The 121,896-nt window shown below is 51.2% G+C and overlaps 1 protein-coding gene across 1 annotated transcript; it reads right to left on the bottom strand.

The window, feature by feature from the left end:
* Nucleotides 1-8,994: 8,994 nt before the first annotated feature.
* Nucleotides 8,995-114,661, bottom strand: NEXMIF (neurite extension and migration factor). The gene is given in 7 exon segments (XM_029067212.1): nt 8,995-10,915; nt 10,917-12,419; nt 12,585-13,502; nt 13,504-13,670; nt 17,466-17,590; nt 55,862-56,012; nt 114,518-114,661. Coding segments are annotated over 5 exon segments (4,521 nt in total). The 5' UTR covers nt 17,542-17,590; nt 55,862-56,012; nt 114,518-114,661; the 3' UTR covers nt 8,995-9,058.
* Between the last annotated feature and the right edge of the window lie 7,235 nt (nt 114,662-121,896).

Here is a 121,896-nt window from a genome sequence, read left to right as displayed (position 1 = left end):
GGGCAGCCGTAGATGAGTCCTCAAAGTATCTTGGTGCCCCTTTTGGAGACAGAACCTTGGGCTGGGTGGATCCTGGAACCGACCCATAGGTAGCTTAACAAAAACAATGGTATTTGTTAAGCACTTACTATGTGCTAAGCACTGTTCAAAGCCCTGAGCACTGTTCTAGTCCTACTAAAGCCATATCTATTTGGAGAAACCTTCCGTGACTAACCTCTCATCTCCCCACCCTACTCCCCCTCCCTTTTCAATCCTTACTCTATTGTCCTCTCCTAAGGGTTTAGTACAGTGCCCTGCACACAGTAAGAACTCAATAAATACCACTGATGGACTGATTGACTGACTGACAAGGGAAAAAGGAGAAAGGACCAGTGGTTCCTAGAACCACTGAGAAGAAACACGACGTGATGGATGGAGCTCGGGCCTGGGAGTCAGAAGGTCATGGGTTCTAATCCCAGCTCCGCCGCTTGTCTGCTGTGCGACCTTGGCAAGTCGCTTCACTTCTCTGGGCCTCAGTTACCTCATCTGTAAAATGGGAATCGAGACCGTGAGTCCCACGTGGGACCCGGACTGTGGTCCAACCCAATTGCTTGTATCCACCCCAGCGCTTAATACGGTGCCCGGCACATAGTAAGCATTTAACAAATACCATTATTAATATCAGTATAATTATCATTAGACGGGCTCATTTCTTTGGACCCCTCCCAGAGGGCTAAGCTCTTTCGCCCGGAACGGCAGGCACTCACCTGGCGACATCACCCGGAGCGCAGTCCATCATAGGGTCGGAACTGAGCGAGGAGCGGGGGATGCTAGGGAAGTGGTGAGGGAAAGTCCAGAGCCAAGAGGAGTCCGAGAGGGAAAGGCCCATGGGAAGCTGGTGTTGGAATTCCCTGAGGATGTCTAGGGAAGCAGAGCAGTGGGGTCCAGGTAGGGGTGGTAAACCCTGGGTTTGTTAGGCCTGAGCGCCACGGCCGGGGTTGGACAGCTGTTCTCACGCCAGCTCCCAAATAAGTGAGAGCAACAAGATACCCACACCGATCGGGGGCAGACAATCCGGGTCATCTCTGGAACTGCTCAAGGGGAAACCTCCTCAGGAAGATCACCCACCCCGGCGCGAAAATCTCTCAATCACGGGGTTCCTGCATACTATCATCAAAAGGAGGAGGAAAGAGGACTGTTTTTATCGCCAGAAGTGGAAGCTCCTGCCCGCTTAGCATCATCAAAAGAGAGAAAGGAGGAACTGTGTCTTCACGCGTGGCTCTTTGAGGAACTGGGAACTAAGGTAAGGTGTTTGGGCCTTTGGATGTCTTAGGAGCAAGGCCTTAAGGTATTTGTTAAGCTCTTACTCTGTGCCAAGCACTCTTCTAAGCGCTGGGGCAGATACAAGGGAATCAGGTTGTCCCATGTGGGGCTCAGAGTCTTAATCCCCATTTTACAGATGAGGTGACTGAGGCACAGAGAAGTTAAGCGGCTTGCCCCAGGTCACACAGCAGATGAGTGGCGGAGCCAGGACTAGAACCCAGGTCCTCTGATTCCCAAGCCGCTAAGCCACGCTGCTTCTCAATGCATAAGAAACAGGCTTCGGAGTCTGAGGACCAGGGCTCTAATCCCGGCTCCGCCACTTATCGTTTTACCTTGGGCAAGTCACTTAACTTCTCTTTGCCTTATTTACGTCATATGTAAAATGGGGATTAAGAGCGTGAGCCCTATGCGGGACGAGGGACCGTGTCCATCCTGATGGGCTTATGTCTTCCCCGGAACTTAGTACGGCCTGACACGTAGCAAGGGCTTAACAAATGTCATTAAAAAAATTACAAAAGGCACGAGCCGACGCTGCGAAGGGGCCCATCGGTTGATGTATCCTGGCTTGTGGGGCCAGGTGGGATGCTTTTATCAGTTAGACAATCAGTCCTTCTAGCCTGTAGGCTTCTTTTGGGCTGGGGGTCACGTCTATGCTATACTGTACTCTCCCAAGCACTTATTACATCTGCTCCCAGTAAGGGCTCAGTAAATTCCACTGCCTGAGCGATTGATTGATTGCTAATGGGAACCGTTGAGCTCTTCCTCAACAATGCAGAGCACTGTACTAATCGCTTGGGAGAGGGTCATATGGTAATGAAGAGAACCTGTCACGAGCCATGATCCCGCTGTGGTGTCCCTTTGGTCATGGCTACCGAGTGGGACAGTCCTGTTTTCCAAGCAGGTCAGGGGTCTCAGGCAGGCATCCTCCTGGGCCACCTATCTTAGTGGAGCAGTGACCAGAGGTCTCTGCGAGGGTTGGGTGGGGTGGGGGAGAGGGGCAGAAACCCCGGCGGAGGGGGCGTTGGGTTATCTGGGTTTCTTCCCGATCCAGTCCGGAGTGACCCTGCCGAAGGAGATAGTACCGGGAGGGTACTGGACATGCCAATGTCCAGTACTTGGACTCCTCTGGAAATCCCGTGAAGGAGAAGGGCCAGCAGGGATCCTGGGAAATGGGAATCAGGGGCCGGTGGTGAGGAGGGTCTGGTGGGTGAGAGGCGGACGGGACACGGTAGAATGAGGGGAAGCCGGAGCTGGGGGTGGGGAGGAGGAGTACGGACCCCAAGTAGAGGATCAGATAACCGGTCAGTGCCGAGAGCTTCCAGAGATCACCGGGCTAATCAGGCGCAAATCCATCCAGTCCCGTTGAGTCAAGAGCCCGGGTAGGAGGAGGATTTGAACCCAGGACTCTCGGGGCCGGGGCGCCCGAACCACACCGACCGAACCATCCAAGGTGCCACAGCAGGACTCGATGGAGAAATGTTTCCTTCCTCCAGGTGAGCAGCCAAACCACAAACCATTCCCTACAGAGCACTCTTGACAATAAAAGTCCGTTACATTCAGGAGATAGTTTAATTAAAAACGGTTTGATCTCTTCTTCACATAGGATCTTAAAACAAGATTTTTAATTGTTTTTATTTATTCCATAAACAATATAACAAAACTCAGCAAGGTAACAATTTGACATTTTCACCATACAGTCAGTCACAAATATTTAAAACCTTTGCAACGAGAACAACAAAACCCAAAATATTACAAGAATAATTTACAAGAGGATCTATAAAACAGCAAGGAGCTCACAAATGTTCCAGTTTTCTTTACACAATGTCACTACACTCTTTCACAACATTTCTCTTATTACAAAATTCCCAACAAAAGTTCAATTTTTTTCTTTGTATTTTGGTTTTTAAAACCAGAAACTTTTAAGTATACATCCTTTGATTAACACCCAGAGGTGCAAAAAAAGGAAAACTCACACATACAGACACTTCACAGCACTTTTCTAAGAAAAATATACACTTACAAAATATTTTACAAATTGGCACACTTAAAAATATACAAGATTTTGTAGGCGTCTTAGAGTGATCCTTAAGAATTATACTTCAATTGACTCTACAGAATATTTATAAAGCTTATTCTAAAAGAAAAAAGGCAAATCATTTTCCAACATGTTAAAATTGCAGTGTCATATGACCAACAGAAACGGATATGTTACATTCATAAAAAGGGCCATTGGGGATTTTTTTTTCTCTTTTCTTCTTTTTCTTTTTATCGAATGCTCGAGGGTGGGGGAGCGGGAAGGGAATAATAGTTTCCTTTAGCACCATAAGACAGTCGCAACTCACTAAAGAAGGTGCCTTTCGGTCTGTGGAAGTTAATGTAAGGAGTAGTACATTCAAAACTCTGTAGGCAGCAGTCAAAAAGTCCACAGCAAGGGCAACAGGTATTTCTGATGGGAGCATCTGCTCGGATTCCACTCTGCTTCCCACTGGGAATCAGAGACCAGAGGAGTTCAACAGGCCCTCTGGTCGCTTTTATTTTAAGCCTTTCCTTTGTGCTTTACAACCCGACATCTTTCTCTCTAGTGAAGGGGGGAGCGGGGGAAGTATGTTTTTGCTCCAGTTTTGAGTTCAGGGCTCAGTCCCTGCTGACCCCGGAACTCTGCTTCGAGCTATTCTCGGATGGCTGTTTCTCCATTGTCCTTAGTGCTGCTTGTTTACCTGAGATTCCGATTTTAAAAGCCTTGCTGATCCCAGAGACTTTGTACTATGTCGTTCTCTCTCGCTCGGGAAAAAAAAATGGGTCATTTTTTGCTTCGCATCGTCTCCCTCGGGTGCTGCGTTAGGAACGGGGCGGGGGAGGGAGATCGCCCGGGGCCCCAAATCGGTGGGTGCCCGGAGCCCCCCGGGGTCCCATCCCAACCCGCTCGGCTCCCAGCTCTGGTCGGGGTGGGTCTGCCCGGCGGGCCTCCTCGGGGTCAACTCGGGGTCTCCCCGGCTGAGGACACCCTCCCCCAGGCTGGTCTCGGCCTGCCTTGAGCAGGTACCGGTTCCCCGTTAGGAAATCTTTTGGTTTGGGTGTAAGACCTCCAAGTGTCAAGTCGCTCGAACTCTCGACTTCATGGATCTGGGGACTGGGAAACAACGAAAGACGAAACCACACACCTCGTACTGAAAAATTCAGAGAAGGCGCCGTTCCCCGTAGTGCGTTCACGCAAAAACATCTGGGACAGACCCACCATATCCCCTCTCCATCGGGTCATTTCTCCACCCACCGGCTAGTGTGTCCCCGGCCCCTTCCTCGCCTCGCCCCAGCACCTGGGCCCGGGGGGCGGGGGGGAGGGGGGCTCTCCGGAATCAAGAGACCCGATGGGGTTCGGGCGGGGTCCTCCCGGCTCCGCTCCGAAGAGAGTTGGGAGGAAACCCAGACCGGGGACATTACGCGGGGAATAGCCGGCGATGGATCGACCGATCGATCGATGGTATCGAGTGATCGCTTTCTCTGTGCAGAGCAACGTACCTGTGAAGGCAGCCTGCTGGACTGGAGACGGAACAGGCCCGGAGGTCTGGGGAATTCACGGGAAAGACCAAACCTGAACTTCCACTTCAGCTAACGCGGCTAGAGCCAAGATGCGACGCCAGGAAGGTAGAGTTTGGGAGCAGCAGGGGCAGGGGATTGGGCACAATGTGTAGCAGCTGGTGAGAGGAAGTCGACGGGGATCTCCAGCCGTGGTGGAATCGGCCGTTTCTTGGAGCGAAAGGACCTTTGGGACAACTGGTCCATCCCTCCGCCTCCATCCAGGATTCAAACTTCCCCGGATGGGGGCCTGGCCCGGGAAGGGAATTACTCACCTTCCTCCCCGGCTCTTGTCGTAGGGGGGTGGGGGGCGAGGGAGGGAGTCTGGTGGTGAAGGCTGGTCCTGACTTTGCGGGGGCGAGAGGGTGCACCCCTGGGTCCCAGACTCTTGTGCAGGAGGCAGAGCACTATAAGTCTGAGGCTGGGGGGCGGGGGGGAGAGGGGGGGAGCAAGGAGAAGAGCCTCATGACAAGGCAAATGGTGACCGGGTTGGAATCCAGGGCCCGGACGACCCTTGCTAAGGAGCAGCACCCACCACCCACACCGCCGCCGCCCTCAGCCTCTCACTCTCCTCATGAACTGCCCTGGGCCTACTGAGCCCTGAAGAGAAGAAAAGAGGGTTGGGAGAATCCCAAAGTTCAGGACAGAAGGAAGCCATCTGGGGACGGGAGGGGAGACTTTCCACTTAGCCCAGTTTGCGGGTACACTAAAAAATCCTTCTGCCCTGGGAGTCCCCTCCCTCTCCCCCCACCCCACACCTATTGCACATTTCTCAAAAGAGGCTCCTCCTCTTGCGTTTCAGTACAAGGTGCTGAATGATGAGTCACCTAATTAAATGGTAAACGCGTGCCATCCCCGTAGGCCAATACGAAGGCGCTTCAAGACGCCAGCTCCGTCTGGAGGGAGGCAAGCACCGATCTCCAGAATTCCCACTGACCCGACGCCATGGGAGCAGCGGAGACAGCATCCCCTCCCCGAAGGAGAGCAAACCGCAGGGGCCGTCCCGGAAAGGCCCTTTCCAGTCCTAACCGGTTTTCCATCCCCCTTCCTCGTCCCATCCCCGGCCCGGATGGCAGCGAGGCCGAGGCAGGCCGGGACAACAGCCTCTGCCCGCGTCTTCCCGCCCCAAGATGGAATGTCTCCCACTCCGCCCCCCCCCCAGCTGCCTGCCGATCCAGTCGCCCGTCGCCCTCTCATCCCCCAGGTGTCCTTCCAGGCCACCCCCGGCCCCTCACCGCGGTTGCCAGGGCTTTTCCCAACTCCGAGCAAGCAGCGACTGGGGGAAGCTGCCCCCGGCCCCGGGGCCCACCTTTCAGACGGAGGCCTCCTCTCACCCTCCGGCCGGGAGTTCCGGAGAGCGGGGCCCACACGGTCTGGCACCGCCCCTGCCCTCGGACAACGCAGACGGACCGGATCCGAGGGCCGGGCGCCGGAGGGAACTGCCCCAGAAATAACTCAGCAGCTTCAACAGGAAAATGAGGGTGCCAGCAACCTGCCGGGCCATGTTGGCCCAGGTCGGGAGCAGGTTTATGCCATGGGGGGGTGATGAGAGAGAGAGAGAGAGAGAGAGAGAGAGAGAAGGCCGGTTTTAGTCACTTTTTACTTCCCGTTGCAACGTAGAGGCAGATAGGCTGGTAACAGGAATCGTGGGCTGGTGCTTAGCTGCAAGGGCAGTCTCCTCTCCTCTGGCTGCCTCCAGACCCCGCTCTCACCTCGGGAAGGAAGGCATTTTGGAGGATCCGACTTCTTCCTCTTGATTTTCTTTTTGAAATGACAGGTTTGCTTTTTTGGTTTCCTAGAAGTCCTTCCCCACTCACTCCCCTAAACCAAGGCTACACTCAAGAGCAAAGATTCCTGCAGTCAAACGGGCAAGGTTTTCAATAGCACAAGGAAATTAGGCGAGAGCTTAACGGGGAGTAGGGGGTGGCACTGAGATAGAGAGGGCTCTTCCTTCATTTGGGAAATAAGGTTTGGACTCTACAGCGAGCAAGGCCTTCAACTAGGGGAAGCCAGTTTAGACAGCTGGGTTGGTCTGGGTCTTGCGTTCGTTTGGGATGCGAATGTCACGCAGCATGCATGAAATCTGAAGGAAACCTAATTATCGGGAAGTGCTCTCTCTTTCTTCTTCTGATCGGGAGAGGCTGGAGGGGAGGGGTGGGTGGGCTCTGTAGTTCAGACCAAAAAGCCTTTGATTTTCTTGGGGATTCTTGCGGAGTTTATGGCAGCAAATATTCTGGTTAAGTCCACCTATCCTTACCAGGGATATCGCCACTCTCCCCGCTACGGTGGGCTCACTCAAAGGAAAACAGTGAATTCCGACCTTATTTTGATTATTTCATTAAAAAAAAAAATCCCAACGGTTCAGAGGCCGTCCCAAGCCGCGATAAGAGAGCATCTGGGACGAGGCTCGGATGAAAGTCAGGGGACCGGCGCCCTCGCTGCCCTAGATTTGACCAGCGGCGTGGATCTTCTAGCTATTTTAGACCCAGTTTCAGGTGGCTGGAAAACATATAAAACCGAGCTCGCAGAGTATCCGCAATCAAACCCGGCCCTCTCATCACTTTCAGCTACGGATTCTGCTTTTCGAAAACGGGCGCTTTCCAAGCAGAGGTTTCGTTTTCCTTTCCAAAGCCCTCGGAGACGCTTCACGCTTCCCTACCTGCCTGCTTTCATCCCCGGATCCCCCCACATCTCTAGTCCGGGGCGAAGAAGGCCCTCGCCGGATCTTAGCCGATCCACCGCCGTGCTCTCGGTCCTACAGTTACAGGGGGAGGGAAGGGAGAGGATGGCGGGGAGGGAGGCTTGAGCGCAGATGCCCAGATGCTCCCGTGAGCTTGAAGCCGTGAAATGAGGTAAGTTAATTTGGCACACGGTTCCCCCGGTCCGTTGGTTTTGGTCAATGGGTAGTCGGGAGGGCCGAGGAACCGGGGTGGTTCTTGGCTAATCACTGGAATGTTTTCGCGTAACTCAAAAGCTAAGCTCCAGAAACACTCACAACCAAATGTTGATAAGAAGTAAAAATATGTACAGTACAGTCACTTGTTCATAGTTTGGCACGAATTTTTTGTTTTTGTTTTTTCTCCCGGGGGGTAATAGTGCATAAACTACTGTACAACAGTATGACTTTAAAAAACAGCCTTTCACAGAGAATACCAGGTTGGGTTTGCTTTCGGATAATGACTCCCACAATTTCAAACTCTCCATTTCAGCACTCACATGTCAACGCACCACAAGGCAAATTTCCAAAGGGACGAGAAACATAAACATCGAACGTCTTTCTAGAAAAGAGCGCGCCTCTTCTTCCGACCCAGGCGGGCCCCCCACCCCCCACCCCGCCCCGCCCCGCACGCGGTTCCTGCTTTGAGGAGGTGGTAGTCTGATTCCCTGCAGAAAAATCAAACCTTTTAGGCCACTCCGAGTTGGTTTTCGGGGGGTCGCTTCGCATCGCCCCATCTGACCTCCGGTGGAGCGGAGGTCGTGGAGGGGGGGGGGTGCAGGTTGAGATCCGAACAGCAGGGGGGGCTCGAGCGCCCTCCAGGTCGCCGCATAAAGCTCAGTTCATGGAAGAGCTTTCCTTTCCAAACGAAAGATCCCTTCCCTTCAGCGATCTTGGCTATTTGGGGATGCATAAACCCTTTCTGGTCTCGTTTTGTTTTTGTTTTTTTGTTTTTGTTGTTGTTGTTGTTGTCTCTTTGTTTGTCTCTTTGTTTTTATCTCGTACAAAAGGTGTCCCCGCCCACCCCCACAAGTCTTTCCCTTTTTCAAAATCGTTAAAAAGACCGCGTTTTTTATCATCTCCAACGTCCCGTTGGTGATAGCGCTTTCTCAATAAATAAAGGATTAAAAACCGAAGAAGCCGAACAGCAGAAAAGAGGAGCTCTGTTAGGGTCGAAGCCCGGCCCGCTGGGAGGAAACGGTCGTTACTTTTAGGTAGCTTGCGAGGAGACGTAGGTTTCATGCATTTTTTTTTTTCCTTTTCGCTCTTTTTTCTTTTTTCCGTTGAAAGTTTGCAAAAGGGGGTTGGGGGTGGGCACAGGACGGTCTCTTTCATGCAAAATCTTGCGTTCGGGGGTCGGAGCCGGTGTGGGGGGGCCGGGGAGGGGGAGCGCGGGGGGGGGGGGTCGCGGGGCCCGGCAGGTCGTGAGGCAAGTTAAGAGCGCGCGTCGGCCGCTGCGATGCAGCATTACCTCAGTTTCTCAAAAGAAGCCGTCCCGGCGGCCTCCTTGTGTGTCTGTTCCCGCTCCGTTCGCTTCCCCTTACAGTTCTCGTCCCGCAGGGCCTTGGCACTGGATTTGTGACGGTACAACTTTTTGTGCGTCGGTTCCTTATTGCCTAAAGTGCTCAGGTGGCTATAGTTCTTGTCGAAGAAGGGCACGTGGCAGTCCGGGCCGAAGCCCGGTCCCCCGGCCCGGCCGGGGTCGCCGGCCGCCGCCTTCCCGTTGCTTCGCGTCGAGCCCTTGGTTGCCCGGTGGTTCTTGGCGGCCCCCGCCGTCCCACCGCTGGCCTTTCTCTTGGCCTCCTGGGGCGTCCCCGCCAAGATCTTGAGGGTTTTCAGTTTCAGGCTGTTGGAGTCGGGGGAGCGGAAGATGTCCGGGACCCCGTGGAGGCCCACCGGTCCCCACAGGGGCTCCAGGGAGGCCATCATGAAGCGCTGGACGTCGGCCATGCCGGAGGCGATGTTGGACAGGATGTTCGAGGGCTCCTCGAACTCGCGCTGGTCGTCATCCATGAGGCCGCCGGGACGGCCCAGGCCGGGGTCGGTCCAGCCCCCGCCCCCGTCCCGCCCCGGCTCCCACTCCCCGGTCGGCCTGCCGGGCCCGGCCCGTTTGGCGGGGGCCGCCGCGGCCCCGGACCGGGCGCCCTCGCCCGCCGGCGCCTTCCCCGCGGCGGGGAGCGGAGCCGCCCCGCGCCCGCCGCCGGCCGGGCCTCTCTCGCCGTGGGCCCCGGCCGCCCCCTTGCCCTTCCTGGTGGCCTTGGACGGCTGGCGGCCCGCCTTCCCCGGCGGCTTCTCGGCCCCCTTGCCCGCGGTGGCCCTGGGTGACTTCTTCCTGGCGCTTTTCGGCGGGGAGCCGGAAGGGGCAGAGGACGAGGGGGAGGAGGAGGTGGCGGTGGGGGCAGCCCCGGCCTTGCTACCCGGAGAGCTCTTCTTCCTGGACCGGGACCCCTTGCCGCTGGCGCCGAGGGGCCCCGGGGGCTCGCCGAACGCGGGCGACAGGCCGACCGAGTCCTCGTCGTTGAACATGTGGAACTGAAACTGGGGCCGGTGAGCGAAGCCGTCCTCCGCCTGGCCTGGGACCGGAGGGCCGCGGTCCCACTTGCCCTTGTCGCCGCCCGGGGGGCCCGGGGGCCCTTCCTGGAACCCCTTCAGGGTCCCGAGCGCCTTGGCGCCCTCGGCCCCGGCCGCCTGCGGGGAGAGGCTGGGCGTGTCCGGCGGGGACATCTCGGAGAGCGACGAGTGGCGGAACTTGTCGGGGGTGAAGTTGGAGATGTCCAGCAGGTCGGAGGATTCTTTGAGCGGGGCGATCTCGTCCAGGCTCTGCTGGATCACCAGCTTGGGGCTGCAGTGGGCCAGGAAGTCGTCCCCGATCTCATCCTCCCCGTCCTTCTCGCAGGGCGGCTTGAGGCTCAGGGAGCCGTAGCCGGCCGGGCCGACGGCCAGGGGACCCACCGAGTCGAAGCCGCCGAGCGGGCCCCGGCCGTCCGCGCCGAGCGGGCCCCGCTGGAAGGGGAAGCAGCCCTCGGCCCGGTTGAAGGGGCAAGGCGGGTAGGCGGCGTCGGGCGGCAGCTGGCCGTCCTGTGGATACTTGCCGGGGCCGAAGGCGGAGGGGGCGAGGCCGTCTCCGGGCGGGGGTTCGAACTCGTTCGAGAGGGCCGGGGCGGCCTCCGCCCCGAACTCCGGGGGGCCCGCGGGGGTGGCGGCGGCGGCCTTGCCGGGCCACAGGGCCTCGAGCTCGAGGTGGCCGGGGGACTCCTGCAGCTCTGACTCGGAGGGCGGGGAGAGCACGCAGCTCTGGGCCGGCGGGGGGGGCGGCGGCGGCGGCGGCGAACGGCTTCTCCGGGGGCACCAGGTCGCCGGCCCGAGGGGGACCGGCCGGGGGAGAGGCGAAATAGGAGATGCCGGCGTTGCCCGGCAGGTCGGAGGCATCCAGCAGCGTCTGCAGGTAGCCCCCGGGGATGACGGGCATGCTGGTGGGGAGGCCGGCCGCCGGCGGGGGCGGCCCGGGCGAGCGGGCGGCCGGCGGGAAGGAGGGCTTCGGGGCGGGTTCCTCCGCCGGGCCTTGGGAGGGCTGGGAGCTGGGGGCGGCGGCCTGGGGCGGCCCGCGTTCTTGCCCCCGCTCCTCTTCCTCCTCCCCCTCCCGGTCCTCGTCCTCCCCGCCCTTCCCCACCCCGACCCCAGCCTCCTTGTCCCAGGGGCCGGAGCCCGCGTCTCGGTCCGAGGCGGCGGGGGAGGCGAGGGGCCCGGCCGGACCGGGCCGGCCCGCTTCCAGCCGGCGGACCTTGGCCTTCTTGCACTTCAACCGGGCTTCGCTTTTGAACTTGATCCGCCTCAGCACCTTCCTCTCCGGGCCCGGGCCCTCGTGGGCGCGGCACTTCCCCGGGCCCCCCGGGTGGAGGCCGTTGGCATAGCCGGACGGGGGCCCCAGGGCCAACGCCTGCAGGACGCCCCGCAGGCCGGCCTCGTCCCGGCCCCCGCCGCCGCCCCCCGGCTTCTGGTCGTAGCCCGAGGAGCCCGGCCGGCCCACGGCCTGTTCCACGGCCTGGATGCGCTGGATCCGGTGCCGGTGGGCCAGGGCGCATTTCCGCTTGCGGGGGTGGGGCGGGAAGGGGGCCAGGGCGCCGTTCGGGCAGGCGCCGGGGCCGAGGCCCGGCGAGGCCCGGCCCGGGTCCGTCAGGCCGCCGCGGCGCCGCTCCTGCCAGAAGGCCTTGAGGGGCGCCAGCCTGGCGTACTGGCCGAGCCGGGCGTCGCTCAGGGTGACGGTGGCCTCGGCGGCGTCCACCTTGCCCAGCTTGACGAGCATGTGCTTCTCGCCCTTGAAGCGGTTGATGATGATGTACTTGATGATGACGGGCGGCTCCTTGCGGGAGGCTTTCCGCCGCTTCTTGGGGCACCACTCGTCGTCGTCCTCCTCCTTGAGCCCACCTGGGGTCCACTCCTTTTTCTCGGGCGCCTTCTCGCTCTCGATCGAGTCCACGTCGTACAGGTAGTCGTCGCTGTAGCGGACCTTGCGCTTGACGCGCAGGCCGTAGTTCTGCTGCTGGATGGACGAAGAGGAGGACGAGGAGGAGAAGGAGGGCGAAGAGGAGGACGAAGAGGAGGACGAGGCGGAGCCGGAGAGCGGGTCGGGGGCCAGGAAGCCGGCGTGGCCCCGGACGCCCGGCAGGGCGTCGAAGGAGGCCTCGGTGCCCGAGCTGTCGTCGCTGAACTCCCCCAGGTAGTCCGGCGAGTCCAGGAAGGGGCTCTGCGCTGAACCGACAAACGGCGCCGGCTCGGCCCCGCCGTCCAACTGGCTCGAGGCAGGCCTCGCCGCCTGCCCGGCCTCCCCTCCCCCGTCCGCCTCCTCCCCTTCCTTCTCTTCCCCCTCCTTTTCTCCCTCCCCCTCCGGCGCCGCCTCCTCCCCTCCACCGAGGCCGTGACCCTCCCCGCCGTTCCTCTCCGCCGTCGCCTCCTCCTCCTCCTCGTCCTCCTCCTCCCTGTCCTCATCCCCCTCTGCCTCTCCATCTTCCTCCTCCTCCTCCTCCCCCCAGAGGATGCTCTCGCCGGGCGCCTTGAACCGGGAGGGCTCGTCCCCGCCCCGCCTCAGCCCTCCGGCCTTGAGCTCTCGCTTGGGGCAGGCGGCGGCGGCGGCGAAGACGCCAGGGAAGAAGTTGAACTGGGCGTCCTCCTGCAGGCCACCTCCGGCCCCTCCGGTCTTCTCCCGGAGCCCGTCCTGGAAGGACTCGTAGCGGATCTTCAGGGAGCAGACGTCGCTGCCCAGCGTCGAGTCGTCGTCGTCGAACATGTAGTTGTCCACGTCCTCCTCGGAGAACAGGTTGACGGACAGCTCGTTCTTGGAGCACAGGTCGAGCAGCTCGATCTTGCTCTCGCTGATGAAGGATTCGAAGTAGCCCCACTCTTGGCTGGGGTTCGGCAGCAGGGTCTCCTCCCCGGGGCACCTGTCCAGGAGCAGGCCCTCGTAGTAGTTCCTCGGGGCGGGGTCCTCGGAGTCGCTGTCCGACCTGTCCGCGTCCCGCCGCTCTCCGGCCCGGGGCCTGGGCGGCGGGAAGCCCAGGAGCTGGTCCGAGAGGAGCTGGTCCCCGAACCGGATGCCTTCGGCGGGGTTCAGGCTGGGGAGGCCCAGGTCGGACCCCGAGCAGGGGTCCTCGTCCCGGTGGCCGTCGCCCGCCTTCAGGCTGATGCCCGGCTCGGCGTCCAGCCCGTCCTTGGCCTCGATGAAGCAGCCCAGGCAGGTCCGGCTGGGCTGGATCAGGCAGTCGCCCGTCAGGGCCGACAGGCCCCCCGGCTCCATGATGGCGAACAGGGTCCTCTCGCCGTCTCCCGGCAGCGACCACGAGCTCAGCCCTTTGGTCGCGCAGGACGTCAGGGAGATGGCGTGGGCCGAGGCGTCACCCGGGGCCGGCTCGGGGGGGGGCATCGGGCAGCCGCAGCGGCGACGGCGGGCTCAGGAGGCAGGGCTTCTTGGAGGTCAGGGGCAGAAGGCCCCGCGGCCCCCCGGGGGTCTCCTTCGGGGCCGAGGACGGGGCCACGGCCTCCGGGGCGGCCGCCGGCTTCACGGCCGCGTCCTGGGCCTCGGCGTCTGGAGGGGGCGGGAGGGCGGAGAAGAGGGCAGAGCGGCGGTTAGGGGGCTGGGGCTCCCGCCCTTCCCGCCTCCTCATTCCCTCCCACCCTGAGCCTCGCTTCCGGACACCCGGCTGGACCCCGGTGGCTCCTCCCCGGTCCGCTACTGAAGGTCCATCCCTGGTCCCCTGGCCTTCACTCTCTCACCCACAAGACCGCGAGAAGCACTGTGACAGGAAGAGGCCACGGCCCAGATTCGATTCCCCAGCGCCGGGGGTCCAGAAGGTCTGGACCGCCAAGCCCCCTCTTCCCCGGAAGGCAGTCCGCCGCCAGCGGCTACTGAGTTTCCTGGAAAGGCTGTGGGGGGTCTCCCTCACGGGAGACTTTCCAGAGCGAGTGACTCCTCGAAGGTTGTCTCGCCTGGAGACGGGGCTGGACGGGGCGACCCCCCGTAGCCCCTCCCACCCCTCCTCAAAGCACTCCCTGGAGAGGAAAGCAGGATCCGAGCCAGAGAGAAATGGCAAGACCCCCTTGGGCAACCCTTCCTTAGGTGACTGGAGGAAGCGGTGGCTCCCGGCAGGAATCTGGAGCCGGTGACGGTCTCGGACATACGCGTCCGCCCGAGAAGGGCTGGATGCCCCCTCCTCCTCCGTGACCCTGACTTTCTCTGGAATGCCCTGGGCTGTGTGTTAGGGAGGGGCCGTACCCATGTGGGGTGTTCAAACACCCCCCACCCTCAGTCACCGGTCGAGGCTTCTTGGGAGAGGAAGGCTGGAGAATGGCAGCCAGGGAAGTTGTTTCATGGAGGTGAAATCGGATCCCTTTCGCTGTCCGGGCCCTGCTTTGTCCAAAATGATGGCAGTTTCGTGGCCGTGTCGGGGCGGACGGGACCCGAATCCTCCAGAACAGCTCCAAGGACCCGTGAGCGGAGGCAGGATGGCCATTCCACACCCCAGCTGCTCACTGGTGGATTCTAAGGGGGTGAAAGCGAGAGACCAAACACCCGACCTCTGCCAGATCTGGGATGGAGAGGGAATCCTGGAGCCGGACGTGCCGGGCCCGAGGGCCAAACGGACCAGCCGGGGAGAGCTCGGGGGCGCCCCGCACGGAGAAGCCACTTGCTGAGCTTCTCATCTCCCGATTAAAGTGACCCACCCCCTCCAAGAAGCCTTCCCAGATTAACCCCAACCGGCGCCAGGTCCCCAGGGAAGCCTAGGGCGTCGAAAATAACTCCGTCATTGGCTGTCAGCCACTCCGGGGAAGGGAGCATCTTTTCTCCAGCCTCAGACCCAGAGGAATCCCGAGGAAGCTCAAAGGGCAGAAGGACTGGAGCTCCAAGGGATGGTAGGGTCAGGTGACGGCAGTCACGCCCTGGGACTAGGAATGGGGAGAGCCAGCTGCCTCCTTCTCCAAAGACCTCTCTCGGCCCTTTCTGAAGAGATGCAGAGGACAGCTCTCTGAGGGCAGTCAGTCAGTCAGTCAGTTGCACTTATTGAACGCTGACTGTGTGCAGAGCACTGTACTTAACACTTGGGAGGGTACAATATAACCATATAAAGGCCACATTCCCTGCCCACAACGAACTTAAAGTCTAGAGGTGGAGACAGACATTAATACAAGTAATACAATCACAGATATGTACCTGAGGCTTTGGGGCTGCCGCGGGGCTGGGAGTGGGGACGAATAAAGGGAGCAAGTCAAGGTGGAGCAGAAGGGAGTGGGAGAAGAGGAAAGGAGGGATTAGTCAGGGAAGGCCTCTTGGAGGAGATGGGCCTTCAGTAAGGCTTTAAAGGTGGGAGAATGATCGACGGTTGGATATGAACATCGCTAACCTCTCTAAAATCCGCCCTCTCTTCTCCATCCGAACTGCTGCCACTTTAATACGATCGCTATCCCGCCTGGATGACTGCATCAGCTCCTTGCTGACCTCCCAACCTCCTGTCTCTCCCCACTCCAGTCCATACTTCGCTCCACTGCCCGGATCATTTTTCTACAAAAACTTTCAGGGCATGTCACCCTCCCTTCAAAAATCTTCCGTGGTTGCCTATCCACCTCCGTATCAAACAAAAACTCCTCACCACTGTCTTTAAAGCAGTCCATCACCTTGCCCCCTCCTCCCTCACCTCGTTTCTCTCCTCTTGCAACCCAGCTTGCACACTTGGCTCTTCCGGCGCTAACCTTCTCACTGTGCCTCGATCTCGCCTGCCTCACTGCTGATCCCTGGTCCATGGAAGACCCTCCCTCCTCAAACCTAACAATGATTCTCCCCCACTTCAAAGGCTTACTCAAGGCACACCGCCTCCAAGAAGCCTTCCCGGACTGAGCCCCACTTTCCCTCATCTCCCACTCCCTTCTGTATCACCCTGATTTGCTCCCTTTGCTCCCCCCACCCCCGGCCCCACGGCACTTATGTATACATCTGTAATTTTATTTACTTGTATTGCTGTCTGTCTCCCCCATTCTAGACTGTTTACTTGTTTTGATGGGTGTATATTTATAATTTTATTTTATTTATATTGATGCCTGTTTACTTGTTTTGATGTCTGTCTCTCCCCTTCTAGATTGTAAGGCTGGCATGGGCAGGGACTGTCTCTCTTTATTGCTGAATTGTATTTTCCAAGCGCTTAATACAAGTGCTCTGCACACAGTGAGTGCTCAATAAATACGACTGAATGAATGAATGGACTGTGACTCACTGTGGGCAAGAAGAGTCACTATTAATTGTTGTATTGTACTTTTTCAAGTGCTTAGCGCAGTGCTCTGCACACAGTAAGCACTTAATAAATACGACTGAACGAATGAACAAACGAATGAGAGGGAGCGCATTCCAGGCCAGAGGCGGGATGCGGGCAAGAGGTCAGCGGCGAGATAGATGAGATCGAGGCACAGTGAGAAGGTTGGCATTAGAGGAGCGAAATGTGGGCTGAGTTACGGCAGGAGAGTAGTGAGGTGAGGTAGGAGGGGACAACGTGATGGGCTGCTTTAAAATCCATGGTGAGGAGTTTCTGTTTGATGCGGACGTGGATGGGCAACCACTGGAGGTTCTTGGGGAGTGGGGAAACAGGGACCGAACGCTTTTGAAGAAAACTGATCTGGGCAGTAGAGTGAAGTACGGACTGGAGTGGGGAGAGACAGGAGACAGGGAGATCAGCAAGGAGGCTGATAGAGTAATCAAGGTGGGACAGGAGAAGTGCTTGGATTAACGAGGTAGCAGTTGGGACGGAGAGGAAAGGGCGGATTTTAACGATATCGTGAAGGTTGAACCAAGAGGATTCACTGATAAATTGAATATGTGGGTTGAATGAGAGAGGAGTCAAGGATGACGCCACCTTCATGGCAGGTTCTGGCCTGTTTTTCTCAGAGGAAGGTGTGGTTCACAGGGTCAATCATTCCCAGAGGCCTGCAATATCCTCTAGACTGGAAGCTTGTTGTGGGCAGGGAATGTGTCTACCAACTCTGTTATATACTGGACTCTCCCAAGCACTTAGGACAGTGCTCTGCACACAGTAAGCACTCATTAAATACAAGTGATCGACTGACTGACATCCCCCACCTCCTGCAAACACAGGCCCCACTCCCCTGGGGGCCAGCAGGCAGCTCTGGGGTCCCTCTCAGTTTCCTACTTCCCATTTCAGGTTTTGGGGGATGAGGATCTTTTGCCATAGGGAGGCAGTCAGCACCTCAGCTATACAGAACCCCCAATCCCACCCCTCTCCCTCACGGCCGAAATGCGGAAAAACTCAGGACCCGAGCCGTGGGTTTGGGGAAATGCCACTCTCCCCGCCCTGTGAGCGGTTTTTCCCGGGTGCCTTACCATGGTCTTTCACCCCATTAATCAGCAGAGTTTCTCCGTGGTCTGAGACAGAATCCTTCCCTTGTTGGTCTTCCATCAATTTAACCTCTTATTGCTTCATTCCACGCCCTGGTGCCCCATCCGACCTGCACATTTCCAAACATGGAATCAGAGTTATGAAAACAGTGGAGAACAGAGTCGAGCATAAAGGTGCTTTTTTAAAAATGGTATTTGATAAGCACTTACTACGTGCCAGGCACTGCGGTAGGTATAAAATAATCAAGTTGGACACAGTCCATGTCCCATAATAATAACGACAATAATAATAATAATAGCTGTATCTGTTAAGCGCTTACTATATGCCAGGCACTGTACTAAGCACTGCTATAGATACAGAATAATCAGGTTGGACACAGTCCATATCCCATAATAATAATAATAACAGTGGCATTTGTTAAGTGCTTACTCTGTGCCAGGCACCGTAATAAGTGCTGGGGTGGAGAGTAAATAGTGTTGGACACAGTCCTGTCCTACATTTTACAGATGAGGTGCCTGAGACCCAAAGAAGTGAAGTGACTTACCCAAGGTCACACAGAAGTCAAGTGACAGAGCTGGGATTAAAACCCAGGTCTCGCTCACTCCAGGCTTGTGCGCTAACCACTAAACCATACTTCTTCTCTTTTTGATGCAGCCAGGCCCTTTTCCTCCTCTCCCCGGCCCCTGGCGTTGCTCCTGGGGGTCGATCCTTGACTCTGCCCCAGACACTGACCTCTCCGGACCCGGGGACCAACCTGCAGGCTCCCACTCGTTCTTCCACCCCACACTAGATTTCCCAGACTGTCCTGCAGGGCGGTGAGGGCAAGGGTTCTTTCTGACTTCCTGCTGGGTGGTGGGAGTAGGTAGAACCGGCTGGATTTTAAAGGCAAAGCTGGGCCTTGCGTTTCTGGGGCACCTCGTCCTCTGAGGGACGCAAACTCTCGGGGTGTCCTTCCCTCCCGCCCCATTCTGCTGAGAGTGCCTCCCTTATATGGAGGCCGCGTTTCCTCCTGCAACTCTTGATTACCGGTGGCCCCATAGGCTGGTTAGATAGGCCCTCTACTTAGTAATAATAATAATGATTGTGGTACTTATTAAGCGCCTCCTATGTGCCAGGCACTGTAGTTAGCGCTGGGGTGGACACAAGCAAATCAAGTTGGACACAATCCCTGTCCCACGTGGGGCTCACAGTCTTAATCCCCATTCTACAGATGAGGGAACTGAGGCACAGTGAAGTTAAGTGATTTGCCAAGGACACACCGAAGACAAGTGACGAGGCCAGGACTAGAACCCACGACCTTCTGACTCCCAGGCCCGTACTCTATCCACTACGCCATGTTGCTTCTGAACTTTCTTCTTGCTACTTTTCCTCCTCCGCTGCCCCTTCCGCCTCCCTTTTGTCACCCCACCTTTGGGTCCTCCCCGCTATTTCTACCTGCCTCCGAGGGGAGCAGAGGACCGAGAGGATATGAACAGACAACCATCAATTTAGCTCTTCGGTGGTACACTCGGGAGGTTTAGCGGGAAAGGGATGACGTGGGATGGGGGGACGGTGGACTTCCCAATATTCCTATCTCCCGGTCCCCCTCTGACCTTGGATAATTCCGGGGAGTCTTTCCCCCTTATTTTCACCAAGCAACTGGCCCACGTCACCCATACTGGTCTCCTCCCAGTGGTCTGCCTCTCCCTCCCCACCCTCGGCCAAACATAGGATGAAAGGGAGAGGATAAATATTATGGTTTCCGCTCGATAGAGAACTGCACCTCTTCCACCAGGTAATGAAATCAGGCCCAGCTGCCTTAGACAAGTATTGGTTATCAGTAAAAATTAATGTACCATGAAATATATACAGGAGAAACACGCTTAAGTGTCCAGAATTATCCAATCTTCTCAGGCAAGGTGAGCCCGCCGACAGAGGAGATATTGCTGCTTTGAGATGTTATTCCTCCAAGTTGCCGGGTATTTCCTCCGGTGGAAAAGTCGGCCGGAGCAGCCAGGATTTAGGGCCCCGAGCGGAAGGGGTCAAAGGCGGTCTGTCTTCGCTATTGGGTGGGCACAGTGGGGGAGGGCAAGCGGCATCTGGGAGATGACTCCTTGAGCCCTGAAGGTGGAGGAGGGGAGCAAGACTGGATTCCCGGTCCCTCACTGTCTGCCGGACCCTCTGTCACTTGGCCGGTGACGTGGAAAGCTCCCTCTGCCTCCTCTGGCTGGCCGGTGCCGAGCCAGGCCCGGCCAGAGGAGCTGACGGGGCGGGGACAACCTCTCCCCTCCGGAAAGGGCCGGAAGGAGGGGACGGCCGACCCTGGGGACAGTATACGTGTCGATAATGAAAACTACGGTATTTGTTAAGCACTTACTTTGTGCCAGGCACTGTTCTAAGTGCCGTGCTGGTTCCCGGCACCTTCAAGGGCGGGTGAAAGATCACCCCAGCAACTGCCCATCTCACCCCCCCTCCCCCACCCCTGGGCTTCCCACAGAGCCGGGGCAGCAGGCCCAGAGCCTGCCCTCTGGGAACTTGTCGTTCGGTGAGGATGACGATGATAACCCAGATTCATTAGGCTCCTGTTTTCTGAGGGCCGTGGCCTGGTAACAACGATAATAATAATCATAATAATAATAGTACTTGTCAAGCCCTCGCTAGGTGCCAAGCACTGTTTAAGCACTGCGGTAGATGCAAGGTAATCAGGTTGGAAAGAGTCCCTGTCCCACAGAGGGCTCACACTCTTCATTCCCATTTTCCAGATGAGATCACTGAGACCCAGAGAAGTGAAGTGACTTGCCCAAGGTCACACAGCAGACATGTGATGGAGCTGGGATCGGAACCCATGACCTTAGGACTCCCAGGCCTGTGCTCTATCCACTAAGCAATGCTGCTGTGGTATTTGTTGAGGGCCTACAGTGGGTTAAATTCCGGGAAAAAAGACCATCAGATCGGAACCAGTCCCTGTCCCACACGGGCCGCCTAGCCTAAGGCAGAGAAAGAGAATGGCGATTTAATCCCATTTTACAGATGAGGAAACCGAAGCACGGAAGTGAGGTCTAATATCATAGAGCTAATCGACACAGTCCCTGTTCTCGAGGCGTTTACAGTCCAGTGCAGGATGAAGATCACGGGGCGTGGGCAGCTGCCCAGCCCGGTCCCACCTAGCCGCCCTGGCTGCAGGTGCCCCTGCCCAGCCCAGCCTGCTTCCCCACGTGACCACCGGCCCTGAGGGGGTGGCTAAGGGGATCGGGGGAAGAATGCAGTCAAGCGGCCCGGGCACCGGGGGCCCACCTGTCCGCTCCTGGCCACATGCTGGGGCCTGACCCACTCTCTTCTCCATCCCTGTTCGGACAGCTGACCGGCAGGGAGAATAAAGTTAGCGCACCAGGAGCCGCCAACCTTTCTCTTTACCAAACTCGGAGCTCAGTCCTACCAGGGTGGGAAACCTGGCAAGAGAGATGGTGTCTCTCTCTGTGCCCCCACCTCCAGGCAGGGCCATCTCCCCGGGTTCCCCACAGTATTCTTTAGGAGCAACTCTTCAGGCACATCCCTCAGCACAATACCCCCCACGTGCAACTGATGGGCCGACTCGGCCGGGCCTGCTAGTGTGGAACCAGCCAGGGATCGACCTGCAGTGTCCCCATGATGATGACGACGGTATTTGTTAAGCGCTTGCTATGTGCCAAGCCCTGTTCCATCTGCCCCTCGCCCAACCCCAGCCCCACGTGAATCCAATCTGGTCTTGAACAGGAACATTCTACCCCGCGGCTCCGGGCCTGGCTCTGATGGAGCCCTCTCTTTGTCTCTCTCTCTGCTTTCAAATAGTATTTATTAAACGTTTACTATGTGTCAAACACTGTTCTGAGCTCTGGGGCAGATACGAGTTAATCAGGTTGGACACAGTTCCTATCCTGCCTAGGGCTCGTAGCCTAAGTAGGAAGGAGAACAGGTATTGAATCCCCATTTTACAGTTGAAGAAACTGAGGCAGAGGGAAGTTAAATGACTTGCCCAAGGTCAAACATCAAGGAACTGGCAGAGCTGGGATTAGAACCTGGGTCCTCCCACTCCCAGTCCGGGCTCTTTCCACTAGGTCACACTGGTTCACCCACCTCCCGGTGGCCCCTCTTCCTGCCCCAGGCCGGGGTGGAGTTTGGGAAGATCTGGAGGAACTGTGGGATCTCTCAGGCCACCTGGACCACCAGCTCCCTCTACTTTACTCTTCCGGGGCCTCGCCGCGGTGGGGGTCCAGATCACCTTGCCATTGCTGCCAGTCCCCTGCCTCTAGCTGGGCTTGAGCCCTTGGGCCCAGGGCGGGTGGGGCAGTCTCTCCTCTCTCTTCCTTCCTCTCCTCCCGGTGGGTATCCTTTTGGGGTCCGAGCAGCCTGCTGGGAGGGCTTCCCGAAATCCCACCAAACCCAGGTGCTAATCTGCATAGATTAGAGGTGTGCCTCATCAGCAGAAAGTGTCCTAATTAGGATAAAAGGATGTGCTTTTTAGATGTCTTCTGGCCGACTGGCTGGGGCAGGGGTGCCGGGGAGGAGAGGTGGGGTGAGGCAAGGATCACTCAATCAGTCGTGATGGGATGGCTCGATCGGTCCATCAGTTGGGGGTCTGGGAGCCGGAGTGGGGGAAGGGTACTTCGGGGGGCTCCCTCCCATCTGCCCCCATCCCCCAAGTGAGGAAGGGCCAGTTCATTTATCTCACCGCCCACATCCTCCCTCTGGAGAGCTGACAGCCAGTGACTCTCCCCCCAACTTCAAAGCCTTGTTTAAAGGCCCATCTCCTCCAAGAGACCTTCCCTGACTAAACCCTCCTTTCCCCTTCTCCCATTCCCCTCGGTGTCACTCTGACTTGCTCCCTTTCCCTCCCCCATGGCACTCGTGTATATCACTGTAATTCATTCATTTAGTCATACCGTCTGCCTCCCCCTCTAGTAATAATAATAATAATCGTGCTATTTATTAAGCGCTTACAATGTGCCGGGTACTGTACTGTACTGCTGAGGTGGATATACGCTATTGACGCTTATTTGTTTTGTTTTGTTGTCTGTCTCCCCCCCTTCTAGACTGTGAGCCCGTTGTTGGGTAGGGATTGTCTCTATCTGTGGCTGAATTGTACTTTCTAAGCGCTTAGTACAGCGCTCAGCACACAGTAAGCACTCAATAAATACGATTGAATGAATGAATGAATATAAGCAAATCGAGTTGGACACGGTCCCTGGCCCACTTGGGTCTTACAGTCTCAATCCCCATTTTACAGATGGGAGAACCGTGGCACAGAGAGGTGAAGCGACTTGTCCAAGGTCACATGGGAGACAAGAGGCGGAGCCGGGGATTAGAACCCATGACCTTTTGACTCCCAGGCCCGTGCTCTATCCACTACGAGCCCATTGTGAGCGGCGAATGTGTCCATTTATTGTCATATTGTGCTCTCCCAAGCGCTTAGTACAGCGTTTCGCACAGAGTAAGCGCTCAAGAAATACAATTGAATTGAATTGAAAGCTCAGTTTTGTGTCGGGCGGTGGGCCAGCGAGCGGGGTCACCGCGACCAACCCCAGGTGGGGTTTCCTCGGGGTTTCCAGTAGCTGTGGAGCGGAGACCAGGGTATGTGGAGGACATGCGGGATGAAGAGGAGGGAGAGAAGAGAAAAGAGGGCAGAAGGAAAGCCACGCATAAGTGCTTAGTACAGCGCTCTGCACATATTAAGCACTCAAGAGATACGATCGGTCGATTGAATGGGAGGAGAAAGAGAAAATTCTCTTCTCAAAATCGTGGTTCTCTCAGTGGGGGTCCGAATGATCCCTTCAGGAAAGCTGGATTTGTCTGGGGGCGAGCCAATAAACCAGACGTAATCCACCCAGCAGGCTTCCAATCCATGGGGAAATAATTTCCAAAAACCAAGCCAAACCGGGCGTCTCCGGGTGTAGCATTCTGGCTCGGTATCTCGGTGGCAATCCTTGCCCAGCCGGCTGATTGAGAGCAAATAAGGAGAAGCAGCACGGCCTAGTGGCAAGAGCACGGGCTTGGGAGTCAGAGGTCGTGGGTTCTAAACCCGGCTCTGTCACTCGTCTGCTGTGTGACCTTGGCAAATCACTTTTCTGTGCCTCAGTTACCTCATCTGTAAAATGGGGATTGAGACTGTGAGCCCCACGTGGCACAACCTGATTACCTTGTATCTACCCCAGCGCTTAGAGCGGTGCTTGCCACATAGTAAGCGCTTAGCAAATTCCATAATTATCATCATCATTATTATTAACAATGATGACGATGATGATGATTACTATGTGTCAGGGGCTGTGGTAAGCACAGGGGAAGAAATAATACGATTGGATCGGTCACGGTCCCTGCCCCATGTGGGGCTCACAGTCTGAGGGGGAGGGAGAACAGGTGTTGAATCCCCATTTTATAGATGAGGAAGGTGAGGCACACAGGAGTGAAGTGACTTGCCTAAGGTCACACGGCAGGCAAGTGCCGGAGCTGGGATTAGAACCTAGTTCCCCTGACTCCCAGTCCTGGGTTCTTTCCACTAGTCCTCTCTGCCTCTAACCGAGCCAAACCGGTGCCTCAGTTTATGCACCCGAAAACAGAGAAGCTAGCCCTGGCTTCTCTCTTCCTTCCCGGTAGAGGAATCATGGGGCCAGATGAGATTCTAGGAAAATGGTTTGCGCTGCGAAGAAAAGAGCCCAAAGAAATCAGTCCCCTGCCTCTCGCCCTTCATCTCCAGAGTGCTGAGGAAGAGGTCCCTGGGCCTGCCCACGTAGCATCATTAATAACGAAACGAAAACAATTACCTGTTAAATTAGGGACTGCCTCAACTGGGCTGCCGGTCTTTTCATGTCATAATTGCGATCCGGCACAGGCGAGATAGACTTCCTACTGCAAACTAGTGAAATTATAGTGAATGAATCACATCAAATCAAAGTCGCTGTCGTCGGCCGAGGAATCGGATCATCAGTGCCCGGGGAACGAGACGCCACCGGCCGGGAAATTCTGTCTCTTTCGCGGAGCAGCGAGGCGACATTTTCATGAAATCTCTTGCCGCACCCTATGCCAAGGCCAGCCCCTGCTAGACTGTAAACTCCTTGAGGGCAGGGTAGCAGGTCTACTTACTCGACGGTAAACTCCCAGGTGCTCAGTACAGTGCTCTGCACCCACATGGCTCAATAATAACCATCTTCATCGGATTGATCGATTGTCCCCAAGGCTCTCCCTGTCGTGTTCGGAAGGGAGAGGAAGAGGAGGAGGAGAAGACGTCAAGGTGTTATCCTGTGTTCCTGTCCAGAGAGGACTCTTCTGGCTTTTATCGTCATCAACATCATTAAAGAAGCAGTGAAAGAGCACGGGGCTGGATTCTGCCACTTGTCTGCTGTGAGACCTTGGGTAAGTCACAGAAACAGCACGGCAGGGTGGATAGAGCCCGGGCCTGGGAGTCAGAAGGCCGTGGGTTCTAATCCCGACTCTGCCACTGGTCTGCTGTGTGACCTTGGGCAAGTCGCTTTACTTCATTAACCTCATTTGTAAAATGGGGATTGAGACCGTGAGCCCCACATGGGGCAGAGACTGAGTCCAAAATAATTTGCTTTATATCCACCCCAGTGTTTGGTTCAGTGCCTGGCATACGGTAAGCGCTTAAAAAATACCACAATTATTATTACTACACTTCTCTATGCCTCAGTTTCCTCAACTATAAAAAGGGGATTCAATCCTTCTCCCTCCAAATTAGACTGAGAGCCCCATGTTTGGGACAGGGACTGGGTCTAGCCCAGTTATCGTGTACCGGAAAGCTCACCTCCTCCAGGAGGCTTTCCCAGACTGAGCCTCCCTTTTCCTCTGCTCCTCCTCCCCTCCCATCACCCTGACTCCCTCCGAATACTCTACCCCCTTCCCCACAGCACGTGTGTATATGTGTACTTATTTATTATTCTATTTATTTTATTAATGATGCATCTATATCTATAATTCTACTTATTAATATTGATGCTTTTGATGCCCAACTGTTTTGTTTCCTTTTGTTATCTGATCTGTCTTCCCCCTTCTAGACTGTGAGCCCGTTGTTGGGTAGGGACTGTCTCTATCTGTTGCCGAATTGTAATAATAATGTTGGTATTTGTTAAGCGGTTACTATGTGCCGAGCACTGTTCTAAGCGCTGGGGTAGACACAGGGGAATCAGGTTGTCCCACGTGGGGCTCACAGTCTTAATCCCCATTTTACAGATGAGGTCACTGAGGCACAGAGAAGTTAAGTGACTTGCCCACAGTCACACAGCTGACAAGTGGCAGAGCTGGGATTCGAACTCATGACCTCTGACTCCAAAACCCTTGCTCTTTCCACTGAGCCACGGGAATTGTACTTTCCCAGGGTCTAGTACACTGCTCTGCACACAGTAATCGCTCATTAAATACGAATGAATGAATATCAGCCTCAGCGCTTAGTACAGTGCTTGGCCCATAGTAAGCACTTAACAAATACCACGATTATTAATTATGATTATCATTCACTTAAGCAACAAGTTCGGGCAGAGGAAGAAATATTAAGAAGTTTGGAATCTCAACCCTGCTCTTGAGGAGGGGAAAATCTCATGGGGAGAACTTGCAACCACAAAGATATAACCACACAACAGTGCTAATATTGTGGGATTTGTTAAGCACTTAGTTTTCTTAAATTGTATGTGTTAAGTCCGGTTTAGTGGATAGAACACGGGCCGGGGAGTCAGAAGGTCATGGGTTCTAATCCCGGCTCTGCCCCTGTCTGCTGTCTGACCTTGGTCAAGTTGCTTCACTTCTCTGGGCCTCACTTACCTCATCTGTAAAATGGAGATTAAGAGTGTGAGCCCTGTGCGGGACAGGGACTGTGTCCAACCTGATTACCCGGTATCAACTCCGGCGCTTAGATCAGTGCTCGGCACATAGTCAGTGCTTCAAAGTACCATCATTATTATTAATAATAATAATCACTGTTCTAAACTCTGGATCTGAGTTCTATTTAGTGATCTTAGCACCTTACATTACTTATTCATTCAATAGTATTTATTGAGCGCTTACTATGTGCAGAGCACTGTACTAAGCACTTGGAATGTACAAATCGGCAACAGATAGAGACAGTTCCTGCCCATTGACGGGCTTACAGTCCAATCGGGGGAGAACAGTCTAATCGGGGGAGATTATTTTAATTTACCCCTCACAACACCCCTGTGAGATAGGGTTCACATGGAGTTCATTTTACAGAAGGGGAAACTGAGGCGTGGGGCGGTTAAAGGGGTTGCCCCAGGCCACACTGTAGTCAGGTGGCTGAGCCAAAGACCCCAGTCGTTATTTTCCCCGAGGTTAAAGATTCACCAAGAGCAACACAACCCCTGTCTTTCCCCAACTCACTCGTCCAAAATCAAAGCGTTGGGCACAAGCCATACCGCGCTTCCACCTCCGCTCTCAATAATGAGGTCCAGTAGCGAGGGGAGGAACGGGAAGCCGGGGGATGTCTGGAGGCCGGGCAGCAGAGGCTGTGGTATTTTCATATCAATACCATCCAAACAACTCCGCCGGCTGATTTAGATTTTCCCAGCCGATGAGCATTTTTGGACAGTGGCGGCAAATTATGCGGGGTTTTAATCTATTTTGAGCTAAAATTGATTAGCACTTTTTGAAGAATACGCTGCAAATTGCTTCGCTAATCACGGCAAATCAAGCCACGTAACGACATTAAAATAACATTAGCATCGAGACAGGTAGCGAGCGGAGCGAGGAGATGCTCGATTGAGGAGGCGGCTGGCGAGCGCAGCCCCCGCTGGTCCGTCGGGCCCTGGGGACGGCCGCGAGATGGCGGGGCTGCTTCTCTGCCCTGCTCAGAGCCGTGCCAGGCTAGATGCCAGGCGAGACGTGGAGGCGGGGGAGGGGGACGCGGGCGGCGGGAACTTTAATAATAACAATACCGATGGTATTTGTTAAGGGCTTACTATGTGCCAGGCACCGTACTAGGCGCGGGGGTGGGTACAAGTGAATCAAGTTGGACACCGTCCCTGTCCCAAGTGGGGCTCACCGTCTCAATCCCCACTTTCCAGATGAGGTAACTGAGGCACAGAGAAGTGAAGTGACTTGCCCAGGGTCACACAGCAGACGAGAGGCAGAGCTGGGATTAAAACCCATGACCTTCTGACTCCCAGGCCCGCGCTCTATCCACTACTCAAGTCCCCATGAATCGGGTAGAACCCCGCTCACAGGAATTTCCCAAATCATCCAACCTGGCTTCAGCCCTGGAGCGTTGCCCAGGCCGGGGAGGCGAGGAAACCTAAGGGTCATAAGCCTTGGCTCGGTATAGCTCCAAGCGGCTACCCATTTGAGCTTGCAAAGCAAAACTGGCGAGAGGAATCCAAACCCACTTCCTATTTCTTCCCTCCCTCTTTAAAGATTTCTCTCCAAATGATCCAAAGCCAAAATTGCACCAACGCCCAGCCTGCAACAGTCGACTTATTATTATTTACAATCACAATCATCATCGTTATTATCATCATCAATATCAATGATTCTACTACTACTACTAATAATATTTGTTCAGGCGAGGCGAGGAAACCTAAGGGTCATAAGCCTTGGCTCGGTATAGCTCCAAGCGGCTACCCATTTGAGCTTGCAAAGCAAAATTGGCGAAAGGAATCCAAACCCACTTCCTATTTCTTCCCTCCCTCTCAAGATTTCTCTCCAAATGATCCAAAACCAAAATTGCACCAACGCCCAGACTGCAACAGTTGACTTATTATTATTACAATCATAATCATCATCGTTATTATCATCAATATCAATGCTTCTACCACTACTACTAATTATATTTGTTCAGCACTTATGTGCCAAGCACTGGGCTAAGCACTGGGGGAGATGCAGGCTAATCAGATCAGACGATAAAAAATAATCATGTTAATGAGGTGTATATCTCCTTGATTCTATTTATCTTGATGATGTTGTCTTGTTTTGTTTTGTTCTGTTTTGCTCTGCTGTCTGTCTCCCCCATTTAGACTGTGAGCCCGTTATTGGGCAGGGATTGTCTCTCTCTGTTGCCGAATTGTCCATTCCAAGCGCTTAGTACATTGCTCTGCACATAGTAAGCGCCCAGTAAATACTATTAAATGAATGAATTGGCTAGGACTGACACAGCTCCTGTTCCAGACACTGAAGAACGTGAGAGAAGAAGGCAAAGGAGCAGTCAGCGCAAGTGCCCGGGGGGAGTCCAGGCTGAAAGGCCGCTGCTGGCTCTGGGCCAGTCCTCGAGGGACTGGGGGAAATGCCGGCTGTCCAACAGATTCCTGAGGGAACAAGGCAAATGAAGCAAGAACTTGTACACTTCAGGGGAGATCTCGCCTCTCTCGCCCAACCTGGGGAGGCTTCATCGTGTGCAGGCCTCTACAGCCAAGGGGGAGTAGATGCTGGGAGTAGAGGAGGCCCTTTTTTCATGGTATTTGCTAAACGCTCACTATGTGCCAGGCACTGAAGTGGATACAAGCTAATCAGGTTGGACGCGGTCCCTGTATCACATGGGGCTCACAGTCTTAATCCCCTTATTACAGACGAGGTGACTGAGGCCCAGAGAAGTGACGTGACTTGCCCAAGGTCACCCAGCAGAGTGGCAGAGGCGGGATTAGAACCCAAGTCCTTCTGACTTCCAGCCCCATGCTCTAGCCGCTAGGTCACACTGCTTCTTTTGAAAGGAGTGACAGAGTCCGAGGTCGCCCTGATGGAAAGATTTGAAAAACCCCATCAGGTGCTGGCCTAAGGAAGGTAAGTGGGTGTGTATTTGTGTGTGTACGTGCTTGTGTTTTGTGGGGGGGGAGGGATGCAGTTGCTGAGTTCTGGTTGGAGGGAGAAGGAGGAAACCAAGGCAGTCAGTCCAACATGACCCGAGGAACCAAGGCAGTGACAGGAGACAGGCCTTCCTTGGAGACAGCAGCCTTAGAGGCCTCCCTCAAAGGGGATGAGAGTTCATCAGGATTGTGGATGTGGATTGACCAAATGCTCATCAATAATCATCACTGTGGCATTTGGTCAGGACTTCTTTTGTGCTAAGTGCTGGGGAAACACAAGCAGCTCAGACACAGTCCCTGCCCCACCATCTAAAAGGAAAGGAGAACCGGTATTTAAACCCCCTTTTCAGATGAAGAAACCGAGGCACCGAGAAGTAAGGTGTCTTTCCCCAGGTCACCCAGCAGGCAAGTGGCAGAGCCTGGACAAGAACCCAGGTTTCCCGATTCCCGATCCTGTGCTCCCTTTTCACCCCTGGCTTTAAACATTCAATCACCTCACGCCCTCCTACCTCACCTCACTGCTCTCCGACTACAATGCAGCCCGCACGCTTCGCTCCTCTAACGCCAACCTTCTCGCTGAACCTCGATCTCATCTCTCTCGCCACTGACCTCTTGTCCACATCCTGCTTCTGACCTGGAAAGCCCTGCCTCCTCATATCTGACCGACAATGACTCTCCCCCACTTCAAAGCCTTATTGAAAGCACATCTCCTCCAAGACACCTTCCCTAAGCCCTCCTTTCCTCTCCTCCCATTCCCTTCTGCATTGCCGTGACTCACTCCCTTTATTCATTCCCCCCTCCCAGCCCCAGAGTACTTATATACTATCCGGTGCTTAGAACAGTGCTTGGCACACAGTAAGTGCTTAACATATACTATCATTATTATCATTATCTGTAATTCATTTATTTATATTAATGTCTGTCTCCCCCTCTAGACTGTGAACTCGTTGTGGGCAGGGAATATGTCCGTTCATTGTTTTACTGTACTCTCCCAAGCACTTAGTACAGTTCCCTGCACACAGTAACGCTCAATAAATATGACTGACTGACTCCATTAAGCTATACTGCTTCTGCAGTCTCCCTCTCTCAGATTCCTCTCCCCACGAGATTCCCACTATTCCTTCCATCCCACCCCGTCCCCTATTAAGTCATCTTTTGGGGTGACATCACCGAACAAGAACAAGAACAAGGAAGTAACAAGAGAGACAATTCTCTCAGGGAGGTAGCTACAGTTCGTCTCTTCGATTGGATGAAAAATTCCAAAATAGCATGGTGTTCACACACACACACACACGCTCACAGGCACACAACACGCACATATGTCCGCACACTGCAACGCGAAGTGTGAATGGCTGTGGGAAAATGGAATCAAGATCGGCTATAATCGCGGAGCACAGGCACTGGGAAAAAAATAAGAGTGAGAGAGACACTCCAGATGATTCACAAGTCAGTGTCCCTTCAACTGGCTGTCTGTTTATCACAACTTCTCTGTTCCTCAGCCCGGCAGTCTGGGAGAAATTGCAGCCCATCAGCGGCGAGTTTATAAAGATAAATGAGTTCTCTAGCCAGGAGGAAGATCCTGCCCGTTACCTGGTATTTTCTTCTCGTGTGCCAATGGACCCTGCAAGGACGGAATGACCGGGATGGTTGGAAGTGAAATGGAGAGATCTCTCTAAATCCATCAATCGAAAGTACTTACTGAGGGCTTACTATGTGCAGAGCACTGTACTAAGCACTTGGAAGAGGACAACGCAACAGAGTTGGCAGACACGTTCCCTGCCCACAAAGTAATTACAGTCTAGAGGGGAAGCAGGTGTTAATATAAATAAATCATTTCTTAAATATAATTTAAAGATATGTGCGTCGAGGGTGAGGTGAACATCAGATGCCCAAAGGCCACAGATCCAAGGGCACGAACAATGCAGAAGGGAGAGGGAGCCAAGAAAAAGAAGATTTAATCAGGGAAGGTCTCTTGGAGGAGATGAGACCTTAAAAATAATAAAGGTGTGTGATCAGTGCAGTGTGGCTTAGTGAATAGATCATGGCCTGGGAGTCAGAAGGACCTGGGTTCTAGTCCCGGCTTTGTCACGTGTCTGCTGCGTGACCTTGGGCAAGCCACTTCACTTCTCTGGGCTTCAGTTACCTCATCTGTAAAATGGGGATAAGAATGTGACTCAGACATGAGACAGGGACTTTGTCCAACCTGATTAGCTTGCAACTATCTCAGTGTTTAATACAGTGCTTGGTACATAGTAAGGGCTTAACAAGTACCATAATAATAATTATTATTATCATGTACCAAACACTGTATTAAGAGTCAGGGAAGACGCAAGGTAATAGGGTTGGACAGTCTCTGTCATACAGTACAGAGCACCGTAATCAGGGCTTGGAAGAGTGAGGTAGAGTGAATAGACATGATTCCTGCCCTCAACAGATAGATACACAGACAGATACAATCCTATCAAATCAGTCGATCAATCGTATTTATGGAGCCCTTTCTGTGTGCAGAGCATGGCACTTGGCACTTGGGAATCCAGTGAGGGAGACAGAGTTTAAATATCGGACATGTGTGCTGGGCAGAATAATTGACAGACAATTACTTTCTCCCGCTTTCAGAGTCTTATTGAAGCCACATCTCCTCCAAGAGGCCTTCTCCAACTAAGCCCTCCTTTCCTCTTCTCTCACTCCCTTTTGCGTTGTCCTGACTTGCTCCCTTTATCCCTTCCCAGTCCCACAGCACTCATATACATATCTATAATTTATTTATTTATATGTTTTTCTCCCATCTAGATGGTAAGCTCGTTATGGGCAGGGAATGTGTCTTGTCTCTTGTTACACTGTATTCTCCCGAGCACTTAGTAAAGTGTTCTACCTACAGTTAGCGCTCAGTAAATACGATTGACTGACTACCTAAGTGCTTAGCGGGTGGGACTCTAATGCCTAGGAAGGGAGGGAAATAGGTGGGGAGATGAGAGGTTAGTCAGGGAAGGCTTCCTGGAGGAGGTATGATTTTAATAGGGTTTGGAAGATGTAGAGAGTGGTGGTCTGTTGGATATGGAGGGGGAGGGTTCCAGGCCAGGGGGTGGGCATAAGCAAGGTGTGGACGGCGAGAGACACGAGAGCTTTAAAGCCCCTTGCCCCCTCCTACATCACCTCACTATTCTCCTACTATAGCCCATCCCGCTCACCTCTAATGTCAACCTCATCACAGTACCTCGATCTCATCCATCTCGCCGCTTATCTCTTGTCCACGTCCTGCCTCTGGCCTAGAATGCCCTCCCTTTTCATATCCTACAATTACTCTCCCCACCTTCAAAGCCTTATTGAAGGCACATCTCTTCCAAGAGGTCTTCCCCGACTAAACCCTCATTTCCTCTTCTCCCACTCTCTTCTGCGTCGCCCCGATTTCCTTTCTTCATTCACCCCCATACACCTCAGCCCCACAGCACTATGTACATCACTTTAATTCATTTATATTAATGTCTGTCTCCCCCTCCAGACCGTAAGCTCACTGAGGGCAGGAAATATGTCTATTATATTGTTATAGTGTACTCTCCCATATTCTTAGTACAGTGCTCTGCACAGGGTAAGCACTCAATAAATACCGTTGACTGAGAACGAGCCACAGGGAGTGACTTCAAGGAGCAGACTGTGGCTACCTGAAGCACTTGTGTAAAGACAGAAACAACCCCAGTCCAGGCTATCTGAATAAATCGTGAGGCAACTGTGCAGAGCACAGATTTCCCAAAATCTTCATGGTGCCCCGGGCCTAATACCTCTTGTTAGCGTGGGCTGGCTCCAGTCTGAGGATATCATACTCCTGAAAGTTCACTTTATTATAAAGGGAGAAAATGGCTTAGCTCAATTAATGACAGTCTCCTCAAACTGCACATAAATCACCAGACTATTTTAAAGGGGGAAAGGAACCCGACAGAATCACTCACTCACGTCCAACCCCGACCTTTGATTTCCCCTGAGCAAAACGCCCGTCACAAACTGGCCTTTAAGAACGCTGGCGTGTAAGAAGCCGATTTGAGTTTTTTAAAAAAATTATTTCTAAAATCTTGAAGAATTTCCCCACTTAAGCAGCCTATGTTCCGTTACGGTGGATGTGTAGCTTTTTGCCTCCCCTCGGCCCAGTAAATTCTCTCAGTTGCAAATGAATACCACAGGACACAGTAAAGCCGCTAAACCGATCCGGGTTTTATGGGGTTTCTTCAATGGAGTGGCTATCGTTACTGGTTTTTATAACCTCTCGCGCCTCAATATCCCCACTCAGGGCCTCTAGGCCCCAATTCCCTCGGCTGTATCCCTGACACTATGAGCTTGCAGCCCAAGCAGAGAGTTCACATGCTGCTTCAAAACTGCGTTTACGGTGGACCCCCAGAAATGTTGATCATCAGTAACTGTGGGTTTTCAGTGGTCTGTGCTAAATGAATTGCTCACCAGAAACACCGTCTGATTTACCCTCGGAGAATAGGCCCTCTACGCTGATCTGCAATCAATAATCAATAATGATAATATTAATAATTATTCTATTTGTTCGGCACTTACTATGTACACTGTACTAAGCACTGGGGTGGATAAAAGGAGATCGGGTTGGATGCAGTCCCTGTCCCATGTGGGGCTCACAGTCTCAGTTCCCATTTCACAGATGAGGTAAACGAGGCAAAGAGAAGTGCCTTGCCCAAGGTCACAAAGCAGACAAGTGACAGAGCCAGGATTAGAACCAACGACCTTCTGACCCCCAGGCCCATGCTCTATCCACTAGGTCACGCTGCTTCCCAATTAATCAATCAGTGCAGAAGATCTGCAGAAGACCAAACCTGCAGAAGAGAAGCTGAGGAGTGTTTTCCAAATAGATCGCACATATCTCTATACTCTTCCCCTTCCTCTGTCTGTAATTCATTTTAATGTCTGTCTTCCCCACTGGACTGTAAGATCATCAAGGGCAGGGACCGTGTCTACCAACTTTCTCGTACTGGCCTCTTCCAAGCATTAGGTACAGTGCTCTGCACACAGTAAGGGCTCAATGCATACCACTGATTGATTGATTGACTCGTCTCTGAAGGGCTGGTTGTTTACTTTTCTCTGTGTTCAAGGAGCAGAGAAGTAGCAAGCCGGAGGCTGGAAAGAAAGAATGTCCTGATAATGAAGTGGTTTGGAAAAATGGTGGAGGAAGTGGGCCTCCGTTCTTGTGTGTGGACTGAGAGTCCTTAAAAATCAGTCAACCAATCAATGGTATGTACTGAGCAGTTACTGCACGCAGAGCCCTGGACTAAGCACTGGGGAGAGTACAATATAATGGAGTTTGGAGACACATTCCCAGCTCTCAAAGTGCTTACTTAATAAGTGCTGTGGGCTTGAGGGAGAGGTGAATAAAGGATGCAAATCCAAGTGCGAGGATGATGCAGAGAGGAGTGGAAGAAGAGAAAATGAGGGCTTAGTTGGGGAAGGCCCCTTGGAGGAGACGTGCCTTTATTAATGCTTTGAAGGTGGGGAGAGTTGATCGGCAAGGAAAAGGGAGGGCATTCCAGACCAGAGGCAGGGTGTGGGCGAGGGGTCGGTGGCGAGATAGGTGAGATTGTGGTACACTGAGTAGGTTGGTATTAGAGGAGCAAAGTGTGCGGGCTGGGTTGATGTAGAAAACCAGTGAGATAAAATAGAAGGCGGCAAAGTGATTGAGTGCTTTAAAGCCGATGGTATGGAGCTTCTGTTTGATGCAGAGGTGGATGGGCAACCATTGGAGGTTCTTGAGGAATAGGGAAACATGGACTGAATGGTTTTGTGGAAAAATGATCTGGGCAGCAGAGTGTAGTACGGACTGAAGTAGGGAGACACAGGAGGCAGGGAGGTCAGCAAGGAGCTTGATGCAGTAAGCAAGGTGGAAGAGGATAAGCATTTGGATTAACCTGGTAGCAGTTTGGATGGAGAGGAAAGGACAGATTTCAGCTGCATGGCCTAGTGGAAAGAGCACGGGCCTGGGAGTCAGAGGACCTGGATTCTAAGCCCAGCTCTGCCATGTATCCGCTCTGTGATCTTGGACAAATCACTTAAATTCTCTGTGGCTCAGTCACCTCATCTGTAAAATGGAGAATAAGCCCTACTCCCTTCTACTTAGACTGTGAAGGCCTTGTGGGACAGGGACTGTGTCCAACAGAATTAGCTTGTATCTACCTCAGTGCTTAGAACAGTGCTTAACAAGTATCATCATCGTTATTATTATTATTTTAGCCACGTGGTGAGGGCTGAATCAATTGGATTTGGTGACAGGTTGATTATGTGAATTGAAAGAAAGAGGTGAGTCGAGGATGACACCACGGTTACGAGCTTGTGAGACAGGAAGGATGGTGGTGCTGTCTACAGCGATGGGAAAGTAATGGGGAGGCCAGGTTTTGGGTAACAGTATGAGGGGGTTTTGTTTTGGACATGTTAAGTTTGAATTTTCAGTGGAACGTCCAAGTAGAGATGTCCTGAAGGCTGGAGGAAATACTAGACTGTAGAGAAAGAGCGAGGTGAAGGCTAGAAATGTAGATTTGGAGGGAAAGACATGAGAGTTACGCCCCTAGCTAGCTCTCTTCACTACATCTCCAGAATCTATTCCTTCCGTTCCAACCAAAAAGTTGCCGAGCACTCTTCGGATCCTGTCTTGATTACTGCATCAACCTCCTCGCTGACCTCCCTGCCTCTTGTCTCTCCCCACTCCACTCCTTACTTCACTCTGCTGCCCGGATCATTTTTCTAAAAAAAGTTCCCTTCTCCTCAAGAACCTCAGAGAGTTACCCATCCACCTCCACATAATGATAATCATAATAATTATAGTATCTGTTAAGCGCTTACTATGTGCCAGGCACTGCTCTAAGCGCTGGGGTAGACAAGGCATTCAGGTTGTCCCACATAGAGCTCACAGTCTTAATCCCCATTTTACAGATGAGGTAACGGAGGCACAGAGAAGTTAAATGGCTTGCCCAAGGTCACACAGCAGACAAGTGGCAGAGCAGGATTAGAACCCAGGTCCCCGACTCCCAAGCCCATGCTCTTTCCACTAAGCCAGGCCGCTTCTCACAGACCTCCTTACCCTCAGCTTTAAGACACCCGATCAGTTCTCCCCAATTCCTCTCCTTGCTCCTCTCCCACTACAACCCAGCCCTCATGCTTTGTTCACACCAATCTACTTCCTGTACCTTGCTCTCTCTCTCTTTCCATCAACACTTTGCTCACGTCCTGCCTATCTACAACGCCCTCCTACTTCATATCCCACTGAGTACGACTGTTCCTCCCACCTCCAAAGTCCTACTAAAATTGCAACTCCTCCAGGAAGCCTTCCCTGACCAACCTCCCATCTCCTCACCCTATTCTCCCTCCCTTTCCCATCCCTATGAGCTTGACTCTGTAACCCCTAAAAGCACTTGGCTATTCACCCCACCCGCCACAGCACTTTTGTCCAGGGCGTCATCCTCCGTTTCTCCCCCTACCTGGAATTGGTTTTGATGTCCCTCTCCTCCAGCTATATTGTAAGCTCCTTGAGGGCAGGGTACATGTCTACCTACTTTAATGTCTCCCAAAGGCATAATACGGTGCTCTGCACACAGTAAGCACTCCTTAAAAAACAACGATCAGCTGATTGACAGCTCTGGGCATATTGCCATCAAATGGAAATGTTTAGGAGCTTACCCTCGTCCTTTATTAGCCTGCTTGCTTCTGGGGAGGGGTGGGGGTAATCACTCTAGCAAAATAATACAGACAGGTGTGTTGAATCTAGCATCTTAGAGACTCAAAATGCTACAGAAAGAACTGAATACGCTCACTTTGGTCAACATCCAAGACCAAAATTTCCTGATCTTTACGTTATTTAAGCCCTTACTATATGCCATGCACTGTACTGAACTCTGGGGTAGATACAAATTAATCAGGTTGGAGAGTCCACGTTTTACACGGGGAGCACGGTCCTAATCTCCATTTACAGATGAGGTAACTGGAGCACGGCGAAGTGAAGTGGCTTGCCCAAGGTCACACAGCAGAGAAGAGGCAGAGCCAGGATTAAAACCCAGGTCCTCTGACTTCCGGGCCTGGGCTGCATCCACTAGACCACACTGCTTCTCTTCGTTGTTCAGGTCCGACCTTGTAGGTGAAATTCCGCTATTTCCAAACACCTTGGGGCAGCCCTTTTGGGTGGGTTTCACTGCTCCCCCAGCCTGCCCCACCCCCTCTCTGATCTCTCTTTTGCGCGTGCATGTATGTGTTTGCACGCGGTGTGTCTGGTAAGGGGTGCGTGAGTGTGGCGTTTTAATGAAGATATTCCGGGCCCTGCCATCTTCATTATGAATTTCCAACAAAAGGTCAAACAACCTTCTGTAATGATTTCATTTCTCTCCAATTGTAAAGTTCTCTCCAAAGGTCGCAGCTGGGGACCGCTCCCCATTAAATGACACGAAAGCCGACTCCCACGTCGCCGTGACCGAGGCTCCGCTTCCTCCCGAGCCCAAGGCGGGAGTCGGGCCTCAGGCTGCCACGTTCCCCGGGCCCATCCGTGGGGGCGGCCCCTCGGGCATCTCCGGGAGGACCAGCTGGCCCCGATCCCTGTGAGGTCCCCAGTTCTTTTCCCTCGGGCTATGCTCTGAGGGTCTCCGGGACCGAGGCCTTTGGGGAAGTCACAGAACGCTTCCAGCCGGGGGCCGGGGGGCCGGTTGAGCTGGGAGCTGGGGACCCCCTTGAGGACAGGTGGGTAGGGCTCGGGCAGAGATGTCGCGACATCTTCCCCGCACCTCTGCCATGCTTCGGGTCTCCTCGCTCGGGAACGCGCCTGTGAACCCTACTTAGAAGTCCCCGGGGCAGGGAGCGTGACCCAGGCCTCACTTCCTTGCCACCCCAAGGAAGTTAGGTAGGGTCCACCTCCCAGGTCAAGGACGGGCACAGAAACTTAGGGTCCAACCCGGGCTGGGTCCCAGATTTTCGACTCTACCGGGACTTTCGTCGCACGCCTGGCAGACAGTGCTTTGCCCACGGAAAGTGCTTCATGCGATCATTACTATTAGTACAGGTGCTGCCGGTGGAAATGAAGTCCCCGGCGAGTAACAGAAAATGTGATATTTTTGCTCCTGGCCCCCACTGAGGATGTAACTTGGCTTTCAACTGCAGGAGAAATGGGGGGAAGATATAAAAGAGAATTTATGCACTGAGCGAGGGAGTCGGGGGAAAGGAACGAGGGGAGTGGAAACTGGCTGAGGAGGGTTATTTCCTTGTCCCCAGCTTTCTGAGCATGACTGAGTGGCAAGAACACTTTCAGAGATCTTGGGTTCTAATCGCAGCTCTGCCACTAGCCTGCCTTGTGACCTCGGGCAAGTCATTTCACTTCTCTGGGTCTCGGTGTCCTCCTCTGTAAAATGGGGATTCAATAATAATAATAATACTAGTGATATTTGTTAAGCGCTTACTATGTGCCAGGCATTGTACTAAGCGCTGGGGTGGATACAAGTAAATCAGGTTGGACAGTCCCTGTCCCGCATTGGGCTCACAGTCTTAATCCCCATATTACAGATTGAAGCACAGGGGAAGTGAAGTGACTTGACCAAGGTCACACAGCAGACAAGAGGCAGAGCCGGGGTTAGAACCCAGGTCCTTCTGACTCCTAGGCCCGTGCTCTATCCAATAGGCCACACTGCTTCCCTTTCTGTTTTCCTTCCTACTTAGACTGAGAGCTCGCGACTTCACTTCTCTGTGCCTCAGTTCCCTCATCTGTAAAATGGGGATTAAGACTGGTAAATGTTGGTATTTGTTAAGCGCTTACTATGTGCAGAGCACTGTTCTAAGCACTGGGGTAGACAGGTTCATCAGGTTGTCCCACCTGAGGTTCACAGTTAATCCCCATTTTACAGATGAGGGAACTGAGGCCCAGAGAAGTGAAGTGACTTGCCCACAGTCACACAGCTGAGAAGTGGCAGAGCCGGGATTCGAACCCATGACTTCTGATTCCCAAGCGCGCGTTCTTTCCACTGAGCCATGCTGCTAGTCCCACGTGGGACAACCTGATTGCCTTGTATCTACCCCAGCACTTAGAACAGTGCTTGGCACATAGTAAGTGCTTAACAAATACCATCATTATTACTATTATTGTTATTACAGGGCCAAAGTCCTCATCGATTATCCAGTATTTAGTACAGTGCTTGATGTTTAAAAAATGCTTAACCAATGCCATTATTATTACTTTGTTGAAGAAATCACAGCTCACGGGCACTTCCAGGAAGCCCTCCCTGTTTGACGTCACGCTTTGTCCCGCACAATACGCGATCGGCCCCATATCCGTAACTCATTCTTGTGACGAATGAAACTCTGTGGGTCTGTTAATGGTGACTTGGGTTTGTTCAAGCCTGAAAGCTCCCTGAGGGTGAAAGCCCTGTTCATTTTCAAACCTGGCTCCCACGCGACGGGTAAAGATGAATTAATAATGGCATCTGTCAAGTGCCTACTACGTGCCAAGCACTGTACTAAGCACTGGGGTGAATACAGTCCCACATAGGGCTCACAGTTTAAGGGAGAAAGGGGACAGGTATTGCATCTTTCACAGACAGGAAGGGACCCTCTCCCCCGAGTCAAACTCTTCCCAACGCACCATCCCTCCGGATACTTTCACGGGTCTCCTAGAGCCCCGCAAAGGGTGCTGGGGACCACCTTAGTCCTGTTCTGTCAATTTTCATTCATTCAATCGTATTTATTGAGCGCTTGCTATGTGCAGAGCATTTACTAAGCGCTTGGAATGTACAATTGGGCAACAGATAGAGACAATCCCTGCCCAAACAACAGGCTCACAGCCTAAAAGGGGGAGACAGACAACAAAACAAAACACGGTCGCTTGGTCAACGGAGCCAAAGACTGGCATCGGGGGTTCTGGGTTCTATCTTGATTCCCTTCTTGTCTTGCTGTATGGCCTTGGAAAAATCCCTTAACCTCTCTGGGCTTCTGCATTCCAATCTCTAAAATGGGGCAATGGATCCCTGCCTTTTCTACCCACTGGAGACACTACGAAGCTAAACGAAGCAGTGCCTGTAAAGAGAAGCAGCCTGGCCTCGTGGATCGACCAAGGGCCTGGGAGTCAGAAGGCCCTGGGTTCTAATCCCAGCTCCGTCCCTTATCTGCTGCGTGACCTTGGGCAAATCAATGAACTTCTCAGTGCCTCAGTTACCTCATCTGTAAAATGGGGCTGAAGACTGTGAGCCTCATATTGAGGATGGACTGTGTCCAACCTGATTAGTTTGTATCTACCCTAGCACTTAGTACAATGCCTGGCACACAGTAAGCGCTTAATAAATGTCACAAAAAAGACCTTTAAAATCTCTAATAATAACAATTGTGGCATTTGTTCAGCACTTCCAATATGCCAAACACTGTGCTAAATCCTGGGATTGATACGATTTAACTGGTTGAACACAGTCCCTATCTCACAATCTGGGAGGGAGAACAGGTCTTGAATCCCCATTTTCAGATAAGGAAACTGAGGCCCAGAGAAGCTGAATGACTTGACCAAGATCATACAGCTGGCAAAATGTGATTAAGACTGTGAGCTCTATGTGGGACAGGGACTTTATCCAACCCAATTATCTTGTATCTACCCCAGTGCTTAGTACAGTGCCTGGCACAGAATAAACACAAATACCGTTAAAAAAAATAGACCACCCAGCAGGTGAGTGAGAATGTACGTTTAACAATAGTGATTATGTCTCTGTGGTGGCGAAATGTAGGTATGTTGGTGAATGGGGTATAGGTAAGTATATAAATAACTAAATGGTGTGTGTGGGGTGTGTTTATGCCAGTGGAATACAGATCAGCTGGAAACTAGGAACTGTGATGTGGGGAGAAAAGGGAACAGGATATAAAATGGAACAAATATATTTCCTGAGAATGGTGAGGAGTCTGTGTGAGGTTCATCTGAGACAGAGCGAGGGCGAGAATGAGAGAGAGAGACAGAGGAAGAGAAAGAGAGAGAAGGAGGGAGGAGGTGGAGAGAAAAACAGAAAGGCTGTGAGACAGAGAGGCGGGGGGGTGGGGGAACAGAGAAAGAGAAGCAGAGAGAGATGACGAGAAACAGCAAGGCACAGAGAGAGGGAGGGAAAGGGAAACAGAGTGAAAGGCAGAGAAAGGGGCAGAGTTAGAGAGTCAGAGAGAGGTAGAGAGAACTAATAGAAAGAGGGAGAGGCAAAGAGAGATGGAGAGGGAAACAGAGAGAGGCAGTGAGAGAAAGAGAGGGAGAGGGGAGTTCAAAGGTGAAGGGAGGCACAGACTAGAACGAAGCTGGCTGATGGAGCATCTGTGTCCCCGACTCTTGCTCCCACCCGCAAATCCTCCCCATCGCACCTCTCCCTCGCTTTCTCCTGCTTCCCCCCCTCAGATCTCCATCCCTCCCTCTTCAGCCTCCCGCCCACACAAATGCCAGAGCTGCGGAGACAGTAACGAGCTGCTCTCTCCTCCGCTGGAGGAGAGCTTCCCCTCAGTCCAGGACCTTTGGCCGGACATTTCTCCCCCCAACACCGATTCCCCGGGGGATGCCTGACTGGCAACCCACTCTGCAACCCGAGATTTCGGGGAAGAAAAAGGAAGTGTCTAAAGCCCCCGGTTAGTTGATATCGTCGCCTGGCTGGTTTATCCTTGGGCGATCAGAAAGAGGATGGGAAAGATACCACCCAGGGCTCCCCTGTAGCTCTGCCTCGATGGAACAGTCCACTATTTCACACCAATCCCTTGGAGGGCTCCGCAGTTGGCGGAGGGGGATGGAGGGGAAAGGTTGAATTTGATTAAAGCGCTGGAACCCTTCCAATATTTCCAGTTATTCCATCTGCAGAAACACTTTACTGGCATTGGGACAATTATAGCATTAACTACCTCCTGCTTACTTTATAATCAGGCGATCGCACAGATAACCCGCAACCCCTGGAGCCCAAGGGAGACACAGAGGATCTCTCGTCCTGTCGCCTTTGAAGGTCCCTGCAACTGACCCTCCGTGACCTACCTGCCCTCTTTCCTCTTCAACCACCCCACCATCCCCCTCTTTTCATTCTAGCCAGGCAAACCCGCTCACGGTCAGCGCTCTTCCATCTCCACCATGCCGGCTCTCCCGCCTGGGATTCCCTCCCCTCTCTTCATCAGACCATATTCGGCGTGGCCTAGCGGACAGAGTCCGGGCCTGGGAGTCAGAAGGACCTGAGTTCTAATCCTGGATCCGCCACCTGTCTGCCGTGTGACCTAGGGCAAGTCGTTTCACTTCTCTGGGCCTCGGTTACCTCATCTGTAAAATGGGGATTGAGACCGTGAGCCTCATGTGAGACAGGGACTGTGACCAACCCGATCTGCTTGCATCTACCCCAGTGCTTAGTACAGCGCCTGGCACAAAGTAAGTGCTTACCAAATACCATATTCCTGAAAATGCAACACGCCCACCTCAACCTCACCAGTCCCAAGAAGCCTTCCCGAATAACCCAGCCCATTTCTGGCTGCTCTAATTACTTTAGGGGTCGCGAAAACTCCATCTAGACCTTTTATTCACTGCCTTTCTGTGTTCATTTATATTAGGGGAGCTAGACCCACCCCCCTACCCCTTAAGACTGAGACTGTGAGCTCCACAATCTGTCTTGAACAAAAATGGACAGCTCAGTTTTCCGAGCCCATGTAGGATCCCGAGGGTTCCTGCCCCACCCCGGGGAAGAGAGAGGGGAAAGGTTACGGCTCGGAACCGCATCTGTCCCTCCGCCCTCTCAGAGAAGTCTCCTTGTATTGTACTCTCCCAGTATCTTACTACGGTTCTCCTTACACAGTAAGCGCTCAATAAATACGTTCGAATGAATGAGAGGTCGACTCTATTCGGGATGGATCGGCTTCACCTGCCAGATTCTCATATCCAGGCTGGGGAAGGGAAGGTCTCACGAGCTCCACTCTGCAAACCCCCTGCCTTCAGGCTGGGCTACAGCAATCCTAAACCACGCCAGTAAGTGATGTTGTCTAATCATAATAGAAGCAGCAGAGTGTAGTGGATAGAACATGGGCCTGGGAGTCAGAAGGTCCTGGGTTCTAATTCCAGCTTCACCACTTGTCTGCTTTGTGACCTTGGGCCAATCAGTTCGTTTCTCGGGGCCTCAGTTACCTCATCTGTAAAACGGGATTAAGACTGTCAGCCCCATGTGGGACAGGCACTGTGTCCAACCTGATTTACTCGTATCCACCCCAGTGCATAGTTCAGTGCCTGGCATATGCTTAACAAATACTGCAATTATTATTATTATAAAAGTATTTATTAATATCAGTGCTAGGGGCTGAGGGGGATACAAAATGATCTGGTCAGACACAGCCCCCATTCCACATGGAGCTCACAGGCTAAATCAAGGGAGGAGGATTTAACCCCCATTTTATAGCTCCGGGTAACTGATGATTAGAGAGTAATAATAATAAATGTTATGATATTTGTTAAGTGCTAACCAAGTTTCAGGCACTGTACTAAGCACTAGGGCAGGTACAAGTTAATCAGGCTGTACACGGTCCCTGTCCCACAAGGGTTTACACTCTTAATCCCCATTTTACAGATGAGATACATTTTTGTAAGTTATTTACTTATTCATATTAATGTCTGTCTCCCCCTTTAGACTGTAAGCTCATTGTGGGAAGGAAGTGTGTCTGTTTATTGTACTCTCCCAAGCGGTTAGTACAGTCCTTGGCACACAGTAAGCACTCGATAAACACGATTGAATGAATGACTGACTGAATGAATGAGGTAACAGAGGTCCAGAGAAGTGAAGTGACTTGTCCAAGGCCCCACAACAGGCAAGTGGTGGGGCCAGAATTAGAACCCAGGTCCTCTGAGTCCCAGCCCCAGGCCATTTCCAAGAAGTCATTCTGCTTCTTGTCGCCCCCATCCACCCTTCCCTTAAAAATTGACCAGAATGCTTTCCCACAGCCATCTCCCAACCGTAGTCGGGAGGCTCCTCCGGATCTTGGAGAAGTAGTGTGGCCTAGTGGATAGAGCACAGGCCTGGGAGTCAGAGGGACCTGGGTTCTAATCCCGGCTCCACCACTCATCCGCTGTGTCACCTTGGGCAAGTCACTCAACTTCTCTGTGCCTCAGCTACCTCATCTGTAAAATGGGAATTGAGACTGTGAGCTCCAGGGACCGTGCCCAACCCGATTCGCTTATATCCACGCTTAGTAGAGCACGTAGTAAGTGCTTTTAACCAATGATACAGTCATCAATCATTATCATCAACCCTACCCTCAATCTCTTTTGCTGCAGGGGCTGACCCATCTTGGACCTGCCCTCAGGGAAAAGAACTGCTTCCTCTCGGGTCTTCACCTAAGAGCAGTCTCGGCTGAGTGATTTTTTTTCTCACCACCGCTACCCATCCACGTGAAATTAGAGGGAAAGCAAGGCCTTTTGCATATTGTCCCCATCCTCTCTCTGCCCTGTCCCTTCCCCCTCCTCCTCCCTCCTCCTCCCCGTGCAGAGAGGAGACAAGAGAAAAGAAGCCCTTCGGGGAGTCCCAGAGATGGGCAGAAGTCACTCGGCGGGGCGGACGGCAATTCAATGGTTTCTGATGAGTTCTCGGAGGACGAGAGGAGCCACTCCATAAACCGCAAAAGGTCATCGAGACAATCAAAGTGTCAGCGGGATGGAGCTGGGAGCAGAACGGCTTATCGGCTCCACCCTGGCTGGGAGTTGGAGAAACCCGGCGATCTAGTGGCTATTGGCCACCCCAGATCAGAGGGTCGAGGAGAGACAGCGAGAGGGCGAGGGAGGTGGGACTGTTGTCTCTGGACCGGGTGGCCGTCGCCCTCCATCGTCTACTCTTCCCTCTGGGTCGGCCGGGGACGGGTTTGGCAGCGAAGGTGGAAGTCTGGCTTCGCTTCCGACCCTCCGCGTTCTTCTCCGTCCCCTTGGGTTGCCTGCCTCGTCAGAGGGTAAGCTCCTTGTGGGCGGAAACAGGGGGCCTCCATCCCATCGGGTCTTGCCCCATCTCTGGGCAAAGATAGAACCAGAGGCCGCGATGGTCGCTGCTTCCGGTCAGGAGCCCCAAACTCTGTTCCTCTGGCCACAGTCCGCTACGGCTTTTTCTACTCATCTCTGTCTTCATCTTTTTGGTGGTTTTTGTGCTCTTCCTGCTTTACCTTTTCTTTACGGGTCCATCGCCAGTGCCCCATGCCTTTTATCCTTACACTGTGAGCCCTGTGATGGCCAGGAATCCTGTCTCATTTCACTCTTACATTCTTTCCCAGAGCTTAGTACAGTGCTCTGCACGTGACGTTTAGTAAATACTGTGACTGCAGCTACTACTGTTCTTTCCAAGAAGCTACCACAGAGCACTGCACCAAGTGGGTATTTACAAGCAGAAGCAGCATGGACTAGGGGCTAGAGCCCGGGCCTGGGAGCCAGAAGGTCATGGGTTCTGATCCCGGCTCCGCCACTTGTCTGCTGTGGGACCACGGGCAAGTCACTTCCCTTTCCTGGGCCTCAGTTACCTCATCTGGAAAATGGGGATCGAGCCTGTGAGCCCCACGTGGGTCAGGGACTCTGTCCAACTCGATTTGCTTGGATCCACCCCAGTGCTTAGTACAGTGTCTGACATACAGCAAGTGCATAATAATAATAATAATAATAATATTGGTAATTGTTAATTGCTTACTATGTGCCAAGCACTGTTCTAAGCACTGGGGTAGATACAAGGTCATCAGGTTATCCCACATAGGGCTCACAGTCTTCATCCCCATTTTACAGATGAGAGAACTGAGGCACAGAGACGTTAAGTGACTTGCCCAAAGTCACACAGCTGACAAGTGGCCGAGCCGGGAATAGAACCCATGACCTCTGCTTAACAAACACCATCATTATTATAATTATTATCATAACATTACTACTATATAACGGTATATGATGGTATATAATATTTATTATCAATAATATTAATAGTATCAATATTTATTATTATTACTACTAATTGTGGTATTCATTAAGCACTTACTATTACTATTATTCATACTAATACTAGCAGTATTATTACTGCTCCAGCTGTTACTACCACTAGTCAGTCATTCAACTGTATTGACTGAGCACTTACTGTGTGCAGAGCACTGTTCTAAACGCTCGGGAGAGTACACTCTAACAATAAACAGACACATTCCCTGCCCACAGTGAGCTTAGAGTCTAGTAGAGTCTAGTACGAGTTCTGCTCCTCCTAGTTCTTCCTCCCTCTTCTATCAAACACCCTCAGGAAGCCTGCCCAGATTTACCCCACATCACTGGTTTCAGTGCCGCACCTTTCTCTTCGCCAAGTGGTCTTCCCTCCGTGGGAGGCAACGAGAACTGTGGGGAATCCCACCCAACCGAGATCTCTTTGGTCGGGGGTCGGCTTTAGCCTGCCCCTTGCCTCCTTGGATCTGGACGGGGGGCTGAGGTGGAGCCAAGTGGGGCCTGTTGGGCTCCAGGGATGGGCTAGTGGCTCCTCCTGTCCCCGGCCTGGCCAGGCTGACCCACAGAGACGCTCCGAGGGCAGGGATAGAAGCCGGACCCCCTGAACATTATCCCTCTACCCCCCACCTTCAAATCCCACCCTCCCTAAACTCCACCCCTAGTTCAGCTCCACGTTCAGAATGAAAAGTTGGACCCCTGACCTCTGAACAACATGGTTTCTGTGTTTCTGTGTCATGTACGTAAACATTTTCACTCCTGCATCTACCTCACTTTCGGATGGCTATCACAGTAGTCTGCGAATACATATTCATTCATTCAACAGTGCTTGGCACATAGTAAGCGCTTAACAAATATCATTATTATTCTTCAATCAGATTTATTGAGTGCTTACTGTGTGCGAAGCACTACCCTAAGCGTTTGGGAGGGTACAATATAACAATAAACAGACTCATTCTCTGCCCACATCCGCCGCTTGCCAGGTGTGAGACTTTGGGCAAGTCAGTTAACTTCTCTGTGCCTCAGTTACCTCATCTGTAAAATGGGGATTAAGGCTGTGAGCCCCACACGGGACAACCTGATCACCCTGTATCCCCCAGCGCTTAGAACAGTGCTTTGAACATAGTAAGCGCTTAACAAATACCACCATTTATTTATTTTTATTTTTAGAGGAAGTCACTGCCACGTATCTAACCTTTCTCCTCGCCCCTTCCCCCGGCACAAGACACCACCGTTCCAGTCAAGGGTAGTGTCAGAAAAGTAACCTGGCCCAGTGGATACAGCGTGGGCCTGGGAGTCAGAAGGATGTGGGTTCTAAACCCAGCTCCGCCACTTGTCTGCTGTGTGATCTTGGGCAAGTCACCTCACTTCTCTGTGCCTCAGTTACCTCATCTGTAAAACGGGGATTAAGACTGTGAGCCCAACGTAGGACAGGGATCGTGTCCAACCCGATTAACTCATATCTATCCCGGCGCTTAGTACAGTGGCTAGCACATAGTAAAGCGCTTAACAAATACCACAATTATTATTATTAGTATTTTGTTCAAATGAAGCCTCCAGTGCCAGCTCCGGGCTCTGTGTCCTGGAGATGTTCTTTGGGGATTCCCGGTTGGTTTGACCCAGGCTCTGTGAGGTTTCCCAACCTCTCCCAAAAGACCCTGGGTAGACATTGGTTGGGAACAGAGAATCCAAATGCTGGTCTCTTTGGGAATGGGAATCTCTCCAGTCAGAGTATCCAGCAGGACTCCTGAAGCAGGGCCCGTATGGCACGTCTCACCCAACAGAGAGGCCCTCACCCTGGCATTAGTCAAAACGAAAATTTCAAAGAAACTTTCCCCGTCGCCCCAGCTCACGGTGCACATTTTGGGTGAGCGATTTAGCCAGTGAATCTGGGATCTGGCATGTCTTCAACCAGCAGGTTACCACAAGCCTGACTCCGCCGCTGGCTTGAGGCGTGGCTTGCTGCCTGATCCAGAACCTTCTCCGAGCTTCAGATTCTGCACCCGTGAGATGGGATGATCATCTGCCCAGGCCCTAACTCATAATAATGTCACGAGAATGACATTTAAAAATTGTCTGCATTTTAGTACCTTAGAGCTCTCTCTCACCACTCTGCCCACTTTCAAAATCCTCCTAAAATCATATCTCCAAGCCTTCCCAGATTAAGCCTTTTAATTCCCCTCTCCACTTTCCCTTCTGCTTCAACTATGAACTTAGCTCTGAACCCCTTGAGAATGGTGATACTCATCCCAGCCCCACAACAGTCAGGTAAATAAGTGCTCAATAAATGCCAGTGATTGAAAAGAAACTTGAGAAGGCATCCGATCCATTCCCCTTCCTCTGGGTAGGTCTACGTGACTTTGGGCAAGCCACTTAAATTCCTGGAACAACCTGGCCTAAACCATCCAGTAAAGATCAGGGAGGCTATTTTATTTTATTTGATTTTTCAAAAAGCTTTCACAGGAAGAAGTCACAAATGTTTTGTCACTGAAGACACCCCGGTCTAACTGAGCACCCTCTGGCTGAGGATGCAGTACTGCTGGGCGGAGGCCTGATAGAGCACACTTTTTAAAGACCCCTTCAGACGAGGAACCCGCAGCCCCACCAATTGGGACTAACCGATCAATGGTATTTATTGACCGGTTACTGGACTAAGCGCTTGGAAGAGTCCGAGACAACAGAGTTGGTAGATGTGAGCTCTGCCCTCAGGGAACTTGCAACCCAGCTGAAGAGAGACACAAAAATAAATCACAGGTAGGGAAGGCAACCGAGCGTAAGGATATAGACATAAGTGTCGTGAGGGGAAAGGGGGTACCTAAGCAGTTAGGGAGAATGGACTCAAGCGCTAGGTGATGCTCAAGGGAGGGAAATAGGATGGAGAAATGAGAGATTAATCAGGGAAGGCTTCCTGGAGAAACTGGGATTTTACTAGGCCAGTGAAGGAGGGAAGAGCGCCGTCACACGTCACATACCAGATATGAAGGGGGAGGGAATTCCAGGCAGGAGGGAGGACGTGAACAAGGGGTTGACGGTGGGAGGGACAAGGGTGAGGCATGGTATGTTGGTAATAGAGGAGCCACGTGTGCAAGCTGGGTTTTAGCAGGAGAGGAAGCAAGGTGAGGTGGGAGGGAGAGAGCGGGATTGAGTGCTTCAAAGCCGACGGTGAGGAGTTTCTGTTTGACGTGGAGATGGTTGGGCGACCACTGGAGGTTCTGGAGAAGTAGGGAGGCAAAGACTGAAATCTTTTTTAGACAAATGATCCGGGCAGCAGCATGAAGTACAAAGAAGACTAGAGTGGGGAGAGACAGGAGGCAAGGAGGTCAGCAAGGATGTTGATGAAGTAGTCGAGATGGGATAGGATGAGTGCTTGGAGCAACTAATAGGTCTGCTCAGCGGGTCTGGGGCAGAGGGAGGGGTGTCATTCGTCCACCTGATTTCCACGGAACATCTCTGACCCCCCGTGAAGCCAGTGGCAAGCATCAGGCTGATTTTGAACCCTCAGGGACACCGTCTCCCGGCCAAACGTATTTTTCTGCCACACAGTCCCGAGCGACAACCAAACCCACTCGCAACCAATCCCGCCAGAACTATCGGGAAAGCGGGTCGGACCCTGGAAGGAATCCAGAGAAGCGGCATGTCCTAGTTAAGAGAGACAGACCTGGGAGTCAGAAGGCCTGGGTTCGAATTCCCGTTCTTCCCCTTATCTGCTGTGTGACCTTGGGCAAATCACTTCACTTCTCTGAGCTTCAGTTTCCTTCTCAGTAAAATGGGGATTCAATTCCTGTTCTACTTCTCCCTTAAACCGTGAGTCCCGTGTGGGACAGGGACCGCATCCAGTTTGATTACGTTCTATCTACCCCAGCACTCGGCAACATAGTATGTGCTTAATGATTGCTATTATTATTATAATTGTGATTATTATTGTTATCCAAAACCAGTTCTGGCCTAGGCTGCCTCCGCGCATGGCCGCTTTTCACGGTTCTCTCTTCACGGGGTCAGGGAACTCCTGTCAGCAGCCCTAAGTAGGGCTGTGGATTCTCAGGGTTCCTGGCCATTCCGGTCTTCAAGTCCTCCACGCACATTATACTGTTGTTCTATGTTGTTATATTATCCTCTCCCAAGCTCTTAGCACAGTGCTTTGCACACAGTGAGTGCTCAAGAAATACGACTGAATGAATTGTGCCCTCTGCACAGACAGCTGTGTGACACCACCCCCCTGAGGAAGGTAGCACGGTACTATCCCTTTTCTCTTTTGGTTGGTATTTGTTAAGCGCTTACTATGTGCCCGGCACTGTACTAAGTGCTAAGGCAGAGACAGATTAATCAGGGCAGATACATGCCTGTCCCACATGGAGCTCACCGTCGAGTAGGAGGGAAAACAGGTATCGAATCCCCATTTTACAGTTGAGGAAACTGAGGCTCTGAGAAGCGAAGCGATTTCTAGACTGGAAGCTCACTGTGGGCAGGGAATGTGTCTGTTCTCTTGTTATACTGTGCTCTCCCAAGTGCTCGGAACAGTGCTCTGCACACCGTAAGGGCTCAATAAATACTACTGATTGATTTGCTCAAAGTCACCCAGCAAGTCAGAGAAGCAGTGTGGTTTAGTGGAAAGAGCACAGGCTTGGGAATCAGAGGACATGGGCTCTAATCCTAGCTCCGCCACTTTTCTGCTGTGTGACCTTGGGCAGGTCACTTAACTTCTCTTGCCTCAATTACTTCATCTGTAAAATGGAGATTAAGACTCTGAGCCCCACGTGGGATAACCTGATTACCTTTTTTCTATCCCTCAGTGCTTGGCACATAGTAAGGGCTTAAAAAATACCATAATTATTATTATTATCATTAGTAGATAGAGCACTGGCCTGGGAGTCAGAAGGACCTGGCTTCTAATCCCTACTCGGGCACTTGTCTGCTGCGTGACCATGGCAAGTCACTTCACTTCTCTGTGCCTCATTTATCTCATCTCTAAAACGGGGATTAAGACCGTGAGCCCCATGTGGGACAGGGACTGCATCCAACCCGATTACCTTGTACCTACCCCAGCGCTTAGAACAGTGCCTGGCATATAGTAAGTGTTTAACAAATACCATTAAAAGAAAAAGTGGTGGATCCAGGATTAGAACCCAGGTCCTCTGGCTCCCAGGCCTATGCTTGGGGGGCGGTGGGGATGACCGGCTCCCCGAAGGGCAGAGTGGGCCGGCCCAGCCAAAGGCCCGTCCCCGAGTTCGTTGTGGTCAGCGATCGGCGGCCGGCAGGCCCGGGAGCTTCGAAGGGCGGGCGCCACCAAGCATGTCTCTACTTTAGCTACTTATGCTGTTGAGAAAATAAAACCCTAAACTGAGTTTTACAGTTTATAAACATCTCGTATTTTTAGAACAGCTGTTGAATTTTAATCGAAGTGGAAAAAAAAAAAAACAACCCACCGAGTCACCCGGCAACCCCGCCACCCTGCTCCCACGGCAGAGCGCGTCCCACGGCTTTCAGGCGGAGGGCCGGGGTGGGGCCGGGGCCGGGGGATGGAAATAGCGAGCCGCATCTCCACCCCCTGTCACTTCCACGGCGACGCACAGATCACGGGGGAAATTAAGCCCGGGAAAGCAGGGAGCTCGGCCAGAGCCGGGGGGACTGGATGTTGATGAGCATCCCATCGATCGATCGAGACAGTTGTATTTATTGAGCATTTACTCTCTGCACAGCACTGTACCAAGAGCTTGGAAAAGTAACAATAATAATAACCGGGGTATTTGTTACATGCTTACTACGTGCCGAGCACCTTTCTAAGCGCCGGCGTAGGTATAAGGTAATCGGGTTGGACACGGTCCCTACCCCACGTGGGGCTCCCGGTCTTAATTCCCATTTTACAGATGAGGTAAGTGAGGCCCAGAGAAGTGAAGTGACTTGCTCCGGGTCACACGGCTGGCACGTGGCAGAGCCGGGATTAGAACCCACATCCTCTGCCTCCCAGGCCCGGACCCTTTCCACCAGGCTTCACCGCTTCCCTTACGGTATAACAGAATTAGCCGACACATTCCCTGCCTATGTCAACCTGACAGTCTATCCATTTCATATCCCTGATTTATTTTATTTTCATGTCTGTCTTCCCCCGTAGACTGTCAGCTCCTCGTGGGCAGGGAGCTGTGTCTACTAAATCTTGCTGCACTGTTCTTCCCCATGCGCTTAGTTCAGTCTTCCACGGATGGTAAAGGGCTCTATAGATAGATTATAGATATCCTGCAGCCCTGGAGACCCGAAACTGGGAAATGAAAGCACGGAGGCAAGAGGAAATGCTTTAAAGACGTGGTCAGACCAAGCTTCACACAATGGTACATCCCAGCTGAAAAAAAGGCAGGTCAACTGTGGAGGATAGACCTGCACGGAACAAAATAAAAGCAGCTGTCTACGAGCAGAACTGATCGGTGGTATTGTGCGCTTATTGTGCGCAGAGCACCGGACTAAGCAATGGTGAGACACGGAGAGGAGCAAGAGGAAACCACGTTAGGTCCGGCAAACATTAAACATAACAACACAACAGAAGGCAGCCTTTTTGTGAACACAGTAATAATAATAACAATGATGATGGCAGTTGTTAAGCACTTTCTATGTTTCAGGCACTCTACTAAGCGCTGGGGTGGATATAAGCAAATCGGGTTAGACGCAATCCCCCGTCCCACGTGGGGCTCACAGTCTTAATTCCCATTTTACAGATGAGGGAACTGAGGCACAGAGAAGTTAAGACACTTGCCCAAGGTCACACCAAACAGACAAGTGGCGGAGCCAGGATTAGAACCCATGACCTTCTGACTCCCAGGCCTGTGCTCTATCCACTAAGCCAAGCTGCCTCTCAGTGTGACCTGTGTTGGCCTTTTCAGCCACAGAAACACAACTACTACTAATAATAGCCACTGTGGTACTTGTTAAGCGCTTACTATGTGCCAAACACTGGGATAGATCGAGATAATCACGTCAGACCCAGTCCCCGTCCCACATGAGGCTCACGCTTAAGACAACTTCATCATCAGTGGTGATTACTTCAAATACAAAGGACATCTCTGTGTATAAGCCCCTTGAGGGCAGAGAAAGTACCTTTTAATGTTGTCTCCCAAGCGCTCATCACAGTGCTCTGCACACAATAGGCAGTCGGGAAGTACCACCATCTGCCCAGAACACTAGAGCAGATGGCAGAGAGAGGTGAGGGTTCCCTTCCAGACTGATCTCGGAGATCTTTCCTCCCATCATTAGGGAAGCAACGTGGCTCAGTGGAAAGAGCCTGGGCTTGGGAGTCAGAGGTCATGGGTTTGAATCCCGACTCTGCCACTTGTCAGCTGTGTGACTGCGGGCAAGCCACTTCACTTCTCTGTGCCTCAGTTACCTCATCTGTAAAATGGGGATTAAGATTGTGAGCCTCACGTGGGACAACCTGATGACCCTGTATCTCCCCCGGCGCTTAGAACAGCGCCCTGCACATAGTAAGCGCTTAACAAAATACCAACATTATTATCGTGGCTCACACCAAACCGACGTCCGGGTTTCCGGCCCGCGGCGGGCGGCAGCCAATTTGGGAGGAGAATAAGGATTCTCAGATGGGGGTCCGTGCTCCAGCTGGAATGGCCCTATGGAGTCATCGAGAGGCTTTCTGTCTCCGCAGTGGAAGAAGTGTCGCCTCCCCAACGGTTTTTCCTAGGGGATCAGATCCCCCAGGGCTCCGAAGCTCCCCTTCTCAGCTCAGAGCGGTGGCGGCTTCAAGTCAAGAATTTCCCGGCAGGGTGGAGACCAGTCTGATCGCACCAGAGCGCATCAGGAGTCTGAAAGGACCAAATTTCCCGCCCCTCTTTCTGAGGTGTCTTGGCAGGGAGCGGGGAGACCCCGGATGGTCTTTTCGAGAAATAGCATGGCTAAGTGGAAAGGGCACGGGCCTGGGAGTCACGGGACCTGGGTTCTAGTCCCAGCTCTGCCACTTACCTGCTGTGTGACCTCAGACAAGTCACTTGATGATAATAATAATAATGGTGGGATCTGTGAAGTGCTTACTCTGTGCCAAACACCATTCTAAGCACTGGGGTAATCAAGTTGGACACAGTCCCTGTCCCACATGGGGTCACAGTCTTAATCCCCATTTTACAGATGTGGTAACTGAGACGTTGAATGACCTGTCCCGGTTCTGTCAGCATCACCCAGGTGAAGAATTCTTTCACCCACTCCGATTCAACCCGACAACATCCCCGAGTGACGGCTCGGTGCCCCCTGATCGTAACGGGTCATTTGTTCAGCGCTTACTATGTGCCAAGCCCTGTGCCAAACGCAGGGGTAGCTACAAGAACGGGAATTCGAGAGAAAAGCCCATCTTCTGAGGTCAGAGGTGTCTACATCAGAGTCCTCCCACCCAGCAGTGCGGCCTACTGGAAAGAGCACGGTCCTGGGTTCTAATCCCTCTTGACGGTAAATTCGTTACAGCCAATTTCGTTGTATTATACTTTCCCAAACTCTTAGGATGGTGCTCTGCACATAGTAAGTGCTTGATAAACACCATTTTAAAAAAAATGGTATTTCTTAAGCGATTACTATGTGCCAGGCACTGTACTAAGTGCTTGAGTAGATATGGGCTAATCGGGTCGGACACAGTCCACGTCCCTCGTGGGGCTCACAGTCTGAATCCCCATTTTACAGATGAGGTACAGAGAAGTGAAGTGACCTGTCCGAGGTCACACAGCGGACGTGACAGAACTGGGAGTAGAACTCAGGTCCCGACTCCCAGATCCATGCTCTGTCCACTAGGCCACACTGCTTCTCATCGATTGATAATCTCAGGTCTGACCCTTGCCTGATGTGTGACCTTGGGCAAATCACTATCCCGAGCCTCCGTTTCTTCATCTGTACAATGGGGATTGACTACCTGCTCTCCCTCTCCATTAGCCTTTGAGCCCTGTGTGGAACAGGGACTGTGTCCTGGATGATTCTCTTGTATCTATCCCCGCGCTTAGCACAGTGCATAGCATAGAGTAAGCGCTTAACAACTAGAAGCAGCAGGGCCTAGTGGAGAAAGCACGGGCCTGGGAGTCAGAAGGACCTGGCTTCTAATCCCGGCTCCGCCACCTGTCTCCTGTGTGATGGTGACCTTGGGCAAGTCACTTCACTTCTCTGAGCCTCAGTTACTTCAGCTGTAAATGGGGATTAAGACTTTGAGCCCCATGTGGGACAGGGACTGTGTCCAACCTGAATAGCTTGTATCCACCCCAACACTTGGCACGGTGCTTGACCCACGGGACGGACTTAACAAATGATATTATTATTATCGTTAGCTCCTTGAGGTCAGGGATCATGTCTACCATCTAGAATTAGTATCATATTGTATCGTCCCAAGTGCTTAGTACAATGCTCTGCATCCAGTAAGCTCTCAATCAGTACCACTGCTTGATTGATTTCCTCCCAGAATCTCCCGCCGGTACCACTGGTCAAGGACAGATTCCTGTTTTCTCCCATTTTTCCCCCCGAGGGACCCTCTGGGGGAGGCCGGTCAAGCAGTATCAAGACCCGGTTAGCCCAGGAGAGACAGAGGAGCCCCAAAAGTCCGTCCACATTTCCTTTCCGAGCCCAGCCGAGCCCCTCAGAGCCCGCCGGCGAGAACCCCCCCCCCCCCATAGGAGGAAGACAGAAACCGGGCTAGAACCCGCTTCCTACTTACTCTTACTCTTCTTCAAATCATCCCAGCGTCATGGGGCGGAGCTGGGGCGGCTCGGGCTGGGGCTTCGGCCCGTCGGCTCTCGTTTCTGGGTTTGGCCTTCGGCCGGCTGGAGGGGAGGATGCCGTCGGGGGAACCGGAGAGAGGAAGGCAGCTGCGAAAAGAAAGCAGGAAGGTAGCTCAACTCCCGAGCACAGGCCAGCCGATCTTCCCTCATCGCAACTCCGCTGGCTCATTCTGAGCACCCCTCGCCAACTCTGAGTATTCCAGGAACCCAAATCGCGGCACAGGCCGCTGGAAATGACGTAAAAATCCTAATTATGGTACCTGTTGAGCGCTCACTATATGCCAAACGCTGTTCGAAGCTCTGGGATAGATACAAGTCAATCGGGTTGGACACAGTCCCTGTCCCACATGGGGCTCACAGTCCGACCTACAATACAAGCTAATTCGGTTGAACGCAACCTCCCGTCCCACGTGGGGTTCACAGTCTTCATTCCCATTTTGCAGATGAGGTCACTGAGGCACAAAGAAGTGAAAAGAAATGGTATTTGTTAAGCGCTTACTATGTGCCAGGCACTTTACTAAGCGCTGGGGTGGATACAAGCAAATCAAGTTGGACACATTCCCTGTCCCATGTGGGGCTCACGGTCTTAATCCCCATTTTACAGACGAGGTAACTGAGGCACAGAAAAGTGAAGTGCCTTATCCAGGGTCACACAAGTGGTGGAGGCAGGATTAGAACTCACGACCTTCTGACTCCCCGGCTTGCGCTCTAGCCATTAGGCCAAGCTGCTTCTCCTAAGTGAAGTTAACTGACCGCTATTATTTAATCGCACTTGGGCGTCTGCCTTTTGAGCACTTGATACTCACCCCACACTCAATTCCACAGCACTTTACTTGAAATCCATACTTTAAATAAACGTTTCTCTCGCTGTAAGCTCCTTGCGGTTAGGGAACGGGCCCACCAACTCTCCCAAGCACTCTCTGCACTCAATGGGCGCTCAATTTTTTATGATTCTTTAAAATAGTATTTGATAAGTGTTTACTATGTGTCAAACACTGTTCTAAACACTAGGATAGGTACTCATTAATTAGATCAGAATAGGTACTCGTTAATTAGATCAGACCCAGTCCCAGTTCAGCATGGGGCTCACAGTCTAATTAGGAGAGAGACAGTGTGAGTAGGAGGGATTGAATGATTGATTGATTGATTGTGGCATTTTTTAAGCACTTACTGTGTGCCAAGCCCTGGGGCAGATGCAATACAATCAGATCTGACAGTCTCTGTCCCACGCTGGGCTCCGGGAGGGAGGAGGGGTATTGAATCCCCATGTCAAAGATAAGGAAACCGAAGCCCAGAGAAGTGAAATGACTCACCCAAGGTTACCCACAGCAGGCAAATGACTGAACAGGGTCTCCTGGCTCCCAGTCCTCTCTCCACCGGGCCACACTGCTTTCCTTTCCCCGTCCTCTGCTCAGTCAGAGCTGATTTAGGATACAGCTCTGAGGGAGGGAGAGTGAGGGGAGAGGGGCTGCAATTGAGAGGGTAAAAAATGAATGGAGGCAGCTCAGGTCGCTGTTCGCTGAGCTTAGCACAGAGTAGAGGCCACTACCTAAAGCGATTAAAATCTCATAAGAGTAACTTGCATTTATAGTTAGGGCTTTCAGTTTCCTCGGTGCTTTCCCATCAGTAGTCTCACAGCCCTGGAACCCAGGGTTTGTCTCCTCATTTGCAGATGGGGGCATCGAGGCCCAGAGACGGAAAGTGCCTTCCTCAAGGTCACCCAGCGGGTGAATAGCGGACTAGAACTGGGGTCTCTACAGCCCAGACATACCCTCTTTTCCACCGAGCCCCCCGATCTGGCAGCATGGTGTCGTGGATAGAGCACGGGGCTGGGAGACAGAAAGTCGTGGGTTCTAATCCCGGCTCCGCCACTTCTCTGCTGTGTGACCTTGGGAAAGTCACTTGACTTCTCTGGGCCTCACCTCATCTGTAAAAAATGGGGATTAAGAGTGTGAGCCCAATATGGGACAAGGACTGTGTCCAATCTATTTACCTTGCATCCACCCCAGTGCTTAGAACAGTGCTTTGCATAAACGCTTAAAAAGAACGGTTATTATTATTATTATCTGGCCCAGAGCAGAGTTCTGGACTCCCTCACCAGGATAAGGGCCTGAATTTTCAGCTCCGTTTTCCTGCCTCTATCGGCCACCATTCTGAGAATCCCACCCTGGCGCCGGCCTGGGGTCCGATGGGGTTCCACAGTCGGGCCGGCAAATGGTCGCCGATGGCCACGCCCCGACGGGAGAGGCCCGGGCTGGTTGAGGCCACCTGGCTGCGTGGAGAGCGGAGGATGGGGGAGACCAGCTCCGGGCTCAGGCGGCGACTCGGGCGCCTCGGTATCCGAAGAGTCCAGGAGCAGGTGCCCTTCCCCCAGCCAGCGGGTGAGGAGGTTTCCAGGCTGGGCTGGCCGCCCGGACCCTAGCCATCTGCACTCTGGCTGGGGAGAGGAACCGGCCAACTGCTGACTTGACCGGCCAACTACTGACTTGACCGGCCTGAGGCCACTCTCCCTCACTGGAGTGGTGACTCTCCCCACCCGCACTTCCGGACCTGTCAGAGACCTCTCCGGAGGCAGCACCCCCAGCTCCGATATCAAAGTTTTCTGCAATCCCACGAAGAGGGAGGCCAAGAGATAATCAGCATCCGCCTAATTAAGAGCGTGCCTTTGTCAAGCACTGACTCCATGCCAGGCACTGTACTAAACGCCGGAGCAGTTAGGGATGATCCGACCGGACAACCAGACACTAGTCCCTGCCTCCCAGGGGGTTCACAGTCAAAGGGGGACGGATGACAGGTACTCCATCCCCATTTTTTACAGAACGTGGCCCAGTGGGTAGAGTGCAGACCTGGGAGTCAGAAGGACCTGGGTTCTGATCCCGGTTCTGCCTCTTGTCTGCTGTGTGACTTTAGGCAAGTCGCTTCACTTCTCTCTGCCTCCGTCACCTCGTCTGTAAAATGGGGATTAAGACCGTGAGCCCTACGTGGGACAGGGACTAGCTTGTATCCTCAGTCCTTAGAACAGTGTTTGACACATAGTAAGCACTTAACAAATACCATTATTACAGAGGAGGGAACTGAGGCCCGGGGAAGTCGAGTGACTTGCCCAGGGTCACGCAGCAGGCAGGTAGGGGAGCAGGAATTAGAACCCAGGTCTTCCTGACTCCGGGTGACGGAGGCTAATTTGAGAAAAGATTTGGTGGGGGGGGGCGGTGTTTGTGTGAGTGTGTGTGTGAGAGAGTGTGCTTGCCTCTGTGAGTCTGTGTGTGTGTGTGTTCCATTCCAAATTGGCCCGCTGTGCCATGTGCACTGACTGACTGGGTTCCAGGGATTTATCAGCGAGGAAACCAAAACCAGTCACCCGGGAGAACGGAGAGTGCAGAGGAAGGAGGAAGCAGAAGGAAATGGTCTTGAAATCGTGGGAAATCTCACTGAAAACATCTTAAATCTTTACCTCAGGTAAGGTAAGTTGGTCTTGGACCTTGGAAAATATAACGATAATGACAGTAATAATAACTGTGGCATTTGTCAAGCACTTATTATGTACCAGGCACTGTTCTAAGCCCTGGGGTTGGATTCAAGATAATCGGGTTGGACACAGTCCCTGTCCCTCCGAGAGCTCATAGGCTCAGTCCTTGTTTTAAGGATGAGGTAACTGAGGCCCAGAGAAGTGAAGTGATTTGCCCAGGATCACACAGCAAGTGGCGGAGCTAGGACTAGAACCCAGATCCTTCTGACTCCCAGGCCCTTGCTCTATCTGAGAAGCCAAGCACCTAGAGAAGTCCTGGACATATGGAACAAGAACAATCTCTCTTAATGATCGTACACACACACACAGACAAGCATGTGTACAAGGATATGGCTAGGTCTGAATGTCTGTAGTGCACCAGTAAGCCAAGAATGCATGCACAGTGCACACTAAAATCCATCCTTTCCTCTCCATCCAAACTGCTCCCGGGTTAATCCAATCGCTCATCCTATCCCCCCTTGATTACTATATCGGCCTCCTTGCTGACCTTCCTACCTCCTGTCTCTCCCCACTCCAGTCCATATTTCGCTCTGCTGCCTGGATCACTTTTCTATAAAAATGTTCAGAGAACCTCCAATGGTTGCCCATCCACCTCCACATCGAACAGAAACTCCTCACCATTCATTCATTCATTCAGTCATATTTATTAAGTCCTTACTGTTGGCAGAGCACTGTAACTAAGTGCTTGGGAAAATACAGTACAGCAATAAACAGTGACAAACCCTGCTCACAAAGAGCTGCACCATTGTCTTTAAAGCACTCAATCACCTTGCTCCCACCTTGCAACTCTCCTACTCCAACCCAGCCCGCACACTTCGCTCCTCTAATGCCAACCTTCTCACTGTACCTCAATCTCATCTACCTCGCCGCCAACCTCTCGCCCACATCCTGTCTCCGTCCTGGAACGCCCTCCCTCCTCATATCTGACAGACATTACTCTCCCCCACTTCAAAGCCTTATTGAAGGCCCATCTCCTCCAAGAGGCCTTCCCTGACTACGCCCTCCTTTCCTCTTCTCCCATTCCCTTCTACATCACCCTGACTTGCTCCCTTTATTTATCCCCCCACCCAGCCCCACAGCACTTATGTCTATATCTGTAATTTATTTATTTATATTAGTGTCTGTCTCAGCCTCTCGACTGTAAGCTCATCGTGGGCAGGGAATGCGTCCGTTTATTGTTGTATCATACTCTCCCAAGCACTTGGGACAGTGTTCTGCACACAGTAAGCGCTCAATAAATACGACTGACTGTTTGACAATTTACCAGCAAAAGAGCCTCAATGAAAGGAGAGCAGGCTTATTGGGTTTTGAGTCAGACACACATGCACACACGCACTCATGCACACACACACACACACACACGTATACACAAGAGTGTTTATTATGGTAAAGACATAGGGTAAGAAAATTATAACAAACACGTTGGGGATTGATAGAGGTTAGGGAGGCTGGAGGGCATTGTCAGAGGTCATCTTGTCCACCCCCTTCTCTCCAGGAATGATGATGACAGTGATGGTTTTTATTAAGCGCTTAGTATGTGCCAGGCACTGTACTACGTGCAGGATCCGTCCCTCGGAGCCAGTTAATTCATTCCGCTTCCCAAATTCTCTGGTGTTCTAAGAGAGTTTAGAAGGATCCGAGAGCCAGGCTAAATCCGCCCCCGATCCGCCATATCGCCACCTCAGAAAAAGCGACTAGCCTCGCCACACCTCCATCCCGTCAACCAGAAAATAGAGATCACTGCCTTTCCCTCACCGGGATGTTGCTGGGAGGGCAGGATGAACTAAGCGGTGATAAAGCACTGGGAGAAAATGAACCAACTTAAATACAAATTCAAGGTATTGTGAGGGCGGCCCTGTGACCCTCTTTGAGTTTAACTTTTACTCTTGGGCCTTATCTCTCTTCCCTTTAATTATTTTTGTTGTCTTCTTCGGCATCCTCTCGAAATTCACCTTCACTTCAGCAGACCCAAGACTCCCACGAGAGCCTAGTCGACAATCAGTCAGCTAGAAAGTTCGCACTCCGCCCGCTCGGAAGAAAAGGCTCAACTCCTTGCTAGCCAACTGCTGGCTTGCATTCCGTTTCAGGTCCCCTGGGATCCTATGAGTCTTTTCCCACCTCCCTCCTTCTCCTCAGGTCACCTCATCTTGCCTCGGGATGACCGATTTCTCCCTCTTAAGGGGGTCGGCCTGCCCCTTCCCCGAACAGCATGGTGTAGTGGAGTCAGAAGGTCATGGGATCTAATCCCGGCTATGTCGCTTGTCTGCTGTGTGCCCTTGACCAAGTCACCACACTTCTCTGGGCTTAGTTACATCATTTATAACATGGAGATTGAGAATATGAGCCCCACGTGGGACAGGGACTACGTCCTACCCGATTTGCTTGAATCCACCTCAGCATGGCAAATAACGCTAAACAAATACCATAATTACTATTAGGGATTCGTACCCTCTCTCTGGACCGACTACGTCTCCGCTTTTTTCTTTGTCCCTTGACTCAGTGACTGCGTTATTGGAGTTTGATCTCTTTTCCAGTATTTAGAACTGTGCCTGGCACATGGTAAGTGCTTAACAAAGACCCTGATCATTGTTTTTCCTCCTGCCATCTTCATTGCAGACCCCATTCTATTGAGGCTCCACCCGACGAGCCTACCAACTCTGATACCCTGAACTCTCTCCCAAGTGCTTAGCACACAGTAAAGTACTCCATAAATAACCCCGGGGAGCATGTGGCCTCGCTGGGGAGACAGAGACGTGAGACACCCTTCCTGCCCCAGAGAAATCTCTCCGAGGGTGCCCCTTGTCTTATGCCGTCGAGTCGCATCCATCCCACAGCGACACCATGGACACATCTCTCCCAGAACGCCCCACTTCTATCTACCCACGTTCCGGTAGTGGATCAAGAGCATTTTCTTGGTCAAAATCCGGAAGCGGTTGACCACCGCCTCCTTCCGCGCAGTCAACTTGAGTCTCCACCCTCGACTCTCTCCCTTGCCGCCGCTGCCCAGAACGGGTGAGTTTTGACTTGTAGCAGATGGCCTTCCGCTCGCTAGCCACTGCCCAAGCTAGAAATGGAATGGACAGGCCTCTGCTTGACTCTCCCTCCTGTAGCCCAGAATGGTAGACTACTGGAGAGCGATTCTGAGAGTGGGGAGGGTGTCACTAGCTGGAGTCTATTCCCCTGCCGCCTAAGCTTTCGCCCACCTTATAGGAGAGAAACACGTCTCCACTTTGTGGATGGGAAAATGGAGGCCGGGGAAGGTTTGATGATTTACCCCCGACTCTCCCAGCCAATCAGAGACCAAGCCAAAATTCCCCAGTCTGCCGCTTGCCCTCCTCAGCGGCCCCTCCTCCACACAACCCCCCTCCCCGGATTAACGACCGTGTTTAGCATTCGTCTTGCGCTTCATGTTTGCCCAGAGCTCTTCAAACACCCATATTTATGCACGTCTCATTTTTTTCTTTCTTTGCGAAACATTATCCTCGATTGTATTTTCCACCCAGAGGCTCAGGCGCTGGGCGCCGCTTCAGAAAAATCAAATAAATAAATATTTTGCGTGTGCATTAGCCAGATGTTTCAGTCCCTTTGGCAACAGAGTCTGCTAAGAACCCGGAGCATTACCATAATACTCTACAAACCTGCCACGAGAAGCTCACGAGGAACGCCGGGGTTTTAATTTGATCTTCGCAACAGACCGCGGGCTCCCTGGGGTGCGGAAAGGTCAGAGTGCGAGGGAGCAGAACTTGGAGACCTCTCGCTCTGTGCCTAGGTCGGGCCTTTTTGGCGTGGAGACTTGGGCCGAGCGCTTCTGCCCTCAGTTAGACTCCTCTCACGTCGGCCTCACCCAAAGACAGAAGTCCCCAGAACTGGAGGGGGCTCCCCGGCTCAGTTCCCCCCCAGCCATCTTGTGGCCGCCAATGCAAAATGGCCACCACCTGGGCCGGCGGAGTAGGTCCGCGGCCCCGGCTCCGTGGAACGCCGGGGCGCCATTTTCCCCTTCATCCCCCCTCACCCCGGTCCGGGCCAATCCTGGCCCGATGCCCAGCGCGTCGCAGATGGCGGCACCCCGGCCCCTCCCCCCCAAACCTCACCACACTCCTTCTGCCCGGGCGGCCCATGCACCAGGCGAGGAGTGAACGTTTGTTCAACAGTGCAACCCGCCGCGTGAGGCCTTTCCCCAATTCCCCCCGTTTCCAAAAGAGGCAGGCCTGGCGGGGTGGGGAAAAGCGGCTGGCAGGCTCTGTTAGGTGGGATCTGTGGCCTCCGGAAGGGCAAGGAGCTCGAGGGGCGTCAAACTCAATGGAGGAGAAGAAGCACGAGAAAGGAGGAAGAGGTGGGAAACCCGGCTCCTCACCTCCCGCCCTTCGGCTCTGGAAATCCGCCTCTCCGGACCACGCCACCGTCACCGAGCCCTGGCCCCTAACCGACCGGCGGCAGTCCCCGCTCGGAGCCACCACGGGAGCGGGTACAGAAGAGGCAAGGAGAATCCGCAGGCAGAGGCGACGGTGGAGCGACCTGGACTTTGGCCTCCGATGTCAGCTCGGCACACCGGGGAAATAACCCTTTAATCCGGCGCCGTGGATTTCATTTGCCGGAGCGTTCTCCAGCTCGGCGATGTTATGAGAGACATCCCCGGGGAGACTTAAGGCTTCAAAAACATCCCGAGTTTGAACCGAATTCTACTATTCCAAAAGGCTGCGGCAGATGAAGCTGGCCTTTAACACCCTACCCGGGCCGGGAACCGTCGCCGCTCTTAATGTCAGGCCAAATTAGAATGCTCGCCTCTTGTGGGCTTGTTGTCCCGTTTCCTCCCACCCACCCCCCCTTTTATTTTTAATTAAAAGCATCTGTCAATGCTAATGACCCAGCATAAAACTCAATTAGATATAGAAAATGGCTTAAAAATGGAATGAGGGGGCCTGGAGGTCTTGGGTTTACCTCAGCGGTCACCTCTGTCTTGTGTTTCAGAGTTGAGAGAACTGGGTGTTGGTCCTGGTCCCCCTCCCCCGCCCCGCCACACACACACACCCAAATTGCTGTGTGTCACTGGGAAAGTCACTCAGCCTCTCTAGGCTCCAGTTTCTCTGTAAAATGTGCCGGTTAATCCCTATTAATACGGCTTCCGGTGGTATTCGTTAAGCACTTCCTGTGTGTCATGCATCCATCTATGTTCTAAGTGCTGGGGTAGTTACAGGATCATCAGTACCAATCCCTGTTCCACATGGGGCTCACAGTCTAAGAGGGAGGGAGAAAAGGTGTTGAATCTCTGAGGCCCAGAGTAGTTAAGCATCTCGCCCAAGGTCACACAGCAGGCAGATGGTGGAGCTGGGATCAGAACCTAGGTCTCCCGACCCCCCAGACTCATCCTCTCTCTCTCTCTTACCCCACTGTGTCCCCCCCCCTCCCCATTCCTTCTGCCTCTGGGAACCAGGTGAGACGGAAGAAGAGATGGTGGAGAAGGCTAGGGACGATTAGCATTTCAGCCCAGGCCAGTCTGGAGGTGGAAAGACAGAGATTGCGCCCGCCCAGCCTTCTCTTGACTCCGAAGACCCTCACGCTCTAGGTGAGACGCAGCGTGGCCTAGTGGATAGAGTATGGGCCTGGGAGTCAGAAGGACCTGGGTTCTAATCCCAGATTCGCCACTTGCCTGCTCTGTGACCTTGGGCAAGTCACTTAACTTGTCTGTGCCTCAGTTACCTCATCTGTAAAATGGGGATTGAGACTGGGAGCCCCATATGGGACAGAGACTGTGTCCACCCTGATTATCTTGCATCTATTCCGGTGCTTAGTACGGTGCCTGCCACATAGTAAACACTTAATATCACAATTACTATCATTATCATTATTATTTTCCTCCTCACCCCGGCCCTCACTCAACACGTCTTCAAGGGAGGAAGAAAAGACCTGGCCTGGAACAGCGAGGCCTGAATTTCTCTTTGGAGCAGGCGACGTCAGCTAGCGGGGATCATGCCTACCTACTCTACTATCCGTCCCAAGCTCTGAGTGAAATGCCCGGCCCCCCCAGCACGTGCTTTCTAAAGGCCGTTGACTGATCGACCGAGGAAAGTCAAAACCGAGGCATCGAACCAACAGCCCTGGTCTTCCCACATGACAGAGGCCACTGGTGGGTGTTTGGGAGGGGAGAACCAAATGAAAGTTGACCACTGGAAAGAGTAAACGGGGTTTCGCCATTCCGGGGAAGGTAGCGTCGCTCTCGCGTGCCGGTTCACCTTCAACAAACAATTTCCTCGTCGACGGGGGCTTAGCCAAACTGCCAAGCTCTTTATTAAATCTCCACGCCGCATGCAACTTGGGGACTTCAGCTGGGGGAAGCTGAAATGTTCAAGGATCAGCTTGGCGGTGACTGCGTCGGGGACGGTAGTGGATCTGACTCCAAAGGCTTTTGTATAGCAGCTGGTTAAGTCCGTGCTGATGGGTTTCCAATTCTGAATTAACTCCCAAATGGATTGTGCTGAGAAATGATTCAATCCTCAAAAAACTACCTCTGCCACCTTCCCCTGGCATGAGGAATCATTCTGGCTGTATAAATAGACACGGCTTCTCCCAAAGCAGAAACGTTTAGCCAGGGCAACCAAAGGGAAAGAAGTGAAAAGTATCAGCGATAGCATCGCCCACTAATCTGCCTTAAATTAAAAAAAGGAAAAAAAACCCCACCCAGCACAACCTTATTTCATAGGAGAGAAGCGAAAAGTCTGCTCTACCCCCGATTTAGCGATAGGTTCATTTACTCATGCCAATTTGAAACTAAATGTCACAATACAATGAAATTACAAAAACATATCAAAGGGAAGTTAGCAAGTCACCAAAATTAGCTTGCGTTCAATCTGCCTTGTGCTCGCTTCCACGCGAGGATGGCAGGGGGAAGGGGGAGTGGTGCCACCCCCGTTTGCCTGCATCTCTCCAGCACTCTGAGTACACACTCCTCTGCAGTTCCCGCTAAGCGCGAGAGAGCTTGGAAGGGGATTTTTCCAAGGTTTCTGGAGCCACAGCCTTGGCAACCTGCATCGGGTGAGCCGGGAGGGGAGCAAAAATCAACAGGACTTACTGAAAAAGTTTACTCTGCCCCCATGGGCGAGCGCAACAGATTTATAAGATACTATCCCTGCCCACGAGGAGTTTCCATTCTAGTGGAGGAGACGGAAACTAAAATATATTCCAGGAAGGAGGAAGTAACGGGGCATTAAGAGGTGTACGTAAGCGCTACGGGGTTCTTGTGAGTAGCCAGGTGCTCAGGTGAGGCGGAAAGCGTCGAAGCGGCAGTTGGGGGGGGGGATACGGGTGTGAGGGGGTGAGAGATCAATCGGGGAAGGCCTCCTGGAGGAGAAGCCGCTTCAGAAGGGCCTCGAAGACGGGGAGAGCGGCAGTCTGCCAGATGGGAAGCGGGGAGGGAGACGCAGGCGGGCGGGAAGGCCTGAGCAAGAGGTCGGCAGATGAGAAAAAAATATCAGAAATTGAGACACGTTAATTATCTCCCAACGAGCATTCAACTGTATGGATTCCATACCGAGAAGTGATTTTAATTAATTGCCTGGAGACTGCCAATATCAGCCCAGCAACTGGCATGCTTTGGGGACGACGTCATCTCTCTCTTTGCATGCCGAAGAGGCAGGGAGGCGTGAATGGGGGTTGTCTAGCCCAAAGCTGGGTGGAAAACACGGCTGTGGAGGGGCGTCTACTGACTCTGTTACATCGGGCTCTCCCAAGCGCTCAATACAGTGCTCTGCACGAGGGAAGCCCTCAATAAATACCATTGATTGGTTGACTCTTGATTCCCTGTGGGCAGGGAATGTGTCTGTTTATTGTTATACTCTCCCAAGCGATTGGTACAGTGCTCTACATACCGTAAGTGCTCAATAAGTACGATCGAACGAATCGACGAATTGTTGGGGCAGCCTCAGTGGTAGTAATAATAATATTCATTATTTCTTAATATTTATAAATAATAGTATTTATTAAGTATTTATTGTGTGGTGAGCACTATATTATGCCCTGGGAGAGAGTCCACAGGTGGGAATAGACATGACCCCTGCCCCTGTGGGAAGGGCTCCACACAGGAGATGTTCTAACGGCCTCTCCTCCATCCCAATCCTCCTCAACCTCTCAGCTGCCTTCGACACTGTCGATCACCCCCTTCTGGAAACATCGTCCAACCTTAGTTTCACTGACACTGTCCTCTCCTGGTTCTCCTCCTAACTCTCTGGCTGCTCATTCTCAGTCTCTTTGGCGGGGTCCTCTTCTGCCTCCCACCCCCTCACTGTGGGGGTCCCTTAAGGTTCAGTTCTGGGTCCCCTTCTATTCACCATCTACGGCCACTCCCTTAGAGAACTCATTCACTCCCACGGCTTCAATTACCATCGCTAGGCAGGTGATTCCCTAATCTACATCTCCAGCCCTGATCTCTCTCCCTTTCTGCAGCATTTCCTCCTGCCTTCAGGACATCTCTACAGAACTCCTTATCTTCCCAACCAAACCCTGCCCTCCCCCTGATTTTCCCATCCTTGTAGACAGCACCATCATCCTTCCTCTCTCACAAGCCCATAGCCTTATTGTTATCCTTGACTCATCTCTGACATTCCATCTACCTATTCAATCTGTCACAAAATCCGGTCAATAACCGTGGTATTTGTTAAGCACTTACTATGTGCCGGACACTGTACTAAGCGCTGGGGTGGACACATGCAAATTGAGTTGGACACAGTCCCTCTCCTACATGGGATTCACAGTCTCAATCCCCATGGTACAGAGAAGCCCAGAGAAGTGAAGCGATTTGCCCAAAGTCACAAAGCAGACAAGTGGCTGAGCCAGCATTAGAACCCATGACCTTCTGACTCCCAGGCCTGGGTTCTATCCATTACACTCTGCTGCTTCAACCTTCAAAGGATCGCTAAAATCTGCCCCTTCCTTTTCATCCAAACGGCTACCATGTTAATCCAACCACTTATCCTACCACATCTTGATTACTGTATCAACTCTTGACCTCCCCGATGACCTCCCTGCCTCCTGTCTCTCCCCACTCCAGTCCATACTTCACTCTCCTGCCTGGGTCATTTTTCTAGAGAAACATTCAGTCCATGTTTCCCCACTCCTCAAGAACCCCCAGTGGTTGTCCATCCACCTCGGCATCAAACAGAAACTCCTCACCGTCGGCTTTAAAGCACTCAATCCCCTTGCTCCCTCCTACCTCACCTCATTACTCTCCTACTACAACGCCGCCTGCGTACTTTGCTCCTCTAATGCCGTCCTACTCACTGTGCCTCAGTCTCATCTATCTTGCCACAACCTCTTGCCCACACGCTGCCTCTGGCTTGGATTGCCCTTCTCTCTTCATATCTGACAGACAATTACTCTCTCCACCTTCAAAGCTTTATTTTTAAAAAAAAATGGTATTTATTAAGCACTTACTATGTGCCAGTGCTATGCTAAGCACTGGGGTAGACACCAGCTAGATTGGACGCAGACAATGTCCCACATAGGGCTCATGGTCTTATTCTCCATTTTACAGATGAGGTAGCTATTAAGTGACTTGCCACAGAGCAGACGAGTGGGGCTGGGATTAGAACCCAGATCCTTCTGACTTCCAGGTCCGTGTTCTATCCACTGGGCCATGCTGCTTCTCTTTTTGAAGGCCCATCTCCTCCAAGAGGCCTTCCCTGACTAAATCCTCATTTCCTCTTCTCCCACTCCCTTCTGCATGGCTCTGGCACCTGGATTTGTTCTCTTTATCCACCCACCCCCTCAGCTCCACAGCACTTCCGTCCATATCTGTAATTTATTTATGTTAATATCTGTCTTCCCCTCTACACTCTAAGCTCACGGTAGGCAGGGAATGTATATTCTGCTGTTATATTGTTATATTGTACTCTCCCAAGCACTTAGTACAGTGTTCTGCACATGGTAAGTAGAGAAGCAGCGTGGCTTAGTGGAAAGAGCACGGGCTTGGGAGTCAGAGGTCGAGGGTTCTAATCCTGACTCCACCACTTGTTAGCTGTGAGACTTTGGACAAGTCACTTCACTTCTCTGGGCCTCAGTTACCTCACCTGGAAAAAGGGAATTAAGACCGTGAGCCCCACATGGGACAACCTGATTACCTTGTATCTATCCCAGCGCTTAGAACAGTGCTTGGCACATAGTAAGTGCTTAACAAATACCATTTTTAAAAACTGCTCAATTAATACACTTGATTGATTCCCACTGGCTTTAAGTACTCAATCAGCTCTAGCATCTTACTTCACTGATCTCATATTACAACCCAGTCCACACATTTTGCTCCTCTAACGCCAACCTACTCTCTACCTCCATCTCACCTATCTTGTAGCCGCCGATCCCTGGCTCACATCCTCCCTCGGGCCTACATCTCTCTCCCTCTTTATGTCTGATGGTCCGTCATTCTCCCCGCCTTCAAAATCCTCTTAAAACCACATCTCCAAGAAGTCTTCCCAGACTATGCCCTTCTTCTCCCTTATCCACCCTTCCCTCTGACTCTACTACGCACTTGGCTTTGTACTTCTTATCCATTTCGATACCCACCCAGTCCCACAGCACAGTATATATCTTTAAACTCTACTCTTTCTTCTATCTCTAATTTAATTTAGTGTCTGTCTCCCCCTGCAGACTCTAAGCTCCTTGCAAGTAAGGATCTTGTCTACCAACTTTATAATACTTATTATTATTTTGGTGTTGGTTAAGCACTTACTATGTGCCCAGGCACTGTACTAAGCGCTGGGATAGGCTACAAGCAAATCGGATTGGACAATAGTCCCTGACCCACATGGTTCAGGAGGACCTGGTTCTAACTCCAATTCTGCCACTTGTCTGTTGTGAGACCTTGGGCAAATCATTTCACTTCTCTGGGCCTCAGTTACTTCAGCTGTAAAATGAGGGTTAAGATCGTGAGCCCCTTATGGGACAGGTAGTGTGGTCAACCCAATTTGCTTGTATCTACCATAGAACTTAGTGCAGCGTCTGGCACATAGTAAGCGCTTAACAGTCTCAATCCCCATTTCAAAGATGAGGTAACCGAGGCACAGAGAAGTGAAGTAACTTGCCCAACATCACACAGCAGTGGACAAGTGAGAAGCAGCGTGGTTCAGTGGAAAGAGCACGGGTTTAGGAGTCAGAGGTCATGGGTTCTAATCCCAGCTCCGCTGCTTGTCAGCTGTGTGACTTTGGGCAAATCACTTCACTTCTCTTTGCCTCAGTTACCCATCTGGAAAGGTCCCGCGTGGGACCTGATTACCCTGTATCTACCCCAGTGCTTAGAACAGTGCTCAGCACATAGTAAGCGCTTAACAAATACCAATATTATTAAGTGGACGAGTTGGGATTAGAACCCATGGGATTAGATTACTGTACTTTCCCAAATTCACAGCAAGCACTCAATAAATATCACTTATTGCAAATAACTGATTATTATCAATTAATGGCATTTATTGAGCACTTGCTGAGGGCAGAGCACTGTATTAAGTGCTTGGGAGACCTCAAGAGAGCGAGGAGATACAATCCCTGCCGAAGCAGGCAGAGTAGACAAAGGAGACAAGCTGTTTCAAACAGGAAGGAGAAAGAAAAAAACGAAAAGTTCAGAGGGGCAATCAGGGCAACATCATCATAATAATAAGGATAATAAGCACGGGATTTGTTATGCGCTTACTATCTGCTAAGAACTGTTCTAGGTACTGGGGAAATCAGGAAATCAGGTTGAACACAGTCCACGTCCCACATGGGGTTCGCAGTCTTAATCCCCATTTTACAGATGAGGTAACCGAGGCCCAGAAAAGTTAAGTGACTTGCCCGAGGTCACACATCGGGCAAGTGGTGGAGATGGGAGGAGAACCCACATCCTCTGACTCCCAAGCCCGTGCTCTTGCCACTAGGCCACGCTGCTTCATAAAGCAGGGTCTGGCCCGAGCCCTGCCCCCCTCAGCCTCTCAGCTTTCCTTGGCGGCTTCATGCTTCGTCGGCGCTCAGAAATTCAGCTGAAACAACCACTTTTGCCCCCTGGATGTGGGTTTCGAGGCTGTTCTTTCTTCAATTTGTTTACCGACTCTAGGCTGCACCTTGGAAATCAGTTTGCCCAGAAGGAATGATAAAAATTCAGCTACACTTTTTGGACATAAACTCCCTCAAAACACACACACACACACACACACACACACACACACACACAATCTCATATGGGCAACCAGGAAAAGGGATGTGGAAAATTGAGCAGTTATCCAGGTAATTTGATCAGTGTAGACAACCGATCTCTAGAATCAGAACAAATTTCAGCATTTTGTTGTTGTTGTTGTTGCTAAAGTGTTACATAATAATAATTATAATTTTGGAATGTATTAAGCACTTAATATGTGTCAAGCACTGTTCTAAGCACGGGGGAAAATACAAGATAATGAGGTCAGGCACCATCCCTGTCCCATATGAGACTCACAATCTAAATAGAGGGAGAATAAGTACTAAACCCTCATTTTGCAGATAATAATAACAACAGTAATTGTGGTATTTAAGCGCTTACTATGTGTCAAGCACCATACTGGTGGATCCAAGTAAATCGGGTTGGACACAGTCCCTGTCCCTCATGGGGATCATAATCTCAATCCCCATTTTAAGGATGAGGTAACTGAGGCAGAGAAGTAAAGTGACTTGCCCAAGGTCACAGAGCCAGGATGAGGATCAAGGCCCAGGCTCTTTCCACGAGGCCACACTGCTCCTCAACTCGCTACTTCCCTTTCTCCAGGACGATCACATCCCACTTGGATTCGCAAATGTTTCCTCTGAGCATCTGAGATGAGGCAAGCCGTCTTACAAGTTCTACCACCTGTTTGAAAACCAAGTGACCAGACGGCGGATACCGCTTTATCTGATGATCGCTCTCCTCCTCAATTTCCTTTGGATTCAACAATCGATCAGGATCAAGGTTTGCAGAAGGCCAACAGCACTCTGAAATCATCCAATGTGCCAATTAAGAGAACACATACCTCGAAAATTAAAATGAACACTAAATGCCAAATCTATGAAAAGAAACTAACAGTTTCCTCAGAAACCAGAGGAAAAAAAATCATATATATATATATATATATGCATATTTTTTTTACCAGGGGTGGGGGAAGGAAAGATGGTCTCAGCAAGTTGCCCGATGCATTTCAAGCCTAGTTATGTAACTTACTATCATCAACTCTCACATCTGCATACTGTATATCTTCATCAAACCATGTGTGCTTTCAGCACATTTATAATCAAGATTTCTTGAAGTTGATTCCATAAATTTCATTTAGTTGTATGCGGCTGCTATTCGTTTCCAAGGCAACAAATGCACTTTGCTCAAGCCACACAGTAAATCATGATTGTTCTAAATTTCAGGGTCCTGCCCCTCGGGTTGACGGACGGGGTGCCCTTCGTGGAGCAGGGTACGGTTTTCGGCACTCTGGCGGGGATAATTAGCATCCGATTTGGTTAATTTTGCGAAAAAACAGATCAGAGCTTCGGAAGCAAAAATCCGAGGCTGTGGGAGGCCCGCATCCCTGGGACGTTTGCTGAAAAGGCAGACCCTTCTATCTCTTCTCTCTCTCTCTCTTCACATTCTTTCTCTGACCCTAGAAAATAGAAGAGAGGTTTTCTGTCCCAGCCCGGGGGCAAGTCCAGCAGAACCTTTGTGGTGACATTCATTCGTGCAATCGTATTTATCGAGCGCTTGCGGTGTGCAGAGCACTGTACTAAATCCTTGAGAGGGTACAGTACAAACCGATACATTTTCTACCCACGACGAGCTTACAGACCTCGTCTCAGACGCCCAGAGGCAACATTTGTGAATCCAAGTAGGATGCGGTCTTCCTGGAGAAAGGGAAGTAATGAATTGAGGAGCAGTGTGGCCTAGTGGAAAGAGCCTGGAGACAGACATTAATATAAATAAATTACAGATATGGACATAAGCGTTTTGGGGCTGGGACGGGGGATGGATAAAGGAAGCAAATCAGGGTGACGCAGAAGGGAGTGGGAGAAGAGGAAAGGAGGGCTTAGTCAGGGAAGGCCTCTTGGAGGAGATGGGCTTTCAATATGGCTTTGAAGTGGAGGAGACTGATTATTTGCCAGATTTGAGGAGGGAGGACGTTCCAGGCCAGAGGTAGGACGTGGGCCAGGGGTCGGCGGCGAGATAGGGGAAATGGAGGCACAGTGAGAAGGGGTCCAGATTGCCCCTCTCTCAGGGACATCTGGGATACAACTCCAGGTGCCCTGAGGGATTGAGAGGGGCTCCCAAAGCCATCCCAGTCTCGAGAGGAAGGGTCGGTGGGGTCGAGGCTGACCGGCATGACTGAAGGTCAGCCTGGGATCAATTCGCGAGACACCCTGGAAGAGGTGAATCACGAAGAGAGTTTCGAAGACATCTCACTCCAATCATTTGGCAGGCAGGCAGGCAGATTGAGGAACAGCCAGAGATTTAAAGGTTAACCAGAAGTCCGGGAAAGAACGAGGCAGCAGGTCCTGGCTTCTTTGCTCGATTTTCTCTGACAAAAGCCCCTGCTATTCCTCCCTCCTGCCTCGCCTCGGTTCATTTTAGCTCGTTTTATGACATTAGTCACAGGGAAAGGAGGGAAATTAAAAAAAACCCTGCCTTCCCATCCCCACTGCCTTTCCCTGCAGATAATTCCATCCTCTCCCCTGAGCCAAGGGCCCCGCTGAGTTCTGAAGCGTGGAGTGGGAGAGAATTCCAGATCTCGCTCTCTCCCCCGTGAAGCCCCCAACCCTGAATTTCAGAATCCCAGCTCCCTGCCCTCCTTTCCTGACACTTTGATGTCCGAGCCACCCCAGTCACCTGACGAGAAGGAGAGGGGGCGAAGCCGTGCTGCTTGTATCAAATCTTTCCCTCCCTACCCTTGGCTCTTTTGTTTTTTAACGGTATTTGTTAAGGCACCGTAACAATTGATGAAATAAGATACAAATTAATCAGGCTGGACGCAGTTCCTGTCCCAAATAGGGCTCACAGATTTAATCCCCATTCTCCAGATGTGAAGCAACTCACTCAGGGTCACACAGCAGACAAGTAGCAGAACCGGGATTAGAACCCAGGTCCTCCTGACTCCGGGCCCGAGCTCTAACCGCTAGACCATGCTGCTTTTCAGCCTTCTCCCGTGTCCCCGATTTCTCGGCCACCAACTCACCCACCGCCACATCGAGTTTGCTTCAGAAGAAGGAGTGCGGGTTTGATTTCTTGGGAAGAAAACCGTGCTGCTAAAGAGGGAACATGAAAAGTAAATCAGACGGTGCTGCGGTCCCAGCAGAAAACAGAGATTAATTAAAGCCTGCGCTTTCTAAATCTGTTACTCAACTCAACACAGCTGTCAAAAGAAATGGATGCCTCTCTTGCCATCTTCACGGCCAATTGCAAAAAATGATCCCGTTGGCTACTCCGACAGGACAACCAAGATCTTTCCCTAGGGTTTATCGGTCTCACGCTAAACTTCTCCAAAGGTGGAGCACTGTTTTTGCGCTCCAGGAGCAGTTTCTGGCCCGCCTAGGCAACGGGGTCTAGCAAGTTCTCCGGCTCTAGTTCTTTAATCAGTGTCGAGATTTTTAAGGACAAACTAACTGTAGTCAGTTGGACTACAGGTTGTGCAAAAAGATGCGTGACCTAGTAGAATGAGCACAGGCCTGAGGGTTAGGAGAAATGGGTTCTAAGCCCATTTCCGCCACTTCCCTGCTGTGTGATCTTGGGCAAACCACTCACCTTCTCTGTGCCTGATCTGTAAAATGGTGATTGAAAACCTGTTCTCTCCTCTTGCTCCCTTTATTCATTCCCCCTTCCCAGCCCCCAGCACTTATGTACATATCTGTCATTTACTTATTTTCATGTCTGTCTATCCCTCAAGATTATGGGCAGGGAATGTGTCTCTTTATCGTTATATTGTACTCTCCCAAGTACAAGGCTCTGAACAAAGTAAGCGCTCAATAAATACAAGTGAATGAATGAATGAAGTTAGACTGTGAGACCCCTGTGGAAGAGGGACTGCATCCAACCTGATTATCTTGTCTCTACTCCAGTGCTTAGTCCAATGTCTGGCACACCATCCAGCACATATGTGTATAACACATTTGCCCGCAGCAGACAGGCCTGGAGGGAAAATAATGCAGCGTTGTGTGGGGGATAGAGCACAGGCCTGGGAGTCAGAAGGACCTGGGTTCCAATCCCGGCTTCGCTACTTGTCCACCGTGTGCCCTGGGGCAAGACACTTCACTTCTCTGGGCCTCAGTTCCCTCATCTGTAAAATGGGATTCAAACTGTGAGCCTCACGTGGGACAGGGACTGTGTCTAATCTGATTAGCTTTTATCCGCCTCAGCACATAGTACAGTACATAGTAAGTGCTTAACAAATGTCATAAAAACAATAAGAAACAATACGACAGAGATATCAGACGTTCCCTGTCCACAACGAGATTAGGGTCCAGAGGGGGAGACTCCGCTAATATAAATAAATAATTTATAATACGTAATTTTAAGATATGAACATATGTACTGTGGGACTGAGGATGGGGCTAGTATCATACGCCCGAAGGCCACGGATCTAAGCGCGTAGACAACGCAGAAGGGAGAGGGAGCCGGGGAAAAGAGGGATTAACTGGGGAAGTTCTCTCAGAGGAGATGCGAGCTTAATAAAAGTGGGGAAAGTGGTGGTCTCGGGTATAAGGAGAGGGAGGAAGTTCCAGGCTAGGGGGAGGATATGGGAAAGGGGTCGGCGGTGAGATAGATGAGATCGGGGCACAGTGAGTAAGCTGGCACTAGAGGAGAGGAGTGCGTGGGCTGGGTTGTAGTAGATTAGTGAGGAGAGGGAGGATGGGGTGAGATGATTGAGTGCTTTAAAGCCAACGGTTAGGAGTTTCTGCTTGATGCGGAGGTGGATGGGCAGCCATTGGAGGTTCTCGAGGAGTGGGGAGACATGGACTGATCTTTTTTTGGAAAAAAGATCTGGGTAACAGAGTGAAGTGCGGACTGGAGTGGGGAGAGACAGGAGGTCAGCGAGGAGGCAGATGCAGTGTTAGGCGGGATAGGATGAGTGTTTGGATCAGCATGGTAGCAGTTTGGATGGAGAGGAAAGGGTGGATTTTAGCAATGTTGTGAAGATAGAACTGACAGGATTTGGTGACAGATTGAATGTGTGGGTGGAATGGGAGAGATGAGTCGAGGACAACGCGGAGGTTACGGGCTTGTGAGATAGAATAGCGGTATTGTCTACAGTGATGGGAAAGATGCGGGTTTAGATGGGAAGGTAAGTAATTCAGGTTTGGACATGCTTAGTCTGTAGTGTTGGTGGGACATCCCAGTGGAGACGTCCTGAAGGCAGGAGGAAATGGAAGATTTCAGGAAAAGGGAGAGGTCAGGGCTGGAGATGGAGATTTGGGAATCATCCACGTAGAGGTGGTTGTTGAAGCCACGGGAGTGAATGAGTTCTGCAAGATGTGAGCCCCACGTGGGACAATCTGATTACCTAGTGTCTACCCCAGTGCTTAGAACAGTGCTCTGCACATAGTAAGCGCTTAACAAATACCATAATTATTATTATTTAAGAGAGTAGGTGTAGATGGAGAATAGATGGGGACCCAGAACTGAGCTTTACAGGCACCCAGCTCTTTTAAGCGGCAGGGTAGATACAAGCTAATGAGATGAGACAAAGTCATATGCTAGGGTGGGTTAGGAGAGACAGGTACTGCATTCCCATTCTACAGATGAGAAATCTGAGGCACAGAGAAGAGAAGTGACTTGCCCAAGGTCACTCACCAGGCAAGTGGCAGAGCCAGGATGAGAACCCAGGTCCTCTGATTCCCAGGTCCGGGCAGTTTGCGCTAAGCCACGCTGCTGCCTCCCTCTCCCCAAGGGTGGTTCCAAGATTGAAATGTGCCCCTGCAGAACCTCAGTCTTTGCGGCTTATGCAGCACTGTAATAATAAAAATAATAATGGTATTTGTTAAGCGCTTACTATGTGCCACACACTGTACTAAGCTCTGGGGGGGTACAAGTAAATGGAGTTGGACACAGTCCCTGTCCCATGAGGGGTCACCATCTCAATCCCTATTTTACAGAAGAGGTAACGGAGACTTAGAGAAATGAAATAACTTACCCAAGGTCACACAACAGATTTAGGAGACTACAACACAACAGATTTGGTAATCCTGTTCCTTGTCCACAAGTAGTTTACAGTCAAGAGAGGGAGGACAGACATTAAAATAAAATGAGATCTGATTCTCCCACCCTCCTGTTCCAGACTCTTTGAGAACCTCAGGAGAACTCGGGTCATGGCCGCATAAATGATCCATGGGAGTTCAAGTAAGTCGATGAGGAAAGGTTGAAGAAAGTGGGATTCTTTCAGTCATTCAATCAGTGTGATTTCTTGAGCACATACCATGTGACGAGCAAGTGAGTAGTCGGCGCAGAGGAGAGGGCAGAAAGGGGAATAATGGGTTTATGGACTCTACTGTCAGACTCATAATAATAATAATAATGATAATTATGGAACTTGTTAAGCGCTTACTATGTGCCAAGCCCTGTTCTAAGCAATGGGATAGTTACAGGTTAATTGGGTGGGACACAGTCCCTGTCCCGCATGGGGCTCACAGTCTTAATCCCCATTTTACAGATGAGGTAACTCAGGCACAGAGAAATTAAGTGGCTTGCCCGAGGTCACGTAGCAGACAAGTGGCAGAGGCAGAATTAGAACCCAAGTCCTCTGACTCCCAGGCCCTCGCTCTGTCCAGTAACGTTGTGACTGCGGTACCCTGAGAGAGTCAGGGATCTCCAGCAACGGGAGCCAAACACTGGACTTTTGGGGCCTGCTCTGCGAGAAAGAAGTTATCGGTCCCCTCCCCTCACATCCGTGCAACACAGGGACTCCCATCAGGACCTTCTTCTCCAGCCTGGGAAGGGTGACAAGACACCATCAGCGGTGGGAGGCCTTCTCCTCTTTTGAAACTTCTCTTCCTGCCCAAACTCTGCCTTCCCCTGACTACCCCACCACTGTAGACGGCACCACCATCCTTCCCGTCTCACAAGCCCGTAACCTTGCATCATCCTTGACTCCTCTCTCTCATTCAACCCAGATATTCGATCCATCACTAAATCTTGTCGGTTCGACCTTCACAACGTTGCTAAAATCCACCCTTTCCTCTCCATCCAAACTGCCATCACACTCATCCTACCCGACCTGGCTTACTTATCAGCCTCCTTACTGACCTCCCTGCCTCCCGTCTCTCCCCACCCCAGTTCATACTTCCCTCTGCTGCCCGGATCATTTTTCTACCAAAACATTTAGGTCATGTTTCCCCTCTCCTCAAGAAACACCAGTGGTTGCCCATCCACCTCTGCATCAAACAAAAACTCCTTACCACTAGCTTTAAAGCACTCAGTCTTGCTCCCTCCTACCTCAGCTACTCTCCAGCCCGCACACTTCACTCCTCTAATGCCAACCTTCTCACTGTACCTTGATCTCATCCATCTCGCCACCGACCGCTCGTCCACGTCCTGCCTCGGGCCTGGAACGCCCTCCCTCCCCAAATCCAACAATGACCCTTCCCCGCTTCAGAGCCTTATCGAAGGCCCATCTCTTCCAAAAGGCCTCCCCTGACTAAGCCTTCCTTTCTTCTTCTCCCTCGCCCTTCTGCATCGCCTGACTTGCTCCCTTCACTCATCCCCCATCCTAGCCCCACAGCACTTCTGTACATATGTGTCATTTATTCATTTATACTAACGTCTGTCTCTCCCTCTGGACTGGAAGCTCGTTGTGGGCAGGGAATGTGTCTGTTCTATAGTACTCCTCTAAGCGTTTAGTACAGTGCTCTGCACATGGTAAGCGGTCAATAAATACAATTGACTGACCCACCCACTGACACACCCACCACCCCATCGCAACCTAATCTGGAGAACTGAACACCTCCCTCCCCCCGTCACATACACACACACACACACACACACACACACACACGATGCCTCTGTGGAGTTACCATTTGCCTACCTGGAACCTTAATCTGGCAGGCGCCTTTCCCACCGACTCCCGGAAACTTCAGGGCCCAAGGGAAGAAACACAATTAAAATCAAGTGTACACCATTCAGGAGGAGACGTATTATTGCCGAGATAAGCGAGACATGTTTGCTACAAAGTACCTTCTATAATCTCCCATTACAGGGTGAGGTTTTAATAAAAAGAAATACGGAGCGCTCATTTTGATCTTTTCCCTGAGCCAGCGATGGTTTAATTAGCCTGATCTCATTATATGCATTGGAAAAAGAGTCCGCCATTAGAACGGTATCCCGCTGGCAAATGATGCTACCTTGACATCTATTAAGAGATTTTCTTGGAGTAGGGTACCGTCGGCGGCTGACCCCAGCCGTCTCCCCTCGCCCTCTCACCCCGCCGTCGCTTTATAATTCCGTTTCCAGCCGTTCCTCTGGCTAGCCACCGTCCACCACCCGGGTTGCTCAGGTCACTCCTCTTCCCCTCCAATAAATAGCCATGACAATAACAAACCAGGAAGCACCACAGCTCCACTGAAATCCTATCTCTTCCAGGAAGCCTTCTCGGATTAAGCTCTCATCTCCCCCTACCCTATTTCTCCTCCCTACTGCTTCCCTAATGTCCTTTATTCCACCCCCTAAGAGCCCTTAGATACCCTCTGAGTCATCCCCACAACCACAGAACTTACATACATCTCCTTGTACTCCGTTGCGTCCCTTGTCTGTCCATTATTTTTAACATCCGTCTCCCCCCGTAGACCAGAAGCTCCGTGAGGGAAGGGATCACGTCGACTAACTCTACTGTATTGTCCTCTCCAAAGGGCTTGGTCCACCAGTCAGTCAGCCATATTTATTGAGCGCTTCCTGACTGCACGGCACTGTACTAAACGCTTGGGAGAGTACTCTATAATTGCTTAGGACAGTGCTCGGCACAAAGCGAGCACCCGATAAATACCACCGACTGAAGTTCAGCCCTTACGTCCATATCGGGAATTTATTTATTTACATCGACATCTGTCTCGCCCTCTAGACGGCAAGCTCTCTGTGGGCAGGGAACGTATCTGTCCCAGAGGCTTAGTCTAGTGCTCTGCACACAGTAAGCGCTCAATAAATACCACTGATTGATTGATTGACTGATGGCAGAAGGCAGAGGGACAGTAAGGACAGCCCTGAGACATCGAAGGTAGCAAACGCTACTGGGCTCACAACTGCCTGTGGCTCCCTTTGGGGGATCTGGGCTTGAGCTGGGGTTCACCACATCTCACAATATTCCCGAGCTCCAAAAGCAAAGTGGGCACTCCCCGAAAGGTGACCCCCAACCCGCCCTTTTCTCAGGGATCAGCCCAGATCCGCCGCCCGGGGTCCTTCCACACGAGAACCTTATTTACGCTTTAATGAGAACAAAATGTAAAAAGCTCTGGCAATTTGCAGGCAAATGCATAAAGGAGAGTCAACTTGGAGCATGTCATCCTGCTAATTTGGTTCTCGTTATTGAGTGTGCTTGCCATGACAGTAAAATGTTTCTTCCTTCCTGGAATATGTAAAACTGTGATTAAGGAGCTACAATAGAACAACAAAAGACTCATTTTACAACCATTACATTAGAGAATTTGACACTTTTTCGTGTTTTTACTGTTCCAAAGGCTGTTGCTTCTGATTCTGCGAAATCCGGGACTATCGGGATTGAATCTTGTCCCTACCACCGAAGGGCCTAGATGTATTCTTAGTGCTCAGTAAACAACAGCAACAACCACACAACATCAACAACCACTACCGACACCGTGGCGACAAAAATCAACTCACTAAGAGAAAGAAAGAAGGAATCGTGCTCATGATTAATTGATGGACGATTCTATTTTCTGAGTGAATTTAGAGTTATTAAGCAGTTATTAAACTTCACAGAATCAACTCAGTGTAGACTGATAATAGTAACAGTGGGAATTTATAGTTACAGTTCCTTGCACGGTTGCTCCCTTACGATTGGTGGGGCTCCAGCTGACATCCCTGGGTTAGTGATTGACACCTTAGACCAAACAACTTTGTCCTCAGAAAGGACATCCTAGGAGAAAGGTGGTCAATCGATCAGTTAATCAGTGGAATCCACTGAGTACTTTTTTAAAAATATATTTGTTAAGTGCTTACTGTGTGCAGAGCACCGTACTGATTTAATTTAATTAATTATAGCATTGAAGTGTTTACTATGTGCCATGCACTGTTCTAAGCGCTGGGGTAGATACCAGGTAATTGGGTTGGACACAGTCCCTGTCCCACATGGGGCTCAGAGTCTTTACCCTCATTTTACTGATCAGGGAACCGAGGCCCAGAGAAGTTAAGTGACTTGCCCCAAGGTCACACAGTACTAAGAACTTGGGAGAATATAATATTACAGAGATGGTAGACACGTGTCCTGCTCACAACGAACTTACAGTGTAGAGGGGAGTTGAGATGATTGCTTTTTTTTAATGGTATTTGCTAAGGGCTTATTATATGTGCCAGACACTGTATTAAGCACTGGGATAGATACAAGATAATAAGGTTAGAAAGGTCCCTGTCCCACATGGACTCACAGTCTTACTCTCCATTTTACAGATGAGGGACCTGAGGCCCAGGGAAGTGAAGTGACTTGCCCAAGGTCACACAGCAGACAAGTGGCAGAGTCAGGATTAGAACCCAGATCCTCTAACTCTCAGACTTGGGGTCTTTCCACTAGGCCTCACTGCCTTTGCACTCTTGCAAAACCCCTCACTAAGGTCACTCATGCTGTCGTACTCAGCCATTCCGATGCCAAATGAACAGTTCCTCAGATAACGTGAGCCTCTGAGCCGAAAGAAGCTCGCTTTGCTGGAAGACTTTCCTGAATTCCCTAACTGTGTTTTGGCCAAAATGTGGAAACTCAGGTTCTAATCCTGGCTCCACCACATGTCTACTGTGTGACCTTGGACAAATTGCTTAACTTCTCCTTGCCTCAGATACCTTATCTGTGAAATGAGGTTAAAGACAGTGAGCCCCATGTGATAATAATTATAATTATGGTACTTAGTAAGTGCCTACTATATGCCAAGCCCTGTTCTAAGCGCTGGGGCAGATAAAATACAATCAGGCTGGACACAATCGCTGTCCCACATGGAGCTCACACTCTTAATCCTCATCTTCCAGATGATAATAATAATAATGATGGCCTTTGTTAAGCACTTACTCTGTGCCAAGCACTGTTCTAAGCACTGGGGGAGATACAAGGTCCTCAGGTTGTCCCACTTGGGGCTCACAGTCTTCATCCCCATTTTACAGATGAAGTAACTGAGGCCAGAACTGAGGCCCAGAGAAGTGAAGTGACTTGCCCAAGGCGACACAACGTTCATGTGGCGGATCTTGGATTAGAACCCAGGACCTTCAGACTCCTAAGCCCGTGCTCTATCCACTAAGCCACGCTGCTTCTCTATGAGACCGTGGACCGTAATTAATCTGATTATTACCGTGTATCTAAACCCACACGGTGTCTGGCACATAGTAAGCACTTAACAAATACTATTTAAAAAACAAACAAACGAAAACAAACAAACAACCAAAAAAGTCTTATGGCAGAAATGAATGTAGTCCTGCCATGCAGATAGGGATTGGTGTACATACCAAGTCCTTAATTGTTATAGTGTACTTTCCTAAACTCTCAGTACAGTTCACTGCACACAGTAAGCGCTCAATAAATACGATTGACTTTAAAGAAATCAGGCAGTTTTATCCACTCTCCTTTCAAGTCCTTTTCATTCAACCATCCGCTCAACTATCTCTTTCCCCGGGCCAGGCATACTACGGGCTTAGGGTGATCAACGCTTTGGGCTGTCCAGAACTTCGAGAGGTCCCCCTGCTAGTGTTCTTGCCTCGTCGCCTTCAAATACCCCAGAACCCCAAACTGGATAGGGGGCCGTCCACCCGAAGCTGGGAGCTCTTTCCAGAAGGAGATTCCACAACCTCCCTCTGTCACCCAGAAAGTCGGATCATCTGTATCACCCTTCTGAAAAACCGTTCCATGTTTCCCCTCTCCTCAATAGCCTCCAGAGGTTGGCCCATCCACGTCCGCATCAAACGCGAACACCCTCACCATCGGTTTTAAAGCACTTTTTAGTCTTCCCCAACTGAGCCCTCGTTTCTTCTACCCGCCCTCCCCTCTCATTGCCTACACACCTGATTAAGAACTCTGACACTCGCCCTAGATCCACAGCACTTAACGTCCACGTCTTTATCCTTGTCTTGTCTTATGCCGTCGAGTCGTTTCCGACCCATAACGATCACGGACGCATCTCTCCCAGAACGCCCCGCTCTCCATCTGCAATCGTTCCGGTAGTGGATCCGTAGAGTTTTCTTGGTAAAAATATGGAAGTGGTTGACCATGGCCTCTTTCCAAGCAGTAGACTTGAGTCTTCGCCATCGACTCCCATGCGGCTGCTGCCAGCAAGGGTGAGTTTTGACTTACAGCAGATTGCCTTCCACTCGCTAGCCACTGCCCAAGCTAGGAATGAAATGGGTAGGTCTCTGCTTGACTCTCCCTCCCATAGCCGAGACTGGTGTAGTACTGGAAACCTTCCAGGTGCGACCCGGAGAAGGGGCCTCCTAAATACAGGTCACCATTTGTGACACGGAAGGAAGATCCATATCCTTGTACTCCCTTATTTCCTCTATCTGTAATTTATTATAATATCTCTCTCCTTGTGAGCTCCTTGTGGGCCTGGATCGCATCTACCAGCTCTATTGCATTGGACTCTCCCAAATGCTTGGCACAGTGCTCTGCACAGAGTAAGCGCTCAATAAATACCACCGGTCGATCGACTGACTGGAGGCTAAGGAAGGCCAGTCCCTTGAAGCCTCCCTGGGAGAGCGTTCGATGGACGGCGGGTGAAGCGGGAGATAATTTGGAACAGTTAATCTCTGTTATACAAATTCACTTCCCTCCCGAGCACAGCATCAGACACGGAACCCCACACCCGGCATTTCTCAGGAGGGAAAAATGACTCTGACATTTAAGGAAACACTCTTGAGTTTAAGGGAAATAAGGGAGGTACTTCAGTGCGGGCATACGAATGTATATGTATCGTTGACCCTCCCAGCGAACGATCTATCAATAGTAATTCGCTAAACCACCTACTGTGTGAAGAGCACTGCACTTAAGCGATTGGGAGAGTAAATTGCCCTTCCTTAAGTGCGTAAAGGTGTAGCGTTGGTTCGAAGACTATATTGTTGATGGTGACTGCATTCATGATTGGGGTCTTTCACAGACAACCCCTTGTAATCGATCAGTCACTCAATCAATGGTACTGATTAAGCACTTACAATGTGCAGAGCACTGTAATAAGCACTCGGAAGAGTAGAGAAGCAGCGTGCCTTAGTGGATAGAGCACAAGCCTGCGAGTCAGGAGGACCTGGGTTCTAATCCCGGCTCCGCCACGTCTGCTGTGTGATCTCGAGCAAGTCACTTTACTTCTCTGGGCCTCAGTTCCTCTTTTGTAAAATAGGATTAAGACTGTGGGACAGGGACTGTGTTCAGCCTGATTCCCTTGCATCAACCCTAGTGTTTAGAACAGTGCCTGGCACATTGTAAACGCTCAACAAATACCACAATTATTATTATTATTACAAAACGATTGGCAGGCATGATCTCTGCCCAAAAGGAACTTGCAATCTTACACAGACTATGTAAATACAGTTGTGCACACTTTCTCGGACGCCCTGCTAGACACCAGTGATTAAGAGAGAAGAAAGTTATGCTCTACTGCTAGCAGGACATGTGCATGAATGAATAATGATGATGATAATAATAATCGTGGCGTTAGTTAAGTGCTTACTATGTGCCAGGCACTGTACTAAGCACTGGGGAGGATACAAGCAAATCGGGTCGGAACCAGTCCTTTTCCCATGTGGTGCTCACAGTCTCAACCCCCATTTTACAGATGAGGTAACTGAGGCCTAGAAAAGTGAAGTGACTTGCCCAAGGTCACACAGCAGACATGTGGCAGAGCCGGGAGTAGAACTCACATCCTCTAACTCCCAGGCCCCCGTCCTATGCGGGGCTCACATTCTCAATCTAGATTGTAAACTCACTGTGGGCAGAGAATGTGTCAGTTTAATGTTATATTGTACTCTCTCAAGCGTTTAGTACAGTGCTCTGCACATAATAAATGCTCAATAAATATGACTGAATGAAGGAATGAATTCATGATGAGTCACTGAGGCCCAGAGAAGTGAAGTCACTTGCCCAATGTCACACAGCAGACAAGTGGTGGAGGCGGGTTTAGAACGCACAACCTTCTGACTCCGAGGCCCACGCTCTGGTGGACATGATTTGCTTTGAGTCTTGGGCCCTCTGGCCCATTCGTCATGCTCGACGGCCCACGCTGCGGGAGAGCTGGGAGGGAGGACAGCTCCGACACTTCAAAAGCAGCAAACACTACCGGACTCTCACCCTTTTGGGAAGCAGGGTGATTTGGCGATCACTGTGACTTAGTACTTTCTTGCCAAAACCAGAGGAAAAGCAAAAAAAAGAAGAAAAAGAGACAGTAATTGTGGTATTTAAGTGCAAGCTATATAGTAATAATAAGAATAATAATGTTGGTATTTGTTAAGCGCTTACTATGTGCAGAGCACTGTTCTAAGCACTGGGGTAGATACAGGGTCATCAGGTTGTCCCACGTGAGGCTCACGGTCTTAATCCTCATTTTACAGATGAGGGAAATGAGGCACAGAGAAGTTAAGTGACTCGCCCACAGTCACACAGCTGACAAGTGGCAGAGCTGGGATTCGAACCCATGACCTCTGACTCCCAAACCCGGGCTCTTTTCACTGAGCCACGCTGCCAAGCACTCTTCTAAGCACTAAGGGAGATACAATGTCAACAGATAGAACAAAGTCCCTGTCCCACATGGGGATCACAGGCTGAGGGGAGGGGAGAGAGAGCCCCATTTTTGTGGATGACGAAAGTGAAACACAGAAAAGTTAAGTGAGTTGCCCCAGGTCACACAGCAGGCAAGTGGCACAGCCAGGATTAGGACCTGGCTGATTCTCAGGCTCGGGCTCTTTCCACCTGATTCCGAATCCTCCAAGGGAGAGGGATCGAGTCTAATCTGTACTCGTATTCTTCTCCCGCACTTAGAACAAGTACTCTGCACACAGTAAGCGCTTAATAAGAATTATTATAACTACATCTAGGCGATGCTATTTCAGATAATCAACCAATCAGTGGTGTTTACTGAGCGCTTACTGTGCAGTAAGCCAACTTTGCTCTTGTGCTCGAGTGGCTGGGGTTGATACAAGCTAATCAGGTTGGACAAAGCCCGTGTCCCAAGTGGGGCTCGCAGTCTTAATCCCCATTTTACAGATGAGGTGGCCGAGGCACAGATTTGTTACGCACTTACTCCGTGTCAAGGACTGTTCTAAGTGCTGGGGCCTTGTCTCATGCTGTCGAGTCGACTCTGAACCGTAGCAATTCCGTGGAATCGGCTCTCCCAGAATACCCCGATTCCATCGGCAATCGTTCTGGTGGCGTATCCGGAGAGTTTTCGTGGTAAAAATCCGGAAGGGGTTTACCATTGCCATCTTCCGCACGGTCAACTTGAGTCTCTGCCCTCAATTCTCTTCCGGGACGCTGCTGGCCAGCACAGGTACTTACAAGTTAATCAGATTGGACGCATTTTCTTTCCCTTGCCTCCCACCTCCTCCTGACTAATCTCCACATCTATACCCACTCCCTTAGAGAACTCACTCAACTCCCTTGGCTTCAACTACCATCACTGAGGATGATTCTCCTTCCCTGCAGTCTCATATTTCCTCCTGCCTTCAGGAAGCTCTACTTGGACGTCCTTTCATCATCTCAAACCTAGCATGTCTAAAACAGAACTCTTCATCTTCCCACCCAAACCCTGTCTTCCCCCGGCTCTCCCATCCGTGTAGACAGCACCACCATCCTTTCTGTCCGCCAAGCCCGTAACCTTGGCGTTATCCTTGACTCCTCTCTCAAGTATTCAACCCACATATTCAAATCTGTCTCCAAATCCTGTCAGTTCTACCTTCACAGCACTATTAAAATCTATCCTTTCCTCTCCATCAAACCTGTTACTATACTAGCGCTCATCATATCCCGCCTTGGTGAGCATCAACCTCCTCATTGACTTTCCTACCTCTTTTCTCTCCCCGATCGTTCGTATTTCACTCTGCTGCCCAGATCATTTTTCTTAAAAAAAAAAAAAAAAAAGTAAAAAGTTCAGTTCGCATCTCCCCTCTCTTCAAAAACCTCCAATTGTTGCCCACCCACCTCCTCATCAAATAGAAACTCCTTACCATCGGATTTAAAGCACTCAATCAGCTCGCCCCCTCCTATCTTACCTCGCTGATTTCCTACTACAAGTCAGCCCGCACGCTTCATTCCTCCAACGCCGACCTGCTCATCGTACTTTTATCTCATCCATTCTGCCACTGACCCCTCGACCACATCATCCCTCCGGCCTGGAACTCCGTCCCCCTTCATATCCGACAGACCACTACTTTCCTCACCTTCAAAGCCTCATTCATTTAATCGAATTGATTGAACGCTTACTATTAAAATCACGTCTCCTCCGAGAGGCCTTCCCCGACTAAGCCCTCATTTCCTCTATTCCCTCTCCCTCTGACTTGCCCTTGCGTTTGGATCTGTACCCTTTAAGCACTTGACGATCATCACCCCACCTTCAGCCCTTTATCACTTATGCCCATATCCACAATTTATTTTAATGTTTGTCTCCCTCTCTAGACTATAAGCTCCTGATGGGCAGGAAATATGTCTATCGACTCTTTTCTACTCTCTCGAGTGCTTTGGTATAGAGCTCTGCACATAAGCGCTCAATAAGAACCGCTGATTGATTAATTGATACCCATTCATCTATAGCTGTGCCCTACCACGGGTGGCCCATTTAAAGCCACCTAGAGTTAATTGGGACCTGCTCTCACCGGGCCCGGCTTATAAGTGAGACGGCAGAGGCGAGATCAGGAGGGGAGGAGACTATTCCCTGTCAACAATCGGTTTCATTTTTCCCAAAGAAAAGCAAGCTGATCCGAGCACCGCCTGGGCAGTGCTTATAAAGTAAAAGCTCCTCTGAAAAGATTCTTTTTGTTGTTGTTGTTGTTAATGGAAAGACTTTCCTTCTGCCACTGCGAACGTTATTCTATTGTCTCTCTCCTTACAGTTACCTCCTCACTCACAGCCTTTTCCTGTGGGGCCCCTTTTGTTTGGTTTTTACCTTTGACATTTCCTTAATTTCTCCTCAGAGATACCTGACACCTGTACACTAGGCTCAGAAGGTAAAATACCTCCAGAGTCCAGCTCCTGGGAGGCCTCATGTTTGTGTGGGGGGTGGGGAGGGCTCCCTTGGGGGAGCTGAGGGCAACCTGCTCCTAGAACTGAGGATCCCTAAAACGGGCTCTGAGCCCACACCTGTCAGATAGTCACGAAAGAACATTCATTCAATTCAATAGTATTTATTGAGCGCTTACTATGTGCAGAGCACTGTACTAAGCGCTTGGAATGAACAAGTGGGCAACAGATAGAGACAGTCCCTGCCGTTTGACGGGCTTACGGTCTAATCGGGGGAGACGGACAGACAAGAACAGTGAACACCCGGCCTCTACACCCTGGGCCATGGAGTAATAATAACAATAATGACAATCATGGTATTTGTTAAGTGCTTACTGTGTGCAAGGCACTATACTAAGCACTGGGGTGGGTACAACCAAATCGGGTTGGACACAGTCCCTGTCCCACGTGGGGCTCACAGCCTCAATCTCCATTTTACAGCTGAGGTAACTGAGGCCCAGAGAAGTGAAGTGACTTGCCCAAGGTCACACAGAAGACAAGAGGCAGACCCAGGATTAGAACTCCTGACCTTCTGACTCCCAAGCCTGGGCTCTATCCACTACGCCATGCTGCTTCCTGGGGAGGGAAGAAAATGACGGGGAGACACGCAGGAAGACTCCACCCCTGCCTCTAAGGAGAATGCAGTCTAAAACAGCTAAAACACTATCCTGTGCGCATCTCTCCACTTCCCCAAACCCTCCCGGGTTTGCCTGTCCTCCGCATCAAGTGGAAACTCCTTACCATTGGCTTAAAGTCACCCATTTAGCTCTCTTTCCTCCTACCTACCCTCACTGCTCTCCCACTACCGCCCAGCCCGCACACTCCGCTCCTGTAACGCCAACCTCCTCCCTGTGCCTCCATCTTATCTCTCTCACTGCCGACCCCTCCCTCACGCCCTCCTTCCTCCTGCCTGAAACACCCTCCACCTTCTTATTTTACGACCACTTTCCCCATCTTCAAAGCCCTTCTAAAATCACATCCCCTCCAGGAAACCTTCCCTAACTAACCCATCCTATTTTTTTTAATGGCATTTGTTAAGCACTTACTATGTGCCAGGCACTGTGCTAAGCACCGGAGTAGTTAAGCAGGTTGGACACGGTCCCTGTCCCTCAGTCTTAATCCCCATTTTACAGATGAGGTAAAATTGAAGTGATTTGGCAAGTGGCAGAGCTGGGATTAGAATCCAGGTCCTTCTGACTCCCAGGCCCAGGTTCTATCCACAAGGCCACGCCGAATCCCTTCTCCTAGGGATCCCAGTTGTAGCTCTCCAGATTCCGGAAAGACTAAGGGTGAGGGGAGAGAGGGTTGTACTACACTGCTTCTCAATTTCATCCATGAATTCATAAACACTTAAGACCTCACTCCAATCCACCCCACCTCACAGCACCTGTGCGCGTACCTTTATACTTTCCCGACGAGTAATTTATTTTAACGCCTCTCTCCCCCACTTAATACAGTGCACCCAGTTTAATAAATAACACTGCTTACAATTGAAAGGCAAAGACAGTTGAGCCACTAGGAAAACAACCAGACAGCAACAGGTAGCGGGAAAACTTACAAAATATAAACCGACACTTTGACTTGATCTGAATCCTAGACAGAACCAGGGAAACCCGATAGACTGGAATCCGATGGGAAACACCTAGCGAACCTTCCTCTGAATCAATTCCCAGAGGAGGGTAATACGGAAAATGACATTTTCAGCGCCCTTACCTTGATACTTCTGCTGCCTCCCGGAAGCCCGGAAGATAGATCTGGGATTATCGTGACGTGAGGAGAGAGGTCTCAAAACAAACCTCCCTGACTCACTCTAAGCTAGAACCTCCTGAAGCTCAACTACTTCCTGGTCATGAGACCCCATTGTAGGCAGGGTAGATTAGGGCTTCCTCATTCTAGGCAGTAATAATAATAATAACTGTGGTTATGTGCCAGGCACTGTATTAAACGCTGGGGTGCCTACAAGCAAATCGGGTTGGACACAGTCCCTCTCCCACCTGGGGCTCACGGTCTCAATCCTCATTTTACAGTCGAGGTAACTGAGGCCCAGAGAAATGAAGTGACTCGCCCAAGGTCACACAGCCGATAAGTGGCAGTAATCATAAGGGTAATGACCAAATACCCCCTACGTGCACTGGAGTTGATCATTAGACTGGATCCCTCCCCTGTACCTTACAGGGTTCACAGATGAAGGGGGAGGGAGAACAGGTATTTTAATCCACATTTTACAGGTAAGGAAACTGAGGCCTGGATAATGAAGCGACTTGTCCAGGGTCACACGGCAGTGGCGGAGCCGGGACTGGAATTCCGCCGGGATTCCGCTAGGTCACTGCGACTAGTGATTCCAAAGGAGATACTATCACTTCCAAAGATGACAGGAAATGAACCTCTGAGTCTCCTAAACAGAAGAGATAGTATTATGGTACTTGATAAGTACATATTATGTGCCAAACACTGTACTCAGCACTGTGCGTAAATAGAAAATGTAGGGGTCACAGTCTAAGAAGGAAGGAGAACAGGTACTGTATCCTCATTTTACAGATGAGGACACTGAGGCTAGAGAAGTGACTTAGCCCAAGGTCACCCAGGAGGGAAGTGGTGATGCTGGGATTAGAACCCAGGTCTCCTGGTTCCCAGTCCTGGGCTCCATCCACGAGGCCACGCTGCTTCTCTTCGGGCACACCTAGAACCGAGCCGCCCTCCTACGTGGAGCCAGCCTCTCCCATTTGTACAGTGCCTACTATAAGAAGCAGCATGGCCTTGGGGATAGAGCATGGCCCTGGGAGTCAGAAGGGCCTGGGTTCTAATCCCAGCTCCGCCACTTCTCTGCTGTGACACCTTGGCCAAGTGATTTCACTTCTCTATGCCTCCATTACCTCATCTGTAAAGTGGGGATTAAGATCGTGAGCCCCACGTGGGGCAGGGACCGTGTCCAACCCGATTTGCAGGACTTAGTACAGTGCCTGGTACATAGTAAGCGCTTAATAAATATCACAATCATTATCACTAGATACGAGGAGTAGAGCCACAAGGCAAGAATCCAGCTGCTATTTCAGATCCAACGACTGTTTCTTTTTTTGGCTCATTAGACGGACTGGTTGTCGCTGACCTATCTGCCATTTAAGACGTTTCTGGGGAAGAAAGATGGCTCGCCTTGGCAGGCAATCTTCCCCATCAGAAAGTTCTCCTATCTATAAGATCTAAGGCCTTGATTCTATTTATTGCTATTGTTCTTGTCTGTCCGTCTCCCCCGATTAGACTGTAAACCCGTCAAAGGGCAGGGACTGTCTCTATCTGTCACCGATTTGTACATTCCAAGTGCTTAGTACAGTGCTCTGCACATAGTAAGCGCTCAATAAATACTACTGAATGAATGAATAAGGCCGTATGGCTTAATGGATAGAGCACAGGCCTGGCAATCAGAAGGTCATGGATTCTAACTCTGCCAATTGTCTCCTGGGTGACCTTGGATAAGTCCTTCACTCCTTTATGCCTCAGTCATCTCATCTGTAAAATGGGGATTGAGACTATGAGTCCCATGTGGGACAGGAACTTTGTCCAACTCCATGTGCTTGTCTCACCCCAGTGCTTAGTATAGTGCTTGGCACCTAGTAAGCACTTAACAAATACCCTCATTATTATTATGGTGCCTGGCATATAGAAAGTGCTTAACAATTAACACAATTATCATTATTATTATTATTATCTGTGACCTTGGGTAAGTCACTCGATTTCTTTCGGCCTACACTGCTTCATCTGCAAAATGGGAGTGCATTTCCCGTGCTTCCCCCTCTCCCCTAGACCGTGAGCTCGGTGTGAGACAGGAACTGTCTCCAACCTAATTGTACTGTGTCTACCCCAGTTCACGGTTCTTGGCACACAGCAAGGGCTTAACAAATGAGAAGCAGCATGGCCTAGTGGGTAGAGCTAGAGACTTGGAAGTCAGAAGGACCTACATCTTCATCCTGGCTCCACCACTTGTTGGCTGTGAGACCTGAGACAAGTCACTTAACTTTTCTGTGCCTCAGTTACCTCATCTGCAAAGTGGGGGATTAAGTCAGTGAACCCCATGCGGGACAGGGCCCGTCCAAACAGACAATTTTGCACCTACCCGATATAATACCATCAACAAGCCCCCTCTCAGGATGGCACCTGGAGAGCTTCCAGTTCTCTACCAGTCTCGGCTACAGGAGGGAGAGTCAAGTACAGTGCCTGGCACATAGTAAATGCTTGATGAATTCCATAATTATTATCAAGTATTATGATACCCATTCCATTCCTAGCATGGCCAGTGGCTAGCGAGCAGAGGGCGATCTGCTACAAGTCAAAACGCACCTGTCCTGGGTAGCAGCGGCATGGGAGAGAGTCGAGGGTTGAGACTCTAGTTGACTGTGCGGAAGGAGGCGATGGTAAACCACTTCCACATTTTGACCAAGAAAACTCTACGGCTACACCACCGGAACGATGGCAGACGGAGGTGGGGCGTTCCGGGAGAGATGTGTCCATGGAGTCGCTATGGGTCGGAGATGACTCAACAGCAAGACAAGACCCCAACAACAATACCATAAAAAAATACCACAGTGATCACTACTATTACAAGCAAGTGTCTCTGACCGTGGCTAAGAGGACAAGGGTCCTCCCCAGAGAGAGTCCAGATTTTTCCCCTTCGTCTCCAGATGCCCCCAGGCTCTCGAGTACAGTTGGGACCCCGAACCCTCACGAAATCACCTACTAAAGTTCAGTGTGGTCAAGTGGTTTGAGTCACGGGCAGGGAGTCGGTGTCAATCGATCAGTGGATCAAAATCAATCGCTAGTATCCGACTGCTTGCTTTGTGACCTTGGGCAGTCAACTTCTCCCTCCTATTTAGACTGCGAGCCCCATGAGGGACAGGGACTATGTCCCACCTGATTAACTCGTAATTATTCAGAAAAGCAATGACGAACCACTTCTCTGGGCCTCGGTTTCCTCATCTGTAAAATGGGAGCTTAGAACAGTGTTTGACATGTAGGAAGCACTAAACAAATATCATTAAAAAGTGCGATGGAAATTATGAGTACTTAAATACTTTGGTGGCGTGGAAACACTCATGGCATTTAAGGAGGGTATATTAAGTGGGGGAGATTGGGAAGGAATCTGGGAAGGCCTGCAGGAGGAGGCCCTTGGTTTTAGTTCCAGTTCCGTCCCGGACCTGCTGGGTGATTTGGGGATAGCCATCAACCTCTCTGTATCTCAGTCACCTCATCTGCAAAATGAGGGAATAATTCTCCGCGTCTGTCCCTGCTAGGCAGCTGTCAAATCTTGAGCTTGTAGAAAGTGGGTTACTTGGTCCAGATCACCTAACAGAAGAACTCACAGGTCTGAACTCATAGGATCAGAACATATCACTCCTTGCCTCAAAAGCCTCCAATGATGATGATAATAGAGAAACAGCCTGGCTCAGTGGAAAGAGCCCGGGCTTGGGATATCCCAGTTCCGCCACTTGTGAGCTGTGTGACTGTGGGCAAGTCACTTCACTTCTCTGTGCCTCAGTTACCTCATCTGTAAAATGGGGATTAAGACTGTGAGCCCCACGTGGGACAACCTGATGACCCTGTATCTACCCCAGCGCTTAGAACAGTGCTCTGCACATAGTAAACGCTTAACAAATAGCAACATTATTATTATTATTATAATGGTAATGACAGAGGTATTTGATCAGACCTACCTATTCAATCCATCACTAAATCCTGTCGGTCCCACCGTCACGACATCACTAAAAGCCGCCCTTTCCTCTCCATCCAAACTGCTACCATGGTAATTCAATCGCTCATCCTATCCCGCCTGGATTACTGCATCGGTCTCCTCGCTGGCCTCCCAGCCTCCTGTCTCTCCCCACTCCAGTCCCTACTTCGCTCTGCTGCCCGGATCATTCTTCTACCAAAAAACGATCAGGACATGTCACTCCGCTCCTCAAAAAACTCCAGTGGTTGGCCATCCACCTCCGCATCAAACCACTGGCTTACAAGCACTTCACCATCTTGCCCCTTCCTACCTCAACTCGCTATTCTTCTACAACCCAGCCTGCACACTTTGCTCGTCTAATGCTAACCTTCTCGCTGTGCCTCGGTCTCCCCGTCTCACCGCCTACTCCTACCCCACGTCCTGCCTCTGGCTTGGAACACCCACCCTTCCCATATCCGACATTCAATTACTCTTCCCTCTCCCACCCGAAAGCCTTATTCAAGGCATACCTATTCCAAGAGGCTTTCCCAGACTAGGCCTCCCCTTTCCTCTTCTTCCACTCCCTTCTTCGTCACCCTAACTTGCTCCCTTTGTTCTTCCCCCCTCTTAGTCCCACAGCACTTATCTGTAATTTATTTATTTGTTTTAATGTCTAGCCTGTAAGCTTGTTGTGGGCAGGGAATGTATCTGTTTATTGTTGTATTGTACTTTCCCAGAGTTTAGTACAATGCTCTGCACACAGAAAGCACTCTATAAATACTATTGAATGAATGAATGCATGAAAGTATTTGTTAAGCTATATGCCAAGCTCTGGGGTGGATATCAGTTTACCCAGTTGAAAACGATTCCTATCCCCCACGGGGCTTAGAGCATAAGGGGAAGGGAGAACAGGTCCCGAATCCCCATTTTACAGATGAGGATACTGAGACCCAGAGAAGTGGTTCGTCTTTGCTTTTCTGATAAAACAAAAACAAAACACCAACGTCCAGGTTTTCCACTTGCTGGACCCCTCTTCCCTATCTGTCAGCTTCATATACTGTCTTTTCCCCAGTGCTTAGTACAGTGAGCGTTCAATAAACGCTGTTGATTGATTGGCAGAATGAATGATTGATTACTCTGTCCTCCTACCACAGTCCAGTCCGGGCTCTTGGTTCCTCATGAGTCTTCCTAGCCCACCCGAGACCCCTTATCCACCCCCTCCCTCTCCCTCAATTGCTCTCCCTGATCAAATCTGATAAACCACAACCATTCCGGCCAACTTTAAAACCCAACTAAAATAGTCGCTTCCTCTTGGAAGCCCTCCCCGCTTCAACTCACCCCTTTCTGCTCATACCCCATCAAAAGCCAGTTCAGCTGCCACGGATTTATCTCCGTATCTCCATATATTCATTTATTCATTTCCACTATTTATTTAAATATTCTCAGGCTAAACTACAGTATATTTTTGGTGGCATTTCGGGGTATTGGTTAAGTCTTATTCTGTGCCAATCAGCCGCACTAAGCGTTGGGGAAGATACAGTGAGATCAGATCAAACAGAGTCCCTGTCCCACACAGAGCTCCTCATCTTAGGGGGAGGGAGTACAGGCAATTCATCTCTATCTCGCAGAGGCCCAGAGAAGTGACTCGCCCAGGGTCACACAGCTGGCAAGAAGCAGAGCTGGGATTAGAACCGGTCTTTCCTGATTCCCAGTCCCAAGATGGGCCCACCGGGCTAATTTGCTCCTGCTACCTCCTCTACTAGACTGCAATTTCCCGGAGGACGGGGATCAGGTCTTATTTTTCTCTGGTGTGTCCACGACGCGCATAGCACGATACTGATGCTGATGCCCAAGGCCAGACTGCTGCCTCTCCATCAGTCAATCGATCGAGGGGATTTATTGAGCACTTACTGTGTGCAGGGCACTGGACTAAGCTTGGGAGAGTGCAATATAACAGAGTTGGTAGGCACATTACCTGCCCACAACGAGCTTACAGGGTTAAGGGCTTCCCTCAGGACTCTGTTTCCACGAGACTCTCGGGCAGCTCCGGTCCTGGAGGCCCCTAATTCTCCGCCCGCCATCACCTCTCTTCTTACGGCTGCGGAACAAATCCGCCCGTGCCCCGTACCCCCTTCTCCCCTCCCAACCCCCGGCCCCCAGGTCCTCCCAATCCCAGCTCTCGAGCACTTTATTCTCGTTTCTCTCCTAAAACCACGCCAGCTGTTCGACTCCGTTCCCTAGGCAGACCAATCTGCCCATCCTGCTTGGCTTTTAGCAGTAAAGAGGGAGGAGGATGGGTGGGAGAGAGAAAATGCAGTCAGCCAAACCCTTGGCATCCTCGTCTGATACGGTCTCACGTCCCGGAAAAGGAGAGGGGGAGAGAGCGAAAGAACAAGGGAGGCGGGCGGACTGACAGGCAGGCAGACGTAGATAAAGAGCGGCGGCAGACCGGAAACGCCCGGAACGCTGCCTCGCTGCCTGGTCACCCCCTGACTGTCAGAGAAACCATAGCGGACTCTTGGCTGAGGCCTCTGGGAAATTCCCATGGTGCCTTGGTCTTCTCGGGAGCCATTGTGGGGGGAAGGGGGGGACCAGCCCATCTCCCCCACATGCCAGCCTAACTCTTGGCTCCCGGGTGGATCTCCTGCCGGGCCCAGAATCTCACAGACTCATCCAGATTTTGAGGTTGAGATTTGGAAATACTGGGGGAACACAGATTTGATTTTCATCCACTTGGTTACATTTTTGCTAATTGCTTTTAACACACTTCCCCCGCCAGAGTCATCCTGCTTTAATTACTCTCGGGCATTCTTTCTGTAGTTTCATTCAAGTACAGAAGGAAAATGAAATCTAACTACATCGGAGTGATGTAACTGCTACTGGCCTTTGTTACGGACAGACAGATGGGGTTTGGGGGTGAGGGTGGACGGGGGTGGGGGGAGAGTGGAGAGGGCTTCTCCCTGACTACTTTAATTGAAGTTTCCGAATGAATGGAACCCAGGAAAAATAAATTACGGTGCTCCAGATTATCCGAGGCCCCCCTAGGATCCTGGGTGTTACAGGGTGGGAATTAAATTTCATGCCCAGGCAGGTTTTTGAGGGAAATAGGTGACCTGGGAGAGGGTCCACCCAACCCATTCATTCATTCATTCAATTGTATTTATTGAGCACTTACTTTGCGCAGAGCACTGTACCAAGCACTTGGGAGAATACAGTATAACAATAAGCGGACACATTCCCTGCCCATAACAAACTTACATTCTAGTGGGGGACACAGACATTAACATAAATACATTACACTGAGGGACCACTGGGCTCAGCCTTCAACTGGCTCTCAGAAGCCCGTCTGGGAGTCAGAAGGACCTGGGTTCTAATCCCGACTTGGCTGCCGCCTGCTGCGTGACCTTGGGTAAGTCACTTCACTTCTCTGGACCTCGTCTGTAAAGTGAGGATTAAGACCGTGAGCCCCATGTGGGACAGGAACTGTGTCCAACCCTATTTGCTTGTGTCTACCCCAGAGCTTAGTACAGGGCCTGGCACATAGTAAACGTTTAACAAATACAACAATTATTATTATCGGAAGGCCCTGGGGAATCAGGCTTGGAGGCTCATAGGTGAAGACCTAAGACCAGCGATAAGCCAGGGAGGTTCCAGTCTGGGGTGGCCCTATTTATGATCACCAGGCTAGAGGATGATGAAATCAAACATGGGAGCACCCCCTCAAGATGTGGGGAACCCCTGAAAGCATCTCGAAGCACTCTGGGGCACCCTGGTACCCATTCATTCATTCAGCCGTATGCACTGAGCACTTACTGTGTGCAGAACACTGTACTAAGCACTTGGAAAAGAACAATTCAACGATAAATAGTGACGATTCCCTGCCCACAGTCAGTTCACAGTCTGGCGGGGAGAGAGACATCAGCACGAATAAAATTACCGCTATATATATATGTGTGTGTGTGTGTGCTGTGGGACTTGGAGTAGGGCGGGAGACCAAAGGGAGCAGGTCTGGGCGATGCAGAAGGTAGGAGTTAAGGGCTTTCTATGTGCCAAGCCCTAGGGTAGAGTGGTAGAGTGGATAGAGCCTGAGCCTGGGAGTCAGAAGGTCATGGGTTCTAATCCTGGCTCTGCCTCCTGTCTTTTGTGTGACCTTGGGCAAGTCGCTTCACTTCTCTGGGCCTCAGTTCTCTCATCTGTAAAATGGGGATTGAGATTGTGAGCCCCACATAGGACGGGGACCGTGTCCAACTCCATTTGCTTGTATCCACCCCAGTGCTTAGTACAGTCCCTGGCACATAGTTAGCACTGTCCAACTCCATTTGCTTGTATCCACCCCAGCACTTAGTACAGTCCCTGGCACATAGTTAGCGCTTAACAAATACTATCATTATTATTAGAGATGATATAAGCAGGTCGGAAACAATCCCTGACCCAAATGGAGCTCTCAGTCTAGGAGGGAGGGAAGACAGATGTTGACTCCCCATTTTTACAGATGAGGAAACTTGGGCCCAGCGAAGCTGAGTTGTCCAAAGTCACGGGGCGGGCAAGTGGCAGAGTCGGGATTCGAGCCCGGATCTTCTGACTCCCAGGCCCATATTCTTGCCACTAGGCTACACTGCTTCTCTCCAGGGGAATATTTCCCCTATTGCTAATCCACTTTAATGACCGTCTCCTCCCCATAGACTTTTAAGCTCCTTGTGGGCAGAGATCACATCTACCAACTCCATCGTACTGAACCATCCCAAGTGTCTTAATATAGTGCTTAATATACAGTATGGTGCTTAATATACAGTATGCGTAATCAACGATGGTATTTATTGGGAGCTTAATCTACACAGAGCACTGTACTAAGCGCTTAGGAGAGTGCAATACAGCGGAGTTGGTAGCACACTTCTTGCCCACAAGGAGCTTACAATCTAGATGGGACGAGTGACATTAATATAAATATACACTTTATCATATATAATTTAAAATTATCAATGCTATGTATTGAATTCCTATGGTGCGCAGAGCACTACACTAAGCACTTGGGAGAGCACAATACAACAGAGTTGGTAGATACGATCCCTGCCCACAGTGAGCTTCCGGTCTAATAATAATAATTGTGCTATTTGTTGAGCTCTTACTATGTGCCAAGCACTGTACTAAGCACTGGGGTGGATAGAAGCAAATGGAATTGGACACAGTCCCTGTCCTATGTGGGGCTCACAGTCTCAATCCCCATTTCACAGATGAGGGAACTGAGGCACAGAAAAGTGAAGTGACTCTCCCAGGGTCACACAGCAGACGTTTCGGAGCCAGGATGAGAACCCCGTGTCCTTCTGACTCCCAGGACCACGCTTTATCAACTCCGCCAGTCTGCTTCCAGAAGGATAAATACCATTACCTGATTAAGACCTCAGGATAGCTCTCCCTGCTCTAAAGTGATAGGATAAGGGAGCAGTGGGGTGCGACTATTTAGAGACAGTAACAGGACAAAAGGTTGCTAGAATTTTTTCCTGAAGAGAATTTGATCAGGAGGTTAGCCGTGGGAGCAGCTGAAAGCGAGAGTGAGTCCTCTTCTGTGGTTTCGTGCAGTGCCAAGCAGGCAGTTGGCTCTTAACAACTTAAAAAACCATAACAGAATGCATGTATATGTGTGCGTGCGTGTGTTTGTGTGTAAGCGTGGGTGGACTTTCCCTCTTGAAGATATCCTTGCCTTAAGGGCTGCTGTTTTTAGATTGCTCCAGGGCTCACACGACATCGCGTCAACCTTAGAAATCCTACCGGTCCAGTAGCGGTAATAATAATAATAATGACTGTGGCATTTGTTAAGTGCTTTCTATGTGCCAAGCGCTGTTCTAAGCACTGGGGTAGATACAAGCTAATCAGGTCAGACACAGTCTCCCCCCCCCACATGGGGCCTGCGGTCTTAATCACCGTTTTACAGTTGAGGTAACTGAGGCCCAGAGAAATGAAGTGACTCGCCCAAGATCACCCAGCCAGCAGGCAAGGGGTGGAGCTGAGATTAGAATCCAGGTCCGTCTGACTTCCAGGACCGTGCTCTAGCCACTAGGCCACACTGTTGCCCAAATCTGCTCCTCGGACACACGAAGGGCAGCGGGCTCCATGACCCTCTTCCTTTTCCCCTCCAAATTTCAGGGGAGCCCCGATTTCAAGTCCCCAGACCTTGGGCTTCCTCCCTCCGGGGTTCGGCCTTCCCCTCAGCAGTTCCACACTTGGCTCCGGCACGTGGGGCCCCGGGTCCCTTCAAGCCCAGTCCGGGAAATCCGGCGGGACACGGCTCAGGCTCTTGCTCTCTCCAACAGACTCATCGCCCTTTTCCAGTTTCGGCGAAGGACTCTTTAGAGAGACTCCGGCCTGAAATGGGGGGTCTGAGGGGAGGGTGGTTTTCTATCTCTGGGAAGAAGCAAGATGGATTTGGGCTAGCCAAAGGGGAGGTCTTCCCTTTAGGGAGAGTTTGGAAACACCAAAGTAGTTAATCTCCTATCCCTGGAGCTCCTCACAGACAGGAGGCAGAGACACCGTTCCTCCATCGGACCCTCAGGGGACGTGATAAGATCCAGCATGGCCTAGTGGAAAGAGCCTGGGTCGGGAGCCAGAGAAACAGGTCCTAAACCCGACTTTGCTGCTTGCCTGCTGTGTGACTACAGACAAGTCATTTTACTTCTCTGGGCTTCTCTTTCCTTATATGTAAAATGGGGATTCAAAACCCGTTCTCCTTCCCCATTAGGCTGTGATCGCCACATGAGGCAGGGACTGTGTCCAGCCTGATTAATTGGTATCTACTTCAGCGCTTAGAACTGTGCTTGACAATGATAACTTGAGTCCATGGGTGCAAGAAGCAGCACGGCCTAATGGCCAAAGCCCGGGCCTGGGAGTCAGAAGGACATGGGTTCTAATCCCGGCTCTGCCACTTGTCCGTTGTATGCCCTTGGACAAGTCACTTCACTTCTCTGTCCCTCAGTGACCTCATCTGTAAAACGGGGATTAAGACTGTGAGCCCCATGTGGGACAGGCACGGTGTCCAACCTGATTAGCTTGAATCTACTCCAGCATTTAGTACAGTGCCTGGCACATAGTAAGCACTTAAAGAAACCATTTTTTAAAAATGCAGCACTCACAGTAAGGCCCAGAAGATTCCTGGGTTTTTAATGACCAGGGCATCATGGAACTCAAAGGGGAGACACAAAACCCAGGCTCGGGCAAACTCCCAGAAGCCCCACTCTTCCCCTCCAATAGTGAGGGTCACCAACGGGCCAAGGCCACAGTCTGGAAAATGAAGAGATTTAACTGCAATTTGGAATGCATGGGAAATCGTAGGCTAATGGCCGGAAAGCAACGGGGTGAGACGTAGCAGGACCAAGATTGATGTCGGTGGGGGACCCTGGGCGGGGGACCGACAGCAGACTCATGTCTAGTCATGAGGAAAAAAAAATTATCCACAGGTATCGCTCACCTTCAGACTACCTCTTCCTCTTCCGTCTTGTACCTTTTCAGACTGTGAGCCAAGAGGGACAGGGGCCATGTTGAATACCCAACTATATATTTTCTCCCAGCACCTCATACAGTGCTCTGCACATAGTTAAGCGCTTACTAAATACTATTACTACTAATTCATGCTCTTACATTTACCCTTAGAAGCCCCTTATTAAGGTGTACTGCACAATTCATCAGTTAGTGGTACTTACTGAGCATTTACTGTGCACCGTACTGAGCACTTGGGAGAGGACGGTACAGTAGAGTTGATAGGCACAGGTTTATCTTCCGGAGTCTATCTTTTCCATCTACATTCACTCCCTTGGAGAACTCATTCACTCACGTGGCTTCAACTACCGCCTCTATGCGGATGATTCCCAAATCCACATCTCCACCCCTGATCTCTCTCCCTCTCTCCAGTCTCACATCTCCTCCTGCCTTCAAGACAGCTCTACTCGGATGTTGCCCCGTCCCATCACCTCAAACTTAGTCCATCTAAAACAGGGCTCCTTATCTTCCCCTCGTAAACCCTGTCCTTCACCTGACTTTGCCATCACTGTAGAAGACACCACCATCCTTCCTGTCTCACGAGCTCCTAACCTTGGCATTATCCTTGACTCTTCTCCCTCATTCAACACACATATTCCATCCATCTTCCACTTTCACGACATCGCTAAAATCCACCCTTTCCCCTCCATGTCAGGTCAATGGATTTTTGACATGCCTCCATCCAAACTATTACCACATTAGTCCAAGCACTTACCCTCTCCTATCTTGCTGACTGTATCGGCCTCCCTGCTGACCTCCCTGCTTCCTGTCTCTCTCCTCTCCAGCCCATACTTCACTCTGCTGCCCGGATCATTTTTCTGCAAAAACATTCAGTCCGTGCTTCCCCACTCCTCAAGAACCTCCAGGGGTTGCCCATCCACCTCAGCATCAACCTGAAACTCCTTCATCCTCGTCTTCAAAGCAGTCAGTCACCTTGCCCCCTTCTACCTCACCTTGCTACTCTCCTACTCCAACCCAGCCCGCACAGTTCGCCCCTCTAATGCCAACCTTCTCAGTGTACCCCAATCTCATCCATCTCACCACCGACCTCTAGCCCTGCCTCTCGCTTGGCACACCCTCCCTCTTCATATCCGACAGAGGATTGCTCTCCACGCCTTCAAAGTCTTTTTGAAGTCACATCTCCTCCAAGAGGCCTTCCCTGATTAAACCCTGCTTGTCTCTTCTCCCACTCCCTTCTGCGTCGCCCTGACTTGCTCCCTTTATTCGCCCCCCCCATTAACCCCTAGCACTTATGTACATATCTGTAATTTATTTATTTGTATTAACGTCTGTCTCCCCCTGTAGACCGCAAGCTCACTGAGGGCAGGGAATGTGTCTCTTTATCGTCATATCGTACTCCCCCTAGAACCTAATACAGTGCTCTGTACACAGTAAGCGCTCAATAAATACGATTGATTGACTGACTGAGAATTGACTGGGGAAGCCACGTGGGACGGACCAAGAAACGGAGGCACGAAGTTAATAATAAAAATGATGGTATTTGTTAAGCGCGCACTATGTGCCAAACACTGTTCTAAATGCTGGGGTAGATACAACGTAATCAGGTTGTCCCGCTTGGGACTCACAGTCTTAATCCCCATCTTACACATGAGGTAATTGAGGCACAGAGAAGTTAAGTAACTTGCCCAAGGACACCCAGCGGACATGTGGAGGAGCCGGAATTAAAACCCAGCTCCTCTTACTTCCAGGCCCAGGCTCTTCCCACTAGGCCATCACCCTGACTCTGCCGCCTGCCTGCTGTTTCAGTCACCTAAATTTTCTGTCCCTCAATTTCCGGTCTGACTGCCCCTCACTCTTTATCGTCATATTGTACTCTGCCTAGAACTTAATACAGTGCTCTGCACACAGTAAGCACTCAATAAATATGATTGACTGACTGACCGAGAATTAACTGGGGAAGTCATCTTGGAAGAGGGAGGGCTTTCAGGAGAGATTTCATTCAATCGTATTTACTGAGCGCTTACTGTGTGCACAGCACTGTACTAAGCGCTTGGAAAGTACAATTCGGCAACAGATAGAGACAATCCCTACCCACCAACGGGCTCACGGTATAGAAGTGGGGGAGACAGACAACAAAACAGAAACAAAACAAGGAGACAGGCATCAATAGCATCAATATAAATAAATAGAACTATAGATACATATGGATTAGTAAAATAAAAGAATAATAAATATGTACTTAGATACATAAGTGCTGTGGGGAGGGGAGGGGGTAGAACAGAGGGGAGGAGGAGTAGAGGAAAAGGGGGCTCAGCCTGGGAAGGCCTCCTGGAGGAGGTGAGCTTTCAGGAGGGATTTGTCTGTGGAGAAGCAGGGGCAGGGCCTGGGTCGACTTGGTCACTGTGTATCCACCCCAGTGCTTAGTACAGTGCTTGGCACATATTAAGAGCTTAACAATTCCCATTGTTCCTATCATTATTATTATGAGCCGGGCATTTGCAAAGGGCGTGGGCTGTCTTGGCTAATTTAGCCAGTTACAATCAATCAGTCGGTGGTACTTATTCATTCAATAGTATTTATTGAGCGCTTACTATGTGCAGAGCACTGTACACGTATTATTGAGCACTTAATATGTGCAGAGCACCGTACTAAAAAGTTAGGAGAGTACACCATAACAGAGTGGGAGCCAATCTGGTAAACAGTGAAGATCAAAGCTGCTCTTCTTGGGAATTTATCCCACTCCTTGGGAAACAGCAGGACGGGATAAGATAGTGACTGGTCAGAAACTCCGGGTGCTTGCGGCGTGTGCGGGAATTTCTGCAACAGCCTGGCTGAGTGAACGCATTGTATTAAAGAAAGGACTTTTCACCCTGGGTACTAATGAAAGGCTTGGAGTTTTCCGACGTAACCCCAAGAGGATTGTTTCCTTGGAGAACTGAAACACACATTAAGGAGGGGGTGAACAGGGGTGGTCTGGAGACCAATCCTGGTCGAGGAAGCATTTAAACGGGCCAACCAGAAAGGGACTGGAAATCTGAGAGCAACGGGCGAATTGCATCGGGAGGAGAGTGTCTTCATTCGATCGTATTTATTGAGGGCTTACCGCGTGCAAAGCACTGTACTAAGCGCTTGGGAGACTACGACAGAACAACGATAGAGAAGTAGCGTGGCTCAGTGGAAAAAGCACGGGCTTAGGAGTCAGGGGCCATGGGTTCTAATTCCGGCTCCGCCACCTTTCAGCTCTGTGTCCTTGGGCAAGTCACTTAACTTCTCGGTGCCTCCGTGACCTCATCTGTAAAATGGGGATTAAGACTGTGAGCCCTACGTGGGACAACCTAGTTATCCTGTATCTACCCCAGCCCTCAGAACAGCGCTCGGCACATAGTAAGCGCTTAGCAAATACCAACATTATCATTATTATTATTAACAACAGACACATTCCTGTTCACAACGAGCTCTCAGTCTTGAACGAGTTTACGATCTAGTCTGTCTCTCTAAGAGGGGCCTCCTCCCCTCTCTAAGTTTAATTGTGTAACTTTTTGTAGTTTAGCTGTGGGCAGGGAACCTGTCTACCAAAGCTGTTGCACTGTAGTCTCCCAAGCGCTTAGTCCAGTGCTCTGCACATAGTAAGAATAATAAGAAGAAGAAGAATTATGGTACTTGTTAAGCACTTACTATGTGCCAAGCACTGTTTTAAGCTCTGGGATAGATACAAGTTAATCAGGTTGGACACAGTCCCTGTCCCACATGGGGCGCACACTCTTATCCCTATTTTACAGATGAGGTAACTGAGGCCCAGGGAAGTGAAGTGACTTGTCCAAGGTCACACAGCAGACATATGGTGGAGCTGGGATTAGAACCCAGGTCCTTCTGACTCGCGGGCCCGTGCTCTAGACACTAAGCCACGCCAACTGATTCTGGATCATCCCAATTCCAGCACAGGATCCCAGTCCCAGGTGGGGGCTGGGAAAAGGAAAAGCAGGGGGAGAAACTGGAAAACATGACCTTTGCCAGGGAAACCATAGGAGCCCACCTTGAATTTCTGAAGCGCTCTTATTTTTCGGCAGGGCCTTCCTATCAACTGCCTCGTTTAATGAATCAATCGATCAATGACATTTATCGAGTGCTTACCGCGTGCATGGCACTCGGTAGAGTACAATTCTACTCATTTGGAAGATGTGATCTCTGCCCTAAGAGTCCACAGGGGGAGAAAGACAATAGATTAGCAAGGGCCTGGGAGTCAGAAGGTCATGGGTTCTAATTCCAGCTCTTCCACACGTCTGCTTGAGTGACCTTTGACAAGTCAATTGGCTTCTCTCACCTGTCGAATGGGGATTCAATGCCCCATTGTTGTATTGTACTTCGCCAAGTGCTCAGTAGAGTGCTCTGCACACAGTAAGTGCTTAATAAATACGATTGAATGAATGAATGAATGCTTGCTCTGTGGCTATGAGCTCCAAGCAGGGCTAAGGGAGGCTTAGTAGAAAGAGCACGGGCCTGGGAGTCAAAAGGACCTGGGTTCTAATCCCGACTCCGTCAGTTGTCTGCTCTGTGATCTTGGGCAAGTCACTTCACTTCGCTGGGCCTCAGTATCCTTATCCGTAAAATGGGGATGAAGATGGTGAGCCCCATGTGGGACAGGGACTGTGTCCAACTCGATTTGCTTGTACCCACCCCAGTGACTGGAACTTAGTAAGTGCTCAACAAATACCACATTTATAATTATTATGGGGGATCCTGTACTTATTTGTGCTTAACAAATACAGAAATAATTAGATGCACAGATTGGAATCACACTCACACATGTAAACGATGGGTCCACTCATGGAGTCCTAGTATCCAGCAGGCAGGTTGTCTTGTCCTGCAGCCTAAGCCTGTAGCAAACAGGACCCATCCCCGTAGGCGCCCTGGAACGCCGGGAAAAGGTGGCCTAGTGGATAGAGCAAGGGCCTGGGAGTCCCAGCTCTGCCACATGTCTGCTGTGCGACCTTGGGCAAGCCACTTAGCCTTTCTGGACCTCAGTTACCTCATTTGTAAAATGGGGATTGTGACTGTAAATTCCACGGGGGACAGGGACTGTGTTAACCTGATTCATTTGTATCCACCCCAGCACTTAGAACAATGCCTGGCACAAAGGAAGTGCTTAACCACTGCCAATTTTCTTTTAAAAAAGGGTTAGGGTGGTTCCTCACCCACGGACCACTCACCTGAGAGGTCACAGTTCCCCGAAGGTCGGCCCTTACAAGGATGCTGAGCCGCATTTCACGGAGCATCTTTTGATGGTTGCTTTTTAATCCACTTTCCCCACTAACTGGATTTAGAATCCTTACTGTTCCCAGGGTCCCCCTCTCTGCGGGGGAGAAGTGGGTGGTGAAATGGTTTCTCCCCAGAGGGATCCACCTTGGCCCCCGCCCCTCTCCCCACTGCCTGCCAGGGAGGGCTTTGATTGGAGGCTGCAGATTCCCGCCTCTGTTCCAGGAGGCAAAGATCCCACCTCCTCCAAGCAGCCTTCCCTGCTGAGCCCTCATTTCCCCCACTCCCTCTCATTCATTCATTCAATCGTATTTACTGAGCGCTTACTCCGTGCCCGGCACTGTATTTAGAGAAGCAGCGTGGCTCAGTGGAAAGAGCCCGGGCTTGGGAGTCGGAGGTCATGAGTTCGAACCCCGGCTCTGTCACTTGTCAGCTGTGTGACTGTGGGCAAGTCACTTCACATCTCTGTGCCTCAGTTCCCCATCTGTAAAATGGGTATGAAGACTGTGAGCCTCACGTGGGACAACCTTTCATTCGTTCAATAGTATTCATTGAGCGCTTACTATGTGCAGAGCACTGTACTAAGCGCTTGGAATGTACAAATCGGCAACAGATAGAGACAGTCCGTGCCCTTTGACGGGCTTGCGGTCTAATCGGGGGAGACGGGCAGACAAGAACATGACCCTGTATGTCCCCCAGCGCTTAGAACGGTGCTCTGCACATAGTAAGCGCTTAACAAATACCAACGTCATCATTATTATTATTATTATTACTCAGTGCTTTGGAAAGTACGATAAAACAATAAACAATAAACACATTCCCTACCTGCAAAAAGCTTACAGTCTAGAGGGAGCTTACCGTCTATGCGCCTGAATATATACCCTTCAAGTACTTGATCATCACCTCACCCTTAACCCCATAGCACGTATATATTTTAACGTCTGCATCCCCCTCCTATCCGTAAGCTCAATAATAATAACAATACTTATTAAGCCCGTGCGTGGTGCCAAGCATTGTTCTAAGCCCCGGAGTAGCTTCGGATGAATCGGGTTGGACACCGTCCCTGCCCCACATGGGGCTCACAGTCTAAGTAGGCGGGAGTAAGGCCTCGTCCCCATTTTACAGATGAGGCCCGGAGAAATGGCGCGACTTCCCCAAGGACACACAGCAAAAAGGTGGTAGTATTAAAACCCAGGTTCTCTACCTCCCAGGCCACGCTCTTTGCACTAGGCCACGAGGGCAGGGATCAGATCTACCAACTCTGTTTTATCGTGCTCTTCCCAACATTCAGTATATTGCTCGGCACAAAAATAAACGCTCAATAAAAACCACCGACTGATGGGGGGAGCAATTAGAAGTCAGAAGTTATCTTCTCCCACCCTCTTCAAGGGTCCAGAAGAAAAAACCACTTCCACTGAACCTTAAATCCAACCCCTCCCTGGAGAGGCTCGGAACTTTTATTGCCATCGTTCTCGTCTGTCCGTCTCCCCCGATTAGACCGTAAGCCCGTCAAACGGCAGGGACTGTCTCTATCTGTTGCCGACTTGTTCATCCCAAGCGCTTAGTACAGTGCTCTGCACATAGTAAGCGCTCAATAAATACTATTGAATGAATGAATGAATGAACTTTGTTTTTAGCACAGTGGGAAGAGGATAAAATAGACTCCACCCCTTCAAGGAGGCATCCAGACTACCCGCTCACGCACCAACCCTCACCCCCCAAACTACCTCCCCGTAGAAGCAGCGTGGCTCAGTGGAAAGAGCCCGGCCTTGGGAGTCAGAGGTCATGGGTTCGAATCCCGGCTCTGCCACTTGTCAGCTGCGTGACTGTGGGCAAGTCGCTTAACTTCTCTGTGCCTCACTTCCCTCATCTGTAAAATGGGGATTAACTGTGAGCCTCACGTGGGACAACCTGATTATCCTGTATCTCCCCCAGTACTTAACAAATACCAACATTAAGTAAGCACTTAACGGATACCAACATTATTATTATTGCCCGGCTCCCTGTGCTTTTGGCATTGTGGATACAGCACAGGTCAGAGAGTCAGAAGATCATGGGTTCTAATCGCGCTCCACCACGTCTGCCGGGAGACGCTGGGCAAGTCACTTGGCTTCTCTGGGCTTCAGCGACCTCATCTGTAAAATGGGGGTTGAGACTGCGAGCCCCACATGGGAGAGGGATTGTGTCCAACCCGATTTGCTTGCATCCACCCCACTGCTTAGTACAGTGTTTGGAACATAGTAAGCGAATAATAATAGTGGTGTCTGGCAATGGCTTACTATGTGCCAGGCACTGTACTAAGCGCTGGGGTGGATACAAGCAAATCGGGGCTGGACACCGTCCCACAAGGGGCTCACACTCTTCGTCCCCATTTTACAGATGAGGCAACTGAGGCCCAGAGAAGTGAAGCAACTCTCCTAAGGTCACACAGCAGATAAGTGGCGGAGTTGGGATTGGTACCTAGGTCCTTTTGATTTCCAGGCCCATGCTCTATCCACTAAGCCATACAGCTGCTGCTTAAAAAATACCACAATTATTATTATTATTATTATTATTATTACTGCTACAGCAGCAACGTACCCAGGTTTCCTCTGTTTACCCTGCCCCAGAAACAAGCCTTTCGTCTGAGCCGGGCACGCCAGACCCAACGGTTAGTCCGGCTTCTCAGGCAAGAACAGAAAGGGGGGGCAGGGAGGGCAGAGGACGGTCCGGCAGACCGGGAAATGAAAGTCGGCGCTTAATCCGGCCTTATCCCTCGTGGAAATCGAGATTGCGGAGGAAAGGGGGGAGAGAGACGAAAACAAACAGAGGCGGCCTAATTATTTATACAGGCGTTTTAATCAAACAATGAAGAGCGCACAACATCAATTAATAAAGCTGGCTTCTACGAGACAAAAGAGTTACACCGCGCGCTCTAATTATCAAACCCAGCTTTGAGATGCTGTGGCTTCTTTTTCTCGCCTCCCTCCCGCCACCCCCATCTCTTTCTCCCTTTTCCCGTACACCTGGCTTAATGAACACACGCTACATTCTGGAGCTTAGGAGCCTCGTTAGCCCCAGCCTCTATTTACAAATTCATTACGGCACTGCATATTTACTAACTGTCTCCAACGGGAGGAGGGAAAGGGAATGCGGTAGACGGGGTAAAACAGAAGCTAATCGAATGCAGGTTTTGTGGGGGTGTTTTTCTGCCACTCTCTGGCTACCTCAGTCTCCCTCCTCTCGCTGTCTCTCCTCCATCTCTTTTTATCTGGGTCTCTCTCCCAGCTCCCACTCGCGCGCCCCTCACCCCCGTTCTTTCTCGCTGAAGCAGCTACTTCCACTTAACCAGAGCCCATTTCACTAGATGAGGATAAAATAGGAGCTATTAGATGTTTGCATTCGATTTCAGGGGCCCCTCCTCTCCGGTTCTCTGTGAACAAAGCCGGCTTTACAGAGTTATTTCTTCCTGTCTTACCTTGGGCTTCTCTTGATCAAACACCATTCGCTCAAACGGCGTATGTGACCAAACTAGCTAATGGCAGACCATCACCTTTTTGACAAATCACTGCACATGCCGCTCGAAAACAGATATCAACAGTAGCCTCTTCGCCTTGCAGGTTTTTTAAGATCATCTACACGCCCAGACTGGAGGTTTTCCACCCGCTGCCTCAGTGGATTCGCTATTTCTCCTTACCAACCCCCGAGATATCCTAGAATGGCTTACAAGCCGTCATTTCTGAATTTGGTTTTCCTTTGCCAAGCCAATGGCCCCTTCCCTCCTCCAAAGCCCATGACTCGAAGCCCACTTCAGCCTTTCCGGTCAGTCCATCATATTTACTGAGCGCTTACTGTGTGCAGAGCACTGTACTAGGCTCTCGGGAGAGTACGATATAACGAGAAACGTACACATTCCCCGCCCACCAGCGAGCTTTCAGAAATCACTGGGAATCACCCGACCTGGCTCTAGGTTCATTCCAAACCCCTCTGCAACGGTTTCTTCCTCCTTGGACGTTTAAGGGCATCTGGCTTCGACACTCCCCCCGGCTCCCCGCCAGCCCCACAGAACTTATGTTCATATCCTTATATTCTGCCATTTCCCCTGTCATTTATTTTACTGTCTGTCCCTCTCACTCGGGACTGTAAGCGGGCAGGGATCGTATCTACCAATTCTACTGTGTTGTCTTCGCCCCAGCGTTTAGCACAGTATTCTGCTCACATTAAGTGCTTAATAAGTGCCCTTGATCGATGGATGGATGGTTTGATGGATTGATTCGTTTTTTTCTGGGTATTTCAGGGGCAACTCTGTTCCTGCAATAGTGTGATGCTTCAGCCCGGCTCCCCAATAGGTTCCTCAAAGGCTGACATCATTTCCTCTCTCTGAACTCCCCACAGCGTTTAGGACAGGGCTCCAGTCCCCTGAGAGCTCAGGAGAGGATGCTGGCCGACTGAAGAAGGACAGGTCAACTCCTTTTTTTTTTTATATACCATTTTTTAAGCACTTACCATGTGCCCGGCACTATACTAAGCGTCGGGGTAGATGCAAGTTGATCAGGTTGGACACAGTCCCTGTACCACACGGGACTTGCAGTTTTAATCCCCATTTTACAGATGCAGTAACTGAGGCACAGGCAAGTGAAGTGACTTGCCCAAGGTCACACAGCAGGCAAGTGGCAGATCTGGGATTAGAACCCAGGTCCTTCTGACTCCCAAGCCCATGTGCTAACCACTGAGCTGCACTGCTTCTCAGGTCCGGGGCTCAGAATTCATTCATCCACTCGGTCGTACTCATTGAGCGCTTACTGTGAGCAGAGCGCTTGGGAGATTACAATATAACAATAAACAGACACATTCCCTGACCACAGCGAGCTTACAGTCAAGAGGGGGAGACAGACATGGATATAAATTAATACATAAATGACAGATATGGACATAAGTGCTGTGGGGCTGGGAGCGGGCATGAATAAAGGGAGCAAGTCAGGGTGACGCAGAAGGGAGCGGGAGAAGAGGAAAGGGGGGGCTTAGTCAGGGAAGGCCTCTTGGAGAAGATGGGCCTTCAATAAGGCTTTGAAGTGGGGGAGAGTCATTGTCTGTCAGATTTGAGGAGGGAGGGCGTTCCAGGCCAGAGGCGGGACGTGGGCGAGAAGCTGGCGGTGAGACAGACAAGAACGAGGTACAGTGAGAAGGTTGGCATTAGAGGAGCAAAGTGTGTGGGCTGGGTCGTAGTAGTAGAGTAGCGAGGTAAGGTAGGAGGGGGCGTCCATGTTCGGGGGAACCGGAGCGGAAAGCCAAATGCTTGGGAGGAAGTGAGGGAGGGTCCAGGGGAATCTCCCTCACGGCACAGGGTGCGCTCATTCTCTGGGGGAGACCGTCGGCTGAGGGATGACCAAATCTCCACCTCAGGCCCCGGGTTCTCCCTTTGCCGTACACTCTTCTCTCTCCTCCTGCCCGTGGGACAATTCCAAATGGGGGAGCCACCAACACCCGACAATGGAATTCCTATCCTCTGCCCCTCCAGTTGCCACTCTCTGAGCTCCTCACAGATTCCCTCATTCGGCCGCCATTCCAACCCCTCCACTAACCCCCCACCTCTCCACCCCCCCGGGATAGTCCGGGCTCCCCGGCTCCCCTTCAGTGCCTTCCCACTCAATCTCCCCTATCTCCTGTCCTCCTGCTCCTCATCCCAACCTGGAGCATTTCTTCTTTTGACGTCGTATCACCCCCAGACCCTATATAAATCATTTGAGAATGATAATACGTAAACCCGATATTACTCTCTCCTCTCCTCCAAACTCTCTGCCGGTTTCCCATGACTCTCTGTGTCAAACTAAAGTCGTCCCGATTGGCTCCAAGGCCCTCCGCTCCCTGATCCGACCTTACCTATCTGCCCTTTCGACCTTCCATTCCCCAACCAGCTATTTTAGAGAATCAGCGTGGCCTAGTGGAGAGAGCACGAGCCTGGGAGTCGGAAGGATCTGGGTTCCGATCCCAGCTCCTCCACTTGTCTGCTGTGTGAGCTAGGGCAAGTCACTTCACTTCTCTAGGCCTCAGTTACCTCATCTGTAAAATGGGGATTAAGACAGTGAGCCCCATGTGGGACATGGACTGCTTCCAACCTGATTAGCTTGTATTGTGCCCAGCCCAGCGCTTAGTACAGTGTCTGACACATAGTAAGCACTTAACAAACACCATTAAAACAATAATAATAAAGATTGAGACGTCTTGGTTCCTCTCGAGCCAATCTTCTAGCCGTACCTTGTTTTCTTCTCTTACCTCCTTCCCCTCTTCTGCTGGCTTGGAACTGTCTCCCTCGCCGAGTCAGACAGACCACAGCTATCCCCAGAGTCAACATCCCAACTCTTCCGAATATTTTTACAAATACGTTTCCCCCATTAGAACGTCAGCTCCCTGTGGGCACTTGGTTATTCTCTACCTTCCAAGTACTTAGCACAGCACACCACACGAAGTGAGTGCTCAATAAATATTACCACTAGCACCACTATTGGTATTTTTCAGATGAACTTGGACTTAGCAGCGTATAGCCATCTAATAATTAATAATGATTACGGTATTTGTTAAATGCTTACTCTGTGTCAAGCACAGAGTAGGTGCTGGTTAATCAGGCTGGACGCAGTCCCTGTCCCACATGGGGGTCCGACTCATCCCCATTTTACAGAAGAGGTAACTGAGACCCAGAGATGTGAAGTGACTTGCCCATGGTCACACAGCAGACAAGCGGCGGAGCCGGGATTAGAACCCAGGTCCTTCTGCCTCTCAGCCCCGTGCTCTATCCACTAGGCCACGCCGCTTCTGTTCTATCATCATTAATTGTTGAGAGAAAAATCTCCTAGTTAAGGGAAACGCGCAGAGAAATATTGCCCTCTTTACTGACGCCAGCATTAAATAAAAACCCAGTTCTGAACGATAACCAATTAGTATCAGGATAGGATCGAATTGTTATTATTGCTGCTGTTTCTACAGATCTCAGTTACACCGCTGTGGCAAACCCGGTAAGAACAGATCTCCTGCGGGGGTCCTAGGTCCCCACCCCCAAAACGAGAAAGGCCCCGAAGATTCCCTTGCTACTGGACTACTTGCCCTGTCCCACCAAATCCCGGCTGAAAACCGAGTCTTTTTCGTTCATTCAACCGTATTTATCGAGCGCTTCCTGTGAGCAAAGCACTGTATTAAGCGCTTGGGAGAGTACAATATAACAACAAACGGACACATTCCCCACCCACAACGAGCTTCGGACGGAGACCGCTATTACCTTTCGAGCGCTTTTCTTCAGAGTTGCGGAGAGCACCTGTCAGTCACCCTCACGGGTGTCCTCGTTTCACGGGGAGGGCAACCGAACTCAAGTGAACAGAGGAGTCCAGCCGTGCGGCAGTCTCTGCCCAAAGGAGGCGGTTGTAGGGAAAAACGGATTTAACGACATTCGGGCCTGGACGGCGAACGGACTTCCGGAGGCGGAAAAAGGAATCGAGAGGTCATCTTGGTCAGTCTCCTGCCTCCGGAAAGGGAACGTTCCATCGCCAGGGGAAGAAAGCTGCCTGTCCTCCCTGTTCCTCCCACCCACCTCCCCAAATGAGTTTTCCCCTCTTCTTGACAAGAAGCCAGAGACAGCTGTGGCAGAACACGTTTAGACTGTGAGCCCGTCATTGTGCAGGGACTGTATCTGTGGCCGAATTGTACATTCCAAGCGCTTAGTACAGTGTTCTGCACATAGGAAGCGCTCAATAAATACTACTGAATGAATGACCGTTCAACTAGCATTTCAGACCTGGAGAGGTACACAGAAAAGACTCCTGTCCTGCTCAAGTCCAGGGGTCTGGGTAATGACACTAATCATTCGTTCATCCATTCAATCAATCAATCATATTTACTGAGCGCTTACTGTGTGCGGAGCACTGTACTAAGCACTTGGGAGAGTGCAATGTAACAACAAACACATTCCCTGTCCACAGCAAGCTTACACTCTGGGGGGGGAAGCAGACATTAATATAAATAAATAATAACGGAACCTGTTAAGCGCTCTAAAAGGTCAGTCAACTGAATTTATCGGGCGCTCACTGTGTGCAGAGCACCGTATTAAGCGCTTGGATGTAACAATATGATAGCCACATTCCCTGCTCACAGCAAACTTGCAATCTAGACGGGGAGACAGACATTAATGTAAATCAATGAATAAGCACAGTGCTAAGCGCTGGAGTAGATATTCATTCGTTCCTTCAATCATATTTATTGAGCACTTACTGTGTGCAGAGCACTGTACTAAGCACTTGGGAAATTACAATATGACAATGAACAGACACATTCCCTGATCCCAATGAGGTTTCAGTCTACATACAATATAATCAGATCAGGCTCAGTCCTTGCCTCACACAGAAGTCACAGTCTAAGGGGGAGGGAGGGCAGGTAGCCTATCCCCATTTCACAGATGAGGAAACTGAGGTCCAGAGAAGTGAAGTGACTTGCCCAATATCACACTGCAGACAAGTGGCAGGGCCGGGATCAGTACTGGTCCTCTCCGGGGCTCTTTTTTGGGGGTGGAAGAAGGGGAAGGGTGTGTGTATGTGTGTATATGTGTCTATGTGATGGGAGTAAACCAATAAGACCACACCTGGCAGATTTCTAAATTTGGTGGGGAGGGGGAGAAAGGTGAGGGGGAAATATGCACTCGTGGTAGAGAAGGGAGGAAGCGAATCCAGAGCAGCAGAGGAATCGGGGTTTCCTCTCCCTCCATTCCTTCCCTGCAACGTTCCCGCCACTCAGTTTTGTGAAGGTGTAAAGACCCCTGGCACCCCGGCCCCACTGGCAGCCAAAGCAGCATCAAGGGGGCAGCGGGGCACGGTTCAGTAGGGAAGCAGCGTGGCTCATTGTGGAAAGAGCCCGGCCTTGGGAGTCAGAGGTCGTGGGTTCAAATCCCGGCTCTGCCACTTGTCAGCTGTGTGACTGTGGGCGAGTCACTTCACTTCTCTGTGCCTCAGTTCCCTCATCTGTAAAATGGGGATTAACTGTGAGCCTCACGTGGGGCAGCCTGATTATCCTGCATCTACCCCAGCGCTTAGAACAGTGCTCTGCACCTAGTAAGCGCTTAACAAATACCAACATTGTTATGATTATTAAAATCCCTAGGCCGGACTCCGGGGCCCTGGCCTGAATCTCGGCCATTTTGAGAAAACAGTGGGTCATCTTCCTAACTTTGTCTCCTTGATGGGGCACGGCAGACTGAGAAGTCTAACGGGTTTGGACAGACCAAGAGGCAGAGGTCTCCTCTTGTAGACCGTATGCTCCTTGTGGGCGCGGATCGCGTCTACCAACTCTGTTCCATGGTATTTTTCCAAGCGCTTGGCACAGTGGTCTGCACACAGGAAGCGCTCAATAAATACCACGGATTGATTTAAAGGCAAAGTGTGGTAAACCTCAAGCCAAAAGGAACGTTTACAAGGCTGTGTTGGGGGCCAGTCTTCAATAGAGGCACTTATCACCAATAACTGCAATAATCGTCATATCTGTCAAGTGCTTACTATGTGCCAAGCACACTGGAGGTAGATACAAGATAATCAGGATGGACGCGGTCCCTGCCCGTCCTGGGGCTCACAGGCTCAATCTCCATTTTAAAGATAAGGAAATTGAGGGTCGGAGGAGTTCGGTGACTTATCCAAGGTCTAGCATCAGGCTAGAGGCAGAGTTGGGCTGCGGACACAGGTCCTCTGATTCCCAGACCCGTGTTCTCTCCGGTAGGCCACGCTGATCCCAACTGTCAATTTTCTCATCACAGCCCTGCCGGGAGAACGGAACCAGGCCCTCCTGACCCTCTTGTCAGTCAATCAATAGTACTTATTGAGCGCTTACTGTGTACAGAGCACCTCAATAATAATAATAATAATAATTATGATACTCATTAAGCACTTACTACGTGCCAGGCACTGTACTAAGCGCTGGGGTGGATACAAGCAAACTGAGTTGGACACAGTCCCTGTCTCACGTAGGGGCTCACAGTCTCAATCCCCGTTTTCACTTTACTAAGCGTTTGGGAGAGTAGTATATACCAGGACGATAATAATGATGATATTTGTTAAGCGCTTAGTATAGGTCAAGCACTGTTCTAAGTGCTGGGTAGATATAAGCTAATCGGGTTGCGTAACAGACACACATTGTTATAATGTACTCTCCCAAGTGCTTAGTAGAGCGCTTTGCACACAGTAAGCGCTCAGTAAATATGACTGAACAAATTCCCTGCCCAGAATGAGGGCCGGATACAGGAACCCCAATCACATTTCCTTCATACCCCGACCAAAAGCTTCAGTGCTCCTTCAGCTCCCTCCTGACCTCTCAAAGTCCTCCGGCCTGTAGTTGGGAGCAGTGGGAAATCAGACCCCACCAAAGGTCTGCCCTTCATCCCCAGGCCCCTTGCAGATGCCAAAACGGATCTGCCCCAGTGGGGCCTGCCGGTGAGAGGAAACTCACTGCATCGGGCTAAAGAGGCTTATTATTAGAAGGGGGCGTTGGCTGTGTTCTATATTAGGTGGAGGCAAGAGCGGCGGTGTTTTAGAATATTCCCAAGGCTGGTTATAAAAATCCGGCTGAGACGATCCTGCCGGTCGTCTCCACCCAAGCTTCACGGTGGCGTCGCCGCTCTTTACATTCTTAGCCAGCTGGAAAGAGTGGGCGGGGATGGAAGGGAGAGAAAAATTTCCACGCGTATCTCTGGGAACCAGGGGCGCGGGGGGCGGGGTGGGAAAAGCACCCGAGAAGGGAAACGCGGAAGGGAGAGATTTGTAGGGTCTGATAATGCTGCGCTCCTGGCTTCAGAGAACAAAGACAGAATGGATGTTTCACGGGGGGAAAGTGGTGCTATACATCACAACTAGCAACACACACACAGACACACACATATAAACACCCACACCACACACACTCACACACACACACAAAACCACCCGCTCGGCGCTCTTCTCCTTCCTGACTCAAGGCTGGGTACCTCCTGGAGGAAGCCGTCTTCCCTCTCCCACCTCCGAAGTCTTCCGCAGGCATCTGAGTCCCGGAGCAAGACTGGACTGGAAAGCTTTAGGGGAAAGAGCGGAGGTCCCTCCGCAAGGCCTTCTGGGAAAATCCGGGATCAAGGGCCACCTCGGGAGGGAGCTAACGATGAATCCCGCTGAATCGGTCCGGGCCGAGGCCACCCCCCCCCCTCGCTTCAACCCTTTTCCACAAGGGGTTTCCCCGGGTTCCTGGTCCAGGTGCCGGTCTGAAATTTCCATTAGCTCAAAACTCCAGACCAGGGCTTTGGGGTCCTTCATCAAGTGGCCATTCCCTTGGCTTTTTACCGGACAGCCAGCCGGATGGTCCCGTGTCTGGCCTTGGCCATCCTATCCTTCACCTCCTTCTCCCTTGCTGCCCCCCCATAATATAATCACTCATGCTAAGGTAGGTATTGATGTCTGCCCCCCCCCCCCGCCATACTGTAAGCTCACTGTGGGCAGGGAATGTGTCTGTACATTGTTGTACTGTACTCTCCCAAGTGCTCTGCACACTGTGAGCGCTCAATAAATATGACTGAATGAATGAATGAACAGTACTTGTTAGGTGCTCACTATGTGCCAAGCCCTGGGCCAGACACAACCGCAGCAGAGCAGACACAGTCCCTGTCCCAGACAGGGCTCCGCTCCAAGTGGGAGGGGAAGCAGGTATTGAATCCCCATTTTACAGATGAGGGAACTGAGGCCCAGAGAAGTGAAGTGACTTGGCCCTGGCCTCACAGCAGCAAAGTATCAGAGCTGGGATTAAAACCCCGGCCTCTTGGGCCTCAGGTCTCCGCTCTTTCCGTTACTGTGTCTCATTTAATTAACTTGTACCTACCCTAGAGCTCAGAACAGCGCTGAGAAGCAGCATGGCCTAGGGGATAGAGCACGGGCCCGGGAGTCGGAGGACCTGGTTCCTAATTTCAGCTCTGCCACCTGTCTGCTGTGTGAAATTGGGCAAGTCATTTCACTTCTCTGGGCCCAGTTCTTTCATCTGTGAAATGGGGATTAAGACCGGGAGCCCCACGTGGGACTCGGACTGGGTGTCCGATCTGATTAACTTGCATCTATCTCTACGCTTCCCCTCTCAGGGTCGCGCCTGGAGAGTCTCCAGGACTCTACCAGTCACAACTACAGGAGGGAGAGTCGAGCCCCTCCGGAAGGTCATTCCAGCCCGGGAGGGTGAGAATTTCCCTCGAGAGGTAGGCTGCCCTTTGTTACCCCAGTTGGGGCCGAGCCACCAGAGACCAGATGCCCCGGAGGGCTGCGGCTGGGTGAGGGGAGGGGAAATTGCAAAAGGAGGAAGTGGAGGAAACAGGAAGGGGGAATTAGGGAATAATGCAGTCCTGGCAGAGGTTCGGCCCTGGAGACCGGACTGGTCCAGGTTTTATCTCCGCCACTGGGAAGCGGGGACTCAAGCCTGGCTACCACGGCAGCAGACCGGGCTCCCCTACATCTCCTCACTCCTCTACGCCGAAAGCTCACTGTGGGCAGGGAATGTGTCCGCTATATTGTTAGATTATACTCTCCCATGCGCTAAGTACAGTGCTCTGCACACAGTTAGCACTCAGTAAATACGACTGACTGACTCTCCCACTTCACCCCAGCTTTCCCGCTTCGCTCCACTCAAATCAAAACCACCTACCCACTTTCCCTCTTTTTTAATGATGTTTGTTAAGTGCTTACTATCTGCCAGGCACTGTTCTAAACACTAATCAGGTCGGACACAGTCCCTGTCCCACATGGGGCTCACAGTCTTAAGGCCCATTTTACAGATGAAGGGAACTGAGACCCAGAGAAGGGAAGTGACTTGCCCAAGATCACACGGCAGGCAAGTGATGGAGCCAGGATTAGAACCCAGGTCCTTCTGACTCCAGGCCCGTGCCCTATTCACTAGGCCACGCTGTTTCTCTTTCTGGTCTCTCTTGCCACCCTCCCCATCCTGTCTGCCTGGAGCTCCCTCCCGCCTTCAATCACTCAGTAGAACCCGGCCCTGACTCTGGGCTGAGCACTGTAGTAAGCGTTCAGGAGACTAAGCGGGAGACGGTAGACACATTCCCTGACTCTGCGGAGTTCACGTCCAGCAGACCACCGCTCTCCCTCTTTCCGAGGCCCTGCGAACATCCCACCTCCTCCAGGAGGCCTTCCCTGACTAAACTTTCATCTCTCATCCTTGGTTCCTCACCAACTGCCCCTTCCCCATCAACCAGGTACCCGGAGTCCCCCGGGAGCACTTAGGAACAGGGCTTTTTAAAAATGTGCTTACTTTAAGACAAACACCGTTCTCAGCGCTGAGGTGGGTGCAAGTTAACTGGGTCAGACACAGTCCCTGTTCCCCACAGGTCTCACAGTTTATACTTCGTTCTTTCTCCATTCCTGCAATTTATCTTAACGTCTGTCTCCCCGTGCTAGATGGTAAGCCCCTTCAGGGCAGGGATCATGTCTTCTATAGTGTACTCTCTCGAGCGCTCAGTTCCGTGCCCGGCACAAAATCAATATGTACCATTGATTACTTGATTGACTGATTCTTCCCATCCACAGTGGCTCACGGCCTAGGCCCTGTTGATTCGACTCCCGGGTGAATTTTCCTCCGCTCCCCGCTTCTGGGCCAACGTGGGCATTGGTCTGTTGCAGCTGTGAGAGGCAGGGGAGAGCAGGGTCCCTGTGAGAGGGGGCTGTGAGAGGGGGCTATTCAGGGTCCCCGGAGGAGGTCTGGTTGCCTCCAATTTGGGGGCTCGGTGGTCCCGATTGCAGAGAGCCGACACGCCCCCTCCTCTCTCGGGGTTCAGTGGGGTCACGGGCTCCCCGCCCACCGGATCGCTCCAAGCCACCGCCGAACGATTTCCCCGGCACCCAACTGCCCTTTGCGTTCAAGTGCCGCTTCTCAAAAACACGCATCCCTCCCTCCCTCCCTCCCCGCGGCCATTTCGTGACCCTTCAGGAACTTCCGTTGAAAAGCGGAATGCACTTAGCCTCATCCACAAAGCCCTGTGAAAGCGCACATTTAATCAGCACAGCCCTGATTTGTTGGCCTTCTTCATCTGGGGCCCGATTTCCGATGCTGAAATTCCGATTTGCTCTCCCGACCCTCGGACCTTCAGCCCAAGAATGTCATTTTTAATGCTGGCCACTTGGCTGGCCACAAAGAGAGTATACAAATCCAATAAAGAACCAGGGAATGAGTAAAGAATGAGGGAGAGGGAGGGGGGAGAGAAAGAGAGAGAATTGGACAGAGGGGAGGAGAAACCGGGGAATTGGGGTGGGGTAGACACAGAGGCAGAGTGATGGGGAGGGGAAGGAGTGACAAGGACAAGAATTAAGAGATAGAAGGAGAGGAAGGGAGGAAGACAAGAAAGAAAGAAGAGTGGAAGGGAAAGAGAGAAGGGGGTGGAGGGAAGGAGGGAGAGATGGAAGGAAGGCAGAAGGGAGGGAGGAAGAAAAGAATAGAAGAACAGAGAAAGGGGAAAGGGGTAGAGGAAGGGAAAAAGGGAATCAATCAATTCTATTTATTAACCGCTTACTGTTTGCAGAGCACTAAACGGAGAGCTTGGGAGAGTACAATATAGCAATATAACAGGGTGGAGGGGCACGTTCCCTCATTCCCTGCCCACAGCGAGCTTAC

The sequence above is a fragment of the Ornithorhynchus anatinus genome, chromosome 6, assembly GCF_004115215.2.
Source record: "Ornithorhynchus anatinus isolate Pmale09 chromosome 6, mOrnAna1.pri.v4, whole genome shotgun sequence".
NCBI classification, from domain to species: domain Eukaryota; kingdom Metazoa; phylum Chordata; class Mammalia; order Monotremata; family Ornithorhynchidae; genus Ornithorhynchus; species Ornithorhynchus anatinus.
Note: the sequence above shows the minus strand (reverse complement) of the source record. Positions and strands in the feature narration are given on the sequence as shown.